General features: G+C 42.9%; 2 protein-coding genes across 7 annotated transcripts; one reads left to right on the top strand and one right to left on the bottom strand.

The window, feature by feature from the left end:
- Nucleotides 1–587: 587 nt before the first annotated feature.
- On the top strand, nt 588–64,468 carry TGFBRAP1 (transforming growth factor beta receptor associated protein 1). The gene is given in 13 exon segments (XM_073351273.1): nt 588–832; nt 835–858; nt 7,224–7,925; nt 14,411–14,605; nt 22,482–22,636; nt 38,240–38,322; nt 47,570–47,911; nt 49,916–49,973; nt 51,595–51,738; nt 53,686–53,832; nt 56,555–56,714; nt 59,296–59,729; nt 60,769–64,468. Coding segments are annotated over 13 exon segments (2,685 nt in total). The 5' UTR covers nt 588–765; the 3' UTR covers nt 60,943–64,468.
- Nucleotides 64,469–76,265: 11,797 nt separating this feature from the next.
- GPR45 (G protein-coupled receptor 45) lies at nt 76,266–111,774 on the bottom strand. 6 transcript variants are annotated; one of them, XM_073351367.1, is made up of 5 exons: nt 111,308–111,774; nt 91,770–93,237; nt 89,492–89,646; nt 83,320–83,402; nt 76,266–81,517 (listed from the first exon to the last, which is right to left on the bottom strand). In XM_073351367.1, the coding sequence occupies exon 5, from the start codon at nt 81,237–81,239 to the stop codon at nt 80,124–80,126; it is 1,116 nt and encodes a 371-aa protein (XP_073207468.1). In that variant the 5' UTR covers nt 81,240–81,517; nt 83,320–83,402; nt 89,492–89,646; nt 91,770–93,237; nt 111,308–111,774; the 3' UTR covers nt 76,266–80,123. The 6 variants fall into 6 exon arrangements, with proteins under 6 accessions (XP_073207468.1, XP_073207486.1, XP_073207477.1 ...); XM_073351385.1 differs by lacking the exon at nt 91,770–93,237; XM_073351376.1 differs by lacking the exon at nt 83,320–83,402.
- Between the last annotated feature and the right edge of the window lie 28,496 nt (nt 111,775–140,270).

Below are 140,270 nucleotides of genomic sequence, written 5' to 3' on the forward strand. Positions count from 1 at the left end.
GGTCACCCTAGCTGGGGCAGCGGGTTGAGATGGAGGTTGAGGGCTCTGGTTGGGGGTGCAGGCTCTGGGGTGGAGCCGGGGATGAGGGGATTGGGGTGCAGGAGGAGGCTCTGGGCTGGGGCCAACAGGTTCAGAGTGTGGGCTCCAGCTGGGAGTGTGGGCTCTGGGGTGAGGCTGGGGATGAGGAGTTTGGGATACAGTGGGGGGGGCCTCAGGCCTGGGGCAGGGAGTTGGAGTGCGTGTGGGGTGCGGGCTCTGGGAGGGAGTTTGGACGCGCGAGAGGACTCGGAACTGGGGCCGGGGGTTGGCGTACGGGAGGGGGTGTGGGATCCCCACGGAACTTACAGTGGCTCCCAGGAATTGGCCGCCAGATCCTTGCAGCCCCTTGGCAGATGGGAGGCCAGGGAGGCTCCACATTGTGCCCTCGCAATCGCAGGTGCCACCCCTGCAACTCCCATTGGTCACAGTTCCTGGCCAATAGGATCTGCGGAGCCAGCCCTCGGGGTGGGAGCAGCGCATGGCACCTCCCTGGTCGCCCATGCGCTTGAGGGCCGCAAGGACCTGGTGGCTACTTCCAGGAGCCACACAGAGCCAGGGTAGGCAGGGAGCCTGCCTTAGCCTCAGGCCCCTGCTGCGCTGCCGACCGGACTTTTAATGGCCCGGTCGGCAATGCCGACTGGAGCCGCCAGGGTCCCGGTTGAAAACCGGATGCCTGGCCACCCTGGGTGAGGTATGGAAGAAATGAATGTCCACATGCGGGCGTAAATGGAGGGAACCGTGTGCGAGGCTTGTTGGTTGGCAAGAAGTGCGTGGGGGAAGCGAGCAGCTGTGCGCGGGGGCGTGGCTTGCACGGGACAGGTGAGTGCCGGGGGGGGGGCGGGAGGGGAGGGCATGGAGAGCTGGGGGGGTGGGGGAGTGAGGCTGCGGGGGGGGGTGTTTGAGAAGGGTGTAGGGGGAGCAGAGGATGTTGGTTGGTTGGTTGGTTGGGGGGGGAGGGCAGGTTGGCTGGGGCGGGGCTGCGGGTCGCGCTCTCTCAGGCCACGCTCCCATGCAAGTCAAGGGGGCGGCGCGTTTTCCTCCCCCCGCCCCGCGGCCTCACGCCCCGACCTCCCCCCACCCCCCGTCCGTCAGCGGGCTCCGCGCCGGCGCCTCCCATGTGACCGGAAGGACCGCGGGAGCCGCCTCCGGAGGAGGCTGGGAGTCGGGGCGGGACGCGGGCGGAGACCCGCCGCCACCAGCGAAGCCGCCCCGGAGCCCGCGGTCCTGGCCCTGACAGCCCGGGTAAGCGTCGGCCCCTCCCGCGCTGGGAGCCTCTTCCCCGGCCGGGGCCGCGTTCAACGCCCCGGGGCGGGGCGGAGCTGAGCCGCCAACCGCCGCCCGGCCCCGGCCCTGTGTGCAGGGCAGCGCCGGCCCGAGGCGGGAAGGGGAGCCGGGCGTGGGCTGCGCTCCCGGCGCTGCAGGGGAACTTGCTGGAGCCATTTTGTGTGGCCGGAGCTGGTTCGTCAGCGGGTGCCCGGGGCTGGGGGTGCAACTCGTGCCTGAGAGCCGCAGGGAGCTGCCCTGCGCGGGGCGGGGCGGGCGCTACGGGGTAAAGACCGGAGAGCCGAGGTGGGGGCGGTGGTAGCGTCCGTTGGACCAACATCTGCCGGGGAGGGGGGGAGAGAGAGAGACACACACAAGCTTTTGAGCCACGCAGGGTGATCTTCTCTGGGGCTGGGACAGGTGCTCCCAGCGGAACGGTTAGCCCCTATTGCCAGGGACCCTTCAAGGCAGAGTGACCCCTTAACATCTGTGCGGTCAGGGGACAGAAAGGGAAGTTAGTGGGTTGTAGATTGTTGTAAGAAGCCCTAAAGCCTGTGTGTCAATTCAATCCATGATTTTTAGCGTCTAGCAGAATTATTAATTTAAGCTCTTAGGCTCATCTTTTGAAAGGGTTGTGCACCTTTCCTTTGAGGATAAGGACCTCTAGGTCAGTTAGAGAGTGATCCCTTTGTGGGAAGTGTTCACCCACGGGGAATAGGGTGTTTTTGTTTGATCACCACATCTGCCTTGTGTGCTTAATATCTTAGGGCAGACAGGGCTACAACTACACTGCATACTACATTGTACTGACTAATCAATGTGGCAAAGCCTGAAGAGGGGGGAGGCTTTCCAATGATATTGCCAGAAAGTTCTTAATTTATATTTAAAGTCAGAATATTGTATTTTTTATGTATGTTGAATGTAATGGAAACAATACTAATTACAATGGATGCTACCTTGTATCTTATTTAGGGAGCACACTACTGATATTCAGTAGGGAACAACTTCCCTTGGTATTTCTGAGAGAGATGGAATCTGGCACTTACAAGGAACAGCACGTTCCGGGGTACATATTCCAGGGCTATGTGCTTAAGACTCAACATGCTGCAAAACATTTAATCAGATACACTTTTAAAAGATGTAGCATACAGATTGTACTTAAGTTGAAAAAACTTTCTCTGCAACCGTACTCCTGTATAGCCCAATCACTTATTTTCTCTAGGAACTAGATCTATATTGCCAGAGAACATCTTCCCCTGGACTTGCATGATTTGATTGTAGCACCTTACCTTACAGAAAGATTGTATTTCTCTTTTAGTTACTTGAGTATCTGTTTTTTATCCCCCTTCATTCTAAAGTTTTAAAAAATAATAGTCTTGGTCAGGACCAGAATTGTATAGCTCTCCTACTGGCAATCAGCATTTTTACCCTGGGCTACAGGAACTTTGAGTGAATATTGACAGCTTCAGGTGAGAAGGCCAGTCTCAAGTCTCTAGGGGCTGGCTTTTCACTCAGGGCTACAGGCTGTTCTTCAGGTTTTTGGTTTGGCAGCCAACCTGGGTGCAATTCTTTTACTGTATACATTGTAAAAAGAAAAGGAGTACTTGTGGCACTTTAAAGACTAACAAATTTATTAGAGCATAGGCTTCCGTGAGCTACAGCTCCCTTCATCGGCTCCTTCTGATAATATTGTGGGACAATGTGATTACATTGCCCTAGAGATTCACATTGTCATTCTGAGGGTCTATTTTCATTGCTTAAAGTAAGAAATCTAATTTAAGCCCTATGTGAAGAGGCAATTCTAAAATAGCACAGATAAACTTTTCAGTTTGGGATTTAATTGGCAATTCCTGGAAAATGCTGTGTGTAAGAGCACGTCACATTCCGTTACCTTTCAGCCTAGAGGAAAATTTGGCCAGGTTGATCTCATGGTGAGATTCTTAACCAGTATAGTTGCTATTTTGGAATAGGCTCTCCTCTTTCATTCAGGTACACATTTATTTTGATCAATTTTAAATGATCTAGAAGGTACTGATTGTGAAGGCAGAGCAGCAAACAACATAGTCAAAAACAGCTTGGTAATGCTTCTACTTAACATCATTCTGTGTGTGACTGTTGTCACTATTAGCTGACAAGCCCACTGAGTTTTGAATCAGTTTGTCTTTTTTAAATGTGACTTACATGTTTCTAGGTCTCAGAGTACATCTGCAAAGCAGTTAAGCATCTATGGCTAGTCTGGGTCAGCCGGCTTGGGTTTGCAGGGTTTGGGCTGTGGAGCTGGAAATTGCTAGTGAGGAGGGTCCCTGACTCCTAGAGCCTGAGCTCCAGCCCGAGCCCTAAGGTCTCCTCGGCAAGTTTTAGCCCTGCAGCAGTGTGTCTTCCCTTCTGTCTCTCTCTCTCCACTCCCCCCCCTCCCCCTGCGCTGCCTGAGTTGGGGGGGGGGGGGAGGTGTATTGCTGCAGTGTAGACAGAGCCCTAGGCCCAGATTTAAAAACCTGAATACCTTTAATTATGCCCCTAAAGCTATTTTTAAGTATCTGAATAGAAGTGACCTGATTTTTCAAAGGTCCTTAGCACTCGCAACTCACTGTCTTAAATTGAAGTTGCAGCTGTTTATCTCCTTTTAATCAGGCCACTTCTATGCAGATGATTAAAAATGGATTTTGGAGTCTAACTTTAATGACCCAGGTTTGAAAACACTGGCCCCAAATAGTTTCTGGTGGTGTCTTTCTGAGAAGGCTTACATTTTTCTGTGATCTAGTTGTTCAAAAGTAGACTGTTTTGGGAACATTTATGGAAACTTTCATATTTAATGCTTTGATATTTATTCACTGAATGATGAATAGTAGTGTTTTGGTGGTACTGGTGGCCTTGTACTTGTGCAGGTAGCTGTTTAGGACACATGCATTTTATTTGACTTTATTTTTTTTTGTTTACCTCTAAGTACTTGTGGACTAATAATCATTACTTGTGACTTCCCCCACAGGCCTCTAACTCTAAAATATATTAAAATGATGTTCAGAGTAGCATCAGTCTGTACGCTGACTAAAGACCAGTCAGAATTCTCAGGTTTTAGGGACAAATTAGAGGGAAATTGCTCAAGACTCATCAAGTCTAGACATGATAAATCAACTACGAATGCGCTCCCATCAACTCCGGTGACTCCACCAGGGCGAGAGGCGCAGGTGGAGTTGACGGGAGAGTGTCAGCCATCGACTTACCGCGGTGTCTTCACTGCGGTAAGTAGATCTAAGTATATCGACTTCAGCTAGTGTAGACCAGGCCTAAGTTTGTCACCCACTCTACTTCCTCACCAACTCTGTTAGGGAGGGATGTGAGAGAGCTGCTTTCTGGTGGTTCACAATTCTTAAGGACAAAGGCCTCTTTGAGTAGGAAAAGTTAGTCACTACTCCGATTTCATCGATGACGCGCATGCTTGTTTGCCTAATATTTGGTATGTTAAATGGGAAATTAACCTTAGTATTCCAAATTTAATTTGGATATAATGAAACTATAATTGACACCTGATCTACATTGGTATCAAACAACCACACTGTGGGTTGGATCCATCCCCTTGTAGTAGTTATCCATATGTAGGAGGATCCTGTGTAAATCATGATTTCCATGAAATCATGTAAATGCCTCCAAATCATGATCTTTCCATTTTTTATAAAAAGGAAAATGTCTACAATGAAGTCTTCACTACAAAAAAATTATTTATCTTATAGAGCTGTGTGAAAATATCATTCAGTCCTTGAAACTGACCACATTTAGTTGTAAAATTAATTCCATGCAAACTTTGTGAATTCAGTACTTGGCCATTTACACTATAGTGAATTTTCTAAAAAATTAAAGTAAAAACTGTGATTTGCACAGGTCCCGATCCATGAGATTCACAATCTGCGAATATATCGGTCATATAGGGAAAAGTGCTCATAGATAATGGTTGCGAAGAGAAGCTTCTGAAGTGAATCAGTGCAGTAGTGTGACCAATAACTCTGAGAACAGGGAACAGTACCTATGAATTTTTGTTTCAGAGTAGCAGCCGTGTTAGTCTGTATTCGCAAAAAGAAAAGGAGTACTTGTGGCACCTTAGAGACTAACCAATTTATTTGAGCATAAGCTTTCGTGAGCTACAGCTCGACTGTAGCTCACGAAAGCTTATGCTCAAATAAATTGGTTAGTCTCTAAGGTGCCACAAGTACTCCTTTTCTTTTTATTAATTTTTGTGGTGTTGACTTTTAAACCTCATGAGAACACTTTGTGGGCCACATTTTCAAATAAATTGGGTGTGCAATTATGTGGGTAAATCTAGTAATTGCAAATGCAGATAGTCAAATAGAGTTCAGAAATAGTAGTGTTCTTAATTTTTCCTCATAGAATGAAACTGACACTTTCCAGTTAAAACGTAGTCACTATGTGAGGGTACCATATGGCTCTTTATTTTTGTGCAAAGCTCCCGTTATCTGGGAGATTTGCGATGGATTGTGTGTAGTGTGTTACTCCAGCTTTAACTTGAGCCCTCAAGCTATAATTAAAAATATAATTTGACCTTCTCAAAATGAGTTTTGAAAGATGTGATGTACACTAAAAGTACTAAACTGTTTCAATATATTGGAATATGTAAATTGCAGTTTTGGGTTATTTTGAACTGCTGTTCTGCAGCACCAACATTTTAAGTTATTTAGTGTTTATTTCTTCTGCTTTAAAATGGATTCTTTGTGGCTGACTAAACTAGACCTAGACTTTTTATCTTGCAAATCACTTTTCTTTAAATTGAGAAAAAGCAATAATTGTCTCTGCAGCATTTAGTGCCCCCAAGTTTCTTGTCTGGATTTTTTCGATTTTTAGCATGCTATGAAAAGTTACTTCTACAGTGCCCAAAATATGCTGGTGTCTTTACATGTAGACACAGAATAAGGTGCTTGCTTGCTGTTGTGTTACACTAGTGACCACTTGGGAGCTCCATTGGTTGAAGGGTAAAACTAGAAAGTAACAATCTAGCAATTGGAAGAGGCCTGTTTGTTTATGCACCAGAGTGACCAGCTGTAGTCTCAAATAAGCTATGCTTTGAATTAACCAAAATGCTTCCATTTTCTCTGCACCCTTTACACATACTACTTCAATTTATTCAGTCCCCTAAAGGTTTTCCTTTCTTCCTTTTTAAGGTGACTTCTTTTGAGTCAGAAGTATGTTTTGAATATACTCACCACAATCTAGATTGCTCGAGGGTATATGTTGTATACTCTCTTTGTGCACTGCCTTTTAACAGTAAAAGATGTTATGTGCATATTGAGGGTGGAATATGCCAATGATTGGAAGCAGAAGATTTCTGAATGGCTAATTTTATAAAGGCATTCTAGATTGTCATTAACTTAAATTTGATCAAAGAGGCATGAAGTGCTATGTGAGAGATGTTAACTTATCAACCTGAAGGCTGTCCTTCATTAGAAGTTTGATGATAGCCAAGCCTTTTACATATTAAAGACAGAGGGTAATGATTTCAGAATTGACTAAGGCCATTGAAAGTCAGTGGGACTTAGATGCTCTTATTATTTGTATTGTAATAGCACCTAGGAGCCCCAGTCATTGTCAGGGCCCTATTGAGTTGGATGCTGTTGGCAATTTTGTCCAATTTCTAACAAATTGCTTTGGAATTTGGTGTTAGTGGCTGCTTTGTTTCAGGAGCAGCCTTACAATGACATACTGCAGTTTGTTTTTTATGTCTTTCATATTCGCTACTGTGCTAACTTAGCCAACTGTATTGTACTCAAACTAATGGTTGCTACTTGATTCAAGTATATATTTCTGAGAGCACTGACAATCTGATGTTCTGTGTTGATAACTTTTTTGCATGATGATGTTTGGCCTTCCTTTTGTGTGGATGTGAATAAAATGCTATTTCTTTCTCCCTTCCAAAGCAGATCATCCAGAAGACACAATGAGTTTGAAGGCCTTCGAGCTCGTTCCTGCTGTTGAGCGGGAGATGCTCATGGGAGACAAAGCTCGAATCAACGTTGAATGCATTGAGTGTTGTGGGAAAAACCTCTATATTGGAACCAATGACTGCTTTGTCTATCACTTTCTACTGGAAGAGAAGATATCAGCTGAAAAAGTAACTTTTGCTGCCACCAAACAATTGCATAAATACTTGGGCTTCAAGAAAGCAGTCAGTGAGCTGAAAGCAGCTTCAGCACTCAACAGGCTACTGGTGCTTTGTGACAACACAATAACATTAGTTAACATGATGAACCTGGAACCTATCCCCACTGGAGCTAGAATCAAGGGAGCTGTGACATTCACAGTAAATGAAAACCCTATGAGTGGGGACCCTTTTTGTGTAGAAGTTTGCATTATCTCAGTGAAACGGCGGACCATCCAGATGTTTATGGTGTATGAGGATAGAGTCCAGATAGTGAAGGAAGTGTCCACTCCGGAGCAACCCTGTGCCGTGGCTGTAGATGGTCATTACTTGTGCCTTGCTCTCACTACACAATATATCATATTGAATTATAATACCGGCATCTCCCAGGATCTGTTCCCTTATTGCAGTGATGAGAAACGGCCAATTGTGAAAAGGATAGGCAGACAGGAGTTTCTGCTGGCTGGACCTGGAGGGTTAGGTGAGACTAAACAATTTTAAACTTCCAGTTTAAAGTTTCTCTCCATTTCACGATCAGCTTTCCAGATTGAGGTAACTTCAGTATTTGATGCCATAATGTAGAATAAATGCTGCATTTCCTTGCAGGCTATATTTGCAATACTTGAAAATTGAAGGATAAGTAAGTCACTAAAACTAGTCCTGGGTGTTCTTATTGCATGGTTTTACAAGTTTGCAAAATTTGCATAACACTTTTTAAAAATGGTAAACTTGAATTGATCTAGATAAATTTGATTCTGGGGTGTCTATAGTGAAATAGAAAAATTCAGGTGGAATAAATTCTACTGTCTCATTGCCCAGGGCAAACAAAAGTATGAACCAAATTAAATTTTAAAAGCTGTTGGTATCAAATTCTAGCTATAGTGACTGAAGCTGGGATTCAGGCAACCCAAATTTTCTTGTGCCAGACTTGCTGCATGACTGAGGACAAGCTAGTTAAAATCAGTATGTCTGCTTCTTCGTCACTGAAAGATAGTTATGCTCACCCATCTTCATAAAGCAGTGTGAGAGCTACTGGTACACCCACTTCACTATAATACTAACATTAAGTGTTGTTTGAGGAGTCTTAGAACTGGCATTCCACCTTGGGTCCTTATAAATGTTGCAGCATAGCAGCAGAAATTACTTTTTTGATTGCCTTGCTCACTTGCCTAAATTTTCCCCATGATGCTGCTCAATTAGTAGTGCTCCATAATGGACTTCAGGAATAATAATAATAATAATAATTACATTAGACAAATTAAAAAAGAACTTCTTTCCTTGGGGGAATTCTGCCATAAACTATGAAAAAAGAACTAGATTGCATGCAAAACATCAAAGTCCCCTCTTCCTGGGAGATCTGATTTCTCTGTCCTACTTCCTCTGTAGCTGTCTTGGGGTGTGCTCTGAAGACTAGTATACTTCTCTGATCACAGGCAAGTCCATTTCAGAGCTGAAGGCCCCTCACAGGGAATACTCTACTACCAGAACTTCTCTCAGATTGATGGGGAGCCAGTTTGAGTGCCTCTCCAATCATAAGTGTAGCATGTAGCAATATGGCATAAGGAGATAGTCAGTCTGTCTCAAGTATCAAGGTCCCAACTCCAGGGCTGTATGCAGCTTTTGCAAAATGCATTAAGGGATCCAGCCGCTATGGGCATTTACAAGACTGCTGTTACCAATTAGGTTTGTTTCAATTATGTTTAATTTACTGGATTTGTTGGTTATGTGTCTGAAGCGTTAAGTACAGTCCATTACAAACCTTGCCAATCTGGCCAAAGACAGGGCACTTTTCTTTGACCTTCCCTTCTACATAAACACATACCAACAAGTATACTTGTTTTGGGAGGGTGTTTTAAGACACTCCAGTGCATCTGCTTCTTCCTCTGAAGAGAGGATGAGAGAACAAACATTTGACGTACATAGTTATGTTGCTTAATGCACTACTGGAAGGCACTCAGATACTATGGTGATGAGCATGGTATAAAAACCTATATAGACTAGAACGGTCAGACCACCAGTTTGCCCTGAAAAGAGTGAAGTGATGCATCAGTATATCAGTTGAGTTATCAGAGGTTGAGAATCAACTGCCATATCCTGCTGTTGTCACTCGCAGGATGAACCTTTATCCCCATCTTGGACAACTGTGCTTAATATCTAGATTATCTTTGCACGAGTAACCTCAAAATAGTATGGCAAAAAGTTATTGTGACTTACCACTCTAGCTCAGGGGTGGGCAAACTTTTTGGCCTGAGGGCCACATCTGGATGGGGAAATTGTATGCAGGGCCCTGAATGTAGGGCTGAGGTGGGGGGTTGGGGTGCAGGGTGTGTAGGAAGGGGCTCAGCATGGGGTGCAGGGGGTTGGGGTGTGGCTGGGGGCTCAGGGCAGGGGTTTGGGGTGCAGGAGGGGGTGCAGAGTGCAGAAGGGGGCTCAAGGTAGGGGGTTGGGGTGTAGGAAGGCTGTGGTAGGGAGCTGAGGGTAGGGGGTTAGGGGACTCAGGGCAGGGGGTTGGGGTGCAGGATGCAGGAGGGGTTTTGGGTACGGGCTCCAGCCCAGCACCGCTTACCTTGAGCAGCTCCAGGGTGGCAGCAGCTCGCAGCCAGGCTAAGACAGGCTCTGCGCCGCTCCTGGAAACGGCCAGCATGTTTGGTAGCTCCTGGAGGTGGGATGGGGCAGATTGCTCCACTGTGTGCCGCCCTTGCCTGTGGGTACCACCCCTGAAGCTCCCATTGGCTGCAGTTCCCCGTTCCTGGCCAATGGGAGCTGCGGGGGGTGGTACCTGCAGGTGAGGGCAGCGCACAGTGGAGCAACCTGCCCCCTTCCCCTTCTGCCAGGGGCCACAGGGACATGGTGCAGGCCGCTTCCGGGAGTGGCACGGGGCCAGGGCAGGCAGGGAGCCTGCCTTAGCCCTGCTCTACCACAGGGCTGGCAATCCCGTGGGCCAGATTGAAAGCCCTGACAGGCCTAATCCGGCACATAGACCGTAGTTTGCCCTCCCCTGCTCTAGCTCTAAATGTAGACTGGCACTTGCAGATTTGATGTGCTGCAGTGAAAATCAACGTGGATACATATATTTTGTTTTATCTAATCAATCTGTTTAACACCTACTTCTGAATAAGTCTCTCTAAAGAATTTCATTTTTACCTTCCCCTTTTTATTTTTCATTTTATTTTATTTACTTTTAGTGTAAAAGAAACTCCACACCAAAGATTTCCTGTCATCCACTTCAACCACTTCTGCACTGGATCATTCTTTTTAATTTTCTTGCTTTTTCTTTCCTGCCTTCCTCAACTAGCTAAATACTGTTCTGTTTTTAGTTTCTATTGCTACATGAAAGTTCTAGAGACAATGACAGATTAGGCCCTCTTCCTGTCTCACCTAGCATAATTTCTAGGACTTAAGTCTAGAGTAGGAAAATATGTTGTGTTTAACAGCAATTCATCAGTGTATCTTTTTGTGTGTTCAAACACACATTAGTGTAAAAGTATAATTAGGCAGGCCAAAAAAGATTTCAAAGAGCAACTAGCAAAAGAGACAAACTAACAGCATTTTTTATTTTAAATACATCAGAAGCAGGAAACCTGCCAAACTGTCAGTGAGGCATCTGGACCATTTGGTGCTAAAGAGCACTCAGACAAGATGGGTGCGGAGAAGCTAAATGAAATCTTTACATTGGTCTTTACTGCAGAGGATGTGAGGAAGATTCTCACACCTAAGCCATTCTTTTTTAGATGCCAAATCTGAGGAACTGTCCCAGATTGAGATGTCATTAGAGGAGGTTTTGGAACAAATTGATAAATTTAACAGTAATAAATCATCGGGGCCAGATGGTATCCACCCAAGAGTTCTGAAGGAACTCCAATATGAAATTTAGGACTACTGACTGTGGTATATAACCCATCGCTCAAATCAACCATTGTATGACTGGCAGATAGCAGCTAATGTGAGGTCAATTTTTAAAAAAAGGCTCCAGAGGTGATCCTGGCAATTACAGGCTAGTAAGCCTGTCTTCAGTACCTGGCAAATTGGTTGAAACTATAGTAAGGAACAGAATGAGCAGACACAGAAATATGTTGGGGAAGCGTCATCAGGGCTTTTGTAAAGGGAATTAGAATTCTTTGAGGATGTCCTCAAATGTTGACAAGGGTGGTCCAGTGGATATAATGTACTTGGACTTTCAGAAAGCCTTTGGTGGCATGGTCCTTCAGTAGAGGCTCTTAAGCAAAGCATGAGATAAGAGGGAAGGTCCTCTCATGGTTCAGTAACTGGTTATGATAGAAAACAAAGGATAGTTTTCAGAAAGGGGAGAGGTAAATAGTGGGCTCCTGAAAGGAACTGTACTGGGACCACTGCTGTTCAACAAAGTCATAAATGACCTAGAAAAAGGGGTAAACAGTGAGATGGCAAAGTTTGCAGGTGATACAAAATTACTCAAGATATTTACCTCACCAGCCTTGTCTCTTTTAATCTCTTTTATTGGACCAGCTTCTGTTTGACAGACAAGCTTTCAAGCCACACAGAGCTCTTCTTCAGGTCTGGGAAAGCCAAGATGGTCAGGGATGCAACCCCATGCACTGGGTGCCCCTAAACCTCTAACTTCCAGAAGCTGGAAAGGGATGTTAAGGGATGAATCACTTAATTGCCCTGTTCTGTTAATTTCCTCTGAAGCACCTGGCATTGGCCACCGTCGGAAGACGGGGTACTGGGCTAGATGGACCATTGGTCTGATCCAGTATGGCCATTCTTCTGTTTTTAACATAAGTTTGGCCTGGGTTTCATTTTTCATGCCTTTTCCCTAGTCTAGACAGTGTCTAACTGCTTGTGTCTCATTACTTAAATTGCCTGTTATTGAATTTGTACATCTTCCCTTTTATTCTGTTTCACTGTAACTTTCTAAATTTTTATTTTTAATATCTCCTCCTTCACTGTAAGCAGTGCCTCCAGCACTTTTCCTGGTACAGTTTTACAGCTGCTTTGTAACATAGGTTCTGTATATCTTGGCATTTAAGTGTTATCACTCTTCTAACAATAATCATTTCAAACATGGTTCCAACTAATACTTGAGCCTTATTGTAGACAGGACTAGAGCAGATGTTGATGAGGGTTGTTTTTTTTCATACTGGCTATCATTTCCACTCATGCTTACTAGACTAGAATAGGAAGGTTATGTGGTGCATTTCCTCACAGTTGTTCAGACTGTGTAGTCATCAGTTACCAATACAGTTGTTTTCTTCCCTATTCTCACCCACTTGGAAAGCTCCTAATACCATCAGCTTTTGTGGTAGGCAAAAGGTCTATCACTTTACCTAATTGGACATATCCCATTTTGACAAACAAAGTCAAAAGCAGAAGAGAAGAAAAGTGAGGCTTAGTTTGCCTGACTTGTTTATGTGCGTGCTCAGTAGCATGCTTCAAAAGAAAAATGCTGGTGTCTGGATGACTGAAGATTGATAAATGGAAAAACCTCTACATTTCCACTTTTGAAGCTACTGTAGTTCAGTAGTGGCTAACACTTGTTACCATCACATAGTTACTCAGTTTCTTATGTGAAATAAGTTGATTTCATTCTAATTCCCAGTAGCCACATGTCCACATCACAAAAACTACCAATGTTGGCAGTAATTGGCAGTGGTGGTGGCAATTTCAGATGAGGATGGAGACAAACATGTAATCGAGCTACTTAGGCCTTTCAGATTCAGGGGTGAGGTAAACAGGCAGAAATTGGCTTGAGAAAGTACTATATTGTTGCTGCCCAGGCTCTACCTATTCCAGAGGACTTAAATGTCTAGAGTACCTGTAAATTATCACTAAAACCAAAACATTCTAAACTTTGTATATTATGAGGCCTAATTTAAGTGATTATTATTATCTCTAGATATTGAGTATTCTGTATAAAAGTGTGGCTTGGATTTGACATAAGGAATTTACTGCACAATTTTTGGAAGTGCTAATTGGATTTTCTCTCCGAACAGAGATGCTGCATAAATCTGAGAGGAAGTGGGGAGGAAGATATAGATTCTTAAAGTCTATAGTTTGATTAGTGGTAAATGATCCAAAAGAGAGAGATGAGTCAAACTTATTGAATGGCTACTTGAAAAAATCCAAAATACGTAGCGTATAGCAGAGAAAATAACCATAAATTAAGTGGAAAGAGCCTTACTAAAAATTTACTAAGACTTTGGAGACTGTATCTTCATTTTTAATGTGTTTTTATAAAATTTTCAGTGTATTTTTTCTGTTTGCCTTGTGTGGTAATTTGCTTTGCAAGAACCTCTGCCTTTCTTTCTGGACTATTTTTCAATTTTTGTAGATGCATGCCTTGTAAGGGGAAAAAACCCTCTCTTCTGAAAGAGTTGGGGCCCTCACTCTGCTATAGCAATTGACTCAGGAAATATGGGTGAATTGAATTAACTTGGGGACTGGAATGTTCTGCTGGCATTTGAGATGTTAAAGGGAGTAGACAGGCCAAATTGCAAGAGGAAGAATGCTCAGGCAACCTGTAGGAATATATATATATATATATATTTTTAACTAAGATAACAATGTTAGAAGGGACAGGCTCATGGAATGCTGGTTTGGGTTAAAGGGCATCCAAAATGCATACACATGGTTTGTTTTTAAAAGAAATAGTTCACTGTAAGTTTTTTGGACTTGAATTATTTACATCTAGGAGGAATAAGCATTGAAATGAAGCTTGTATCACTTTCCTGTATGCAAGAATTTTTTTGTATCCTGCTTTGAACATAACTAATCAACAAATGTCTAATTGCAACAGGATCCTTGAAGATTCAGTGTTTTGTAAAAAGTATAACAGAAATGCCCTTCCATTGTAAAAAAGTCCTTCATTGTTTACACTTGTAAATTATTCATAATCCTGGGTTCACGGCAAGAAAGGTTCCAGTGCTTGACTCTTGGAAAACTCCAGGCTTTGGCTTAAGCTTCAGACTTTCTTCCCTTTCTTTGCAGGTATGTTTGCAACTGTGGATGGCATTTCCCAGCGTGCTCCTGTGCACTGGTCAGAGAATGTGATTGGAGCAGCCCTGTGTTTTCCTTATGTAGTTGCTCTTGATGATGAGTTTATTACAGTGCATAGCATGCTGGATCAACTACTAAAACAGACCCTATCTTTTAAGGAAGGCCACATCCTACAAGACTTTGAAGGTATTAGCTAGTACACCTATCTCTTTGCATGAATTTCTTGGAACATTAAAAATCAAACTTTATGCTGACATAATATAAAGTAAAAAAAAAAAAAGGCTCCTTTGAAGAACAAGCTACTTCTCCTGAAACACACAATAATAGAACATCCTTAAATGTAACACTTTATCCTGCTGTTAATAGCATTTTCGCTAAAGAATATTATGTCCTATATTCCTATAAAACATTGCAAATGAAACTTCTTGTTCTTCTTTGAGTGATGGTCCTTATTGTATTCCACTGTGGTTATGCATGTGCATCCTGTGCCCAGAGCTGGAAAATGTGAAAGTGGTTTTTGTTGGTCTGCGCATGCACCTTGACTCACCTTGTGCCCCCAACTGAGGGGATAAAGTCGGGGCAGACCGACTTCCTCTCCAGTTCCTTCTCACTACCACATGATCCGGGTCAGAACCTCTGTCTGTAGCTTCAGCTTTGTCTCTTATGATAAGATTTTGCTTTGCAAATAGTTTTTAGTATCTTGTACTGTTAATAGTTTGTGTTTTCATAGAAATGAGGAGTCCGGTGGCACCTTAAAGACTAACAGATTTATTTGGGCATAAGCTTTTATGGGTAAAACCACAAAAGCTTATGCCCAAATAAATCTGTTACTCTTTAAGGTGCCACCGGACTCCTCATTTTTGTGGATACAGACTAACACAGCTACCCCTCTAGTGTCTTCATAGTTTTTAATGCTAGATTCATCTTTGGGGGAACACTTCTTCCCCCCCACCCCACCCCCCACCTTGTGTGGGTACTGGACTATGCACAGGACTCCGTGCTTCAAACTCTGTGCTTCCTGCCAGAAATCCTTCTGGATCAGCGACAACCACCAACACTGCCTGTACTGCCTCAGAAAAGCTCACATCACAGTGAGGTGCAATATCTGCCTCAAGTTCCCCAACCACACTGAGAAGAGCAGGAACTCCACCTTCAAAAACACCTCATGGAAAAGGCCATGAGGCCTCAATCAGAGCAGGCCAGGGAACTTTCTTCCCCTCCCCTCCCCGCCCTACAGTGGCCTTACTTAGCAAGGATTAAGCCTCCTGCTGCTAAGGCCAATGCTGGTGCCAGAGAATCTACCCTCATAGATCTCATAGCTCTTCTCGGGAACCTAGGAAGCACTCTCAAACGCATGAGACTGCCTTTCTTGAAATCCACTTTGAAGAAGTCGCATTCAGCTCTGAGCAAGCCTAGCATCTCAACCCAAGAGGACTTAGAATGTACTAAGCCCCAGAGGCTTGACAAGAAAGCTCTTAAACATTGGGCTCTGTTGATAACAGAATGTGATCTGTTGGTACCGTTATGCTTCACACCTCCAAAACCTCTGGATCCATTAGCACTGACAAAGATGTTCACTGCCTGTCCATAGCGGTCTTCGACAGCATCCTCTCTGGCTCCAATGGTCTGGGCAAAGATGACCCTGCTTGCACTGGGGAGGACTGGGTCCCATGCTGCTGAACAGGACATCTTCACACTGGTGGATCCAGAATCCCCTCCATTGGGTCTTTCCAGAGATGTTATAACATCACCTGGGGAGTCAACAACTTGAAGTTCATTTCCTGCTCTTTCCTTGAGGTGCAGCTTCTCTCCAGTGGCACTGATGGTACCACCTCTGGAACCGGAATAAATTTTCTCCTCATCAGGAAACTCCAAAGCAACCGAGGAGCCTTTGTTTCCTTACCCTACGTATCCTCTGCTGCCCAAAAGAATTACACTACCTGAGGATTAATCTCCACATTTAGCTCTGAGCTGCTGTCGCCCCTTGCCAGGATGCCTCCACATACCCCTTTCAACTCTTCCTACTGGCCATATTGGGGCCCCTGAGACCAATACACCCCTGCAGAGTTGGTCAGATCTGCTAGGAAGTTACTCTTTGCCTCCCCTCAGAGAAGGAAGAGCATTATGTGCTGGATCCAGCAAGACTTCCGTCTTCATCTCCAGACAAACTGGTAACCCCTTTTGTCTCCCTCCCCACTCCACTCCTACTTACCCAAGTGAATTCAGGCAGTTCCAGGATCATCTTCGTAGAGTTGCTGGTGAACTACAGATTCCTCTTGAAGAGGTTCAGGAATCCTAGAGCAAACTCCTTGACGTCCTTTACTCAGGTTGGTAAGGGGCTAATCTTTGTTTTTCACCCATCTCCCAACTCTTTGGTGGTCAAAGCAGCTTCCAAAAGGGCTAGACAGCAACCCCCGGTCTGCTGCTGTGGACAAAGAGGTTCAGTGTCTAGACCTGTTGGGAAAAAGATGTTCTTATCATCTAGCCTTCAGTTCAGGATAGCCAGCTACCAGGCACTAATAGCCAAATACAGCTTCCTGAACTACTCCAAGTTTGCAGAGTTCACTGACAGTCTTCCATAACAGGACAGAGCTTGTTTCCAGGTGGTGATAGATGAAGCAAATTAATAGCAAAGACGACCTCAAATTTGCAGTTGAAGCTGCTGACACATCCTGTAGAGCCATGGCTACTGGCATTGTTAGGTATAGAGAGACATGGTTGTGTGTGTCAGGGTTACCTGGAAAGATTCAGAATAGTGTGGAGGATCACATCATCATCATCCCCCCCCCCCCCCCCACTGTTCCTCAGACGTTCTTGTCAACTGCTGGAAATGGCTTACCTAGATTATCACAACAAAAAGTTCTCTCCCCTCCCCCCCACCCTTGCTGATAATAGCTCACCTTACCTGATCACTCTCGTTACAGTATGTATGGTAACACCCATTGTTTCATGTTCTCTGTGTATATAAATCTCCCAAATGTATTTTCCACTGAATGTATCCTATGAAGTTAGCTGTAGCTCACGAAAGCTTATGCTCCAATAAATTTGTTAGTCTCTAAGGTGCCACAAGTACTCCTTTTCTTTTTTCAATGAATCAGTTATTCAGTCAGAAGACTGACATCCTTCTATGCCTACCTGGAAGGACTATAGGGCTACCTCTGCCCCATGAATAAGGTTAAGATTTTGTCACTGTTTTTTTTAGTAAAAGTCATGGATGGGTCGCAGGCAATAAACAAAAATTCACTAAAGTCCGTGATCTGTCCTTAATTTTACTAAAAATAACAGTGATAAAATGGGGCTGAGTCCCAGCCCTGCTGTGGGAGAAGGGGAGTCCAGCACCCACTGTGGCTGGGATCTCCAGAGTCCCCTCCCGGTGTTAGTAATAGCTGGTAGTTCCAGGGTCCCCCAGCTGTGGGGCCAGTGGCTGGGAGTTGCCGGGGCCCCAGGGCTGAAATGGAAAATGTCATGGAGGTCACAGAAGTCACAGATTCCGTAACCTCCATGACATAATCTTAGCCTTACTTATGAACTGCCACTCAACGGCAGCTGGTTTAAAGGACCTGCACCTTCTGCAATAGGTATGGCATCCCAATCTCAACCCCCCAAAGAAGCACTATTTTTGATGGGACCTCAATAGCTTCGAGCCACTAAGCCCAACATTACCCAACCTTCATACACGATTTGGAGGTCGTCTAGTAAACTTTGTCAACGTGTGGAGTGCAGTAACAATAGATCAGTGCGTGCTGAATGTCATCCATTCTGGCTATGTGAATGAGTTTGCATCCCTACCTCCTCCAGAGTCATCTTCCCATTTAACTTTTGGGGACTACTCTCAAGACTATTCTCAAGCAAGAGGCAGACTCCCTATTACTGTGAGGAGCAATAGAACATGTGTCCCCTGAATACCAAGGGGGCAGCTTTTATTTGACTTATGCCCTTCTTTTGGTGTATAAGGAAATATGGCGAATAATTCTCCACCACCACTACCACCCTAACTGCTTCATTTGTAAACTCAAGTTTCATATGGTTATGCTGGCCCCTGCTATGTCATTAATAAAAAAGGACATGGTTTACAGCTCTTGATATGAATGAAGTGAGCTGCAGCTCATGAAAGCTTATGCTCAAATAAATTTGTTAGTCTCTAAGGTGCCACAAGTCCTCCTTTTCTTTTTACTTTCATTTAGATATTCATCCCACTCTGCTTCCTAAAGTATTTGTAGTAGTGACTGTTCACACCAGATGCCTCGGTCTCATTGTCTTCCCCTGCCTTGATGACTTGTTCCTTGTTGCCAAGTCATGCCAGAAGGCCCATGCTACACCTTCTCTCTTCCCTGAAGGTCAGTGTAAATGCCAAAAAATTTATTCTCACCCCGCCCAGTCTCTGGACTTCATTGGGGCCACCCTCGATTCGATTATTGCAAGGGCATACTTGCCAATGGACAGGTTTCAGACCAAGAATAATACTGTAGCCCCAATAGCAATCAACCCTCCAGTACTGGTCAAAACGTGCCTGTCTCTTCTAGGTCATATGGCATCATGCACTTATGTCACTGTGTTCGCAAGACTCCACCTTCGTTGCCTTCAAATATGGCTCCAGTTAGTATACTCTCCAAACTTCCATCCTATGAACTTCATGGTAGCAATTCCTACAAATGTAGTTTTCTTCCCTACTGTGGTGGACAGATCCTTCACAGGTATGAGCAGATGTCTCCTTTCTCCCCTCTTCTCCAAACCAGGACCATTACTACAGATGGATCCCTTTTTGGTTGAGGAGCTCACTTGGACAGCCATGCAGCACAAGGCACCTTGACGCCACAAGAGTCCATATTCTGAAGGTATGAGCAGTCCAGAAGGCATGCCGAGGCCTTTCTTCTGTTCATTCACACTCACTATGTCCTTATGCTGTCAAACAGTGTTATTACTGTCTTCTGCATCAACAAACAAGGAGGCTCAAGATCCATCTCCCTGTGTGCAGAAGAGGTCAGCTTGTGGAACTGGTGCATCGGCAACCAAATCGCCCTATCCTCAGCCTACCTTCCCAGAAAACAAAATACGCTCCGACTCCCTCAGCTGACATTTTTCAATTGACCACAAGTGGGAACTCCATGACTTGGTATTGCACAATATCTTTGATCTATGGGGAACCCCAATCAGAGATCTATTCACCTTCATAACTAACAGAAAATGCAAGACACTGCTGCAGAGGAGCCCTATGTCACCACTTCCCAGGCGAGAGATTTCTTCCTTTGTCAGATCACCTGATCTATGCATGCCTTCTGCTACAACCCCTGTCACGAGTTTTGTGCAAAAGCTGGTAGGACAGGGCATGAATTATCCTGATTGCCCTGTATTATGTTAGACAGTTTTGGTTCCTAAATCTCCTGTGCATGTAATCTTGAGTAGCGATCCTCCTCCCAACATTCCCTGAGCTTCTGACCTTGTGGAATGGCAAGATCAAGCACGCCAATCTATATTTGCTTCACCTCAGGGCTTGCTTTTTGGATAGGCATCATCCTTAGAACGTTCATGTTCCACAGTCATACGAGACATACTTTCTAACACTAGGAAGGATTCTACTAGGCAATGCTATCTGGCTAAGTAGAGATGATGTTTCTCCTCAGACACATCAAAGGAACATTATTCCAGAAGATTCGGGTATCCCTCTCATTTTAGATTGTATCCCTTCTCTAAAGGCATCAGGGCTATCCATCAGCTCCTTACAAGTCCACTTGGTAGCGATTACTGCCTGCCATCCTCCTTCTGAGGATTATTCAGTCTTCACTCACCCACTGACCACTAGATTTTGGAAAGGCCTAATCAGAACCTTTCCACCTATTCACAAGTCTGCATCTCTGTGGGACTTCAACCTTGTTCTCTCAGCACTCTCAATGCCACCCTTTAAACTCCTAACTTCCTGCTCCATTTCCCTTCTCTCCACAAAAGTTGCATTCCTTGTAGCCATTCCCCTCAGTCAGAAGGGTTGGTAAGCTTGGATCGATGATGGCGGATCCTCCTTATGCTGTATTCCTTGAAGATAAAGTTCCGCTACGTTTATCCAAATTCACCTCCCAAGGTGGTTTTGAAATTTCACTTGAGCCACTTGAACCAATCAATCCATTTAGTTGTGTTCTTTCCTAAACTGCACTCTTCCTCAGAGGAACAGAGTCCACACCTTCGATGACCAGCAGTCCTTGGTGGTGGTCTTTGTAGGTAAAAGGCCAATTGGGAAGTCCTAGAGACTATTCATCATTATAACAGACTTGGGGGACAAGTGATCTCTACTCAGAGGATCTCCAAATGGATCTCTAACTGCATTCTACACTATCAACTCTCAAACCTTCCCCCCACCATGGGATAAGAGCTCATGCCATGAGAGCACAAGCAACAACTATGGAATCGCTTCAGGAGGTATCCCTTCTTGATATCTGTAAGCAGCCACATGGGGCTCCGTTCACACCTTTACGAGACACTATGCCCTAGTCCAGGACTCCTCTGCTGATGCCTCCTTTAGAAGGGCTGTCCTTTGCTCAGCCCTACCATTTACATCTTTGCACCCTCCTCCTACTTCAGTACTGCTCGGTAATCCCCTTCAGTGGAATACAATAGGGACCATCACTGGAAGAAGAGGAGGAGTTTACTTACATGTAATTGGAGGCTCTTTGAGATATGTAGTCCCTATCTGTATTCCACCACCCATCCTCTTCTCCTCTGATTCACGGTGGAGAAGGAACTGGAGAGGCAGTCGGTCTGCCCCGCTTTTTATCCCCTTGGTCGGAGGCATGAGGTGAGCCAGGGCACGTCTGCGCGGACCAATGGACGCTACTTTCAAATTCTCCAGCTACCGGCTCATGGTACGCATGTGTAACCCCCAGTGGAATGCAGATAGGGACCACGCATCTTAAAGAACCTACAGTTAAATGGTTCTTTGAGATTTGGTTTTGAACTGAATAAAGTAACACTTGCAAACTTTATGCACGAGTCGTCTGACTGACACCATTGTGCATAAAGTGGAGCAGGTGTCTGTCAGTGAAGCCCTCACTTGTAATTTGACAAAAATTTTTCCTTCAAAGGAACACTGTCAACTTAAAATTTTGTAAGTGAGTTGAGTAGTTTGTGGTAATACATTTGCAGATGACTCCTCCTCCTTCTCCTGCCACCTTTTGTAGGTGTGGAATCACACTTTATAACACTCTCTCTTTGGTTGCCATATAAGATAATCAGAAACAGGTTAAACAGGATATATGTAAAAAGCTGTCAAATGCAGATAGTGGAAAAATTGAAAATACCGATGTTTTTTGTTTGGTAAACATAGGTCATATCCATAAAAATAATGCCAAAAAACTTTAGAAGTGATTTCATGTTGGCTTTCCTTTAGCTATGGATTTAGTTTCATATCTACATGAAATATAATATAGCGTTGTATATTATGGTAGAACTGTGCCAGGTTGCACTGGAATTTGTTTTCAAGTCTACAGTTCACTAAAGGATGAATCATCTAAGCAGTACCAACAAAGGCAATGTTACTGTCCATGTGAGCCAATGGAAGGCAAAACACTCTGACCACTCTCAGAACTCAGTAATATACCAGCAATAAGCTGTATGTTGCTCTAGGTCTGATTTAAGAGCTTGGTCACAGAACAAGGTGGCACTTGTGTTGAGAGTATGATGATTCTGGTTTTGGTTCTTCCCTAACAAATATGCAAATACAGGTTTGCAGGCTGTGCACCTTTTTCCCCCACTGTTTCATGATATACTAAGATGTACAGAAAACTTTCTGTACTAGAACACACATTAATGCCTGTGAAAACGAAGAAAATTGCTAGTTTGAGTGGACTTAATTTTTTTTGTAGTTTTTTTAGGGACAAACTTAAAGGTATAGTATAAAATCTGTTAAATATATTAATTGCAAAGATGAGCTTCAGAACTCGAAAACAAAAACGACAACTAAATTTTTATATCATTCTGTATTCTATAGCAATGTTAACGTTTAATGAAGTCTCTAGAAATCAGTTTTTTACTGTTCAAAATGCCAATTGCCCATTTTTTTGTCTTCTCTACTTAGGAAAGGTATTTGTAGCTACCAATAAAGGTGTGTACATCTTGGTGCCATTACCTTTAGAAAGACAGATTCAGGATCTTCTAAGCAGCCACAGAGTGGAAGAAGCCCTAATCTTAGCAAAGGCAGCCCGAAGAAACATTCCAAAAGAGAAATTTCAGGTTTGTCCTACCTTGAACATATATGAAAATATGTGGAAGCTGGTCCAGTGGCAAAGAAGTAACTGAAGAGTGAGAGCTCTCTAGGGAGAAATCTAATATCTCCTATTCCTTGGGTCTGAGGAGATAGGTATGCTGCTGCGTTGACTCCGAGTTGGAAGTGATTATGAGTTGGCAGTGCTGAGTACTGCTGCCTGGATGTCTTCTCTCTCTACAGTTGTTTCTCAAAGGTGTTAATGGCTTAATTAAAAGATGGTGCATGTTCTATCATGCTGGTAAAGAGATCTTGTGCTATAGAATTGAGATGGTAAGAGAATAGATAGAAAAGCGAAAGATGGGTTGTGCTTTTTATCTAGGCTCTCCTTGTGCAGGGGAGGTTGCCTCATCATGGTAAAATCATCTCACTTTTTCAGTGTTGTGATTTCTTTGAAATCATGGTCTATAGAGAATATAATTAAAAACACAAACCCCAAACCTGAGAATAAGTGAAGAACCACATGGGCAAACTTTTGTAAAGTACTTTTCCAACTATTTTACACATTTTTAAGATTACCGAACAAGACATTTTGGTTTTAAGGAGAAAAAACAATTGTGTGGATGTGGATCAGTTTCTTTTGCAATCTTTGTTTTTAGTTTATGAAATCTTATCACTTGGGTAACATTTTCTAGATTTTAAGGCATTCAGAAGGGACCATTGTGATAATCTAGCCTGACTGCTACCTAATACAGGCTATAGGACTTGCCTGGATTATGTTCTGCTTCAAGTCTAATAATTTGATTGGATTAGAACATATCTCTTTAGAAGAACATCCTTTCTAGATTAAAAAAATTCCAGTGATGGAGAATTCACCACAACCCTTGATAAGTTGTTCCATTGTTAATTACCCTCACTATTAAAAATAAACAAAAAATGCTCCTTTTTTCTAGTCTGAATTTGTCTAGCACCAACTTTCCATCTAAGGGTCTCAATGCTTTATGAATACGAATGCCTCACAAACATGCAAACAGGGCTGGTGCAAGGATGTTTCATGCCCTAGGCGAAACTTCCAACATGCGCCTGCCCACCCCCCACCCCAGCCTTGCGGCAGCTCGGCACCCCCCTTGCGGCAGCTCCCCGCCGACCCCTCCCTCCCTCCCTAACCTCAGCCTGGGGAGCCGTGCGGCAGCTCCCTACCGCTCCCTCCCTTGCCCCGGGGAGCTGCGTGCAGCAACTCCCCGCCCTAGCTCACGTCTGCCCTGCCTCCTCCCCGAGCACACCGCCACTTCTCCCGCCTCCCAGGCTTGTGGCGCCAATCAGCTGTTCAGCACACAAGCCTGGGAGGGAGAGAAGCAGAGCAGGGTGGCGTGCTCAGGGGAGGAGGCGGAGCAGAGGTGAGCTGGGGCGGGGAGTGGCAGTACTGTGCGTGGCGCCCCCCCCCCCGTTACTTGCTGCAGGCGGCCCTCCCCGCGCCCCCCTGCCCCAGCTCACCTCCGCTCCCCCGCCTCCCCAGAGCGTGCTTTTGGCCGCCCCCAACCACTTGGCGCCCTAGGCAAGTGCCTAGTTCACCTAGTGGTTGCACTGGCCCTGCATACAAAGTAGGCTTTATGCCCATTTCATAGATGGAGGGTGGATGGAAAACTAAAGCAAAGGTGACCTAACCACGTGAGGTGATGGCAGTCAGGAATAGAAAGAACCCATGAGACTTGACTCAGGCACCTGTTGTAACCCCTGACAAATACAATATTAGTTACACATGTATATGTGTGGTTTAGTGATTTATGGCTGCGTTTTTAAAAAGTGAAATTCAGTGCTGACTTAAGAGAATACTAGATAATATTTAGTCCTGCCATGAGTTCAGGGGATTGGACTATATGATCTCTCGAGGTCCCTTCCAGTTCTATGATTATTGGCTGTCAGCAGAAGCATTCATGAGGCAGAATCTCAGTTGGAAACTACTTTTGTTGAGCCATTGAGATGAGTGTATCTGTTCCCTTCCTCCTACATGTGCATGGGCTTCTAAGAGCAGGTCCACACTTAAAATGCTGAGCTGCAGGCTTTGATGAAGACACTACTACACCAATGGGAGAGCTGCTTCTGTTGGTGTAGTTAATCCACTTCCATGAAAGGCAGTAGCTGTGTTAACGGGTGAAGCCCTCCTATTGATATAGCACTATCTATACCAGGGGTTAGCTTGGTATAACTGTGTTGCTCAGGGGTGTGGATTTTTCACACCCCTAAGCAATGTAGTTTGTAGTGTAGATCTGTCTTCGATGACAGAGTGGAGTAAATATACTAATAAACACTTTTGTAGTGGAAACCCAAATATACAGAGAAGTAGCATTAAGTCACCACAAATGTGATAAAAGAACATATTTCTTTAAAAAAAAAAATGGGGGGGGGGGGGCAAAAAAAACCTTCAAGTGCTCAAGAAATTAAAATGTAATAAAACATTGACCCAATAAATGAATCTGTTCGAAATAAGATTTATTTTTATCCAAGTAAATGACATTTTCAAACTTGTAGAAATGCATCATTATTCCAAAAAGAACAGGAATACTTGTGGCACCTTAGAGACTAACCAATTTGAGCATAAGCTTTTGTGAGCTACAGCTCACTTCATTGGATGCATTCAGATTTTCCACTGCATGCATCTGATGAAGGGAGTTGTAGCTCACGGAAGCTTATGCTCAAATAAATTGGTTAGTCTCTAAGGTGCCACAAGTACTCCTTTTCTTTTTGCAAATACAGACTAACACGGCTGCTACTCTGAAACCTATCATTATTCAAAAGCACCATTAATTCTTTCTCTGACTTCCTTCTCTTTGAGCCTTCCTTTGGTCACTATAATGACATTCAACAGTGGGTTTTTCTCAATAGTGTGGAAGCATCTGTAATTCAGTGGGCAAGTTAATGATAGAACGGCAAGGGAGGTGTCTTTTTTTTGTTTTTAAAAAAATGCACAATTATAATTTCAATGGTGTCGCCTTCTGTAGCAAGGCAGTGGGGGAATCGCTGCCCTTCCAAGTCCTCCGGTTGGTGGAAACTGATAATACAGTGTCATTGGAAATGGGTTGAGTTTGGTAGCATTTGAAAGCCCTTTCTCCCAGGAACGTAATGGTCCCAAACATGGCAAATCTCAAACAATTATGTAAATATATTCAAGAAAATGTTCAAAATCAACTTTTTTTAGTGTATTTTAACACAGACATGTCAAATATTTAGTCCTCGCAAAGTTAAATTGTGGCTTTCGACTGACAGTACTGTATTATCAGTTAATGCTCAGAATGTGATACTTGATGTTATAGATGGTTGTAAATGGAAGGAGAGCTTCAAGTTCATTTGTCATCACTGGCAAAAAAAGTGATTCAGTGGTGTGTGTATGTAAGAATTTCAAAAAGGAAATTGGGTTGTTAAAAGGTCACCAGTTCCCTTGTGTGCACTTGGTTTAGATGAAGCCCTAGAACACGAAAACAGAGTGGTGAAAGCCTTTGGGAGATTGGTGGGGTATGACACCGCATCAGTGGTGCTCTTCTCTCTCTCCCCCCCCAATCCCCAGAACTCAGATGAATTTTGAACAAAACTTTAAGCATAGCAGAAGTAACCATGCACCATTTAAACCAGTGGTGGGCAGGCCACAGGTTGCCCACTGCTGATATAAACTCATTAGGTGCTGTTAAATGCCAGGAAGGGGCAATTTTAAAGCTACAAGATGAACTTACTCTTACTAGCAACCCATTCGCATATAATTGACTGGTGCTCATTAATGTCAAGATGGAAGGCGTCTTCAGTGATAGATAGCTACAGGTTATTAGTTGAATGGCTACTTTGGATCATGACTTTGATGGAGTCTTGGATAATTCTTTGGGTTTTGAGGACTTCATACATCTGTGGACTCCAGGTAAGAACAGACTAAAGCTGTGCTCAGGTACAAAGAAGAAAGTCAGTGTGAAGGTGGTCGGGACTGTTACAGAGCTAACTGCAGACAGATCATTGTTTGCTCATGTCCTGGTTGCATCCTAATCTGTGTGGTCTGATCTGTATGAGACTTTGGGGAAGTACAAGTTCTTCATGGTACCACAATATACGTTTGAATGTGATGGAACAAGGTGTGACACTGTATAAAAGAGAGGTGACCATGTTTTCACTAATGTATCATCATTGATATATCACCACTGTTGCACAGTTGTGATAAATCAGGTAAGGTATCATCGGAAAAGTTAGTCTACTCAGTATGATTAGCCTGTTTATATGCATGTCATTATTGAATATGAAGTTATGAAACTTTGCTATGTATTTGTATCTCAAACCTGTTGTGTTTGAGGGTAACGCCCTCAAAACAGATTTACATCAAGCCTAGCCAGCCTGCTTGATGGTCTATTAAGGACAATCACCTCTTCCAGGGACGACTCCTGATGTCTCTTCAGGCAGCACATAAGCAATGCTTGCCTCATGTCTCAGCAAGGCACATGTGACCCAGGACTCCATGTTTTGCCATTAACTTTTCATGTACCTAAACTGAGAGTATAAATTGCAGACTGAGACATTCATTTGTCTTTTTTCCTGCTCCACATCTTTGGATTATGATTTCTAACAAAGAAGAGCTTTGAACAATGGACTGAGGACCCCAATGTTTGGGATGAACTAGAGAGACTTATTACAAACTGGCAGATTTAACATCACAGGTATTATGATCTACAAACTCTGAACTTAACTGTAATTATACAATTCATTTTAACCTCTTAACTCTTCTTTTCTATTAATAAACCTTTAGTTTTTAGTTACTAAAGGTTTGGCTGCCAGTATGGTTTTTAGCTAAGATCTGAAGTATATTTTGACCAGGGGTATATGTGTGGTTTTTGGAACTGGAAGAACCTAATACATGTGATTTTGGGGTTTTAATAATCATTTATTGCAGAAGTCTGGTTTGTCTGGATGGTGCATGAGGGGTTAGAGTGTCTGAAACGGATTGTCTATGGCTTCATAATAACTAGTATAGTATTTTGACTTGGTGAAATCTTATGATAGAATATACCACCAGTTTCTGGTAGTCTGACCTAAGCTTGGCACTCTTAACTGTGTCACCTACCAGGCAGTATGATACCGGGCATATGTGCAAGACCAAAAGCAATCCGGTGCATTCTGTGCATGGTATTCCCAAGCCAGCATCTACTGACAATGTGACCCAGTGCCTTATGCCAGCAGAGGCCTTTCAGCATAGAAATCGTAGTCGGTATAGCTGAGGGACAAGCTCTCAACAAACCAGAAACTTGTAACACCTGCCAGAATTTGGTTGAACACTTAATTATGAGACTACAGAGAAAATACTGGACCTATGTTGAAGTCCACTTCGTGTTTGACATGTATGCAGAAGAATCAATTAAAAGTCTTACCAAAAAGAAGACTCCATAGCATTACACCTGTCCAATACAAAATCATTGATTCCATAAACATCCCTAATGTTGCAGTGCAAGAAGCTACTGTCTCATACTCGCACAAAGGATGAATCAACCATACATCTTGCAGGAAAAATGCTCCAGCATGTAAAGAATTGCGCAGATATTTTTGTTGTTGCATAGCATAATGAAGCTGCTGCCTCATGCTGCTCAGTGGAGTTTCTTTGTAGGTCCCATGAGGAGGCTGCCATTAGAATTCTCTTGCATGCCATCAGTGTCACAAAGAGAAGTGCTACTAAACTCAATTTTTGCGCAAGACACAGATGTTCTAGTGCTCTCTGTGGGATGCTACCGAACACTTCCAGAAGATTCTGTTTTTGTGCCTACTACTGGTGAACAGAATCACTGTATATCCCTCAGATGCTTCTATCACTTGAACCATTAAAAGTCACTGCGCTGCCATGTTTCCACACTTTTTCAGGCTATGACGTTACTGTTACATTAGCTGAAAAGATCAAGTTATCTTACTGGAAGGCATTTAATTCAGCCTCCAAAGAGCCCCTCCTAGCTCTGATGGTCATAAATGGTCACTGGAGACATTCATATGTGGAGTTTACCATTTGAAGACAAACATTACGACACTGGCAGATCTACGTTGGTGGATACTTTCCAAGAAGCAGACAAATAGAGAGAAATTGCCACCATGAGGGGTGTATTTACCTGCTATTAATAGGGCAAATTTTCAAGTTGTGCAGTGGCTCCAGGATAATTGAGTACATCCCAAACTACCCTCCCCTCAGGCCTGGATAGGTCTTGGATGTTGGACTGATCACAGCAGTGTGTGAATTACCAGGCACTCACCAATCAATCCTTCTGATAATCCAATACTCATGTGTGAAGACCAGATGCTCGCCACCTTTCAAATGTTTGGCCAGCAGCCTGCTTTATATGGAGATATGCGAGGATTAGTGTGACCGCATGTCTAGCAGTGTTGCCCTAGATGATGACTTTGATGAATAAATGTTTTCAGTCCTACCATGTCAAGGCTAACTTCCCTAGGATTACCAAAGATCATTCTTTTTTTTATGTAAGCAATAAATCACTGTGTTAAAGGATAAACTCTCAAACAAAATATATATAATCTAAAAAACAAATTCTAGATTTATGTTTGGAACTGTTATGTTTGTGGGAGAAAGGGCTTTCTAATGATACCCACTTGACGCATTTCTGACAACATTGTTTTGTCAGAATTTCCGCCAAGAGGAGGACCGGGAGCTGGTGAGGGGCAGGAGAAGGCAGTGATTCTCTCCTCCTCCCCCTGCTATGCTGCAGAGGGTAAAACCATTGAAATTATGATTCTATTGATTTTTATGAATCAAGTGACACCTTCCTTACCTTTCTATCACTAACTTGCCCAGAGAATAAGATTGTAATACATTAAGTTCCCAAGCTACAATTTAAGTGCTATGTAAATGTTGAGTTTTGAAGGTGACCTGTGAAATTTAAAAAAAAAGAGAAGATCACAATCCCATGCATGAAGAAATCCTGAATGGCTTTTGTCTAACTTCCCCTACTGTTTTTATTTTTACTTTAAAACATTTAGGCATTGTCTTGGTCCGGAAAATTCTATGGCATTTCTGGAGAACTAATGATGTAGTAACTTCACAAGCAAATAAAGTTAGACAAACTGAAAGGAAATTTTAATCATGGATTTATACCTGGATTTGATTCTCTTTTGATATTAAGTCCAGTGCCCAATGAATAGATTGGAGAAAGATGTCTTGGATTCAACAGCCTCACTACTTTATGGTGTGATAGTCTGCAAATATTTGAGATGTCTGAGAAGCATTGCAAGGAAGACCAGACTTCTAATTCCCAATATATCGGAGGAACAAAATAGGCAGGAAAAAAAATCAAGCTCTTCAAATCATAAAGAAGCAAACCAAGATCAGTAACCCAAGGACAGTGTGTCACGTTATATTTAACACCTTTCCATGCCATGAGGCCAGATAATTTCCCCTGTACTACTTTCATTTAAGCTGTATGGATGAAGTACAGGAAAGACCATACCACACTCTGTTCATATCACATATTTAATTGCAATCCATTATTTAAAAAAAAAGCTGATTCAGGACTTTTGGGGCGGAAAGTTTTTCCAAGTTATACATATTTACAATTTTTAGAATAAATCATTCTTCTCTGTTCCCACATACTTTACGTAAGTGAACAACCATTTTCTCCAAGATTTACCAAATTATTCCACGTAGGCATCTCAAACACTTCAGTCCATGCAAGCAAATGTGACTTTCACAATTGTCCAGACATCTGAAGAAAGTGTTGGGATTTATTTACTGCTTTGCCATGAAAGTACATGAATATGGATAAAATCAAACACACACAATAAACCATTTCCATTTCCCTTAAAGCAGTTAGCATGGAGACAACCAGTTACCTTGAAGTTGTTGCTTAAATCTCTATGTACACCATATAGAATAACGTTACTATAAGGTATCAACACAGTGTGCATGTATGAAAACAACTGATATCCTTGCCCAGACTTGACCTGTAGTATCCCTTTAGTTTTTCCAGGGTGAGAAGAACTTTTATAGTTAATTCTTTCTTCATATTCTGGACCATGGGTTTTGGGCTTTTTTTTCATTGCCACATTGCTCACGTGTTGGACCCTTCCATTTTAACAGAATTGTCTTCCAAAAATTCCTCCAGACTCAGGCTAGCTCTTAGCCATGGCTTCTGGCCATGGGTTATTTACAGGTCAGATTCCAGATTTTTAAAGGGATCACAAACTTGTTTTCCCAAAAGCATATTGAAAGCTTTTTAATATCACAAAGAAAATAAAGGCGTGTGTTTATCCTAATGTTAACCAATGGGATTCCAATTCTACCGCTGAACTAGAATCCCAAAATAAATGGGTTAGTCTTGTCATGTATAGTTGACATGTGGTCTTTAGTGTATAAAGAAGGCTGCATCCGTCCCCTCATTAAGAAATGCTTTCTTAATCTGTTTTCTTTCAGTAAGGGCATCAGGGCTAGAAATAGATTTTGCTTCCCGCACAGAGTATTTTTTGTAACAGCTCTTAAAGACCTTTTTTCCTATTTATATAATTTAAACGTTCATTAAAATGTTAGACAAATGTTTCCATGACAGAACAATATTATAATATAAAAGCTTAAGTATATTTATATAAAATTTTGTCCCAGGTCATTGTAGACCAGTTTTTATGAAAAGGGAAAAGGAAACAAGCAAATGTACGAAAAATTGCAATTGCATTTTTTCTAAATTGTTTAAAAATCTTAACATATAGTAATTAGTGTAATATGAAAATAGGGAATATTACCCATTGGAATAACTTTACTGAAGCCAAAAAGGAGAAATTCAGCCTACCAGACTTAGTAAGATAAGAGGTAAATCATCAGAAGACTTTTCCTTTTGAGTTTGAGACTTAATTTTTCCACACAACCCCTTCCTTCAAAACAACCAACCAACCATCTTCTGGCTTAATCCTACTCAGATAATACAGCTGTCAAATCACCCAGTGCTGTGGTAAATGTGTGATAGCTACTGTTTAAGAGCTAAAAATAGAGAACACAGCAGCTTGTGCTAACTTTGGAAACTTCTCCTTGAATAAGGAGCCAAGATGGTGATATTGATGTGTATGCTATGCTGGGAGGTTTCTCCTTAGATTTTATAAGGAATGTGTTTCTTTTGGAAAAAAAAGTTGACAGTTGATGTGCACCCAGTTTCTGCATAGCAATCACAAGAACCAATGTCCACTTCCATTCTGTAACAGCGTATAGAATTTTGCCTCAAGAATGACGTCAAGAAAATTTTTTGCCTACTCACTCACTAATCTGATTTTACTAATCAACCACTCCTTTAATCCACAAATTCAGATTCTAGCTTTAGTGTTACTCCTAAATTCTAATTTCAAATGTTTTCCTTTATTTGAATGTTTTTCCAAACTTTCATTTCATTTTTTAGGCTCATTATCTTTATAGTTCTTAGTCTTCTGAAAAGACTAAAAGGGCTTCTGTGTTTACAAGTCTGAAGACAAGCTTGATACGTTGTCTTAATGCTTTTAATATGAATAAAGGCAACTATCCAGAAGGAAAAACTTCTCTTCAGAACTGATTCCTCAGGAAGACATACATGGTGAGATGGGGCTGGGATAACAGAAGTGTGGTTTCTCACCTATTTGCGAGGTTATTTAAGCATCATTTTTTAAAAAAATTATAAACAAGCAAGGTGCGATGAAATTTTAGAAGGGGATTCTCAGATGGCTTCTTTCTAAATAGATAGATACAAGCACTCACTTTTCCAGGAAGAACACATCCCAACAGTCTAAAGATGAAATGAAAAATTAGTTGAAAACACTGATAGGTAAACAGGGAGTCAGTCTGTAAAGTTTCCATCCTCATTCAGTAACATCAAAATCAAGTTAAAATGGAAGATAAGTCATCTCGGAGCAGCTGGCTTCTACAGTCTAATCTTCTGAAAATGTTATCGAAGAGCTGATGTTTGGAAGCAGCATCAACCTTCCTGTCTTTGACTGTGGCAATGACAGATAATCAAAGTACCTGTTTAATTTTCTTTCCCAGCAGGGCCTCTTGTGCAAATCTTTAGTAAAATTCAGTTTAAAAGGAGTATTTTCCTCATCCCTTTATAAAACTTTTTACTAGAAATATTGCCAAATTTTGCACCAGGTGTATTTTCTCCTCTTTCTTAGAATACCCAGCACTTGCTTTCTTGGTGTGTTTGATTTTTTTTTTTTCTTTCCCCCCCAGCATTTTGATCTTCCTTTCCATTCTTTGAACTTTAAGCATGCAAACTGCAAATCCTTTTTTCTTTCCAAAGTGGTTTGTCCAACATTTTGTCTTAGCCTTGCTGTCCATTTCCACCTTTCTCAAGAAAGAGGCTAATTTAATGTTGGTCATTTTATGATGGCAGAGATCAAGGGAATCTGTCAGTTACACCTCCTGCCTGCCGTTGTGCTTGGACAGAGAAGAGGCAGACAAAGCCAGTTGTTTCAAGGCCTACATGCTAGGAGCTGGCACCCTCTGTTTAAAATGCTTTTCCTCTTTGTGGGCATCTTTTCTGTGTTGATTATTTATCAATGATGATAGCCGTATTGCTCAAAGACCGCATCTAAGCAAGTCTTGGGACAAGTGACTGTTTCTACCATTGCTGAGATCAGGCTCTGTCCCTTGATATAAATGTGTGTCACCCAGTTTAAAAAAAAAAAATCTAGCAAATTGCACTTTATACATGACTATGAACATGTTTTGCTGGAACACTCAAATGCGAGCTTTGTTTTGGGAATGTTTCTGGTGCACATTTCTTTGCCTGAATAATTCTTCATTGTTTGTACAATATAATTTTATCAAATATTAAAATCACCTGTAGATTTATAAATATGAAATGGAGCTTAAATGGTCATTTTACTGGAAGTTAGTAACTTATTTGAAAATATACGGACTTAGCAGAGGTTGGGAAACACATTCTACTCTGTAGTGGTTATTTTGATTCTGTAGGACCAGTGAATTGTTATTCAAACAGTTGCAAGTACAGCAACCTGTTCTTACTATTCTGCACTGCCCTCTGGCTACTTTGTTTGACCTGTTTAAAGTATAGCAGTCTATTTTAAATATCCAGTTTTCACCTCATTTTTATTTAATCTTAGTAAACTTGTCCATGTCAGTTGTAGTTGCAAAGAGCAGCTATTTTTCCTTATATGAACCTAAAGGAACAATGTGGAATATTCTTATAAGGTCCTTACAAAGTATATCCACAAAACAAAGAAGGTAGGGGAAAAGAAGCATGTGGGGTAACTTATTTTGTAACAGGTTGTATTTTGACGCTTCTGCAAAAAATAACAAACTATAATATGCAGTTTTTTAGCAGCCGGAAAACAGCCAGACTATAGAGAGTGCTGCTGCTTGCTTTTTATATTTTTCCAGACATAAATGCAGAGCCAATAGTGTTAAACTAGCTGGTCAAAAAAAACCCAAAATTGTTAATTTAACATTTATATTTCAATGGCTTCTTCAGATGACACGAATACTTTTTTTTTTTTTTGGGTTGGTGTTGATCTTCAGTGGTACCACTAGTCAATTGATAACCTTCATTGTGCCTTGGTATTCCAAGATTTATATTATGGTTCATACATGCCCTCAGTTCTAGGGACACCTGAAATACAGCACTACAGAGAGGCTCAATGGCATGGTGGAAAAATGACTTCTGAAACGGACTCTTCTTGCCTTTCTTAGTCACTGTTAATTTACAATCCTTTGTGTGTGTTATAAATGATCTTACAGAATGAATAAACCCTCCCCTTTACTGGGTTCACTGAGCCTTGGCAAGTCAGTCAACTATTCCATTATGACCAAGGTGGATAAAAAATTGATCTTAAAAGTTTTAATATAAATTAAATACATTTTTCTTAAAATTGAAAATTGAACTTGAACTTGAAATTGTTAGCCTGTATTAAAGCCTAAATTTACTATAATCTATTAAAATCATTTAAATAAAAATATGCTGCATAAATGAGCACTCCTCAAATTTTAATGAATTAAAGGCTGCTGCTTTTTTAGCTTTTTAGCAGAATCTGGGGGAAAATATCTTTAACTTCTTAGGTCAACTCAAGCTTTATATATGTCACAATGACTTTTGTATTTCATTGAGTATATATAGTCTGTCTTGGCTTTTTTGCACATATAGGAACTTTCTGTTGTGCAGAAAAGCTGTGGCCTTAAATTACTTTTGGTTTAAATTTTTCTAGCAGGTGTGTAGAGAAAATTTCTTTTGGACTTGTTAGCTCGAAGTTGAGACACAGGTTGGAAGAGGAAAACAAGCTTTCTTGCTTTTTCAAGTCCCAATCTAAGAAAAAAACAGGTTGGGGAGAAAGTGAGATCTGCTAGTTCTCAAAAAAGACATGGGGCCAGATTTTCAAAGGGTTTAAGCATCTACAGATTCAGGCAGGTGTCCCGTGGGATTTTCAAACCTCCTTAGGAGGTTAGATGCTTAACTCCCATTGATTTTGATGGCAGTTGGGCACCTTGCCCTGCTAGGGCCCTTTTGAGAATCCCATTAGGCACCTGTCTGCATCTTTAGGCACTTGAATACCTTTGAAAATCTGGCCCACAGTGACCAGAAACAAGTCATCAATTCACTATCTACAGCCTTTGCTTAATAAAGCTGGGTTAAATTGAAATTTGATACTTTATGTATCTAGCATACTTCATTTTAAAATGCTTTTTATACATTTTAACTGAATTCTAGTTTGAGTTCAAATGTAGCTTGACACAAATTGAGAGTAAAAGAATTACCTAGTAAATAAGAAATGCATCATCCACCATTGTCTATCTCAAAAATGTAAAAATTAAGAATTTGAATACTTGTTATACATATAACTGTTTAAATGTATAGGGATAGTATACCCTCTCAGATAGCAAAGAATACCAAATTTGGTTGCAAATCAACTGTTAATGGTTATATGAACCAATGAGAGTGAAGCTCTGTTTAGGAAAATAACTGAAAAGTTGCACATGCAAAATACAATTAATATCAATGTAAATCAAAGTTTCCTGTTTGCTGATTTAAATCATGATTAAAGTTGGTTACTTAAAATCACTTATAAATCAATCCACCCTGCCTTAGGCCTCTGATTCTTGTGCAGTATCTTTCTGCATGCAATAGATTGTTGAGGAATACTTTACAATTTTCCTAGGTACTTTAGTTGAAAATTGGAGCTGTTAGCACTGTGTGTGTTGACAGCTTTCATAACGCTGTTTAGAGCAGTGTGTAAAAATCAATTTATGTCAGTGAAGCTGGCAGATTATCATAACTGTAGATGCTCCTGGAAACGAGGAACCAGCATCATGTGACCACCAGCAGGTGTGCTGCAGACTGCAATTTGAGAAGTGTACTTGTCTCCGTATTTTCAGTAATACAGATACTTCTGTTAATACAGGGAATACCTAAAACATTGCATATAACTTTATCTAGTCAACATTGAGCTTAAAATATACTGGTCAGTTTCACCTCCGCTTTTATAGGTGGGGGTGGGTTAATTAAAATAAATGCTATTTTCATGTTGATGAAAATGTGTATGCCAAGTATGTAAAAATTTTGGAAGTATAACTTTCCTTCTGAAGTTTTAATAGAAACACTAGAAGAACCTTAGTTTTGTAGCTCTTTCTAGTTGTTATAGGGTCTGGCTCTTCTTACCTGTCTGCTTGCACTTTCCCTTTTTTTTTTTGCCTTCCCCCTTTTAAGTAGGGCTGTCGATTTAATCACAGTTAACTCATGCGATTAACTCAAAAAAATAATCATGATTAATTGCACTGTTAAACAATAGAATACCAATTGAATTTATTAAATATTTTTGGATGTTTTTCTGCACTTTCAAATATATTGATTTCTGTTACAACACAGAATACAAAGTGTACAGTGTTCACTTTATATTTTTATTATAAATATTTGCACTGTAAAAATGATAAACAAAAGAAATTTTTTCAATTCACATCATACAAATACTGTAGTGTAATCTCTATCGTGAAAGTGTAATTTATACATGTAGATTTTGGTTTTTTTGGTTTCATAGCTACACTCAAAAACAAAACAATGTAAAATTTTAGAATCTGTAAGTCCACTCATTCCTACTTCTAGTTCAGCCAATCGCTAAGACAAACTAGTTTGTTTACATTTCTGGGAGGTACTGCCGTCTGCTTCTTATTTACAATGTCACCTGAAAGTGAGAACAGGCGTTCACATGGCACTTTTGTAGCCAGCGTTGCAAACTATTAATGTACCAGATATGCTAAACATTCGTATGCCTCTTCATGCTTCGACCACCATTCCACAGGACATGGTTCCATGATGATGACACTCATTAAAAATTAATGCAATTTATTACTATGGCTGAACTCCTTGGGGGAGAATTGTACGTCTCCTGTTCTGTTTTACCTGCGTTCTGCCATATATTTCATGCTATAGCAGTTTCAGGTGACCCAGCACATGTTCGTTTTAAGAACACTTTCACAGCAGATTTGACAAAACGCAAAGAAGGTACCAATGTGAGGTTTCTAAAAGTAGCTACAGCACTCAACCCAAGGTTTGAGAATCTGAAGTGCCATCCAAAATCTGAGAGGGACGAGGTGTGGAGCATGCTTTCAGAAGTCTTAAAAGAGCAACACTCTCTGATGCAGAAACTGCAGAACTGAGAACACCGAAAGAAAATCAACCTTCTGCTGGTGGCATCTGACTCAGATGATGAAAGTGAGCATGCGTCGATCTGCACTGCTTCAGATCATTATTAAGCAGAACCCCTCATTAGGATGGATGCATATCCTCTAGAATGATGGTTGAAGCATGAAGGGACATGTGAATCTGGCATGTCAATATCTTGTGATGCTGGCTACAACAGTGTCATGTGAACACCTGTTCTCACTTTCAGGTGGCACTGTAAACAAGATGCGGGCAGCATTATCTCCTGCAAATGTAAACAAACTTGTTTAGCTGAGTGACTGAACAAGTAGGACTGAGTGGACTTGTAGGCTCTAAAGTTTTACATTGATTTGATTTTGAATGGAGTTATTTTGTGTTCATAATTCTACATTTGTAAATTCAACTTTCATGATAAAGAGATTGCACTACAGTACTTGTATTAGGTGAATTGAAAAATACTATGTTTTTTACAGTGCAAATATTTGGAATAAAAAATAAATAAAAAGTGGGCACTTGTACATTTTGTATTGTTGTAATTGAAATAAATATATTTGAAAATGTAGAAAACATACAAAAATATTTAAATCGTATATTGTTTAACAGCATGATTAATCACAATTCATTTTTTTTAATCGCTTGACAGCCCTACTTTTAAGATATATACTCTGACTTCTCCTGAAAACTTAGTCGGATGTCAAATGGTGCAGTGAGCAGTTAAATTTGTCAATCTGGATTTGTGTTCAGGAGTCTTGACTAAAATTGTTTTAAATATTCAGAAGTTTCATGTAGGGAATATTTTTAAAATTCTTTGTTATTGAGTAAACCTGATTTAAAATGCATAAGCTGAGGGTTTGATATCATGTGCAATAATTCAGAAGCATAGTTCTATATCATACATTGAATGCTTTGTGAAGTAGTTAGCTATTGCAGTAATGATAGTGTAAACGACTCCATTCAAAAAACTAACAAACCTTTTCTCCCATCTTTCAGGTAATGTACAAACGAATCTTGCAGCAAGCAGGTTTTATACACTTTGCACAGCTTCAGTTCCTAGAAGCAAAGGAACTCTTCAGGTAATTCTGTGTGTTGACAAAATGAAAAACATTCATGTTAATCATCTTTGAACAAGGTTACATGCTTGAATTTAAAGGTATTTCAAAGGAATATTTTATGATGCGAGTGTAATACTGCTGTGGTAGAAATGGCTATAGTTGAAGAGGATCAAAATTATTTTGGTCCTCAGCTTTATGATTGGATGAAGGATAACCCATAATGTTAAGTTAATATTTTTTACCATAAATATAATTGACATAAAGTACTAGGGCCCTGATCCTGTAATCTAATCTCCATTGTGCCCATGTGGAGACCCACTGATTACATGCCCATGCAGATCAGCTTCCAAGATCAGGGTCTGATGTAGGTTTTGTTCTGCTTTCTTAAATCTATTAAAACTGCAAAAAAAGGCACAGTGTCCACTTAAAGTACTTAAATTGGGCAGGAGGGAGTGGAAGGGGAGATGTATTAGTGCTCTTCAGTTACCCTTGGGAAGCAGTAACATTTCTGCATTAAGGTAGAATCAGTTGCAAATTATATACTGGTGATACACAATTGCACTGTCAGATTTTTCTATGAAGCTCTTCTTTATATTCAGATTTGCCTTCTTAAACAGTGTTGGGTCTCTTCCACAAGATCTGCTTGCCATTTTTAAAAATCTCTACAAATCTTCCTGACTTCACTGTTGGAAATAAAATGGCTGCTGACAATCTTGTTGCTCTGTTCTCATTCCATAAGTGTGGTTAAAAATGATGCTGCTCACCCTATTGGTTGTTTTGTTTTTACTGTCAGCGTCTCCTACATTTCTGTGACGCATGGGCTGTTCCCCTCTTTGTAATTCTGGAGACTGTTCACTGTTGCAATGAAGTCCTGGCTATTTCCACTCCTTCTTTGGCTTCACACCAGAAATCATTTAGAATGATTAGAATAGTATAGATCAGTATAGAAACTCCTGAAATATGATTTGTAAAACCTTAATGCCAACCAGTGACTTATGTATAGAATGCTAACTGCCCTACAACTGTAGACACAAAAATAAATTAAATGTTGTCCCTTTGCTAATGAACCCATGCTAAGGAGGATAGAATTGTGAGAAATGCTACAAAAAAGAAATGAATGGGAAAGAAATTTCCCAATGTGTGGCTCAGTGTTCCTAGAGTTTTAGGATGAATGGGGGGTAGTGCACATTTAGCAGGGAAGGATAAAGAAACACAGGGAAATAGAGAAATCTCCTGAGGAAAATAAATGCCTGAACAGATGGCTTACTTTGCTCCTGAATCAGAGCAGTGCTCTGTATGTGAAGTGGCATTTAGAGGCTCTACAGAGTGCAAATTATATCCTGTGCTGTGCTGGGCTCAGGGTTCAGTCTTAGACCAGCATGTCGGGACACCCTCTTCCCAAAGGTGCTACGCAGAAAAGCTCAACTAGGAGTTGCTGAGCACTTCAGGGAGACAGTCTTAAGGACAAGGAGGACTCCATCAGGCCAGCTCATACGGTAAGTCCCTGTCCAGAAGAGATCCAGAGTACTCCTAATATGAAGAGTGTCATCAGCTCCTTGCGAGGAAAGAAAGCAGGGCTGCTAACTAGTTCTTTTCTCTGAAGATTATGGGAGTCTCCTCACAAGAATCCTTCAATTAAACAATGAGTCTAGGATCCAGAAGGGGAGGACACTGGAAAAAGGCAAATATAGTGCCCATATTTAAAAAAGGGAAGAAAGAGAACCCAGGGGACTACAGACCAGTCAGCCTCACATCAGTCCCCGGCAAATCATGGAACAGGTCCTCAAGGAATCCATTTTGAAGCACTTGGAGGAGAGGAAGGTCAGGAACAGTCAGCATGGATTCACCAAGGGCAAGTCATGCCTGACCAACATAATTACCTTCTATGAGTAGATAACTGGCTCTGTGGATATGGGGAAAGCGGCAGATGTGATGTATCTTGACTTTAGCAAACCTTTAGATACGGTCTCCCACCATATTCTTGCCAGCAAGTTAAAGGAGTATGCATTGGATAAATGGACTATAAGGTGGATAGAAATCTGGCTAGATTGTCAGGCTCAACGGGTAGTGATCAACAGCTCGATGTCTAGTTGGCAGCCAGTATCAAGTGGAGTGCCCCAAGGGTCAGTCCTTGGGCTGGTTTTGTTCAACATCTCTATTAATGATCTGGATGTTGGGATAAATTTCATCTTCAGCAGGTTCACAGATGACACCAAGCTGGGGGGAGAGGTAGATACGCTGGAAGGTGGGGATAGGGTCCAGAGTGACCTAGACAAATTGGAGGACTGGGCCAAAAGAAATCTGACGAGGTTCAACAAGGACAAGTGCAGTTAGGAAGGAAGAATCCCATGCACCGCTACAGGCTGGGGACCGACTGGCTAAGCAACAGTTCTGCAGAAAAGGACTTGGGGATTACAGTGGAAGAAAAGCTGGATATGAGTCAGCAGTGTGCCCTTGTTGCCAAGAAGGCCAATGACATATTAGGCTGTATTAGTAGGAGCATTGCCAGCAAATCGAGGAAGTGATTATTCCCCTCTATTCAGCACTGGTGAGGCCACACCTGGAGTATTGTGTCCAGTTTTGGTCCCCCCCACTACAGAAGGGACGTGGACAAATTGGAGAGAGTCCAGGGGAGGCAATGAAAATTATTAGGGGGCTGGGGCACATGACTTATGAGGAGAGGCTGAGGGAACTGGGGTTATTTAGTCTGCAGAAGAGAAGAGTGAAGGGGGATTTGATAGCAGCCTTCAACTACCTGAAGTGGGGTTCCAAAGAGGATGGAGGTAGGCTGTTCTCAGTGGTGGCAGATGACGACAAGAAGTAGTGGTCTCAAGTTGCAGTGAGGGAGGTCTAGGTTGGATATTAGGAAACAGTATTTCACTAGGAGGGTGGTGAAGCACTGGAATGGGTTACCTAGGGAGGTGGTGACATCTCCATCCTTAGAGGTTTTTAAGGACCGGCTTGACAAAGCCCTGGCTGGGATGATTTAGTTGGTGTTGGTCCTGCTTTGAGCAGGGGATTGGACTAGATGACCTCCTGAGTAGTCTTTCAACCCTAATATTCTATGATTCTATGTATCTAAAGGGCTCAACCTCTTATTAGGTGTCTTGATAAAAAGGGACTGCAGAGATACCCCACCGTGGCCACAGGCATGGAGTTACTCCTGCAAAACGGGGGAGAAGAGCCTCCCCTGCCCGCAGGAGGCACAAAAGAGAATGAGTATAAAATATCTAAAAGTTTCCTATTCTTACTCAGACCCAACCTCTACTACTCAGGAGGAGGGAGAGCTTTCTAATTTAGGATCTCAGCAGGGTGAGGGGAGGAAAATGTTGTTCCCTGATAAGTTTGATACTGCAGGAAAATGGCATCTTCCATACAGATCTAACCAAATGTGGCAGTAGATGGGAAGACTAAGTTCAAATACCATCCAGATCCCACCCTGATACAGGAATTCGCTTTCCCCTTCCTTTGTAGACTTACTCAAGGATTAATGGGAGTGCCCTGAGAAGGAAAAGCATATGAGCAGGCATGCACTTAGGTGCCGTAAGATGCAAGAGCCAAAAAATGCCATTAAGAAATACCGAAAGTAGATGCTGTGATGGCATCGTAGCAAAGGATATGATGGTCATATTGAAGGGGGTTTCTCCCAGAGACACAACGGGAAGAAAGATGGAGGTCACCTTTAGTAAGGACTTTGAGCCTTAGTTGCTCCGAGCAACCCTGGCTGCTATCTGTTTTATGAGAGCTACGGTCTCTTGGCTAGATGACCTACAAGTTTTGGATGACAAAGCCCATCCTGACTTCAGTTCTGCCCTTACGAAAATGTCCCTAGCAACACCTTTCATTTCAGACACCTCATTGGACAGTATGATTCTCAGCTAGGTGCCACATCTGGTCCTGGACTGCAGTTGCTCACACCAGACAAACCCTGTGCTCATCCCAATTCATAGGCTTTACCCTCTGTGGAGAAAAAATTGGATAAGATAGTGGCAAAAGGAGCATCCAAACCAAAGCAGACCCTCACATCTCCATACCTCAAAGGCACTACAAGCCCAATAACAGGGAGAAAAGCTCCTTTTGTTCATCCACATCACAGAAGTACCAAAAGGAAGATGGCAGGTAAGTCCGGGGAAAACCATGTATTAGGCATCAAAAGCAGAGGTGATTGCAATATATGGACTTTGCTATGGCACCAAAAGACACTGCATCTGTCCTGATTTGAATCTAGGAGATGGAATATCCCATTCCTCAGAAGGATGGTCTCTCTCAACAATACCCCTGAGAACTGGTTCCCTCAGAAGAAGGATTGTATTGTTTTTATATCCAGAAGGCATGATTTCAGTCAGCCCCATCTAGTGTTTAATAGGATTGCCTGATTGGATGGAATAGGGCCTTATGGTTTCTTATGGAATGGTCATAATTCCACATCAGGTTTCCAGAAATTTCTGCTGAAGGTTTGGAACTGCACACCATTATTCATGAAAGAGTGGTTGTTGGTTCCAGTCCAACTACTGGAGTCTCAGATGTTGGACAGTCCTAGGGAGGGTCCACTGTCAATGGTCTTTCTGTCTGCCCTGCCGTCCCTCAGGTACTCATGAAAGATGCCAGCCTATTTGGGTGAAGAACACATCTGGGTTCCAGAACAGTGCAGGGCACTTGGAGCTCCATTGGTAGGAATGAGAGCATCAGCCTTGTGGAATTGAGTGGTGAAGCTTGTCCTGTGAGGGTTCCACAGCCACCTCATGGATAATGTTCTGTTCTGGTCCAGTTGGATAGCAGCAGCAGCAGCATGCTAGCAAACCTCAACAACCAAGGGAGAACTCAGAGGTGGATCTTATGTTTGGAAGTAATGGAATGGGCTGAGGAGACACTAGTTCTATAACAGAAATAGACCGAACTAAACAAGAAGGCAGACTGACTCAGCACAGCTCACCATGTGTGAATCTGAACATCTTCAAACTGATCTCATAGAAGTATGGTTTCCCAGCAGTTGATCTGTTTGCCAGTCACAAAAATGGAAAGCTGTAAAAGTACTTTATTACAGAAGCAGATTCCAGGTGACTGGGGATGGACACTGTTGGTTGAAGTGCTTGCTTTATGCATTCCCACTGTGATGATTGTAGAGCTGCTATGTATTAATCAATGAATAATATGTAATATTGTAAGTGGCTTAGTGAGGTCAAAACACTGAATAATTATAGAGTTCTTAGAATTTCCAGTATGAATGTATTAATCTAACTTAATGGGGGTTGTGGGAAGAGCAAACAAGACAGTCACCCAATAGATCTGACACCCCAGCATGCACCTGAAAGACAGTAAATGGCTCAAGAATGCAATGTTCAGTCTCTCATAGGTTGCAAACCTTATTTTGCCAAAGCTGGAAAGCTAGAAAACAAAAGAACACTCAAGAGTTAGACTCTCAGAGTGAGAACGGGGTTGATTGTCAGAAACTGTGGACGGAGCTAGGCTGAGAGAGAGAGACTCTGAAGAGGGAGTCTTAAGCAGTAAGGTCTTCGCAGATCTAGTGAATAGTAGGCCTTCGGGAAAAGCTAGATATGCATGTTATCTATTTTTATTAGGGCAATCAAGAGATTAAAAAAATCAATCGTGATTAATTGAATGATCAAAATTGTGATTAGTCATGCTGTTAAACAATAATAGAATACCATTCATTTAAATGACAGGTTTCAGAGTAACAGCCGTGTTAGTCTGTATTCGCAAAAAGAAAAGGAGTACTTGTGGCACCTTAGAGACTAACCAATTTATTTGAGCATGAGCTTTTGTGAGCTACAGCTCACTTCATCGGATGCAGTGAGCTGTAGCTCACGAAAGCTCATGCTCAAATAAATTGGTTAGTCTCTAAGGTGCCACAAGTACTCCTATTCATTTAAATATTTTTGGATGTTGATTTCAATTACAACACAGAGTATAAAGTGTACTATGCTCACTTTCTGTTTTTATTACAAATATTTGCACTATAAAAAAACCAAAATAAATTGTATTTTTTAATTCACCTAATACAAGTACTGTATATACTCGTTCATAAGCCGAATATTTTTGGTAAAAAAGACACAAAGAGCGGGGGTCAGCTTATAAACAGGTGTACACCAAAATTGGATGATTTTAAACTCTATGAAATCATTCAATTGAATATCTAATACATTGTCGTTTTGTTTACCTGGAGCGTTCGCAGGCATGGAGCCCCTCAGTTCCCAGTGGCCGCAGTTTGCTGTTCCCAGTCAATGGGAGCTGCGAGAAGTGACTCCACTTCTCGCAGGTTCCATTGGCTGGGAACGGCAAACTGCGGCCACTGGGAACTGATGGGCTCCATGCCTGCGAACGCTCCAGGTAAACAAAACGTCCCGATCCGCCAGCGGCTTACTCTGACGGGCCGGGAGCCGAAGTTTGCCAACCCCTGAAATATAGGGTCAGCTTATGAAAGGGTCATACAGTTTTTACCATTTTTACTTAACCATCTTGGGGGGTGGGGGGGGTCAGCTTATAAACAAACCGGCTTATGATCGAGTATATACAGTACAGTAATTCAATTCACCATCATTCCAGAGGATATGCGTCCATGCTGATGACTAGTTCTGCTTGATAATGATCCAAAGCAGAGAGGACTGATGCATGTTCACTTTCATCATCTGAGTCAGATGCCACCAGCAGAAAGCTGATTTTTCTTTTTTGGTGGTTTGGGTTCTGCAGTTTCTGCATCAGAGAGTGTTGCTCTTTTAAGACTTCTGAAAGCATGCTCCACACCTCATCCCTCTGATTTTGGACAACACTTCAGATTCTTAAACCTTGGATCTAGTGATGTAGCTATTTTTAGAAACCTCACATTGGTACCTTCTTTGCGTTTTGTCAAATCTGCTGTGAAAGTGTTCTTAAAATGAACATGTGCTGGGTCATCTGAAACTGCTATAGCATGAAATATATGGCAGAACGCAGGTGAAACAGAACAGGAGACGTACAATTCTCCCCCAAGGTGTTCAGCCACAGTAATAAATGCATTAATTTTTAATGAGTATCGTCATCATGGAAACATGTCCTCTGGAATGGTGGCCGAAACATGATGGGGCATACGAATGTTTAGCATATCTGGCATGTAAATATCTTGCAGTGCCAGCTACAACAGTGCCACACAAATACCTGTTCTCATTTTCAGGTGACATTGTAAATAAGAAGCCGGCAGCATTATCTCCTGTAAATGTAAACAAACTTGTTTGTCTTAGCGATTGGCTGAACAAGAAGTAGGACTGAGGGGACTTGCAGGCTCTAAAATTGTACATTGTTTTGTTTTTGAGTGCAGTTATGTAAACAAAAAAAAATTCTACATTTGTAAGTTACACTTTCACAATGAAGAGATTGCACTACAGTACTTGTATGAGGTGAATTTAAAAATACCATTTTTATAATTTTTATAGTGCAAATATTTGTAATAAAAATAATATAGTAGCACTGTACACTTTGTATTGTGTTGTAATTGAAATCAGTATATTTGAAAATATAGACATCCAAAAATATTTATTACATTTCAATGGTATTCTGTTTAACAGGGTGATTAAAACTGCAATTTTTTTAATCAGTTACATTTCGAGTTAATCATGTGAGTTAACTGTGATTAATCGACAGCCATAGTTTAAATGAATTATTACTCAAAGTTCTGTATTAATATGCCTAGTAAGGAATCTATTTGTCAAAAAAAAAAAATTCCTGAATCTCTCTTTTGTTGTCTGCATTGTTAGAGACATGGTTGCTGACAGGTATTTTGAAATAAATTATCAAAATAATTGAAACTGGTTTTTTTATATTGTGGTGTTTTTGACAAAATATGCAGAATTTTGCAGAATTTTTAATTTGTTGATGCATAATTCCCCTGGAGTAAAAGAGGTCAAGGTTGGGATGGCGTTTTGGCTGAGGTTTTCAGAAATTGTATCTGATCACTGTACTTCAAACATAAATACACTTCTTCCATTGCTCCACACAATAAAAGATGGGAAAAGTAATTCAGGATGAGACTTAGCAGCCCCTGTTCTTTCTGAGCATTCTGCTTCCATCTCTGAAGGTTTACAGTCGTTCTGTTCTGTCCAGTAGAGTGTCTGCAAGCATGGAAACCAAAACAAAGGCCCAGTCATCCCATTAGTGCAGTTGCAACTCTAATTTACTCCAGTTTGGTCCTCCAAACTTAGTGCAGTCTTCTGAGAGACTTTTCTACACTTTCTGGATCTGCTCTGTGAGAATATTGGCTCTGTTTAAACTTGTGTCCAAATCTGATTAGTGTCCCAGGCATTGAAACCTTTACAATATAAGTCAGACAGATGTTTTAGACATCCTTAGGTGCTCTAGGAATCTGAACATATGCAGTAACTTCTCCTCCTAGCAAGACTTTTTAATCTCAAAATATCCTCCAGGAACATTTTCAGCCTTGGCTGAAGGAGCATCTCGAAGGAAAACAAGGCTTCTGTTAGCACAGGCAACACTCTTTTTAAACACTGGTAATTCCTTCATTGTAACTCAGGTGGGTTTTAACACTCTAGAGGTCTGTACTTTAGTTAGCCCTACACAACATATCGTATATCTATAAAGAGCTGTTCATTTAATCAACAGTTTGTTTTCTTGGCTCTTTGCCATATGTTGGCCACCACCCTCTCCAGCCCACATACAAAATTTATTTTAAAGCATAGAGGTCTCCCTGAGGTTCTGTCTTTTTAAAGAAGAGCAAATGTAGTAGCTGGTGAAAGGTGCCAGGTGGACCATCCTTGGGACCAGTCACCTTTATCTACAGAACACATACTGTACTGGTGGTTTCATTGTGCCTCAGCCCAGTTGATAGTTGATAGTTGATTGCACCAGAGACCAGCACAAATAATATAAATTAGTAGTCCCCTAAGAGCTGGACTGGGGCCACCAACTAATTCACATGGGCCACAGCTGTCGGATGTTAATTTGTCAGTACTTACAAAGGTGGATTCATACCAGTTACCAAGAAGAAAAGGCTGATCGTCCCCTGACTAGTCCCCCTGAATCATGAAGTTCTTATGCCCTGGGGCACATACATGGAATGACACAAGTTCTCCCATAGAACTAGAAAAATCCCCAGACTTGTTTTGGGGGGAAATGTCTCTGGTAGGATAATTTTAAAGGTGTCTTTGTACTCAAAAGCATGTGTGCACACAACATCAGTATGGTTTTTGTGTGTGTGTGTGCGCCTATGTGTACTTTTTCTTTCTTCTTTGCTTCATTTAGTTTGACACTGTAATTGCAGAAGCGGCCAGCTGGATGTCCGGGAGCTGATCTCTCTCTACCCCTTCCTGTTGCCTACTTCCTCTTCATTCACACGGTCTCATCCGCCTCTTCACGAGTATGCTGATTTAAACCAGCTGACCCAAGGGGACCAGGAGAAGATGACTAAGTGCAAACGATTCCTCATGAGTTATTTGAATGAAGTCCGCAGCACTGAAGTTGCAAATGGCTACAAGGAAGACATTGATACAGCTTTGCTCAAGCTATATGCAGAAGCTAATCATGAAAGCCTTCTGGATCTACTGGTCTCAGAGAATTTCTGTCTTCTAACAGACAGTGCTACCTGGCTGGAGAAACACAAAAAGTCAGACATTTCATTAGATAGATCACCTCTGGGCTGGGAGTGGGAGAAATGTTTTGTTTTGGTTCTGTACGTTTATCAGTCACTTAAAGATTTGAACCCATTTCTCTAGGTGTCCCAGTCAGGCTAGGCTCACTTCAGTTTGTGGTGTTGGTGTGTGCACCGAATGGCAAAACAGCATACTTCTCTGTTTGTTTTAAGAGAGACTGGAATGTCTGGGTGGGGTTGAAATTCAAACTTGAGGTGCATTGGCAAAGCTGTGTGTAGGGAGCTTGCAATTTTATGCTGGTTCAGGCAAGTACAAATTGAACTTCCTTTTCATAATTAACGAGCTTGAAAATGAAAACTCTGGGGGGGAGGATTTCCCTTGAAGTTAGGAAACTGTCTGATTGCCTGATCCCTAGGTGTTTCTAGGCTTAAAGGACCTCAGCTGTCATTTGATACTTTGTTGTAGTAGTAGGGTTGCCAACTTTCTAATCCCACAAAAGCAAACACCCCTGTCCTGCCCCTTCTCCAAGACTCCGCCCCCGCTCGCTCCATACCTCCCTCCTTCTGTCGCTCACTTTTCCCCACCCTCACAAGGCGTGGTGTGCAGGGGAGGAGGGGTATGAGGGCTCTGGCTGGGGGTGTGGGCTCTGGGGTGGAGCTGGGGATGTGGGGTTTAGGGTGCAATAGGGGGCTCCAGGCTAGGCCAAGGGGTTAGGGGGTGTGTGTGTGTGGGGGGGGGTGCAGGGTTCCGGCAGCTCTTACTGAGGCTCTGAGGAACCAGCCGCCAGGGGGCCGCGCAGAACTAGGGCAGGCAGGGAGCCTGCCTTAGCCCCGGGTCCCCACTGTGCCACCAACTGGACTTTTAATGGCCTGGTCGGCACTGGCCCTTTTTGAATGGGCGTTCCGGTCGAAAACCAGACACCTGGCAATCCTAAGTAGTAAAAACTAAATTACTTGTACAGTACTGAACAAATGATAGGGTGACTGGTATTGTCCCCCTTGTGATCTGAGAGTGTGACAATTAAAAGTGGAACAATAAGAATAAAATTTTTCTTGTTGAGATGTCTTGCGCTGGGAGAAAAGAAGCCTTAGTACATGAACAGAACTACTTTTAAGTCGAATTCTAATTAAATCTATAGTTAATTATGTAGTAGTTAACTTTCAAACTACTAGTTTATTCACTGGCCAGAAACTTCACGTTTGAATTCTGAAATCTGATATTGTTTCCCTGCTGGTGCTTCCACTGAACTGAGAAAGGAACAGTTATGAGAGCCCCAAAGGGATTAATTTTGGAATACCTTAGAAGGGGAAGACCTAGAAGAGAATAAAAAAGTAGAGAATCAGGTGCTTGACATTCAGCACTGTATACAGTATATGTACCCAGAAAAAGTGTGAAAACTGTCTGCACCTTTCTCTATTTTTTCCCTCTCAGACATCCAAAAATATATTACACAATAGTATAACATAGGATGAGTGACAGGCTGGATTGGAAGTCTGTTGTGATTTTCATTGGATTTAAGAGTGTTTTACTGTTTCAAATGTTCAACAAATCCATTTGATGACAAAGACTTTACATGACTAGCTAATTGGAATAAATATGAAAGGTAGAATTTTAAACCCATGGAAATAGAGAGGCATTATAATGGAAACAATGGAAAGCCATACTATAGTAGAACAAATTTTATAACATGGGAGACTCTTGTTCAGAACTGCGTGTTGCTGTGTCTTGACACTAGTCTGTATTGCAGTAAAGAAAATCAGATTTTTTTTTAGAGAGGAGGTAGAGTTTTATAAATACTATAGTGTAAAAATGAGATTTTGGTTGAATAACAGCTGTTAATGAATTAGAATTGCTCCACTGATATTTAATATAGAACTTTGTGGGTAGGTGAATTCTAAAATGAGGGAAAGCATGAAATGTATGAGGACAGTAAACCACTGCTTTCCTATTTGTACCATATTTAAACTGATGAAGAGGATCTAAGAACTTAAATGTTCATACATTTTTTTAAAATACAGGTATTTTGCACTTGGACTCCTGCATCACTACAATGGTCAAGATGCTGCAGCACTTCAGGTTAGAATGACAAATCAGTATTTAATCAAGATGGTATAATAAAGCTTTTGTTAGTTCCTTCATAAACCACCTTGAAAATATGTCTAGGTAACTTCTAATTTCAAAATTGGCATATATCCACAGCAGGATGAACTTTCTCTTAAAACCTAATTCCTCAGACTGGTTAAAATGTTGGAGAAATACAAAGCCACATAAGTGATGATTTAAAAAAAAAGCTATCTTTTCAAGATAAACTTTTACACCATAATAATTCTTAGCCAGAATTATGATGGGTTAATGGACATAGAAATCCCAAGTGTGTGTGTACCCTAATTACTGTTGTGATCGTATCTGTGCATCTTCAGCTAGAAGCATTAAAATGTTCAGTCTCTGACAGGAACCTCTCATACTGAATAACTATCTTGGTAATTTATTTAGAAGATAGTCCCTTCAGTAGATTGTAAAGATGTCTTTAGTAGCTTGTGGTTTTTCTGTTTTCTTGGGATATGGTTGTCTCCTAGATTTAAATAAACTTTGACTTACATATATTTGACTAAGTAAATGAGGCAGGTAGTCACCTGAGTGATCCTGGGCAGAAAAGCAGCCTCTGGATATGCTGTGGGGTGTGTGTGTGTGTGTGTGTGCATCAACAAAAACTGTTCCAATATTTCACAGGCATACTTATTCATTTAAGAAGTTTTTTCCTATGTTCTTGTATTTCCTATAAGGGTTTAATCCCTTCTTCAGGGTCTCAATCAATGGCCGTTCAAGTTAATGGTAAGATTGGTCAGGTCCTTGGTGCAGAAATGAGGTGGTGGAGGGTGAGAAAAATCATTCCGCATATAACTTCTTAAACCAGTAATGCACTTGATAGGTGCTGGAACTGGGGGTGCTGCCACACCCCCTGGCTTGAAGTGGTTGCCATTATATACATGGTTTACAGTTTGGTTCAATGGCTCTTAGCATCCCCCTCTATAAAAATTATTCCAGCACCCCTGATGCCCTTGAAATAGTGTCTGCCAGCTACTTAGCCTAGTTCTGACAAACTTGTATGAACACCTGTAAATGTGCTAAGTTGATTGCAGCTGCTAGGCAAGCTAATACAGTTCTGCATTTAGGAACAAAACCGGCATAAAAGAAAATTAGGTTGCTTTTTGCTAAATTGCTGTCTGATTCAGTTATTTTGAACTTGTGCTAGAACATTAAGAGCAGGATTCAAGTAGAAACCAGAAGCTGAATGTAACTTAAGAGCAAAGAGAGCAAATTCCGAACTGATACTGTAAAAAAATATTTCCTTGCATATAATTAGACTGTGCAAGTCCATTGAGGCCAAGAACTTTAGCAACATTCAAAAAGGGATATTCAGAGTTAGTGCTAACAAATTTTAAAGGAATAGTAAACCTCCATGCTTCAGGATTTAAGCCAATCTCTAACCATTAGGGACTAGTATAAGGGGTGAGAGAGAGTGTGCACATGTGCATGCACTGAACTCAATAGGAACCAACAAGCAGGGAAGGATGTACAATTGTAATAATGTTGCTGTAATTTTTTAATTGAGCAGTGGACTTAATATAAGATTTTAAGTATATATTAAAGGCAAACTCCTAAGAAGTTTAATTCTTGTACACTTTTTCTGTTTCAGTTATGGGTGAATATAGTTAATGGCGACATTCAAGATTCTACGCGTTCAGACCTCTATGAGTATATAGTAGACTTCCTTACCTTCTGCTCAGACCAAGAACTAGTGTGGAAGTATGCTGAATGGGTTTTACAGAAAAGTGAGGAGGTTTGTGATTGTATCCCTTCTTAAAACAAAAAGTTCTAGAAAATAATTTCTTGGTAAAATTTAATAACGTCATCACTTTCCCCTTTCATGTTTCTTACCCCTCTAAATCTTTCAGTCTTAACTATCTCCTATCTAATTTATTTGATGCAAGTGCTTCATTTCAGAATTTGAAGAGGTCTACTGTAAACAATAGGTTTAAAAACAATATTAAGCTGTTGTCTTAAACAATGGAAGAAATGACATGTATGCTAAAGGGGATTTATATTAGAGTTTTGCTTCATATTAGTAAGGATTTTTTGTGTGTATGTATGAAGATTAAAACACAAGCTGATGTCACATGTTAGTAGTTCAGTACTGGTAGTATTCCATTGCTCTAAAGCAGAGGTGGGCAAACTACGGCCCGTGGGACCCTCCTGCCCAGCCCCTGAGCTCCTGGCCCGGGAGGCTCACCTCTGGCCTCTCGCCTGCAGTGCCCCCTCCCCCCCAGCCTCAGCTCACTGCGCTGCTGGTGCAATGCTGTGGGCGGTGAGCTCCTGGGGCAGCGCAGCTGCAGAGCACAGCCTGACCCGGTGCTCTGTGCGGCGCGGTGGCGCGGCTGGCTCCAGCCGGGCAGCACGGCTGTAACGCCGCCAGCCACCGGTGCTCCAGGAGGCGCGGTAAGGGGGCAGGGAGCGGGGGGGGGGTTGAATAGAGGGCAGGGAAGTTCAGGGTGGTGGTCGGGGGCAGGGGTGTGGATAGGGGGTGGGGAATAGGGGGGTTGAATGGGGGCAGGGGTCCCTGGGGGGCAGTCAGGAAGGAGAGGTTGGATGGGGTGGCGGGGGGCAGTCAGGGGCAGGGGTTCCGGGGGTGGTCAGGGGACAGTGAGGGGGGGGAGTGGATGGGGCAGGGGTCCTGGGGGGTCTGATAGGGAACAGCGGGGTAGGATGGGGCAGGAGTCCCTGGGGCAGGGGGGAGCATCAGGGGGCAAGAAGCAGCGGGGGGGGGGGGGGGGGATAAAGGGCGGGGGCTGGGCTGCACCTGGCTGTTCGGGGAAGCACAGCCTCCCGAACCGGCCCTCCATACAATTTCCGAAACCCGATGCGGCCCTCAGGCCAAAAAGTTTGCCCGCCCCTGCTCTAAAGGGCTGCAGAAGTGGTGATGTGTGTGGGAAAGTGGGGTAAACAACCTTTTCTCTTGGCAACACTTATTCTGCTTCAGGAGTTAGATGTCAGGAGTGGCTTATGCTCTTTACCGGCCAAAATCCAAGTCCATCATTTCTGTAATATGAATGAGTATTTAGTACTCCAGCTTAAGTGCCAACTGAGTGCTTATGCTATAAAATGCACAAGTAGCAGCCTTTGTCCCATGGAATTTACCATCTAAATAGGTTCTAGTTATTTCTGAATTAAGGCATGGTTATTCCATCTACTATTTAGCATGTAGACTTAACTGATACTGAACCCGGCCTCATGGATTCGTACTGTCACTGTATCAGAAGCAGGGTAATTAAATCCACAATTAGTAAATCTTGTTGATTTTAGCCATTATAAAAGTTGATCAATTAGATTTACTTAAAGGAATCCAGAGAAGGTTGAAAATCTGAGCTGACATTCTGACCTTTGACTCTTCCTTTTTTGCCTTGTCCTTTGGGGTATTTAATATTTTGTTATGCTTCTCTCACATTAATGTCCTAGAATGAGAAGTATTTGTTTGAAAAGGTCCCTACCACAAAAGGCTTACAAATAGGGCAATGTATAGATTATGAATTGGGACAGTAGGTATGTGATGCATCCAGAAGCAGTGACTGAGCAGCCCAGTTCAGTATGTTTTGTTAATCCATTATTTTTGCTTAGTGTGTGTTCTGAATATTTTGTATTTGATTTCTTAATTAATCGTTAACAAAGTGTGTGCTTAAAACAAAAAATAAAGATGTAGTCTGACTTCCTCAATGCAACTAACTTGTTATAGGTGGGGGTACAGATTTTTACGAAAAGGCCTTTGGAGGAACAAGGGAAAAACAGCTTTAATCCAGATAATGTCATGAACTGCCTTAACAAGTACCCCAAGTCACTTGTTAAATATCTGGAGTACCTAGTCTTGGATAAAAAAATAAAGGTAAGCTCTTCAGAAATACCAGGAAAAAAGTTTGATTCAGTGTGCTAACTGGGATACCTCAATTACACTTTCTATGAAGCCCTTCTTGGCAAATTTGTACGATGTGTTTCAAGTTTACCCAGAAGGCAGAGAAAGAGGAGGATCTTATGGCTAGAGTGTAACCATGGGAATAAGGAGATCTGGCTTCCATTCCCAGTTCTGCAACATTGGGCTTCTGTAATATTGTGCAGGTTACTTAACCTCTCTGACACTTTCTCCATCTCTGGACAATGTATGCTTTCCTGCCTCATCTGTGAGGCTTAAATCATTTATGGGAAGTACTTCGAAATCTTCAGATGGAAGGAGCTATGGAAGTGCCATCTATTACTAAGGCTAAGACTTTGTCATGGATATTTTTAGTAGAAGTCAAGGACAGGTCACTGGCAATAAAGAAAAATTAACGGAAGCCTGTGACCTGTCCCTGACTTCTACTAAAAATATCCATGACAAAATGGGGATCCCGTGGGAACTCCGGTGCCTCCCAGCACCTGTGGGGCCTCGGAGCTCCAGGGTTCCCCTCCCCCCATGGCTCAGAGTTGTAGGGGCCTGGCCAGGAGCTGTGGGGTCCCTTGTCTGCAGCAGCAAGGAGCTCAGAGGTTCCCCCACCGCCCATGATGGCGGGGAGTTCCAGGGGTCCGTCTGCCGCGGGCAACAGCCAGACCCTGCAGCTTCTAGCTGCATGTGGGCTGAGGTCACAGGGGTCTTTTAATTCACAGATTCCATGACTTCTGCGACCTCTGTGACAAAATCATAGCCTTATTTATTACTTATATGACGCTATTCATGTGCACAGTGCAGTAGACATGAAGAATGGTGAATAAACAGATATGTTTCCTGCTGCAAAGAGTTCATTACTTTAATAAGCAACATACAGACCAAACTGGAGGGAAAGTTGTCTCCTAAGGTATTTTTTTTTAAACTCTTAATTCCAGTTAGAACACGTCCACCAGTGGAAGCTGTATTGTGGACAGGTTTAAGTGCTTTTACCACAAGAGTTAAAAATCATGATGCTAAACACACCTGAGCTGGCCTGAGCTTGTGGGTGCTTCTGTCAGTAGACTTGCAACCAGAGGGAATTAAAGATCTAAGAAATTCTACTGTAGGCAAGGTCATAAAAAAACATCAGTTGAGCAATAATTGCTAATCTCGTTACACTTTGGTATTTCTTTTAACTTCACAATTTCAATATTTCAGAGGCAAGCTTGTTCTTCAATCCCTATGTAAAGAGCTAGAGGAACATAACTTCATAGAATTAAGTCATTTAGCACCCTTGTAAGATCACAAAGCACTTTAGAAATTGCATATACAGGAATTGTTTACGCAGCACTGACATCCAGCAGCCCTCAGATTGGAACACAATAGCCTTTTATCAGTACACAGCAGCGCTATACAACAGATCTTAAAAGTGAAGCAAAACCTCCTGAGGCAGGTAAATGGTGTTACACTGAGACACAGAGAGAAAGCGATTTGATTTGACCCAGATAAAGCAAAGCAATGATAGTGGGGGCGGGGGACCAGGACTTTTGGTGCCCAGTTGCCCAACATGAACTGTTAACAAAACTTTGCATTCTTGGGATAAGTTGGTAGTTTCCTCTTCCCATCATTCACTAAAATCCTGCAGTCGAGGCAGCCCTGACTATGCTAATGAGCATACTTGTTTCCATGAAGCAATGGCATTCAACTGATGTCCTGAATATTTCTAGGTAAACCACTTTCACCAGATTACGGACTCTATTATATGACACAGTTAGAGATAATGCACGGGTATGCTATTAGAAGAAACCATTTGAACTACTTATATACTCTGGGTTCTAAATTACTTACTGCCACTCAGTCCTAAGTGTTATTGTGGACCACTTCAGTGAAAACCTTTCCTCAGTAATGGTGGTTCAAAAATATCAGACTTAAGTTTTGCTAAGTAGGATAAGTGAGTAATGCTGAAAACACTATGCCATTATATAAACTTTGGCATACCCTCAGATTAAGTATTTTATCCGATTCTAGTGGCCTTATCTCAAAAAGTATATAATAGAAATAGAAAAGGTCCAGAGAACAGACTTAAATTAAACTAATTAGATTAAAACTATTTAGTTACAGAGGAGGGAGATATAAAAGGATGTGACAGAAGGATATGTTAAAACTATTATCAAAAAGGTCAGGTGCTCTTTTTCATACTTTCATAGTACTAGACGAAGAGTTTCCCAATGAAATTGGAAGGCAGCAAAAATAAAATGGATAAAGGGAATTTTTTTTATACAACACCACTCACCTGTGGAGCTCATTGTTGCAAGATACCATTGAGGCCAAGACCTCAGTAGGAGTAAAATCAGGATTTGACATTTTATATAACGAATATCTGCTGTAATATTAGGATACATATAAGGGATATAGACTCTGGTCCATTAGAGCAGAAACTAACAACCATCAGATAGTATATAGGACTAGAAGAATCATTGACTGAAGGGACAAAAGGCTTCAGAACTTACTAAAATCTTCTGGAGAGCACAGTCTAGAAGATTAAAAAAATGGTTCAATTTATTGGACAATATTTACTGTACATGTCATTGTATTTACACTAAATATCCTGTAAAGACAAATCACTGTTTAATTTGGGGTGGGTGTGTTGTCAGTCTTGTAATGCATTTTGTATGTATTGAATTAATCTTGTCCTTTATGCCTGCAGAAGGAAAAATATCATACCCACTTAGCTGTGTTGTATTTGGAGACAGTGCTGAAACTAAAGTCTGTGACCACAGACAATTGTGTGGAATTGACTGAAACACAGACTAAGCTACGCAGTCTTCTTCAGAAATCTGACTTTTATAGAATTCATTTTATTTTAGGTAAGATAAGTACTTTTACCCTGTTATAAATGAAAGACAATATTCTCCTTTGACAGCTTATACTGAGACCAGGGTAGGTATGGAGATGGAAAAGGTTTGAGGCATACTGTAGGGAGGGAAACTTTTAATTACCTTTATCTGTGCTATACCTGTTACATGGAGAAAGCATTGTAGTTTCCAGTGCCATCAAACTGACTCTGCTCATGAACCTGAAACAAAAATAGAATATTTGAGCTCAGTCTTCTTACCAATACATTGAACTGGCTGTTACTGTTTTAATAGCAACTGAAATTACATACCCTAGTCACTCCTTATCAACCTGAGCAAGCTCTTTTTATGTTGCACCATATGACTACCTGGCATTTAGCAGACAAATATGACCGTGCCAGTCGTTGAAGATGTTAATGTGTAGGTTAAAGCCTAACCAAGGGTAAAAGTAGTAATGTATAAACTATTCCCTTTAAAATCTTACATTTCAGAGCAAAGAGCTGCTAACTTTTGCAATACCTAAAATTGGAAGCACTGAATTGCTATTTCAGAATTTTACACGAACATGGAATAAATTGGTAGTGAACTAAAGGTAGGCTTACTCATGGGTGGTGGTTCGAAATGCACACTAGTGTTTTCCCAACTGAAAATAAAGCAGCATATTTTGGAAGGAAATTACTTGTGTTCCCATTAAATTTCTGAAGTTGTACTGCACCTACTTACTGTAAATACATTTGCTGAAAATTAAGATTTCCTTCCTTAACAGGAGATTTATAGATGGATTAAATTATCACCCTTCTCTGCCAGGTGTTAACACTTAATGTTTTGGCAGCTGCAACATAGTTCTGGGATTAGAATTTGTATGGTCTCTTTCATAAAAGGTTTCAGAGTAGCAGCTGTGTTAGTCTGTATCCGCAAAAAGAAAAGGAGGACTTGTGGCACCTTACTAACCAATTTATGTGAGCATAATCTTTCGTGAGCTACAGCTCACTTCATCGGATGCATTCAGTGGAAAATACAGTGGGGAGATTTATATACACACAGAACATGAAACAATGGGTGTTACCATACACACTGTAAGGAGAGTGATCAGGAATGAGCTATTACCAGCAGGAGAGCCTGGGGGTGGGGGAGAGGACGATGGACCTTTCGTAGTGATAATCAAGGTGGGTCATTTCTAGCAGTTAACAAGAACGTCTGAGGAACAGCGGCGGCAGGTGGGGGGAAAAATAAACATGGGGAAATAGTTTTACTTTGTGTAATGACCCATCCCCTTCCAGTCTTTATTCAAGCCTAAGTTAATTGTATCCAGTTTGCAAATTAATTCCAATTCAGCAGTCTCTCCTTGGAGTCTGTTTCTGAAGTTTTTTTGTTGAAGAATTGCCACTTTTAGGTCTGTAATAGAGTGACCAAATTGATTGAAGTGTTCTCCGACTGGTTTTTGAATGTTATAATTCTTGATACTCACCAGCAATCACATACCACACAACAGAACCACTAACCCAGGAACTTATCCTTGCAACAAAGCCCGTTGCCAACTGTGTCCACATATCTATTCAGGGGACACCATCATAGGGCCTAATCACATCAGCCACACTATCAGAGGCTCGTTCACCTGCACATCTACCAATGTGATATATGCCATCATGTGCCAGCAATGCCCCTCTGCCATGTACATTGGTCAAACTGGACAGTCTCTACATAAAAGAATAAATGGACACAAATCAGACATCAAGAATTATAACATTCAAAAACCAGTCGGAGAACATTTCAATCAATTTGGTCACTCGATTACAGACCTAAAAGTGGCAATTCTTCAATAAAAAAACTTCAGAAACAGACTCCAAGGAGAGGCTGCTGAATTGGAATTAATTTGCAAACTGTATACAATTAACTTAGGCTTGAATAAAGACTGGGAGTGGATGGGTCATTACACATAGTTTTACCATTTCCTCCTGTTTATTTCTCTTCCTCCCCCCCCCCCCCCCCCCGACATTCTTGTCAACTGCTGGAAATGGCCCACCTTGATTATCACTACAAAAGGTCCCTCCCCCCTGCCCCCACCCGTGCTGGGAATAGCTCACCTTACCTGATCACTCTCGTTACAGTGTGTATGGTAACACCCATTGTTTCATGTTCTGTGTGTATATAAATCTCCCCACTGTATTTTCCATTGAATGCATCTGATGAAGTGAGCTGTAGCTCACAAAAACTTATGCTCAGATAAATTTGTTAGTCTCTAAGGTGCCACAAGTCCTCCTTTTCTTTTTTCATAAAAGGGACATTTGCTCAACATACTGTTTTCTTTTTGGACTGGAAAGATTCCAGAATTTGAAGGGAGGCTGAGAAATGTACTAACTTCTTGTGTTTTTCACAGTTCACAATATGGGCTGAGGTGCACTGAGCCCACAAGGTAGATTTATAGAAAATATACTTTTTTTTTCAGATAAAGTACATGGAATGATACTGCCTTTTGTCACTTAGATAGCAGTATTTTGCAGTTTTTTTCCCTTAAGTTTTGATTCCTTCTGGGGTGGCAAATAATGCCCTTTATTGAACAGAGCACGGTCTTACATTGATTCTCGTTTGGCAGATAAAATCAAGGGGACGGATCTTCATATGGAAAGGGCAATACTATATGGGAAATTGGAAGAACATGACAAAGCTTTGCATATCCTAGTCCACGAATCAAAGGACTTTGCTGCTGCTGAAGATTACTGCATATGGAGCTCTGAGAGTAAAGACCTACCATACAGGCAAAGGCTTTTCCATATGTTGCTCTCAGTGTATCTAAATCCAGGCTCTTCGGACTGTGAACTGGTCATGGCTGCTGTAGATCTCTTGAATAATCATGCTGCTGAATTTGATGCAGCCCGTGTCTTACAGCTTGTGCCTGACAGCTGGTCAGTACAGCTCCTCTCCCCATTCCTGACTGGAGCAATGAGGGAAAGCATTCATGCAAAAAGAATGACTCAAATTACACTTGGGTTAGCAAAAGCTGAAAACTTAATCTATAAACATGACAAGGTGGGTGTATTGCTTTCTTTGTTATAATTCAAATACGTGCATTTTTTTTATATTTTTCTATAAACTAAGGTAGTTGATTCCTGAGGGAAGAAATCCTTCCCTTAGTTCTCTTCAGTTATCCAAAATTATATTTTCCTCTGGCTGTACCAGTTCTCAGGACCGTTCTGATAACTGCCAAACTCTACCCAGTGTTAAATTTCAAAACATTGTGACAAAAACAATTTCATTTTCCCTTTAAAAGGGGATGATGTTGGACCAGGGTAGAGTAGTGGCTAGCTTAGTGTACTTTGTTTAGGTTGCAAGTGAAAGAATTGGGTGTTCCCAGACTAATGCATGTATTGTGCACATCTTACCACATTTTGTGTTTAGTTTCATGATTAGCATGCTCTCCTTGAGAAACTCAGAACTGCAGAACTGTAATCAGGATTGAGATGTATTGGACAGAGTTGCGTGGTAACATTTGCACAGCACTCATCCCAACTCAAACCTACTGGATCACTTCTGTAAGCACAATGTTCACTTGAGAAACCAACTTCTGTCCCTGCTTAGTTATATTACTTAATGCTTCCAGCGTGCTCTTATGTCTATTTAATTGAGAAAGTTAACAAATTGACCTACAGAATTTGACTGAGAGAAGAATCCATGGGCTAATACATCTCCAGGGAAACTGAGTAACATACACTTGCAAATCTTGCTATACATTCCACATAGTTACTTGGGAAGCTTCGGGATTTGAATCAAGTGCCATTTAAAAAAAAAAAGTATTAATTAGGAGGAAACATGGAATAGTTACAACAAACTGCTGTTAATATGCAAAATTAGTCAAACTTAATTTAAGTAATCCATGTAATTGGGCTTTATAAAACCCAATCAAGTGACCCAGATCTATTCACTCAGTGCAGTTCAGCTAATGTAGCTGTAATGTAAAAAGTTTTAATGGACACGGCTGTCTTATAAACAACCTGATTTGTTATGTATGTTCTACTTCCCTTCTTTATTTGCAGTGATACTGGATTCATGTTTTTTCTCCTATTTATAGGTTAAACTAAAAGGAAGCCCAGTTATTCTTTCGGACAAAAAGCTCTGCCAGGTGTGCCAAAGTCCTTTCTGTGAGCCTGCGTTTGTGAGATACCCAAATGGTGGTATGGTTCACACCCATTGCGCTGCAAACAGACTCATGAATCCTAACATGACCCATCACAGTCAGACTTGAAACAAGTTCCAGGTTCCACTAGTTTCCATGACTTACTCCTTGGAAAACGTGCTGGATAAAGAGCAAAGTGCAGCTACATTAACAATAAATCAAGATGAAGAGATTATCCTGGGGCTAATGGGAAGATTTCAATAAATGTGAAATATGGCCACTTATCTGCTGATCTTTATGAATGTAGACAGCAAAGAAAATATTAACTATCAGAAATAGAGACATGCAAGAATAGGCTCTTCTGTGTATAGTTATAAAAAAAAATCTACCTTCTGAAAGAAAATAAGCCTTTTCTTCACAGAAAGGATGGCTACGGGGGCAGACTAATGTTTTTTAAGGAAACTTAAATTTGCACTGAATGTGTTGCTTATAAACATGGTGTGGCGGGGAGAGACCCTTTTATTCAGGAGTCAGATTTTGTCTGTCTCTAGAACGCTTTATGAAGAGATTATACAGTGTTGTAGCCATGTAGAGAAGAGACTGGCATGATGCAGCTTATTTTCAAGAAAAAAATGCATATCGATTGTTAGCTGCAGCATGTCCTCATTTCTGCTGAAATCTGTTCCACAGGATCACATTATGAACTTGTTCTGTGCTCTACAAATTGTTGGCTTTTGATGCACTTTGTCCCTCTTCCCCCCACCCCTCCCCCCATGTTCTGCTGTATTGTTGTCATAAAACAAATTTAAGTACTGGCCTGTTGCTAGTTTCTACTGTTTTGCTGTGTATAAAGTAATAAACTCAGTGGAAACTGATGGCCTCATACAGTCACACATCTGTATTTGAAAAACCCAGTTGTAATGAAGCTGTCTGATACAGTTTAGTGAGACCCTAGTCACTTTTTTGTTGGGGAAAGAGACTTCCATAATTTTTAATATGGACTTATTTATTAATATGCAAATATACTGTAAATACAGTTGAATAAATTGGTCTTATTCTTGAATGTCCATGGAGGATAAACATGTAACCAGTGATGTCAGAGAATGGGTTACATTATAAATGTCTGCTGTAATATAACTTTATGACAGCAAGCAGAGACTTCAGTGGGACACCTTGCAATAGTAAGGGTCAGTGCTTTCGGATCCCTGTGTGAGATCTAGGACCTAGAAGGAAAGAGGAGGAGAGGTCGTGAAGAAGTCAGTAATGACACCCTCAGGTACGAGTGAATTTGGTATGATTTAGTAAATGCTCTATAAATTCTGAAGTGTTCTGTTAAAGAAACAAGGTGGGTGAGGCAACATCTTTCATTGGACCAATGGGAGAGACAAGTGTTCGAGCTTCTACAGAGCTCTTCTTCAGGTAATGCTTTTTCTGTCATAATTTCAAAAATAACATTTACTGATCCTGTGAACTCTTCAAGATACTGTTTAACCAAATTTTGAGAGGAGCCTGAGAGTTGAAGGAGGCAACTTAACTCTACATAAGAGGATTATGTATAAATGTTTTTAAAACTTTAATTCTTTAAGCCAAAGAAGAAATCTAGCTGTAATAAGTATAATAGATTCTTGAATGATACATGGTTGAAATAGTTGGTATGACTCCTCTAAATTTTCAGATTGAGTCAGTCAAGACTTTTCAGCACAAAGTGTATCTGCACAATGTCTAGGGCCCTACCAAATTCACGGCCATGAAAAATGTCACCAACCGTGAAATCTGGTCTCCCCCAATGAAATTTGGTCTTTTTTGTGCTTTCACTCTGTACTATACAGATTTCATGGAGGAGACCAGTGTTTCTCAAACTGGGGGTCCTGACCCAAAAGGCAGTTGCGGGGGGGTCGCAAGGTTACTTTAGGGGGGATTGTGGTATTGCCACTCTTATTTCTGCGCTGCCTTCAGAGCTGGGTGACTGGAGAGCGTTGGCCGGGCGCCCAGGTCTGAAGGCAGTGTTCCGCCAGCAGCAGGGCAGAAGTACGAGTGGCAATGCCAGACCAGGCTATCCTTACTCTGCGCTGCTGCTGGCGGCGGCTCTGCCTTCAGAGCTGGGCTCCCAGCCAGCAGCCGCTGCTCTCCAGCCGCCCAGCTGGAAAGGCAGTGCCGCTGCCAGCACCAGTGCAGATGTAAGGGTAGCAGCATTGCAACCTAGACATAACTACTTTTTTGAATGGGGTATCCTAAATCAATATGGTCTAAAACACAGATAAATTAATAAAAAGTTCAGAGGTTGGTAATGTAGACAAAACATTGTTGAAAAAAATAAACCAAACCCATGTTACTTGAGGAGTACTGACGTGAGGAAATAACAAACAGTGTTAGCTTCTATAAAGATTTGAATATAGTCATTTTTTGATGTGGGCAATAGCATGGAGTTTGTAAGAAATGCTTTATATATCCTATTGGAAAACAGGTATTATACAAAAATATCAGCTGCAGTACACTAATTTTGTTTTCATAAAGATGTCTCACTAATAAAAGGAAATATAATATTTCTTTTTTTTTAAGTAAGGTTACTGTCCAGGCAGAATGTCAAATCCAGATGTTTCACACTCCGTTTCAAGAAGTGGCGCCCTGGGGATTTATAATACCTGGCTATGGGCAAATTCATGGTAGAACACCTTAACTAAGTTTACATGTGAATAAGACCAAATATTAGTTTTTGTTAACATATTTAATGTTATCTAAACACAACCTGTAATTCATCTAAAACAAATTAAAATCCAGCTATTGCACACATGCAAGGCAAATGTTAAAGGGTATACAAAAATGGATAGTGTAGAATAACATCATCTAACCTGAACTGGAAGGATAATGGGCAAAAAAGATGCTTAAGGTTTTAATTTAAGTGTAATCTTGGGGGGCGGGGTAGGGGACAATATATTGCTGCTTGAATTTCAACTTCTATATCACTTACTGCTTTCAGTGTATTAACTACAGCTGTGCACATTTTGAGTACAATTCTAAAATTTAGAGAAACACCTTTCTTTGACAGGAAGCCTGTTGGAAAAATTAAGCAGTATAAATTAATTTGTCTCAAAACAACTCAGCAAAAACTAAATTAGCAGGTTTCTGGGACTACTGCCTCTGGCACAAAGACCATAATTAAACTTCTAATTCTAGAAAAATTTGCAAGGCATTTGTTTCAAAACCTCTTCAGTTGTAGCATCATATTCTACAACTTTTCTATTTCTGCTATTGTTGTCCACTTTGAGAATTTACCTCCAATTAAATTCAAATTTTGTAGAAATCAGTACATTAATGCAGCATCACTAAACTGTGTATAACCTACGTTTGGAAACTTGCCAGAATTTCCAAATGAAAGTGATCCAAAGATAAATCCAGGTTCCACAGAGGACAGTGAAAACATGGCTGACTACACTCTTTAATGACTCTGCTTAAAGAGTGACTTTCCCAGAAGTAGTTTTGGAGTAATCTGGTGAGGTTGAAAACGCTTTATGATTTGACTGTCAGCCTCGCTGGCCACCCTTTTAAGATCTTTGAAGCAAAATGTCAGAGAGAAGCTGCAGAAAGATGCTGACCCACATTGTGTGCTTGTCCATGACTAACCTTTCTCTCATTTCAGAGTAGCAGCCGTGTTAGTCTGTATTCGCAAAAAGAAAAGGAGGACTTGTGGCACCTTAGAGACTAACATTTATTTGAGCATAAGCTTTCGTGAGCTATAGCTCACTTCATCATGAAAGCTTATGCTCAAATAAATTTGTTAGTCTCTAAGGTGCCACAAGTACTCCTGTTCTTTCCCTCATTGTTTGTGCCTTTTACCTGTTTTTAACCCTGTCTAATACCAATAGCAGCAGCACTGATTTCAGCGTGGAGTGTCTCCTGCTGACCGTCTATATTCAGGGACGGTTGGAACGTCTCTGTTTTTAGCTAGTAAGACTTCTATCATAAAGAACATGTTGGGTCTTTGTTTACTGCCTCCGGGAGGGATTCATTAGAGATGGTTGGTGTCAGCAGCCCTGCTGACAACTGAGATAAGAAATGACACCAGCTCTGATTTGGAAGTCCCATTTTTCTGGTTTATTCTTGCCTTTGAGACACTATTCGCTCTGTGTGTGTGCTTTCACATCAGCTGTCTTGCAGTATCTCTGCCACTTTTCTTGTTCTAGCAGTTTATTCAATCATTGCTGGTTCTGGAGTCAGTTCAAAGCACTTCTGTCTTCAAGAGCAAGCCTCTCTAATATATCACATCTTTGGTAAGCTTCCCAATCAAAATTTCAGCATAGAATATACAACGCAGCATTGTAACAATGATACTATTCAACACTACTACAGGAGTTGAATCTTCTTTCCATCCTGTGTTGTCTGTACAGTTTCAGATTCATATGATAGCTGTTATCAACATGAAACAAACTTCTCCGGTTGAGTTTCGTTTTACTTCAGCACCCAGCTCATAGCTTTCTGTACTGCCTGCTACTAGCACATAATGAAACCTCACTGAGGGCTTGTTTCTACTACTGGTGAGATCGATGCTGTGGCGATCGATCCACTGGGGGTTGATTTAGTGGGTCTAGTGAAGACCCGCTAAATCGACCACCAATTGTTCTCCCGTTGACTCCGGTACTGGACTGGAAGGAGAAGAGTAAGGGGAGTCAATGGGAGAGTTTCTTAGGTAAGTAGATCTAAGCTATGTCGACTAGAGTTACGCTACTAATGTAACTCAAATTGCGTAGCTTAGATCAACTTTTCCCTGTAGTGTAGACCTGCCCTGAATGTTGGCCTAGAATTTCTGGTAACTCAGTTAGGGAGGCTCTCCTTTAGTCACCTACTTTGGCTAGTGTGTTCACATTTTTTCTGGTGAGACAGGATAACAACTTTTCTCTGCTCCCCCCAAAAAACCTGACTGAGTTGTCTTGTCCTGATTTACTGTCTGCTTTTCCTCCCTGTCTGAAGCAAAAAGGAGGGGGAAAATAACTGATAAAACAAAAACTGCACTTCAGAATCCAGTGTTCTGTTCAAATTAGAGGCTAGAAACAGCAGTGAACAGTCCAAATTATGCATGTAAAGGATTTCAATCAGTTGTCCTCCTTAATCTGTCAAATTGTCATGCAACTTGATTGTACTACAAGAATATTCTTGATAAATTCCATATCCATGTGTTTGAGACAGTTACTTTTTATGTACTGTATGTAACAAAGTTTGATTTGAGATTTTTATGCTCTTTGAAGTCTCTCTCTCTCTCTCTCTCTCCAAAACTTTATTTTGTGGGGGGTTTATGCCACATTTCACTAAGGGCTTGTTTATACAGCAAGTTACTGCTCTGCAACTCAGCCCTGGTCTACACTACAAACTTATATTGGTATAACTGTGTTGCTCATGGGGTGTGGAAATCCACAACCTTGAGCGACACAGTTGTACCATCCGAACTCCTGGTGTAGACAGCGCTATGTCAACAGGAGGGCTTCTCCTATCCATATAGCTATCATTTCTTGGGGAGGTGGAGTACCTACATTGCTGGGAGAAGCTTTCCCATCGGCATAGGTAGCATCTTCGCTGAACAACTGTAGACAAGGCCTCAAAATGTGACACTAGAGCCCAACAGCTTGCCATGTGTTCACATCCCATGTGGTCACTGCTACAGCACATTGAAAGTTCTGGATTGTAGCCATAAGAGCTTTAGATGCATCCTCAGCCATGCTTCTCTTGGGTTCATTAAAATATCAGTTTTCATTATGCATCAGTATTATGAGACTGGTATCTTTGATCATACCGGGATGGCAATATATGCATATAAGCAGTTTAATATCTTCATTATACATTCTTATATGAAAGCTTAACTCTGAACCAAGGCTCAGACTTTACAACAAAATGTTTTATCAGTCTTTCTGTATGTCTTACCATGAGTAATTATTTAAAAAGCTGTCACTCTGATTGTATTACTGTAGAGAACGATGAAAACTATCACTCATTCATTCCCAGTTAGCTTTAGTCTGATTGTTCTATACAGTTACATCGTCATTTTTTACATTAAAATTACACTAGCAATGAGTTAATTCATGTCACCTGTTCTATTACCTATGAATTACTAATGCAGACTGTTTCCTTGGTGTAGAACATTGTCTGAAGTGTAAGCTATTAGCTTTATGTCCTCTGAACACAGATTATGAAATGTGCTGCTATTTGCAAAGGAAGAAAGGCTAGCTATTTGCTGCAAAGTTAATGGCTAATTACACAACTAAAAGTACCCCTGGATTAAGCTTGCTACTGTGGCAACCTTCACACTTACTGTCTGCTATTTTGACTTCTTGCTTGGTATGTCAGTGAACATATCCAGCAGTATGTGGAATGTACAAATGTAAACATGTTGATTTTAATAAATTATTTTAATTACTTTCTGTAACTTACTTTCTAGAGGGATATGTGCCTTGGTATGGGACTGCTAAATGAAGGGAATATACGCATGAGTGAAGTGTTGGCTTATTGGTAGCCAGAGGTGAAAGTAAGCCAGTACCCCCCAGTAAGGCATACCGGTAAGAGCCGGTGCGCTGTACCAAGACCGGCTTTTCTAGAGGGCAATTTAAAGCCCTGGGGTAGCAGCAGCAGGGCTCCGGAGTGGATTTAAAGGGCCGGGGCAGTAGCGACTGCTGGACCCTGGGGCCCTTTAAATCCCTGACAGAGCCTGGCTGTGGCTACCCCAGGGCTCAGGAAGCAGGGCTCAGGTGGGGATTTAAAGGGCTTGGGGCTCCGGCAGCCGCTACCACAGCGGAGCCCCAGGCCCTTTTTAAAGCTCTGCCAGAGACCCAGGGTAGCAGTAGCAGTCAGGAGCCCCCTGGGCTCCTCAGGGATTTAAAGGGCCCGGGGCTCTGCTATGGTAGCGGCAGCTGGAGATTTAAAGGGCCCAGGCATTTAAGGCCCTGCCTCTTCTGGTTAAGGCCAAACCTCTTCTGGTTGAGGCCACGCCCCCTGCTCAGGACTCCGGCGTACCGGTAAGTCCTCTAACTTACTTTCACCCCCGTTGGTAACTCAATTGTGCCTCTTGAGAGAGGTGGTCAAATGAAATAATAAAAATTTTGAACAAGTCCTGGATAAATTGGTTTCCTTGTTCCTGAACACTAGGCAATTTGGGGGTTTTTTGCCAGGGGAAGGGGAGTTTTTGTCACTTACCATGCTTCCTCCCTTCCTATCCCCTGACTGAGTTTATGGGGATTCAATAGAAGTAGTTGTTGAGCATTCCAGATTTGGCAATTCTAATGGCCTTCCTCTGGTGCTATATGACTGGCCATATTATCCCTGATTTGACTAGTTAAGTAGATCTACAGTGGAGATGAACTTGGTGGAGCAACTTTGAAATACATTAGACTAACAGTGGTGGCAAAAGGTGTAGGTGGTATTTTAAGAGGATCACTGCAGGTGACTAGGGACCATATTGTAAACTCTACCACTATTTTCCACAGCTGAGGGTCACTGAAGCCAATATCTCACTCCTGAGAGTAAACAAGGATGCCAGGGTGCATGTCCTACATGTGTGCGGCTTCAGAGCGGGTCCCTATGCTGCTCACCTATGTGCCATGTTGGTCCCTGCATATACAGGAATGCTCCCTACAACGGGGAAGGAACAAAGCAGCTCTGCCAAGGAACCTGTGGCATAGGATGGGTGAGTACCTCCAGTAAAGTTTCCTACAGATCTCTCTGGAGGATTCCTGTGAAATCTCACTGTGCATTAACACACACACCCTGTTCCTCCGCACTGCTTAGCTGCACAGGGGAATGTGAAGCACATGCAACCACAGCTAGTCTTGTATATTTCTATCCCTTCACCCACTTCTAGAATATACAAAGCAAAGAAGGGTTCTACCTCATATAACCGAGCAGCATCAACTGGTGGGACTGGCTAGACGCCTTTGAAGTGGAGAAGAGGTCCTGACTCGCTGTGCCACTGGACAACCCTGCTGTGTGCTCTACATAGTCCTCCAACTTGACCTCTTCATCCATGATTTTGTCCTCAGGATTAATTCTGATGTCCGCTGTCTCCAGCCCCACCAAAGTATTTACAGGGCTCTTGGCAGTGGAGGTGGGGTCGCTGCCGAGGATGGTGTCCAGCTCCTTATAGAAGCAGCAGGTCTTTGGTGCAGCACCAGAGCGACTATTTGATTCCCTTGCCTTCTGGTATGCCTGCCTCAACTTCTTTATCTTCGTATGGCACTGATGTGTGTCCCGTTCATAGCCCTTATCCAGCCTGCCACAAGAAATCTGACTGTAGGTATCAAAATTCCTACAGCTGGAGGGGAGCTGGGACTGCCCAGCCTCTTCTCCCCACAGTGCCAGCAGATCCAACAACTGTGTGGTGTGCTCCAAGTGGGACAGCGTTTGCTCCCTGGAGCTGCCATGGTCAGCTGGGAAGGTGAGATGTGAGCTGGCCATGCCAAGCAAACAGGAAGTGGTTTTTCAAAAATTCCCGAGCCTTTAAAGTGGGAGGGATGGATGCCTCTGTATCTGGGTGCAGGACATCGACGTTTGAACTGCTGACCCGAGCAGTCAGGATGGGCATTGTGGCACACTTCATGGAGCTATTTACAGTGACATAACCAAGTACAGTGTCTACACTGACACGTAGTCAATATAACTTTGCTGCAAAAAGTTCTATGCCTCTCGGCTAGGTGGTTTTATTTTGTCAGCAGCAGGAGGATTGTAGTGTGTACACCTCCACTGTCTTGTCAATGAAAGCTGACTTCTGTTGACAAAACTCTGTAGTGTAGACAAGGCCTATCTTTTTAAAAGCAGATTTAAACTAAATCAGGGCAACTTCCTTCTGTAGACAAGGCCTTAAATACTCAACACAGTTGTCATAAGTTGCAAATCCATGTTGAAGGTTTCTCTGGGGCAAGGCACGAAAAAGAAATACAGGAAAATTGACAGCTGCAACTAAGTTAAATCATGATCATTGGTGAAATATATTTTAAGGCTATTTTAGACTCTCATGAGAGACTGACCTCGTCCATTGAAAAATGAGGAAAAAAAAAACTTTGAAGGGTGAGAGCTAAATCAGGGGCTTCTTTACCCTTTCTCACAACAAAAGAACAAGGCACCAAGGCTAAAACTGATTTAGAAAAAGGATTTCCTTTTTGTGTACTGAACATTTGAAACTCACTGCCTCAAGGTATCTTAGAGAATCTTATTAGAATTCAGAAAAGATTGGGCCTCTAAATGGATGGAAACATTCATGGTTACATTAGATAGGTTGGTTTAAGTTCTGAAGGACAAGCTCACATCCCTTCCAATTTTTATCCTATGTTGGTTTAGAGCATGTTAGAGAGATGAGATGTTTAGACTCTGTACAAGCTATTCAGAGTTGTGCCCCACTTTATGGTTTCTTTATCTCTTCCTCGGCAGCTCTGCTACTGGCTGCTGTCAGAGGCAAGATACCAGACTAAATGGACCACTTGTCTGATCTGGTGTGGTAATGTTCATGATCATTGGCCTCTGCTTTTGTTAGCTTAAGAATGTTATCTTGAGAATGTTGGACAATGGAGCCCAATAAGACTGACTATACATTTACCTATTGAAGGCATAGGATTTAGTCTTTTAATTGTACCGGATGCTAGAATTCATTGCTTTGCTATATGTATGCCATCTGACACCTTAAATATAATTTTAATCTTCTCAATGAATAAAATGATCCTTGGTTGTATTTACAAAGGGAAAACAATATAGAACATTACACTCTATTAAGTAATAGCCAGCGTGCTGTCCAGTTTTGTTTCCTTTAATGCAAAAAGCTGAAATTGAAAGAGATAGGAGTGGTAGGAATTGCATAGTAGATTTCAAAGCTGGTACAATTTATTTAACAAACAAACCTAGAAGCTATCAATTAAAGGGTATTGTGAAAACTCATCACTCATTATTCTGCTCTTGACTAGGAGAACATTAAAGAGCACTACATTGAGGAATAATTAAGTGTCTTTACATAATGTTGCCACTAAAAAAATAAACTGAAAATGTAAAAGGACTGGACAGTCTTGACCATAATAGTAGCATCTTATACTTCAAGACCTATGGACTGCATAAGGAAGAGAGTTCTCCCCAGTGTTCATTGTACAGGTTGCTATGTGCATTTTAACATTTCTCTGAAGCATCAGATACACCCCATTTTGAGTGGCAGTGGTAAGTATAGCAAATCCTATCTTTATAAGAGAAAAAGGCAGAGTGTGTAGTGTAGGAAGAAGAAAAATATAGGAAAGGTAAGAGTTACTTTTAACAGAATCAGTCCTTTATGCAAATTACTTGCTTTATTAACTTCAACTCAAAATCAAAAGTGAAGAGAGGAAAAGGAGGTAAGAAGGGGACAGGCTCAGAGAAAGTGGGGCAAATTGCTGTATCTGTTCCATTTTTTTCCCTCAGCAGTCAGTCCTTCAGAAATCTGCAGCTATTTCCTTAAAAAGGGGTCCTTCACATAGCCCCAGTCATCCCCATAAAGAGTCCTAGGTGCACTAAAGCTGTGATCCAACGAAAGCTCAGGGCTCTCAGCCAAGCCTCAGCAAATGATCTTGTTAAAACTCAGTGCTTAGTTTGCAGTGCTGAGAACCCAGGCCCTCCAAAATGCAGAACAAGATAATCTTCTATTCCCCTTCTGGGGGCACTAGCAGTAGGCTTGCCTTCCCTAGACTTTCCTGCCCAATGTTTGGAGGTGAAAGGGACTATTGCAGCCTAAAGTGAATTGTTTTTCCCTGGTGCTGTCCGATTAGGGGTGTCAGTCCATACATGAACACAAGGGTGTTTACAGATGGGAAAAGTAGTAAAAATAAAACTAGCATTTGTCACCCAACCATATTGGTGTTACTTTTTTTTCCCCCCTTCCTGCAGCAGATGGCCACTGCAGCATCTGGAGGTGGGTCGATAGAGGAGTCATTGTTGTTCCATGGATGTTTAAACACTTCCAGGAAGCAATGGCAGTATTAGCTCCAAACTTTTCTGGTCAGCAGGGTTGATCTTAATTTTCACTGCATCATTTGCTTTGTATACCACTGTCCTCCTTGGGAAGTTTCCCCACGCCTCAAACACAAGTTCCAAACTCACACCACCAGAGGAGCAGGATCACGACACCCAAGCCAGCAAAAACAACACACAGGAGTGCATCGTCTCCAAGGACTTCCAGCATTTACATGGTCACTAATCTAAAACACAAAGCAAAACAAACCTTGCCCCTCACTGTATAGTGGGAGGTATTGTTCAACATTTCAGCTAAATTTATATTCTACTTAGACCCATGTGGGTTTGAGTTTGTCTCTCCCCCCCACCTTTTTCCCCAGGAGGGGCCTCTTGAACTTTTAACTGCTTTGAGCACCCAGTTGAGGCTCGGCAAATTCATCAGCCCTGATTTGCTTAGGGCTTAGCATATGACAGTTGATTTTGCCAGTGAGTACATATTTAACTGGGGCATGGGCAGTTTTCAATTACATGGGACAATTGCACCAGCTATTCTCAATGCTGCAAAGCCCAAACTCATGCCAAAACCACCTTTTCACAGGAGTGAATTCCATCTCTACCTCAGAATCTTGGAGGCATAAGCCATGGGCTGGAGGCCCACGCCATGGTTCTGACTCAGCACAGCCCACCTACTCCCGTCTGTAGTTGCCAACTGCAGCACAAATGACTCTCTCACCCTTAGATATGCAAGGGCAGGGGCTTAGGCTTGCTTTAACTGGACCCTGGCTTCCTGTTGCTGAGAGCCCCAGTCCAACTCTGTTCCCTCCTTTAACAGTTCATGCAGCAGGGCTGACTTTTCTGGAAACCCCTCAATAAAATCTTGGGAAAAATTAACCATTCCCCAAAAGGATCTAAGAGCAGTAACATCCATGGGACTTCGTAGTTTAAATATCAGCTCAGCCTTCTGTTGACCACGGGGGTGCCTCCTCTTGTCCCAGGGTTGCTCCAAAATAATTTACCTGCTAGGAACATAACAGGGCTTTCTTTGGGCTAACCTTTAACCCAGTTTCCTGAATCTTTTGTAACACTTTGTTCGATACCTCCAGAGTCTCTTCCCTGGTTTAAGTACAGATCAGGATCTCATCCACATAAGAAACTACACTCTCAGGCATCCCATCCCACATCTTGACTACAGGGGCATGACATTTACTAATTAGGGGCATTGTTCCAGCCCATGGGAACTCTGGCAAAACACAATTGCTTCCCCAAAAGGTGAATGCAAACTTATAGTAGCTGTTCTAATGTAAAGGGATAGCAACAACAACAAAAAATGGCTAAATCAAACACAAAAAACCACTGGGCCCCTCTTACAATGGAGGCCTTTACCTCCTTATACTTGGCCACTATGGGAGCCATTGGCAAGGTCACCTGGTTAAGGGGATGGAAATCTACCACAAGCCTCCAAGTCTTGCCATCTCTCTTTAGGACGAGCCATAAAGCAGCATTAAGACTTGACTGTTCCACTAAAACTTCTTGGTTCAACAGTCCATCAATTGTTTATTTCAGGCTGGCTTCTACCTCCTTGGGACACGTATACTGCTTCTGGGGTTGGGAGATTGGGGCCTGAGACTTCTGCATCAATTTTAACACACTGTATTTTATTTTTGGCCTGCACCTCTCGGGAGGTTTCTGTACCATTTGGGCTACTCCAGTTTGTCAGATGCTTTAAGGGCTGCTATCCAGCAACTTGCTGACATTTCCACTGGTTCCCAGTATGTACCAGGAGGCAGTTCCCACAGAACCCTATTAGCGAAATCAATCAGCACTCTTAGTTCCCTCAAGGCATCAATTACCAGGATCCCTTCCCTTCCCAAATCCATTAAGCCAAATCGCCCTTTTATTTTTCTTATTTCCCCATGCTATATGGAATTTTCCTACAACAGGGGACAATGCTTTCTGCATCATTAAATCCCTGTCAGGTCTTAACTCCAGCTGGAGGTTCAATCAGTTTCTTATTCTGGGTACTCATCAAGGAATAAGTGGCACCTGTATCTAACAAAAAATTCTGTACACACACCACCCCTTCAAATTTCACATACACCATGAACCTCCCGATTTTGGACTGATAATAAACAATAATCTGGGACCTGATCCTTCTTTTGTTAATTTACTATTTCTCTTAACCTTTAAAACAAAACACACACACAAAGAAGCAGCAGCGAGAGTGTGTGGAAAAGAAGCAACGGAGGGTGGGGAGAGGGGGATATAGAAAGAAGCATGGGGGCCGGGGGGAGAGAAGGGTGTGTGTAAAGAATGACTTAGGAAGGAAAACCTAAGCCACAAACAAAATACAGCCACCAACAACAAATCTAACAAACTAAAGAAAAGTGGGGCTCTGTGGGTCCAAGCATCTGGGAATCCGTACCCCTGTCCCTATCCTAGCATCAAGAGGAGAGTGGGGGTTGTCACCTGCTCTTGCAAATTAATATGCCTTTGGGCACCTTCTAGGGTTGCCAATCCTCCAGGCATATAAGAGCAGGTGAAAACTCCACTCTCCTCTCGCTGCCGGGATAGTATAAGGGAGCCCTACAAAATCCTCTGGGGTCATGTATTCCCTGATCAAAGCCACCCCAGCCACCAGAGTGAGACAGGGATGCCAGCTACCCTAGCCAGCCATCCCAAAGCTGTACTCCGGTTTAACGGGCCAACTGATTTCCCTGCTTCCCTAGCCTGGTCAAGGGAGAAGGGCCTGACCTCTATCATCTTCCCTTCCTTGGTTACTCCCTTGGGGACCAATTTTCCTTATTATGGTGTTTATTATGGAGGCTATGGGTGGGGGCATCTGCAACTCTGCCAGTGTTTCACGCAAGGGACTATACAGGGACGACCCAGCAGGGCCCAAGGGAAAAGGAAGCTCATGGGACCATCCCTCTCATCATCATAAGAAGGATACAAGTCAGGGTCTTCCTCTAACCCGTTGACCCTTCCCGGACTACGACTTCCTCTAATCGCAGCTGCTATTCCCTTCTGCTCTCCCCACATGGCTCTGAGAGCACAACAGTGACTCTTATCTTCTCCCTGATCTGCCTGGATCTTATCCTGGGATTGTTCAGTAAAACTTTCACCTTGCTGCTATCAGTCTGCTTCTGCAACTCAAATACTTCCTGCTGCAACCCCTCACTCTCTCTCTCACTGTCGCAGGCTTGCTGCTGTACTGTCTGAGGCAACGTGGTTGCTCTGAGGGGATCTGATTCGGCTTTCACTTTTTCAAACTCTTGCACCGTCTCCTTCAACCCCAATCTCTCTTTGTCGAATACTGTCGCTGCCATCCACATTCCCACCCGGACCCAGCTTCCCCATTGCTTACAGAGCTCCAGGGAGGGTAAAGACTGAGCTTCCAAAAACCATTACCATGTTCCTGTACAAAATCAGTCAAGCTGTTACCCAACACCACACCGAGTGTCTCCATCTTTCCAAAAGTTCCCTTTTCTTTGGGCATAAGTTCTCTCTCAACCAGGTCACCGACCTGAGCCCTGTCAATTGACACGCAAGCTACAACACAGGAAGTGTAGAGAGTGACCCTGTCCTGCAGTCCTCTAATCTCTACTGTAACAAAACAAACTGTTTATGCCCAGCATCTCCTTCCTCTCAGCCGTCCTTGCTGTGGCCTCAAAATCTGTTACGTGGGGCTCTCTAAATGCAAAGCACTCAGTAACTTTACTCTCTGCAAGGCAGTAGCAGGAAATAAACCAAGGGAGATGCAGCACCTCCCTCTGCTATATGGCTGGCATAAATCACACAAAATCAAGAGCTTTTACTTAAAGCCCTCACTTTATTAGTCTCCAGCACTCTCACCAGAATGCCTTTACTCAAAGTCTCTGCTTTATTTAGTCTCAAGCACATACAAACACAATAGGTTATACATAAGGCTACGTTTTAGTGACAGGGATTTTTAGTAGAAGTCATGGATAGGTCATGGGCAGGAAACAAAAATTCATGGCCCGTGACCTGTCCATGATTGTACTATATACCCCTGACTAAATCTTGGGGTGGGGAGGGCAGCCTGGTGATGCCGCAGGTCCTGGGGAGGGTGGCCCATGGGTCTTTGGGGCAGCAGGGGGGGAGGGCGGGACTCCCCAGGACCCCTAGTGGTGCTGGGCGGGGAGGGGAGTTGCCAGGGTTGGCAGGTTCCCTACCTGGCTCTGTGCCTCCCAGGAAGTGGCGACATCTCTCAGTTCCTAGGTGGAGGCATGACCAGGCAGCTGCGTGTGTTGTCTCTGCCCCGAGCACCAACTCCACAGCTTCCACTGGCTGGGAACCATGGCCAATGGGAGTTGCGGGGGTGGTGCATGCAGGTGGAGGCAGCAGAGATCAGCCTGGCCACACCTCCGCCTAGGAGCTGAGGGATGTCACTGCTTCTAGGGAGCCCTCCCCTCCCCCCGAGGAAAGCATCGCCCAGAGCCCTTACCCCCCACCATGCCCCAGCCCCAGCTCTGAGGCCTCTCCCACACCCAAACTCCTGCTGTTGCTGTGGGGAGAGGGCATAGTGGCTCAAGACTGCTCAGTGGGGCCAGCTGCACCAGCCACTGCAGAAGTCACAGAGGACCTGGAAAGTCACAAAATCCATGACTTCCGTGACAAACTCACAGCCTTAGTTATACAGCACCCGCAAACACTAGTTACCTACGGCCTAGAGGGGTCACAAGTGGTCAAATGACAAGGTCCAAGTGGCCAGCTATCCGCCTGTCACTGGGATTCCAAGAGATGTCCAGAAGGTGAAATCCAAATTCCTCAGACCTGTCTACCCCATTTATGTTAGTAACAGCTACAATTACACCAACAACATGTCAATCAAAGAAAAAACATTAAGCAAGCATTTTTTAAGCCATTAGTTTTAGAGATGTGTTTTTGAAGAGTCTGCAGTCTCATGTCCATCTGACCCCCCCCCCACCAGAAGTCAAATATAGATAGCCTTCCTGTTTTTCACAGATGCTTACCCAAGCATATCAGAGAGGACATAGTATCAGGGGGTAGCCGTTTTAGTCTGTATCCACAAAAAACAACAAGGAGTCTGGTGGCACCTTAAAGACTAACAGAATTATTTGGGCATAAGCTTTCATGGGCAAAAAAAGCACTTCTTCAGATGCATCAGAGAGGACATAGACTCAGGCACATTCCATGTGATTGCTGCCTCCTCCCTCCCAGCTTTGCCTTAGTTAAGCTAAGTGCCTGCAAAGGCCTGCTAAATGCAATAAGCAGAATAATTGATAGTCCATCCCAATTATTGGCAGTGGCTTGGACACCTAGCTGGTTGCTAAAAACGCCTCTCATCACAATAAGAAAAGGAGTACTTGTGGCACCTTAGAGACTAACAAATTTATTTGAGCATGAGCTTTCATGAGCTACAGCTCACTTCATCGGATGCATTCAGTGGAAAATACAGTGGGGAAATTTATATACACAGAGAACATGAAACAATGGGTGTTACCATATACACTGTAACGAGAGTGATTAGGTAAGGTGAGCTATTACCAGCAGGAGAGCGGGGTTGGGGGAGAGGGAACCTTTTGTAGCGATAATCAAGGTGGGCCATTTCCAGCAGTTGACAAGAACGTCTGAGGAACAGCGGATAGAGACTAACACGGCTGCTACTCTGAAACCTCATCACAATGCATCCCTTTAAAAAGGTTTAGTCTTTAGGATGACATTAGCTGTAACATGTCCCTATCTTGATGCTCATGAGAGAGCAGGCATCTGCTAGTCACTGCTTTAGCTCAAATGGTGGCAGTCTTTGCTTTGATGTTGTAAGTCCTCTGTCCATCCCCACAGACCTAGGGAGGAGGGACTGTTACAGACACATGAAAGTAGCTCTGTCTTCCTAACCATAGGACGTGTAACTTTTCAGGAAGAAACTGCAACTGCAGTTGCATTATGTACGTGCATGCCTTGGTGTTTTCAAATCAGTCAGCCAAATGTCCTCAAAGTTGTGGATGTCACCTTTAATACCTTGTCCTGTGAGCCAAATTCATACATGCTATCAATCTACAGTTTGCTCAATCACATCATTATGCAGCAGCATTGCAGTGCAGTGTGCTGATAGGGTCAACGTGATTGTTATTTCATATCATTGCTTGCTACTTATATGATGTGCATTTGGAAAAGGCCACTGGCTCCAAAAGACCTTAGCATTGGTCCTTAACTTGTTTTTGACAGCTGGAGCTGGTCTGGCCATGCAAATTTTGGGCATTGCATTTGCATCCAACTGTAGAGTAGCTCTGGCTATGCTATCTTGCAAAAAGTGTGAGGTTAATCATATTTTTTGACACTTGCTTTCCAGGCCATCAGCTATTACACTTTAACATTAACCCCTATGTTAGAATGATGTTCAGATAATTTGGAGTACTCTACTTTTCTCCAAACCTATAGTTTTAATTAGGTATAGATTTTAAACATATCCTCCATTCTAACGGGACAGTAATTGAAATTTTTTTTTTTAAACTGTACAGCCTCCCTGAAATCAGACATTGCAGCCATTTTATTGTAACTATCTAATTGTTTCTCAGTACTGATGCAACCTTCCCTGCGAGAGGGGATAAAGAAAGGGGCACCTCTGTACTAGAGCTGAGACACCCTGTGGTTGGCTGCTTCACCGATTTTAGTTAGTAGTAACTTTATAGTCTTTCTATAACTAAGGTTGTACCACAAGGTTTTCCATTCTTTGGTTTTCCACTGAAGTTTGATCACTGATCAATAGATCCCTCAATGTCAGATGTTTTCTTGAATTATTGTACCAAGTCTTAAATTGTTCTTTTGGGGGGAAAAGATGATGGCAGAACAACTCCCTATGGGGAAAATGGGATTTAAAAAAAAAATATATCTGCCAATCCTAGTTATGTACCTAACATGAGGGAAGCTGGCTTTAGGTTGTAAGAAACAGGAATACTAGGCAGTTTTCCATACAGCCTGTTTGCTCTCTCAGCAGCTTTTGTTCATGAGACGATGCTGGTCTGACTGCATGGACTGGTAGCACTGAATGGGACTGCTTTAGAGCAGTTTAGTTTGTGCGTTTGAATCTTTAACAAAACAGGTTATTGCAAATTAGCTTGAGTGCACCAAGTCTAAGCAATTTAAAGGCCACTGCTGGCATGACAATCATGCATCTGCCCCAGCTGTTCCTGTCACACATAACAGCTGAATGCATAAACAGGGTCATGTGGACTGAAGGTTTCCCTTGCTGTTCCTCCTCCTACTGTGAGGGAGTCCAGACTTTTTCCTTTTTCTCACTGCTCTCTCGATCCCTCAGAGCAGCATATTGCAGCAGGCAGCATGAAGGAAAAGCTAACCAGCACTGGATGCTTCATATGGGTTCTCTTGCGCATCTACCTCTTGTTGCCGTTTAGGGCCAAGAGGCACATGTACCACCACCACATTCCCTACGCAAGGGACAGGATCACGGAGAGATAACACGCATGGCATGCATGGAAGGACCAATCTTGGGGTGAGATACAGGATACAGCTTGACAAACTGGGGAAGTAGGACAGGACCAGAGGGCAGTGACAAGGAAAATGCTGGGAAGGTAGAACTGGAAAACAAAGGCCTCTGCAGGGGGAGAAAGAACTAGGTCAAACAAGAGCGATGAACACAAAAGGAAATGAACGTATGTAACCAAGAGAGGAGAGAATGCTGAAGATAGAAATAAAAGAAGGATAGGCTACAGGTCAATGCATGAGATTGGAAGCCAGGACTTCAGCATTCTGTTTCTGGTCTGCAATAGAGTGGCAGTGTCCCCCGAGACCGCCTTTATGTGCCTCAGTTTCTCATCTGTAAAATGGAGGTAAGAGCCATCTCACAGGTATGGGTTATATTAAGATTCTCTGATGGAAAGTGTATACAAGTGTCAATGAACAAATTAGGTAATAGAAGACAAGCACAGTGAGAAAAAGCTCCTCCATGAAAAATCTCACTTGGGGAGCTGCACAGGACATGACAGCTATGGCTATTTTAAAAAATGAAAAGCTACACAACTGTCAGTCATTGTCACAATATAAAAATGCGTTAGTGGCCATATGCACCCCACCTAGTACCAGCTTCTAGAGCTATTGGTGTGTGACTATATATTTGGTCACAAGTGACATTTTTACACGGCACCAAGTATTGCAACATTATTGCCCCAAGTGGTTTTAATTGAAGCAGTACTAATGAGTTATTTGTAAGCTTGGGGAAGTTAGAAATACAATCTTAACACACAGAACAATGGAGCACAGCATCCTTTTAAAGATTTGTGGCAACTGCAGAAAGTAAATAGTAGAAATGAACTATTGCCACTTTAACCAGTCCTTTCATAACTTTTCCCTCACTGGCCCACAGCTTCTTCCTAAACAGCTGACTGGGTCTCACTACAGATGTATATTGTACTTGGCTGGATTCTCCTCTTTGTTCGTCCAGGCACTTTAGGAAGGATCTTGAATGTTTTAGGCATGAACTCCATGCAGGCCTCACGGAATTTCTTGATTCTCCAGCAGTAGACGACAGGGTTAAACACTGACTTGAGGTAACTCAGCCACAAGATGTAGGTGCTGGTGATGTAGAAAGAAGGGCTGTAGTAGAACTGTCTGCTAAACACAGAGAGCAAGCTGAACACGGTGTGTGGAAGCCAGCAGAGTGAAAAGCCAATGAACAGAATGAGAATTGTAGTGAAGGCTCTGGTTTTGAAGCTCATGTCCACATTCATCTGCTGAGGCTTCTGTAGTCCCATGAGGCTTAGTTTGCTCACCTGGCCCAAGCAAAGGCTCTCAGCATGGTTGTGGATCCTTAGGGCATTGCGCCGCACGGTATTTAGAATGCAAAGGTAAGAATACAGCATGACACTGAAAGGCATGAAGAAAACTGCCACAACTAACATCACGGCATAAGCTCGGTCAGCAGGAAATTCAGTGTACCCCAGAACACACTGGGGAGCCCGGGCTGGTACTTCCACAAAGGTCCGTCCAATCACTGAAGGAAAGGAAATGCAGAAGGACAGTGCCCAAGACATGGCAATGAGGACTTTGGCACGGTGAGGGTTCAGCTTGTCTTGCCGCTGAACAATAATTAAGAAACGGTCCACACTAATGATCAAGAGTATAGAGACTCCTTCCAAGACAAATAACCAATAGAGCATAGCTGATATCCTACAGAAGTGAGCTCCGAAGTTCCAGTTCACTGTAATAATTGTAACTGCAGTAAAAGGCATGCAGAGCAAAGACAGCATGATGTCAGAAAAGGCCAAAGTTGCTAGCAGCAGGTTGATGGCTGAACGCATGGCTGCCTTCTGGTAGACAATGAGGCAGACAATGGCATTACCAAAAAATCCAACGGCAATCATGAATACCATTATTATTACCAACAATATCCTGAATGGGGCAGGCTGAGCTATGTAACTGGAGCCTATGGATGGGGTACTCTGATTGAGAGCAACATCACTGTCTATGGGAGTGTTGTTGCATGCCATCCCTGACAAACATGAAGTGGGAGAAAGAAGAGCTAAAAAGTCTTCCTGTTAATGCTTTGATTGTTGCCATTTTTTCATGTTGCCTGCCAGAAAAAGGCCATGGAGAAACGTCTGCAGATAGCTGTGGTAAAATAGAGATCTGTCTTTGAGGAAATATTTTTCAGATATCAGGAGGGCTGAACAAAAGCTAATATTTAGCAAACAGCAAGTAACTTCAGGGTTTATTGGAGTTGGAGTTGAATCCATCTTCAAGGACATTTGCTTGGTGAATCTCTGACCTAGAGAAAATAGGAAGGTGAATCACAAAAGTCACTCTCTGCATCTGTTCAAGGACCATGGGATACATGCAATGATGATGAATAAATTCCTTTAATCCTTATATGTAAAGATAGTCAGATGTCCTAACAGCACATGCTTCCAGTGTTCGATAAAAGAATTACATTTTCTAGTAAGACCACCAATAGATGAAATATCAGTTTTATTTATTAGATACGCTTAGACCCACACATTACCTGGTCAGAGAAAACAAATGACTGAAGTTTCTGGATGTTTGAATGATTTTTCAGGTTTTCACTTATCAGGTCTTATTTCAAAGTTTCTGTGGTCTGCTCCACTATCTCTATTTATCAAATGGAAGGTCTAATGTACTTCTTCAAATCCTTCCTGAAAACATTGTATGGGTTAATATTCAGCCACTAAACTCCCCTGCCTACTCCATTGTCTGACTGTTGGTAGGATTAGGAATGCTAGAGAGGCCACATACTCCTTCTGTGGTAATATGCACCATAGAAATGCCTATGGAGAAAATAAATGACAAATGGAAACAAGAAAAATAAGCCCCCTGGAATGTCCAGAAGACACGTGATTACAAAGGAGAGAGGAAGTTACCTCCCTAGATTTATTTCTTATTCCCTGTCTCATCTCACAATTCTGCCTTCCCTGCCCTTCATACCTGGGTGCCTTTTACCTGTTTATGCACTCATGTGTAAAACAGCACGTAATCCTACTCTGCTAATAGCAATACTACACTGAGCTAGATTCACAAAAGGACTTAAGCCCCTAACTGGCTACTGTTCACCAACACATTTTATGTACACACACACACACACACACACACCACATTACTAAAGTGTTATGCACCACTAATACTGTCCACATGATATTAAATATGAATTCTTTGTGTAGTTAGGCTACCTGACATATATCATGTTCTTCCTGTAATTCTGTTCACCTATGCCAAGTATCCCACAACACTTCGCAAAGCTAAAGTCAGCTTTGGCACTGGAAAACAGGAAACCTGTTAAAGGCAATATACAGTTGTGGTTTGTCCTGGTACAAGTATGGAGATATCTGCATGGGCAATTAGTTTGGAATACAGTACCCAAAACAGCAAAGAAAAGGTACACCATGGTGCCAAAAGAACACGACAAAAAGCTGGTTGGTTAAATTTAGTCTCAGGTGACACAGCGTACTCTCTAACTTGTAAAGAGGTTACTGTATTTATGTAGTCTCACATGCATGATATGGGAGCACAACTGTGAACAGTGAACTGCATGTCTTTAGACAATAAGTGAGTGGAGCTTGGTTATTTGATCTCTTGAACTTTTTTAATATTGAACCACAAGCTTAGTCAAGATCATTTGGCTATATTTTGAGAAATACAAGTTACGAGCCTAAATCCCCAAATCAGGCCTGACTACGATTCAAACCTCCCCGCTCAGCAGCCTCCAGACTTTGTAGGTGCCTAACCTCTCTTGGCAACTATATTATTGCACTAGACATTCCCTAGGCATCTATGGTCCCACATCTGCACATGCTCACTGCAACTCCATGCTCAGTGTCCGGTTGCCTAAGCCCCAGAGTGATACATGAACTGGGGGATGATAGGGCATTCCTCTACTAAACTTGCTTGTGGGGCCGTAGCTGGTAAGTGTGCTCAAACTCACCTAGTGCATCAGGTTCTATAGGCACGCTTACACAAAATGGTGAGGGAAAGGAGGGGAGGGCACACCCCCTAACTTTTAGTCCAGTGGTTAGGGTACTCACATTGGAAGAGACCCCGGCGTCAAGTCCTGCCTACCTGTGAGGAGAGAGGATTTAAATGGGGATTTGCCATCTCTTAGCTGTGAGGCTCCTTTAGTCTCTCCTGCTGAAGTTGTTCCACTGTGGATAAATAAGAGTCACTGGCTGAGTGCGCACACAAAAATGACTTTTGCCTAATGGTTACTGCACCCACCCGGGATGTGGAAGAGCCATGACTGAGCCCCCCTGTTGTGATAACACTTTATCCCCAATAGGACAGCTTCAACAGGAGAAATTGAGGCCACCCACAACAGACTAGCCCACAGCTCACGGGTGAGGGCACTCAACTGTGCTGTGGCAGATCCCAGTTCAAATCCCAAGAGAAGGGGCTTGAACCAGGTGTATCTTGACAGTAGAACTGCAGTCAGCAGTCCCGTCGGGACTATTTTTTGACTGGACAATAGAAATTCAAGGAGTTAGGCTGGAAGAAATTAGGCTAGAACTGTCCGGAGGGTTTAATAAAGTTCCACTTGTTCAAATGAACCTACATTCAGCATTTCTCTGTGAAGGAAACAGCAGCTGAGTACCCGGAGTATGGGACTAAAAGTTGTAAGGGAGGTCTTCCCTCTCCCACTGCTGTGTGGAAAAAATCCACTTTAGGTACCGATCTCAGTTGTAAAGCTTCGGAGTTAGGCACCTATCTCCCTGACAGGGGTGGGGCTTAGTGCATACCCCTCACAGTGGTGTGCTGGCTTTTGTGAATTGCCCCTTCACCATCTAGGGAGCTTAGACGCCTAACTCAAGATTTGTGATCGCAATGTGTTCCTGTGATTTTTCTAGGCACCGAAGTACCTTTGTGACTCTAGGTTTAAATGATTCCTTGGGATTTGGAAAGATTTCCAGTGGTAGCTTTACTTCTAACTGCAGCACCCTTCCAATTATTCTGTTAATATTTATTCAGGGTCCTTCCCTCTGCTTTGGTGGCTGTGCTAGCTCATAAACAAGTGTTAAATATTAGATAAGCCTGTGTGTACCTTCCAAATGACGGACAAACTTTTGTTTGAGTATCATAACTGGAAAAAAAAAATGAATTTCCAAACCCGTAACTACAGTCTGGGAAGAGCATTTGCTGTCCATAAGTAAATGACTCAAATGTCTTCCCCATTGAGGTCCATTATATTAAATGGATCCGTTAACAGTGTTTCAAAATATGTGAACACTCTGCACAGGCACACACATCACCATAGGCTCATCAATTCATCTTTTGTAAAAGTCTAATATGACTAATTTCAATGCCACAGCAAGAATTTCCAGTATTTCACCTCATCTATATTGTTTCCAAGAACTTGACATTTCAGTCTGAGTTACTAGTGCTTTATAAAGACAGAGCAAAAATGTCAGTCTGCTATCACGGCCATTTATGCACGAATCACTGGAGTTATTTTTAAAAAAAAGCCATGAATAATTTGCTTGGTCTTCATATTTTAAATTATCCTTTTTAAATGTTCAATACTATTAAGATCCCCTTTGTGAGGCCCCCAGGTCTGCATGAGGATGGATGTCTGTACCAGGCCCTCATGTACCCATGGGCGGGGGCTGACAGAGCAAGATGGAAGGTGGGAGCACCAAGTCAGTATAGGAAATAAAGTACAAAAGTTGAGTAAGGTGGAAGGAAGGAAAATGGCAGTAATGAAGCGTGAAGGGGGAAAGTCTCACCCCACAGGAGAAGAAAAAAGGAGAAGAGAGATGCACAAGGAAGGAAAAAAGGGGAATAAAGAAAAGCATGAAGAGGTATGTGTGCACATGCACACACATACCTCCTACCAAGCACATGCAGACACACCGTAACGACATGAAACTATTTCTCCATACCAGACTGTGTTCTAGGAATGTCTTTCATGGGTTGAGAGAGTCTCTGAGCAATAAAATAAAGTTGTCCACTATGGCCAAATTAAGTTATTTTTTATGAAAAATCATGGCTATTTTGACAAAAATGGAAGTTTTTGCAAGAAAACAATTAGTTTTCATTGCTATTTGGGTGGATTTAATCAGAAAACAACTTTTGATTTTCTACAACTGAAAATGGCTTGTTTTTGTGATGAAAATCTAGGGTGAGATCTTCACCCCTGCTTTGGTCCTTTTGTGTCATATAGATGGGATGGAGCCACAAAAAGACTTTAAAAGCCATTTTCCAGGGAGCATTGCAAGGATTCCCCTCATAGGCATGGTGGAAGACAGGCAGCCTTCTGTGTACTTCTTCCCAAGGCTGGGTACAGGGAGTATGGTGGGGTTGTGATGGGGGCGGGTGCAAGGTGGACAGGGGATGCAGAATACAGCACTTCAGAGCTTTCAGCCAGCACTGTAGCCCATAGGGCAGCCCAGGAAAGGCTAACTTTAGGATATGACTTCACCACCATGTGAAGGTATGACTGTAGCAGTGGTAGGTAGGCATACCCAAGCTAGCTTAAAACTAGCTAGTATGGGTAACAAAAGTAGAGAAGATGTGATAGCACAGGTTTCAGCACCGACTGGTAATTCAAGCACATACCCAGGGTCCTCAGTGGGCTTGTACTCTGGCTGATAGGCCAAACATAAGCTTATGTCACCATAGCTTCACTATTGTTGTTACCTGTGCTAGCTCCATTACAATCACACCTTCAAGGGCCGTGAAGTCATGTCCTTACACAGCCCATGCCTGTGGCTGCTCTAGCCTCCAGGAGTGCAGGATGAAAAAAAAAAAAAAAAAGGTTTAAAGCACCTAATTGAAGCTCAGCACAGAATCTCAACTCTAAACTCTTATGCAGAATTTTAACGAAAATGATGTTCTTTGATTTTGTTTTGCTTTAATTTCCTAAAGCCCATGAACTATATTTTTCAACCAGTAATCTTGTCCATATTGCTTTTGCTGTGGTAATGGTCATACCAGAACACTTGTGTCAGGCTTTGATTACAGTACAGTTTTTTGAACGGTAAACCAGCCCTCAATCTGAAAGTGCTTGTACCCTCATCAATAAGAAAACCCCTCAGAGTTGACAGCAGTTGATTCTATTATTGCTGCAGATTCTATCTGCTTTCTTTCCTCTAAAATGTGTCTTTTCTAAAGGGGGCGGGGGGAACCCACCCATGCAAGAAAAAATTGTTACATTGTGGAACAGACTTTACCACCTTGTCTTTTGGACAGTATGAGTCAATGGGGGTCTGGCTGCTCTCTGCGCCACCTCTTTAAGAAAGTTGGTGAATTGTCTGGATAAAAGTAAACTTGCCTGGGACTCTGCAAGAAACTTCTCCACCTCTCCTAGGGGCCTTTCCCTAGTGCTAAGGGTAGCAAAGGTGAACTAGCTTGATCATATGATTTGTTGGCAGTTGGCCTTCCTGGCTAGGGGAGTAAGGATTCTGACTGAAGACTATTCAATAAAATTTTAAAAAGGCTGAAGTGGCAGTATTTCATACACTGCATGAAAGGAGTCTTGATACTCCAGCTAATAGATTGTAAATTTTCATTTCCCAACCCTTTCATTTTGCTCAAGTACTGAATTCAAGATATTCTCTCATGGTCTGATGCTATGAGGCACTCGGTCTCTTGCAGGCCTGAACTCTAATTGCTTAGTGTGGATCACTTTTGTTTTGCATATTAATGTAAGCAGGATCTGAAAGAACTCTCCCCTGACGGCTATCTGTGGAGGGGGAGAGACTTCAGGAGCAAACTATATTTACATGAACACATCTACTCTGCGAAGGTATTCAGCAGACAGAAGCTGTGTTGCTCAAAGTGATCAGCTTTGGCTGGTGTTGGGTTACAAATCATTGTAGTACTGAATGAGGGGTAATGTTATTAATGTTATCTTTATTGTATGAGTAAAGGGGAGCAGAACTGTGCTGAGCCGGTCCTGATTGAGGGGGTCACCCTCAGTTGACAAGAACTCGCTAAGCCAGGGGCTCGAATGCCAGAACCCTGTGAAAATAAGAGGGGTAGAGACAGGTGTCCTAGCCAGGAGGTGTGGCCTCTCCCTAAGGGTCCCCAATCTGGTTTAACCTGTTCCTCCCCACTGTTCAAAGACAGAGCTAAATAGGCTCCATTAAGAGTCTTTTGTTAAGTACTCCCTAGAGCTGAAAACACTCGTGGGACAGCATTTATGCCCAGCTTGCTTCACTAAAGCTATGTCTACACTTATTTAAAGTGCAAAAAGGTCCTTTTTTTGCGCTAAAACCGCGGGAGCATCTACACTTGTTAATGACTTTTTGCAGTGAAGCTCAGAAATTTCACCACAAAAAGAAAGCCACCTTCACGAGAGGCATATAGCTCTTACTGCTGTTCTTTTTGCACTGTTGTGAAAGTGAAGACACAGTCTACCAGAGTAAACACCTTTTGGCCTCCAAAGGATATGAATCAATGGGGGTCAAAGTTCCAAAAGTGACCACTCTGGCCAGCATCTCCACTGCTCTGATGCCAAGTAAATGGATGTCTGCCCCTCCCACCTGTAAGCCCCAGGAAGTTTGAAACTCCCTTTCCCTTTGCTTGTAGATATGGCAGGGAAAGCAGCCAGACAGCAGGGAATTTTTTAAAAAATGCCACGAAAGAAACAAGGAAGTAATGGGGCAGCACAGGGCACTGAGCAGGGACCCAGAATGCCTTCTGCTCACCCCCACCTTCCCACAAGACCTATTGAGAGAGCTGCACTGTGGGATAGCTTCCCTACAGCGCTGCTCTCATCGGCGATGGAAATGCTGGTAGTGTAAACACTCTCTGATGCCTGAGGAACTGAGTACACAAACCAGTGCTTTACTTTCACCGGTTCCCTATCACTGGTGAAACTTACAGCACAGAAACTCTGTAAGTGTAGACATACCCTAAGAGCTGAAAGTCATTAAGAGCTGACAATCACTAAGAACTGGGTGGACTCTCAAGAGACTGACCTGCCCAGGTCACAGAAGGGAGGCAGGTGGCAGAAGGTGACTGGGGAGCAGAGAGGAACAACAGCTGCCTGAGCAAGTAATATGCAGTTAAAGGGACCTTTTCTCCCAACTCTCTTTAGGGTTACATATTCAGCATAGATTTTCTCAGACATTGGAGAGTGGCTACTGGAAGTAGGTGTAAGTTACATCAGTTAATGTCCCCTCTAAACTTACTTAGACTTACCTCTAAATGTGGCTCATTGCCATTAATTGTCATACTTACTTGACTTCAATCAGCCACAATAATATAAAGTTAGAAACAGAAAACACACATCATCTGCCAGTGCAGGAGTCTTACAAACAGTTGATTTTCTTGTTCTTTGTTCAGTCTAATTTTCTACGTCTCAACTGTTGGAACTTTTTCTTCCCTGATAGACCTCACTGCCAAGAAATATTTTTTTTGGTTTTCCAGTCTGAGTTTCCTTTTCTTAATTTCATTCTGCTACTCCTAATTATGCATCACCCTTTCCATCCTCAAGGTCATTGACTGCTCAAATATTTGTAGACGCTTTTGTTCCCCTTTCCTATCCTTAATGGATTAATGTTGCAGTGGTCAGTGAACAGTCCTCTTGCAAACACAGGACCAAAATACATGTCTTTTTTGACAGTAGTTAAGTACAGGAGAGTTGAAAAGAAAACATACTTTGGCATATATTTTATAAAATGAAGTATTCATTGTAACAAGATTTAACTACTAAACCAAATGTTATTTCAGGTAGGATTGAATGAACCGCCTACTGAAATTTGGGGTCTCAGATAAATTTACTTTGTTACGCTTCAGTCCTCATGCACTAAATCAAGTAAATACATTACGTGTTCCGAATGTCAAGGGAGAACATAGATGAATGGTCTCTACTCACGCTGCATAATTAATTTCTATTACTGAGAGTTCCACACATGACCAGGACTGAAATATTACCCCAGAGTCTGGTTTCACTCCACTAAGGAGTAAGTACTCTATAGTAATTTATACTTACGCCCACTGAATCCATTCCACAGCTCTAAATAGAAACAAAAAGAAATAAAAATAAGATTCCCCAGGAGAGTGCACGATGCATGTTTCCTCTGCAATGTGCTGCACCAGAAAATGGCAGCAGTTTTGCAGCTAGCCAGACTCCTAGAAATTTAAAGATGCACTAAAAGCAGTTGCAAGTGATGTGCACCCACATACCATACCACAGAGGGAAGCAGCTGAGAGTTAATGTCGTCTGAGACTGCACTAACTCCTCTGTAGATCCTCAGCTCATTGCCGCAGGGACTGAACAAAGCCTGCCTACCTGGTTCCCCGCCCTGGTCCATGCTCTCCCCACATGGGGATCTAGAGATCTTCAGGTAGCTCTCTTCAGGTCCAAAGATGGAGGGAGATGGTGCTGCAGGGGCAGCTGACACTTCCTTTTGCACAGAAGAGGTCTACATGTGGAAGAGACTTTTCCTGTAAATCACAGGGGAAAGTTTACTCTCTTGCTCTTTTATACACAAACACTCTCAAAATAGGGCTCTCATTTGCTAAATCTAGGAATTAACCGATATCTTCCTTACTGTCATAGACAGAACTGGCTCCCTGAACGCAACTGCTGTTCTCAACCTTCATCTCAGTTGTTGCCAAGGAAACCAGATCAGTACATTCACAAACAACTTCGTATAACCAGTTTTGCCCCGGGAATCTTGGAACTGTTTCTCCCCACCCCCTTTGCTGAGGTTCATTTATCTTAGTTGATTATACCACTTCTGCAAGCTCCCTTTATATGGGAACAGCTACAAGATGCACGTAAATACATCAAAATGTACAGTGAAACAAAGAGAGCGAGCACATGTGTGTACATGTGCACCATCTACCTTTTTTTTCTTTTTTTAAACTCTGGCTTTTTCAACCTCAGTGGAAGAGGGTGGTTTGGGTTGAACTGGTTAATAAGCCATGATACTGGCAATGCAAGAAATTTCTCAGTAGTACTAAAGCAGTAGAACACCAAAGATTCATCAACTTCAATCCAATCCACTTAAAAAAAAAGATTTATTTACAGTACCTAAAATATAAAAAAGGGCAATAACAAGCCTATTTAAATTAACTTGAGACAGGCTTAATGCCATCTAATTGCTGCACCTGTACCAATGGCAGAAGGAAAAACATAATTAAACTTCAGAATTAGAAGTAAACAAACAATCTAATAATAACTAGATCTCCAACAAACAGAAAGGTTATAGAGGATTCACCACAATCTTAGAGTCTAAATAAGTTTTTGTGAAAATGAAAACAAGGTTATAGAGGCAGAAAAAAGTAATCAAGCAATGCATTGCAAAGAATAAATGAATCATCCACATATGCTAAGCCACTGTGAGGATGGTGGGAAGCTAAACAACAAAAAGATGGTTTGATTTCAGGGGAGTGAAGGCAATGAATTTGAAACTACCGTAAGCAACCTCCAGTGACCAGCAAAAACAGTTGCCTAACACGGATGGTTTAACTAAAGGCTGGAGAAGATGGTACTGGAAACCTTCAGGGTACTTTAAAGTAGTTGCTTAAAATACCTACTGAGGTGGTTCCTTAGAGCAAGTTTCACTATATTTACAGCAAGAATAAAAATGGCACCTTATTTACAAGTGGATTACACTAGATGACCGTTAGACAGACCACCTATGAAGACTGAAATGCATGCAAGACATTGAAAAAAATGTTTGGACAATGTGCTTCTTGCCAACCTAACTGCATATGGCAGTTCTACTAAGCAATGAGCCTTCTTCAGTTGCCTTCTTGTAAAAAAGAACCCCCATGGTTTCATGGAGTCAGAGTTTTCCTACCCTCTATGAGAGAATAGAGGTCTTTACTCTTTGGAATAGGCAGTTTAAGAAACAAGCTTATTTAACTGTGGCTTAGGGCTTGCTGAATTTATTTGGATCAGTTTTATCATTTCAGAACATACAGCTAACTAACAATTCAAGTATACATAATTATGCAGGGTCTGATTGGACCTTGAAATGCCATTGCTGTGTATCTGTTCCTAATTGCTTTCCAAGCCCAACCAGAACATCAGCTTGACTAGCTGAGAGAAATGACAATGCATCACATGCAAACTTCTTGGCTTTGGTAATACTTTATGGATATTGCCAAAAAACAATATACTGTATTTGCCTTAGAAGATGTAAGACAAAAGCATATGTGCAGATGATAACATGGCTTCTCAATTTAGAGTGTAAACAGCTTGTAAACTAGATATCTACCACATCTCCAGTTTTGCATTATAATAGAATGCCATAAACAGCATTACATTGAGTGTTCACAGCACTGTGCCTTTCAACATCTTAGAATCTGAACACTTCACAATTAGCTGTGGGGAGGGGGGTCGGAGGGGGAAGGGTGGTGGTGGTGGAGAGGGTCAGATTATGAGATAGCCAAAACGTTAACAACTCTCCAACCAATTTTGCACTTAGCATTTTCCTTGATAAAACTAACTTCAGACACCAAAATTAAACCAATCCAAAACCTGCTTCATGCTTTGCTTTTCAATTGTCTGCATCCACACGGCATATGGAGTAACGATCACAGGACGGTAGACTCACATATCATTGCCTGCACGCCACGACAGCTGCTGCTCATGACATGTGCACTGTTGTGCCTCTGAGGGACAACCTTCTGAGGAAATAGCCGCCAGTGATCCGTCATTACAAATTGCCTGGTCCTGGGCCTCTATCCAAGAAATCTGCACAGCTGTGCACTGAAATGCATCACAGGATACAGCTCTTGTTCATATATCCAAGAACTGTGCCTGGATAGTTGGTTAATTTATTTCTGATGCCTTTGGTTTCAACAGACGAGCAGTCCAAAGACCGCAGATTTTAACTTTTCACACACTGCAGTTACACACGGACTGCTTTATAAGTTCTCCACTTGATGTTAAACCACTGAGCAGAGAAGATGCATCAACAACTGTGCACTCATCCACCACTTCTTCCTGTAGTTGGAGCTTGCAAAATCTCTATTAAATGCAGCTCTTTCCCTCTTGAGGATGCTGTGTTTACTTGCAGGAAATGCACACTCCTAATAAATATCACTTGTAAATTGTTCCCAGTTCATTTAGTTCCTGTTTTTCTGTACATGCTGTTTGATCTCAATTTGTGCTCTCCTTGTATTTTTCCAAGCCTAATCGTTGACTGCATTTCTGGTCTCAAGCACTTTACTTAGTTGCCTGATCCTTAGCGACATCCTGAAGAGGTTTGCTGAAAGATGCACTTTGGAGGTCCACTAAACTCAGACTGACCCAGCACACAAAGCCGGATTCTGCTGATTGAACAGGCAGAAGTGACACATGAAAGGAAACAGAGGACAAGCTCCAACAGAGAGCAAGATTAGTTGGTGTGATGCTGAAGCTAAATCTTATGTAATAAAATCTGAATATTTTATTCAACAAATGCCAGAATATTTCTCAAATGTTTATATATCCTTCCGCTGCACAAGCTCATAATATGGAGGTCCTGATCCCTGTCCAGGAACAGGATCCTGCAAGATGCTGAGCACTCTGCCCCAGCAAAGCACTTAAGCACATGAAGTCAATGGGACTTAAGCACATGCTTCGTGGGCACATGCTTAAGTGCTTGGCTGGATATGGGCAAGTGCACTCAAGATCTAGCTGGACGCAGCCCATATACAAGTGACATTAACTAGGACACGGAGATTGTATTCCAAGGAATGTAAGGATCTGAATTTCTAAAATGAGAGAGAGAAAAAAGGGTCTTTCAAACAGGAGCAGTTGGTGTTTATTCCTGCAGCACAGAGTCCAACTCAACTCATTCCAACAATAAAAGACAAAAAGTGTTCTTCTCCTCACGACACTCTCTGAAGGATGTTCTTCTGAGAAATTCTTTAAAGATTCAGGGCCCAGTTCTGCCTTCATTTTTTGGCGTAACTCCCTTATCTGAAGTGGAGTCATTCCTGATTTACAGTGATGTAAATGAAAAAAAAATAGGCACGTTTCTAAGGAAAGAATGGATTGGATACTCCTCCCCTACTTCAAAATTGTAGTGAGGCACTCTGGAAAAAAGAAATAGGGATTTGTATTATTAAACATTTATATTGCAATAGCACCCACAGGCACAGTGAGGTTGGGCCTACTGTGTAAACATATAATAAGCCACAGTCACTGTCTCAGAGAGCTTCAGGTATGCCAGTGGCTCCAACTCAGAGGGGAAGGAGAAATGAGATCCTCTTACCCTAATATAGATTCAGTTATGCTCGGACCAACTCCCATAGGCCACTCTATCAATGCTTAAGATTCTAAACTGGTGTAAATAAGAAATGGAAAGAAATTAAAGAAGCCCCCACTCTACCTTACCTATTAAACAAAAAGGTTTTTTTACTTAAACAGGAAAAAATACTTGAATTTATTAACATTTTAGGATTAATTATAAGGGACGGAAACCAGTCCACAATTTGCTTACAGACAAATACAACCTTTTAAATAGAAATCCAACATAATCCAAAGAATTCGATTTGAACCCTTTCCCCTCCAACTGCCCATCAACCCTCACACCTCTACCTCTAAATCAAAGCCACATTTCTCTTGGAATTGCATCGCTCTGATAAGTAACATCTGTTTTCCGGAGGTATAAACTTATAAGGGGATCATAATTAGTCACTAGCATAAAGGATTACACATGGAAAATACAACAGAAAAGTATCAGAACCCCATTTAAAAGATGAAAGGACTAAGTAGGCCTGGTACTCCGTTAAACAATCAATACTGATATTGCTAAAACACTGACAGACGGAACAAATCATTTACTATGCACATCACTGGAGGGACAACCCCACTGTAGTTATTGTGGAGACTGTTACTCCTTTAGTATATGAAAACAAAACAGACTAATATTGCAAGACTTGGAAGGCAAGTTCGTGAAATAGCTCCCCATTTGGCAAAGCATCAAAACAGAACAGTACACAGTCAATATGTCTGGTGCATTTTCCCCCCTCCCAATAAGCAGAACAGGAGAATAGGGGAAACTGAATAATAAATTATAATAATTTGTTTATAGCACCCTTATCCAAGGATCTCAAAGTTTAGAATAAACTAAGAAACATTAATTTGCCATTGTTGTGACCAAGGCTGAGAGGCAGTGGGTAAAAATAATGGCAGGTTATGGGAGTCTGCTTACATCATTTAACTGGCATTCAGCAGGTTGATTACTCTCTTTCCCCTCCCAGTGACTTCGGAGCCAAGCTCTCTGTTGGGGTAAATGGATGCAGAGAATTTGACCCTCTTCTATCTCCATTAGCTATAGCTGCTGCTTTTGATGCTATCTGAATATCATGAATGCTTTCCCCCTAATCCCTTAGGGCTTCTAAAAGCAAATGCTTCAGATCTAGCCAATCGATAATTCCCATCGTAGGATGACCTATTACCAGGTTATTATTAGGCTGAATGAGGATCCATGCTGATAAAAGTTTACAGAGAAAATGTTAAAAAAATTTCTACATGCTGAATGCCAGTAAAATGATGTCATGGCAACAGACTCCCGTAACCTACCGTTATTTTTATCCACTGCCTGTGAGATTTGGCCACAAGAGGGGCAAATTTAAAAAAAAAAATTTACATGGCAAAGATACATGGGCAATATTTAAATGAACCACTTAACCTTTTGGTACTGAAAGCTTCCTGTTATAATGAAATATCAGTTCTTCACTAAAATGTACTTGGTTAAAGATTAGCCAAGAGTGCATTCAACTAAGGTACTTATATATATACACAGCGATAAGAGCCATCTGTGTTAAATACAGCCTCCGGGCCATGAAGTATTTTGAGTGGCACAAAATTATAGCAAGCCTCTGATGTGAGCTAATATCCATGAACTAGATTTGGTCTTACCGGAAGACTTAAGTAATGGGGAGTGTATAATTACACTGCCCCGGGAGCAGCCCAGACCCACATCCACACACATGGATTTTTAACACCCATGAGCAATGTAGTTATACTGAAGTAGGTATGTTTTAGAGTCACTCAGTCTCTTGCACCCACCTTCCTCTTGGAGTAGTGGGGGTGTGGCCGAACCCCGCCTCCTGAGAAAAGTGCTGAACCAGGCCAGAAAGGCTGCGCGAACCAGAAGCCAATCAATGAAGGCCTGGGGAGAGCAAATCAGGGCGGGGGAAGGGGCAGCCAATCAGGACCGGGCAAGGTCCTATATAAAGGCTGCCCAGCTAGGGAGCAGGGTAGTCTCTCCCTGACTGGCAAGGGAGGAGGACTGGCTCCTGAGTGGTGCTGGGGAAGGGCAGAAGGAGCTGGGGAGCTCTGGTCAAGGAAAACCCCAGGCTGCAGGCCTTGCTACAAAGGGCTAAGCAGGTGCACAGGGCCAAAGGGGAGAGAAGGAGGGCTGAGAGGCTGCCGCTAGAGGGTCCCTGGGTCGGGACCCAGAGTAGCGGGTAAGCCTCGGTCCCCCCTTTACCCCTTGTACTACACCTGGCTGAGAAGGAACGTGGCCTGATACAGGCTGTGGCTGGCCCCTGCGACAAAGGGGCTAGACTTTGAGGCTGCAGTTGGCCACTAGAGCTGGTGTAGATCGAAGATTGCTGATAACACCAAACCCCCAGAAGGGGGTGAGACCAGAGCAGTGGGCACTGCTGGAGGGCGGTGTCCTGAAGAGGACACCGCCGAGCAGGGAGCAACGTGGGTCCCCAAAGTAGCAGAGCAGATGAATGGCAAGGCACCATGTGCAAAAGGTGCTCCATGACTAGACAGAGCTAATTCCCAGAGCAACCAGCGGGAGGCAACCTCAGTGATGAGTCTTGACCCCGTCACAGGGGGGAAGTAATCTCCACGGTAGAGATTACAGACTGCCAGTATATCAGGGCTGAAGTGAGTGCAAGAATGATTATTTTCTGTTCAGGCTCTTACCTGCTTGCTCTATGCCCTCTAGTGGCCACTCTAAAGATTCATGATTAACACCACATCCTCCTTTCTGAAAAGGGAAGGTTGGTATCCAAACTTTTCATTAAAGCATACAACAAGAATGAAATAACAAGAACCAACAGCCATATGAAGAGCAGGGTAGGCTGCCTGAACCTTCAGCCTTGCATCAGGGATTTATTATGCCCTTTTATGAGATTTGACCACTAGTCCTCTGACTTTCTTGAATCCTCAAGATTTTATGTAATTCTTCAGGAATGCAGGAGGCAGTGTTTCTCTTGCTGGATATCTCCTTGTAGGGAAAAGGAGCTGGAGAAACTGCTCGCAGTTCTATGTGGACAGGCAGGGTGTTATTCATAGGTTCAGTTGTGGGGTAGAGGTCAGGGTGTTGCATCATCAGGTGAACCTCCAGAACAAGATGTCTCCTATTCTGACAGATGATTTCCCCTGGCATCCTAACAAAGCAGACTCAAGGAGCCCTGGAACATTCCTACACTGTCCCCTTTTCCTGAGAATTTCTCACCAAATGCAATCTCCTGGATTCAGTTTTCTCAAGGATTTGACTATGGCACCTGTTTGAGTCCTTCTTCCAACAGGCTCTATATTAACCTTCCTTCTTCTGTAGTCTTGGAAAGTCAGGCCAACAAGGGTCTAGTTAGGAATGGATGGTTGGGATAATGGATCTCAACTTCTTCCCCATCAACGGTTCTGCAAGGCTGAATCCATTTGCATACTGGTCAACGCCCCTAGCAACAGGACAAGGTGAAGATCTGAGGAATTAGAAAGAAGTTGTTCTATTGTTGCTTTGAGAGAACTGTGGGCTGGATACGACATGAGTGAAACCACAGGTATTTGGAAACCTCAAAGTTTTCAGAGGAAAAGCGTGGACCACTGGTCAGAGATTATGTGCTATGGAATCCCAAAATGGGAAAAGATGGGGTTAATTTCCACAACTGCACTGGATGAACAACCAGGCAAACTTCAAGGAATAAAGAGATATTCAATCAAAAGATAAGTTGTATTAACCAGACAGAAAAGATCAGTTCCCAACTTGCTGCCATTGTCTGTCTTGTAGAGCAGATGGTAGCAACAGTTCCTGTGGGTTTGTTCCACAGGATCACATCATCACATTTCTCAACTCTCTTTTGTAGTGGTTTGCTCAGCCCAGACTACCAAACAGACTGTTTAGCTATTTCCCAGCACTTTGTAATGCCTTGGTGTCCCTCATGAAGTCTGTCAAGGATTTCCTATTGCATGGATGTAGGGATAACCCATCTGGACCCCGCTAACAGACTTTGGTTTATGGTAAGATCTCCAGAAACTACCAAATATGGTTTCACAGAGATTTCTGACTGTGTCTTTTTGTCCAGCCTTCTTTGCAGTTAATCATGACGTGGCTATGTAATTCATCTGCCTCTTGCATCTTTTTCAGTTCTTGCAGGCATCTTTCTTTGACTGACAAAGTAGTAAGGACTGTATCGACAGAATCTTCTATGAACAGCTCTTTCTGTTTACACTCTTGCTGTGGTGTTTCTGGGACCAGTGCCTGGAAAGTATCAGCTATGATATTCTTCTAAAGTATAGGAGCAGTCTAGAACTGAAACCTCATGAGCCTCATCTGAAAATGCTGCATCCCACATGGTAACTTATCTAGTTTGTTTGAACCTAGAAGAGTAACTAGTAGTTTGTAGTCAATTTCCACATGAAATTTTATGCCCACTAGAAGGTGTCTAAAATGTTCACCAAGTCCACGTAATGGCCAGGACTTCTTTTGCTATGTCTGCATAGTGCTGCTCTGTACAGGTGAGTGCTTGTGAGGAATATGCTATTGGACGCCACAAGGAAAGTGATTGTTCCTGAAGGAGGACTGCCACTATCCCACAGAATGAAGCACAAGCAAAACCTGTGGTGGTTGTATTTGGTTATATAAAGGCCCGAACTGGTGGAGTGCTCAGATCTTGCTTTATCTCTGAATGTCAGACTCTGTTTCGTTCCCCAATACCAGGAAATGTGTGGCCTCAGGAAATCTCATAATGGCATTGACTTCTCTGCCAGGTGATGATGTAAGAATTTTCCCCAGGTGTGTCACCATGCCCATGAATCTACAGAATATACTGACACTCTGAGGCACCTTCATCTGGGTAATCACTTGCACTCTCTCTGGATCTGGACTGACCCCTGCTCCACCAATGATCTGGTCTAGCAACTTGACTCTGTCTTTTGAGACTTTGCATTTGTCATTAAGTGCTTTCTCTGGTCTTTCCAGGACTACAAAGAGACACTAGTCATGTTGGGTTTGGGTTGATTCATAGATATTCATTTGTCAGAGAATCCCTCCAGGCAGACCCTCGAGGAGTTGTGATATTTTCCTCGGTGTTCAGGAGCAGATGATATGCCAAATGGTAGCCTATTGAAACAAAACCTTTCAAAAGGTGTGACGAAAATTGTTACTAGTATAGATTCTGCAGCAACTGGTATCTGCCAGAAACCAGACTGGGCATCCAATATGGAGAAGACTTTTACTTTACTAAGTTGTCCAAGGGTGTTTTCAATGCATGAGAGTACAAGTCACTCTCGATAGACATTCTCATTAAGCCTGGTAAGGTCTACACAGATCTGAACCTTGTCATTTGGTTATGGGATCATCATGCCTGTACACCATTTGGCAGGGGTGCCTATTCTGGAAATGGCACCCACCTGCTCCATGTGGCTGAGCTATGCCTTCACCCTGGGCAAAAAGGAACAGAGACTCTCCTAGGCAACAACAGAACAAAGGCTTTGCATTTGGTATAAGCTTAATGTGTTATTCCCCCTCTAGTTTACCTACTCCTTGGAATAATTTAGGAAATTTCTTCCTGATTTCTGGCTCTAGGTCCGTGGTGACTGGTTCTATCTTTGTAGCCTTAGGCCTGGTTATGATTGCTGTGCGGGAAGGTAAAACCGTGCATAGGCCATCTACAACATAGACCTCTTCAGATGTAGTTTGAGTGGCCAAATGTTTAATGGAGACTGTCCTGGTCCTTTCAATATCTTTTTTGGCTCTTGAAATGTTGGTGCTTTCATCCTCCTCTAAAGTAATTTATGGAATCAGTCAGCAGCAGCTGTGTCTATTCTGAAGTCCATTTTATGTTTTCCTGTGGTCATCGTAGGATCCACAGTGGTTCTTTTTAGTATCTCCTATGGCTTCAAGGTATACACCCCAGCAGTCTTTGGGTCTTCTTGAAAGATAGCTGGTACCATACATTTAGATCAGCAAACTGTTGCAGGAAATGTCTAAAAAGAAGACATCATGCATGTGGTATCCCTTGCAGGAGAAAGCCATCTTCTGTGAAGTGGTTTGCCACACCCCTGGCATTCTTTCATGTTCTTGTATTTCTTTTCTTTACTCCATGTTAGCATAGCCCTCTCTGGATCCCTTTGTGCTTATTCTGGTCAAGGTGGGTATTGTTTCTGGGCATCCTGAGGTATTTTCCTCCCTGTATCTATGGCTTCTAAAGTGGACTCCTCCTCAAAGTTATTTCTGATCAGAGTCTGTTGCTTCTTTATGTACTGACTTTGAAAGACTATGTTTTTGGCTATCTCTAGTGTGACATTAGGATCAGTTTGGGTTCCTTCTGACATTTGGCTGTCCCTCAGCCTACAACAAGGTTGTCTGTGATGACGGAAGAACTTACCTCCCACTAGCCACAGTGTTGGATTAGGTAGTAGAGGATTGTTATAAAATCATTCACTGACTCACCCTTCTCTTGCTTGTGTAAGTGAAATTGTGCCCACAAAAAAAAAAAAAAGAAAAACCACACTGTGGCATGGCATGAAATGCTTATCTCATTCTTCTTAACAGTCTTGAACTGTTTCATCTAAGCAGCTACAAGGCTTCTGGAAAAGAGCATGTCTCTGCTTCAGCTCCAATTTTACAGAGCAGGGTATTAACTTGTTTCTTCTCCGATTGCTGATCTAACCCCAACACTTGATGGAACTATGGAATCTGCTTACCCAGAGTGGCCATCCCTCCTGGTGCAGGAAATAGGTCGGGTCCGAGGTAGCCATCTCTGCTGTTTTTACCAGACTGTTTATTGTGCCCCCACCCCACCCCATAGGTGCTGGAACTTGGGATGCTGCAGCACCCCTTGGCTTAAAGTGGTTTCCATCATATGCAGGGTTTACAGTTTGGTTCAATAGCTCTCAACCCCCCCCACCCCCCATACATTGTTCCAGTGCCCCTGCACCACCCTTTTTTCTTGGTTGCCCCTACGTGGAGTAAGGTAGCTTAATCATTAAAGGAACCAAACTGGTGTTACTGTGGGCCTAGCATTAGCTTCGGTGTTGCTTAGGGTCTCATCCTCCCTCCCTGGACTCACCACAGCAGGGCCCTCTGGCCACTGGGTTTTTCAGGCCTTTTCTCTGCCAGCTCAACTGCTCTAGACATTCACAACTTATACCACATCCATCTGTTCTCTATCTAATGCAGATCAGCTTCCCCTCCACACTAGGGCTATCACCTTTGAAATGCAAAACAAGAATCCCAGAACCCACTCCCCGCACAAGACAAGCCCACCCCCCAACCCCTAAGCAACGAGTTAAGAAAAACTGTTTCACTAGGAGGGAGGTGAAGCACTGCAATGGGTTACCCAGGGAGGTGGTCAAATCTCCATCCTTAGAGGTTTTTAAGGCCCAGCTTGACAAAGCCCTGGCTGGGATGATTTAGTTGGGGTTGGTCCTGCTTCAAGCAGGGGGTTGGACTAGATCTCTTGAGGTCTCTTCCAATCCTAATCTTCTATCAACTCCACAACCCCTCCTCCCTCCACAGACACTTATCGAATCTAGAGAGATAACACATATAGATAAGATTACTTAAACGGCAGAAGTGGGAACACTACAGCATCTTTAGCTGGACACAAACTTATAACGTTAGCTATCCCAGTGTATTGTGATAATGCAAATCTTCAGACCCATGTAAAAAGAACCCAGCAGATTTAATTTTTCTGGCAACCGGCAAATCCATTTAAAAAAAAAAACAGCCAGGCTGCTGGTCAAATACCAGCCAGGGCTAAAACTACTCCACACCAGCTCAGATGCATGATGGGACAGGGAAGGGAAGGTAAAGTCCTGACTCCACTCAGTGCCCCTGCCTGCCCACTCCCTACCCATCCTAATGGAAAGGAGAGTAGTGCCTCCCTCTCTCCAGGCTGCTGTTCCCCCTCAGACACAGACTGTAAAAGGGCATGCACAGGCATATAAGGCAGCTCACAACTGAGCCCTGCAGGGTTAAAGGGACAGCACGAGGAAAATCAGCTTACAGTCAGAATGGGAAATCAGAAAAAGTTACTATTTAATAGCATCATGCATCAAACTACTTGTATTCTTCTTCTATCAAATTGATCCAATTAGTTGTGCACATCTACAGTACAATGACTATCAAGGCTGACATTGAATGCAAGGGAGAAAGTTTGGGGCAATATGAGTTCAGACTGACTTATAGGTACCTCTGCAGTGACAGAGTATCTAAGTCAGCCTTTCCAGCAGCTGAGAGGTCCTTAAAAGTTTGATATTTTATTCTGAAACAGTTTAAGACAATGGACTGTTAATACAGAGCCACTGTCACTGCAGCAAGTCCTTTCAAGCCAGCCAGAATCAATGCCATAAGGACTTGCCCGAAATGGGAAACAGAAACCGTAGACAGAAACATCTTGCAGAGGGCCCAAAGCAAGGGGCAGCATGTGATTGTGTTATCCCAGGGATAAAGGAGGGACTCCACCTCCCTCTTGCTCCCCGAGGGAAGTAATTTGTGCCAGCGCTTTTCTTGGCAAAGCTTATTTTTTCCTCATGTACTAGCTATACTGCCCTGGCTGGTGCACTGGGGGTCTGGAATCAAGGCTCCTCCCACTCTGTGCCACCCAGGTGCAGAGGAAGGGGAATGGGGCCCACCATATGAGTAGCCTGCACAGAGAAGTGCACAGTATGTCCCCTTTATGCACGAGTATGTAGCTGTGATTAGCTCACAACTTAGCCCTAAGCATGGTCCATCAGCAGCAGTTTGACAGTGTGTCTTCTCCAGTATTATCTTCAGCCAACCCGTGTGGAGGCAGGAACTTTGTTAAACATTGCTGGGGCCTTCAGAAATGGACACGCCCCTTGTGGTAGCTGAGAGAGTCAGGTACCTGTAAGAGGAACTCCCCAAAGATAAAAGCCAATATGGCATTATTCCATAAGGTGCAAATCATATTACTGAAGCTAGTTGAATTGACCATTGTGGGCAGCAGATTTGGATCTTTTTCCTTAACTTTGAAAAATCACAATCAGTTTGTTATGGTCAGTCATTTTTATTAAACTATTTCAGTCTATGGATTTTCATTAGCCATTTGCAATGCAACATCTTTCATGCATCTGATATTTAAAATTCATTGGTCCATCTCTCACTGGCCACCTAAATCGCTGGATGACTTAATCTTTATAAATGGGAGCACAGCCTGGGGAAGTCACTAGAGCATTGACTCTCTCAGGAGCACACTGGAGAAGGAGAAGATGAACACTTAAATTTCTGCATAATTAAAGGTTTCAGAGTAACAGCCGTGTTAGTCGGTATTCGCAAAAAGAAAAGGAGTACTTGTGGCACCTTAGAGACTAACCAATTTATTTGAGCATAAGCTTTCGTGAGTCCTCTTGCTCTCTTGGATTCAGCTCCAATCCCATCCATCTCCGATCCCCTGATGGGGAACCCGATCATGAAGACCCTCGTCTGGTCGGGGACAGGAGTCTTGGGGATGCCTGGCTACTACTCCAGCTGCTCCCAGATCCTGCTATAGCCCCATTTGGGTCAGGAATCTGTTCCTTAGAGCGGTCATCCTCCTCCAGCCGCACGATTAACTGTGCTTTGGTGAATTTTCCAATGTTCAATCCTCTCTTTCTGCACAGAGTTACAGTGTCCTTCTTAAGGAGATGGTGATAGGCCATCACTCCACTGTTTCCAACTTGTTGTGGACTCACAGGCCTCTGTGCTCTTAGCTCCCCATGGTTTCCAGGGAGAACCCTTAGTGTGCCAGCCCTTCTTGAGGTCACCACCTCTTTACCAGGGTCGAGCTGCAGACTCCTCCACTCCTGGGACTGCTCACTGCAATCCCCAGGGGAACCCAGTTACTGCAAAAGTCCTTCTCTCTCCCAGGGCCAAGCTGTAGGCTCCTCTGCCCCTGAGACTGCTCACTGCAGTCCCCAGGGGGACCCCATTACTGCACAGTCCTTCTCGCTGGTCACACACTCCCAGGGGTTAACCGCCCCCCGAAACTGCTCCTCTCTGAGACTTCAGCACGCCTGGTCCTCGTCAATTCCCCTTCGTTTTACTGCTCCCCAGTCACTTACTGCAGAAAGCGCCGCCCACGGGGTGCAGTACATCCCACCGCTCTCACCAGTTGTCACGGAGTCCCCGGGCGATGCTCTGGAACTGCTCCCCATAAAGCCAGTCAGGACTCTGGGCAAGTCTCCTTTCTGTGAGCAGCCTATCTTCAGGACACAAAGCTCACACAGCTTCCACCTTCCTGGGTCTGACCTCGGAGCATTCAGCATCCTCTGCCCCTCCATGTGCTTCCACCAGCGAGTCCGCCAGGCGGGGTCTTGGGGCTTGGGAAGTCAGAAGGTCCTGCACCCCAACTCCGCAGTCAGACGTGACTCTCAGCCAGCCAGTAAAACAGAGGTTTATTTAAACGACAGGAACATGGTCTAAAACAGAGCTTGCAGGTGCAGAGAACAGGACCCCTCAGCTGGGTCCATTTTGGGGGGCAGTGAGCCAGACAACCATGTCTGCACTTCACTCCATGTCCCAGCCAGCCCCAAACTGAAACGCCCTCCAGCCCCTCCTCCTCTGGGATTTCCCCTTTCCCGGGCCAGGAGATCACCTGATTCCTTTGTTCTCCAACCCTTTAGCTCTCACCTCACAGGGGGGAAGGGCCAGGCCATCAGTTGCCGGGAAACAGGATGTTGGCCATTCTCTGTGTCCAAACCCCTGCATACACCTGCCCTCTAGGGCTCTGCAATGATCATACAACCTTACCCCACCACCTAGATACTTAAGAACTCATAGGGGAAACTGAGGCACCCCCACACTATTCAGAGAAAACATTAAGAACAGTCCCACTTCGTCACATAGCTCATGAAAGCTTATGCTCAAATAAATTGGTTAGTCTCTAAGGTGCCACAAGTCCTCCTTTTCTTTTTGCACAATTAAAATCATGCACAAAGAGAGGCTGTGTACATGGAATCCACATATAAAAATAGCGGGGCTCCTTCCTGACTAAGGGAAAAAGATGTAAACTAGATTTGTTAGTCTAGCAACAATTACGTTCAGTTTTCTCTTAGCATAGTCACACTGGGTAATTGCTGTGGGTGCCTTCCTCACTGACTGGTATTACTATTCACTGGCTCCTCAGCTCACCTTGACTATAGCGGTACTGGTGTCCTTTCTCCCATCTTGTACGCTGTCAATGGGAGCAACAGGCCAAAAGAAGGCTCTGTGTGGTTGATTCCCGCCCCCGACCCCTTTGGGATACTGAACTTGCTGGGCCAAATGCCAGCCTGGGGTAAGCAGGCACAACTCCTTTGACTTCAACTGATTGTGCCGGCTAACACCAGCCCATTGTATTTGGCAGGTACCATCCCTCAGTCTTGTCTACAGCTTTCTCTATACTACAAGCTAGGGGTGAGATTCCCCTGCTCGTGCCCACACGTTCACGCTAGCTCTCACTGAGAGTATACATAGCAGCGTAGCCGCAGTAGCATGGCTAGTGGCCACAGAGGTATATGGCTGAGCCCATACTCACTGGTTTCAGACAGGGTTGTACTTGGCATGAGTCAGCCGTGCCCCCGCTGCTGCCACCCACACTACCGTGGCTATTTACCTCCATACTAGCTCCCTGACAGCAAGTGCAACTACATGTACATGAGCAGGGGAATCACACCGGATAGATGCAGCCTGTGTGTTTGCTTCACAGGCAGCAGTTGGTGGAGGTAGGACTCTGAACACTAGTCAGACTTTGACCTGAAAGGCCTGTGGTAGCCAGAACTGGATTTGATAACCCAGGAGGCCACTCAGCCCTCTGTTCCCAAAGTGAATGAATTTCCCATTCTCCTCAAACAAACAGAATTAACAGTTCTTAAGGTCTTCTAACATATGGTCACTGAATTTAATACATCAAGACCATGCTAATTTTAAAACGTGTTTTTAAGGCATGTAGTGCTCCAGTTTTCCCTTTTTCTAACACTTTTATATTCAGTAAGTTGGAAGTTAACCAAGTACCAGACCCATCATTTGTTTATAATTCTTAAAAACAAATACATCACATTTTCTTATTTCACAAGACTTCAGATGGAGCTTCACACAGATCCAGACTAACACACAGTTTAATACAACTGTCTTCCTTGTGTAACCTTAATGCTATTATTCTGGACAGGGTCAACTGTTTTATATTGTTCTTCAGGAGCAGAAAACCTGTAAGTAACAAGGAAGGAAAGAAATCAACCCTTCTGGGAGTCTGGGCTGTAAATATCAGTATAGTGAGATGTCTCATCGGAAGGGGGAGGGGGAACAAAAAAAAGAGTAGAAATCTGACAAAAAAGCAAACTTCTGAATATTTTCACTCTTTGGACATGGAGAAGTGGTTTTACAGTTTCTAATAAGACCCTTTAGGTGCTTTCAAATAGCATATAACAGTTCTGAGCATTGCTCCACTTTATGGATTTATATGATACAAATATAGAGATTACAGTAAACAGAGTATGTTTGTGCCCTGATCACCACATTGGGATAACTAGTGATGAGCTGCCAAAATCTTAACAACTGGTTCCCTCCTCACCCCACAAGAGGGTCGTTGCCCACCCCCACCCCCTGGGACTCCTGCCCCATCCAACCCCCCATGTTCCTTGTTGCCCCCCCTTCCAGGATCCCTGCCCCATCCATCCCCCTCCCCTGACTGCCCCCAGAACCGGGAAGGAGGGTCTCGTGGGCCACCATAGTGGGTGCCCACCCCACCCCTAAGAGCCAGAGGGACCTGCTGGGGGACAAGGTGGGGAGTCCCAGTGGTGCTTACCTGGGGCAGCTCCCAGGAAGCATCCGGCAGGTCCCTCTGGCTCCTAGGGGCGGGGGAGCATAGCTGGGGGGGGCAGCAGGGGGAGTGGCCACTCTCCCCACTGATCACATCAAAAGTGGCGCCTTAGGCACCACTCCCTGGAGCACTCACGGGGAAAATTTGGTGGGTGCAGAGTACCCACTGGCAGCTCCCTGCCCCACCCCCGGCCCTAGCTCACCTCCACTCCGCCTCTGCCCCTGAACATGCCCCCCTCTTCCCATGAATCAGCTGTTCAGCAGGAAGCCTGGGAGGGCTGAGAAGCAGGCGGCGGCTTCACACTCAGGCCGAGGGTGGCGGAAGTGAGCTGGGGTGGGGAGCGGTTCCCCTGCGTCCCCGTCCCCCCCCCCCCCGGGGTTACCTGCTGCGGCGCGGGCAGCCCTCCTCGCACCCCCCCTGACCCCAGCTCACCTCCACCTCCCTGGGCCTGAGTGCGAAGCCGCTGCCTGCTTCTCAGCCCGCCCCAGCTTCCCACGCGAACAGCTGATTCACGGAAAGCTGGGGGTAGAGGGGGCGCGGAGAAGCAAAGTGGGGCGGCACATTCAGGGGAGGAGGCGGAGGTGAGCTGAGCTGAGGCTGGAGAGCTGCTGGTGGGTGCTTTGCACCCGCCAAATTTTCCCCTTGGGTTCTCCAGCCCTGGAGCACCCATGGAGTCGGCGCCTAAGGCGCCACTTTTGGCCAGTTAAATTTAGAAGCCCTTTTAGAACCGGTTGTTCCGCGAGGGACAACCAGTTCTAAAAGGGCTTCTAAATTTAACAACCGGTTCTAGTGAACCGGTGGGAACCAGCTCCAGCCCACCACTGGGGATAACTAAGTATAACACAGTCAGACAATGAAAGAACCCAATTTCCAAAGGTAAACTATATTTTCCATGCTGCCTTTTAACTATCATGTAGTGGGTCACTGGTTTCTGAAAACATTTCAAAGCTAGTGTAGATCAACTCTGTCCTTGATAGGAACTGAATGGCTGGCCTACATATAGAGCCAAGTATGTGTGAACAATCTAGTGGAGGATGCTAGGATTCCATTACTGGAAGCCACCATTAAGAAACATACTCAGACTGAAAAATAAACTGGAAATAGCACAAGAAAATTTGATAGTGTCATTTGTCATTAATTTTCTGAATCTCTGGGTACACAGAATTGTCTTTAAAATCCCCCAATATGCTTGCTTATGCAGTCTAAGTCATCCTTATCAGCTACAATAACAGAGATGATGGAGAGGAAAACTGGTTAACACACAAAAGGCTATCCCTTGTATAGTTTTAACATTCCCCTGTCACTGTGTATTATGGAATGATAATAATGCTTTATCTGCCATGTTCCTACAGAAAAGCTATTCTGAGAAATAGGAGTTTAACAGTAATAATATTAGAAACATTTTTTCACAGAGTTCACCACCAAAAGTCTACCAGGACAGCTGTATAGAACAGTTACCTACATGTCAAGAAAAACTTCATTCCAGTATCTTTCATTAATATTTGATTGAAAATGTGATGGTCAGTAATTTATAAGTCAAGAGCTATGAAGGGAAAAAAGAGCAGTTTTTTGTATATGTATTTTTGACTAATAATAAACAGTTATTATTTATTAACGATCTCCCCTTGTTGGCTACCATCATTATGGATGTATTCACTGGATCATTTAACAGGAGCCAGCCTGAAGAGCTAGAATTGTGGGGACTCTGGGCTTACTTCATCAGCAGTAGAAAAAAAAAAGGGGGGGGGAGGGGGATGGGGGGGTATTACCTGTATCCACTCCAATTCAAGTATTGGACATATAATAGTGCTTTCTGCAGACCTTTAACCTTTGAGGTTAGATTTATGTCAAGGACAGGGCAAAGTTAGTCTTAAAACCTCCCACCATCTCCTTCTCACAAGCTGTTTTTACCAAGATCGCTGCTATTCCATACCACTGCCCTCACAGCCATTCATCTTCTTCTTAGCATATGTGCAACATGCCTCAGGTGGCACGTGACCAGGATTCATCACCGAATTTGGTCCGCTAGTTGGATCATTAGCTTCCCCGGCCTGGGCCAGGTACTGACAGGGAGTGCGACGTGAACATTGATCCATGCCCCCTACCGCCGTTCATTTGATACCCCTATTTGCTGACTGTAGCGCAGTGGCTTTCAAAGAGGGGTATGCGTACCCCTAGGGGTACGCAGAAGTGTTCTGGGGGTACATCAACTCATCTAGATATTTGCCTAGTTTTACAACAGGCTACATAAAAAGCACTCAGGCAGTCAGTACAAACTAAAATTTCATACAGACAATGAAATTGTACTGTATATGCTATACACTGAAATGTAATTACAATATTTATATTCCAACTGACTTATAAGTATATGGTAAAAGTGAGAAAGTAAGCAATTTTTCAGTAATGTGCTGTGACACTTCTGTATTTTTAATGTCTCATTTTGTAAGCTAGGAATTTTTAAGTGAGGTGAAACTTGGGAGAACACAAGACAAATCAGATCCTGAAAGGGATACAGTGGTCTGGAAAGGTTGAGAGCCACTGACATAGAGCACACAGGAGTAGAGAGCCCAGAAGCATGGGAGAACAAAATTCAGTGGCAGCAGATACCTTAGCAAAGAAGCAACTTAAAAAACTGCATTACTGTTTGCAGCTATCCCACCATCTTTGCTCTGAACCAGTAAGATCTCACAAACTGAGCTGAGGCTGCTGTACAGTTCTTGGATGGGAGACCTCTACAACAGCAGTTCTCAGCCCAGGGCCCCAAGCAGGGCTACCATTAGATTTGCTGGTACCCCGTGCAGAAAGCCAAAGCCCCAGTATGTGAGGCTGAAGCCCAGGGCTGCGAGCCCCGCCACCTGGGGCTGAAGCCAAAGCCTCAGCAATTTAGCATGAGGCCCCAAGCAATTTCCCTGCTTGCTATCATCTAACACTGGCCCTGGTTTTATATACAGAAGAATAGCTAGTTTCAGAGTAACAGCCATGTTAGTCTGTATTCGCAAAAAGAAAAGGAGTACTTGTGGCACCTTAGAGACTAATCAATTTATTTGAGCATGAGCTTTCATGAGCTACAGCTCACTTCATCGGATGCATACTGTGGAAACTGCAGCAGACATTATATACACACAGAGATCATGAAACAATACCTCCTCCCACCCCACTGTCCTGCTGGTAATAGCTTATCTAAAGTGATCATCAAGTTGGGCCATTTCCAGCACAAATCCAGGTTTTCTCACCCTCCGCCCCCACCCCACACAAACTCACTCTCCTGCTGGTAATAGCCCATCCAAAGTGACAACTCTCTTCACAATGTGTATGATAAACAAGGTGGGCCATTTCCTGCACAAATCCAGGTTCTCTCACCCCCTCACCCTCCTCCAAAAACCACACACACAAACTCACTCTCCTGCAGGTAATAGCTTATCCAAAGTGACCACTCTCCCTACAATGTGCATGATAATCCAGGTGGGCCATTTCCAGCACAAATCCAGGTTTTCTCACCCCCCCCCATACACACACAAACTCACTCTCCTGCTGGTAATAGCTCATCCAAAGTGACCACTCTCCCTACAATGTGCATGGTAATCCAGGTGGGCCATTTCCAGCACAAATCCAGGCTCTCTCACCCCCCCACCTTTTTTTTTTAGCTGTGGCACAGGGGGGCTGTGAAGTGTTTTTGGAGAACGTTGAGCGGGGCGCAGAAAGAAAAAGGTTGAAAACCTTTGCTCTATGGAACATGTACACCTGGGACTTGTACCAGAAACATCCATATGATCTGACCACACAGCTCTGTCAGAAGTACCAAATATAAATGCCAATACTTTCAGATGAAATGGCTGACAGCTTCTGACCGTTCATGGTCACCAAAGACACTATGGGTGCTGCTTCCCTCACGCAGCAGCATGTTGCCAGCTTGCAACTGGGGCAAGAAGAAAATGGGGACACCTTCCATAAATTCTGGCAGTTTGCTTTTTCATTTGAGGGGAAGGGATTAGGATTTTTGTTAAAGGGTTAGATTTTGGGTATTATCTCTACTTTACAGTTGGAAAAAGTGGACAGGTTAAAACCATTGCAAAGTCAAGGCTAAGATTCTGGAGTTCTTGGGCTCCTCACTCTGCTAAACACTCTAGAACATCTTCGAGTTACAGTGGTGGGCAGCCTGCGACCTATGGGCCACATGCGGCTCATCAGGGTAATCTGATTGCGGGCCGCCAGACATTTTGCTGATGTTGACTGTCCGCAGGCACGGGGCCGTGCAGCTCCCACTGGCCACGGTTCACCGTTCCTGCTATTAGTGGAGTTAGGGCCAGATTTTTAAAGGTTTTTAGACACTTGAAGATGCACCTGGTGGGAATTTCAAAGGCACCACATCTTCAGGTGCCTAAAAACCTCTAAAAATAGTGACCTAGTAGTGCCACTGAGTTCAATGGGAGTAATCAAGTACTATTCAGCAGGAGTGAGAGTGACAGAACTGGGGTAAAAAATTATTAACAAATGTGCATTTTTAGTGATAGGTATTAAATTACTCTGATAAGATATGCTCTTGGCAGCATGACCCATCCATGAGATCATGAGATGGGGTTTTGGATTAGGCCCCTGAAGACATAATTTATACCCTGAAGCTATGGAAAACTTTGGATAATTACTGCAACACGTGGAAGGGTCATCCACAGCAAACAGCTGACCTCATTTTACTAACTCTTCTCATCGGTATTAACATTAGATCCATACAACATTAGTGACTGAAGGAAAACAAATGGACAGGACAGAAAACTTCCAGGGCGCCCGCCCTGGTCTTCACCCGGTGGGAGGAGGTATTGTTTCATATTCTCTGTATATATATAAAGTCTGCTGCAGTTTCCACAGTATGCATCCGATGAAGTGAGCTGTAGCTCATGAAAGCTCATGCTCAAATAAATTGGTTAGTCTCTAAGGTGCCACAAGTCCTCCTTTTCTTTTTGCGGATACAGACTAACACGGCTGTTACTCTGAAACCCATAATTATACAGTTTATTATTGAGTGAAATGGGATTTTTTTTTAAGAGCTGGCACTAGAGCCCGTCCAGCCCCGGTACCCTTTGCACTACCCCACGAAGAAAGAAGAGAGCGGGGTACTGACCGGCGCAGATCCTTGGCTCCTCGTGGACGGACGACGGATCACTCAGGGAGGGTCTGTGTGGGTGCAGCTGCTCACCACGATTTCCGCCCTGGTCCACCCGCCAGGCGGCGGCGGCTGCCCCAGGGAACACAGTCAGAGGGGGCAGACCCACAGCTCGCTGGCCCTCGGCGCTGGAGGGCCGCCTGGTCACCCTCCCGCCCACGGGCAGTGACACAACCAGCCCCGGCCCAAACTCTGTACGGGGGCAGCCGCCCACCCCGCTACAGAGCCCAGCTCGCGGGGCTCAGGCCAAGGCCACTTACAGCGGCTGCGGCGGGCGAGGCAGGAGCGAGCGAGCCCGGCGCTCGGCAGCCCGCCCAAGCCGCGGGGTTATTTCCAGCCTGGGGAACAGCTGGCGTCCCCGGAGCACGGGGCGGGCCCGCGAGCGCCCGGACAGGGGGAGAGCGCCCCCTCCCCGGCCTCCCGCCGGTCCGCCAGGGAGAGGGCGGCAATCCTCGGGGGCGGTGGGAGGAGAGGCAGAGGCAGGTCATGACTCATCACAGCGCCCTGCTCTGGGGGATGTGACTTTTCCCCCGGCTCGCTGACCTGCCACAGGTGGGGCGGCAGCAAGTGCATTGTATGCCAGGGAGCCCCCCCTCCTCCCCGCCCCAGCAGAGCGCCTCTTGGAACCCACCTGTTCCTGCCCCCCCCCCCCAGGCTGTAGGTTTAAACGTGAAGCAAAACAAGAACAGGATTTCTAGGCTGCGATGCAGGCACCGAGGAAAGAGCAGTGAGCTTCAAGTCCCGAGCCTGATGAATAACTTAAAAATCAGCTAGATACTATGCTCCTCATACATCCTGAAATTCATGCTAGTCAACGAACATATTTATACATAATGAATCAGCCCAGCTCCAGCTTTCATATACATGTGACATTTAAATGATATCGATTTTAAGGTCAGAAAGGGCCATTATGATCATTTAGTCCAGTGGCTCTCAGCCTTTCCAGATTACTGTACCCCCTTTGTACCCCAAGTTTCACCTACTTACAAACGACTTGCTTACAAAATCAGACATAAAAATACAAAAGTGTCCCAGAACACCATTACTGAAAAATTGCTTACCTTCTCCTTTTATATAATTATAAAATAAATCAATTGAAATGTAAATATTGTACTTACATTTCAGTGTACTGTATATAGAGCAGTAGAAACAAGTGATTGTATGAAATTTTAGTTTGTACTGACATCGCTAATGCTTTTTATGTAGCCTGCTGTAAAACTAGACAAATATCTAGACGAGTTGATGCACCCCTTGGAAGACCTCTGTGTACCCCCAGGGGTATGCGTACCCCTGGTTGACACCATTGATCTAGTCTGACCTTCTCCATAACACAGGCCAAAGAATTTCATCCAGTCAAGACCATCAACTTGTGTTTGAACTAGAATATATCTTCATAGAGCAGGGGTGGGCAAACATTTTGGCCTGAGGGCCACATCGGGGTTCCAAAACTGTATGGAGGGCCGGGTAGGGAAGGCTGTGCCTCCCCAAACAGCCTGGCCCCGCTCCTTATCTGCCCCCCTCAGAACGCCTGACCCATCCACCTGCCCCTGCTTCTTGCCCCCTGACCGCCCCCTTAAGGGACCCCCACTTCTAACTGCCCCCCAGGACCCCACCCACTATCCAACCCCGTTGCTCCCTGTCCCCTGACTGCCCCAACCCCTATCCACACCCCCGCCCCCTGTCAGGCCCCTGGGACTCCCATGCATATCCAATCACCCCTTTTCCCTGTCCCCAGAACCTCCACCCCATCCAACTGCTCCCTGCTCCCTGTCCCCTGACTGCCCCCGGGATCCCCTGCCCCTTATCCAACCCCCACTCCCCCGCAGTCCCCTTACCATGCCGCTGAGAGCGGCAGGACTGGCAGCCACGCTGCCCGGCTGGAGCCAGCCACGCCACTGTGTTGCCTGGCAGGAGCTCACAGCCCTGCCGCCCAGAGCGCTGGCAGCGCGGCGAGCTGAGGCTGTGGGTGAGGGGGGACAACAGGGGAGGGGCCGGGGGCTAGCCTCCCTAGCCGGGAGCTCAAGGGCCAGGCAGGACGGTTCCATGGGCCAGATGTGGCCCGTGGGCCGTAGTTTGCCCACCTCTGTCATAGAGAGTCATCCAGTCTTAATTTAAACATATAAATAAAACATACTTTTATACATCACTGTAGATATAATGTGATCCTTGTCAGAATGATTTAGTGTGGAAATATTGTGGAAGATGTTGAATAAGTGTGTCTGCTATTATTGGAGCAGCTGGCTTCAGGATTATCGAGGTCAACTGGTGAACCTGACCAGCACTTCTTCCCCCCGAAAACAAACAAACAAAACAAACAAACAGTTCTGATTTCAGATTCGTTCGCTCTGGTACTGGCATACAAAAGGTATATGACAACTTGCAGGCAATGATGATATTCTGCTACTTTCACTGGCTGGCACCCTTAAAATATTTTTTAAAATACCTAATGCACTGAGGTGTGTCAAGTAGCTTTTGCACCATCTGATGTGTGATAAACATGACATTACTCACAATCAGAAATCTAAGCCTACAGAATGTAAAGATTAAAAGAAAAGCATTTTTCTTTAAATGAATGTAGTCAATGTGCTTATTAGTTTGCTGCAGCAGCAGGAGGGAGTGGGTGGGTATTTCAATGCTGGCACATTTCTATTTGGCAACAGTGAATAGCATGAGTGTTTGCAGATAGTGCTCTGTGGAATCCCCAGATTCTGCAGATTTCCCTACCAATTTTGTCTCAAGATAATTAAGATTTTTAAATAATAAAAGAAAAAGTTAAAGAGGAAGTGCAAGCTCCAGCTGGATCAAATGAATTTTAAAAACACTTCAATTTTTTTTTACACAGTACTGCCTTCAAATTAAAAATTATGATTAAAACGCAATTTTGCTCTGAAAAGTAGCTATGTAAAAATGACACCTGCTTCCTCTGCTTCCTGTGTCTATCCAGAGTTGTATCTACTTACTTTAGTGATTTAAAAAATACTGTAGTGTGTATTAGTCTTTACAGCTGTTGACAGTGCAGAGCCAACATGGTTATGGGACAGTGAGCCAGATTGTTTCTGGTTTACACACCAACAAAACTTGTCCACACTGGGGATTTGCCTAATTGCAGCCATCTCCACCTCCACTGTCTTCAAATTCTGCCTTCTCTTTCAAGCAAGGGTAAACGCCACCAGCACAAACAGCAGTTTTGCTTGTTTAGTGAGTCTCACCAGTTCAGCTACACCATTGCTTAGTCACTAATGGCTGTAATCATGGCAAACATCCAGCATAGACAAGGCCTCAGACCCTAGCCTTGCAAATTGGTCTCCAAAAGTGAACTTTGCGTCACATGGAGCTATTCACTTTAAAGAAGTGCAAGTGTAGAGGCTGTCTGCAGGATTGAGGCCTACACTTAGAGGGCCAAGGCTTCAGATGAAGGCAATGCGGTTTTTCAGAGATATAACTGAAGGCAGAATTTGAAGACACTGGAGTAGCACAAATGTAAAGAGGGGCAGAATTTTGGCCTGAAGACTCCTTATCAGTGGTGATGTTGCACAAACAGTATAGAACCCAGATTGACTTTCAGATCCCAGTTTGTTTACATTGTTTACATTACATTACATATGGTTTACATTAAAAACAACATCTTTTAATTTATTAGCTGAGCAAATTGTATCAATAAGCCATTAAGAGAACAAGTCCTGCAAAGGGAAGAAGGAAAGTTCCGAGTCCTTGCAACAACTGAGCTCTACACATGCTTGACTAAACAGAATGTGACCAATACATTCTGAGAAATCTCCTTCTGTCCATCTAGAAAACCATCCCAAGGAAGAGGGGGAAAAAAACCCCAAACCATGCTCATGTGGTTCTTCTGCACTCCAGATAGAATTCTAAGGAATTCAGACGTGTCAACTTGATCATGGTTGTAGTGAGAGATGTGCAGCTACTTCAATAAAACCAGGTGAAGAGGCTTAAAATAGAAGGACAGAAAGGTGCCCATAGGGGAACAGAAGCCTGGCATTTTAACCATGGAGGCCATATACAAAACTATGCTTAACAACGATCAATAGATGTAGGATAGGTGCACAACTAGCCTGATAATAGCACCTAAGGTTAAAACATAAATCATAGCACTCACCTTTTCTACAGGTCCACTGCTACACGCTTTTATGTTGCACTGTCATTAGCATCTCTCACCTCACCTGGATCAATCTTTGGCCTTCACAATGTTCCAGTAGTATCATTATCCCAAAAAATTATCTACATATAATTTAGAACAGTGGTTCTCAAACTTTTGTACTGGTGACCCCTTTCACATAGCAAACCCCTGCGTGCGACCCCCCCTTATAAATTAAAAATAGTTTTTTATATATCTACCACCACTATATATGCTGGAGGCCAGGGCCCGCTCTACAGTTTTTGCCATCCCAAGCTGTGAAAAAAACTGCTGCCACGGATGGCAAAAGGAAGAAGCTGCCGCCAATTTGCCGCCATGGCCGACAAAGGGGAGAAGCTGCCACCGAATTGCCGCTGCGGCCGGATGAACTTCCGCCCCTTTCTAACTGCTACTCCAAGCACCTGCTTGGAAAGCTGGGACCTGGAGCCGGCCCTGCTGGAGGCAAAGCGGGGTTTGTGGTGGAGGCTGACAGCTCACCCCCCCCCATGTAATAACCCTGCGACCCCCTGAGGGGTCCTGACCCCCAGTTTGCAAACCCCTGATTTAGAGCAAGATCTGGGATTTCACCAGTCAGTGGGCATGTCTGATAAAAGCATGCCAGAATTTCTTTACATGGTTATATTTCACTCACTTTATAATCACAGAATTTAGAGATGAGATAGTCCTAGTAAGTCATCTAGTCTAGCTCCTTTCCAGTGCAACATTGCATACTACCATTTCAAAATGTCCCAATCAGTGATGTGTCCATCACTTCCCTTGGAGATTATTCCACAGCCAATGGATCTAACATTCAGGGAATCTGTCATGATATCCAGGCTTAACTTTCCTATTCTTAATTTCATCCAGGTTTGCCCAGTTTGATTACTGTAAATAATTTCTCTCCTTCCTCAGAGCTTAGCCACTCTTGTGTTCACACTCTTCAAATATTTGCAGACTGTACCTCCTCCCACCAAGTTACTCATGTTTAGCACTTTACTTTTTCCTCTGGAATCCATCCTTCCACCCTTTTGGATATTTTTCTTGCTCTGGCATCTTCCTTTTGAAGATAAGGCTGTTCAGAGACTAGCTTTGGGGAGAGGCTTCGCAAAGACTGCCATTATCAGAGGCAAGGGGGACTCCTGTGAACACCCACCACAAAGATGCCATCTTCTAAGGGTGAGAGACAGACATATACATTTTTAGATGTTTATCTTTAAAGTTCACCCATCACTAGTCTCAGTCTACAGAGAACAAATGGAATGACATGCAAATCTAACAATGCTTTACCCTGGGAGATGCTCCCTCTAGTCCAGAGATGAGACACATTAACAGAGTGGTATGAGGTAGCCTGCAGTGCCATCTGTGCTATGCCTGTCCTGTGCATAGATAAAAGACTTTACTCTCCAAAGCTGTGAATTTATTACCTTTCACTCAGTGCACATTTTTTCTTAGAAAAAGCAGGTTTGAAAGGCGGAGGATAATGGATCTTGCTATTTTCATCAAGTTACTCTCCTAATTTTCTACTCCTTTATAGGAATCACGTAAAGGTCCTTGAGGTTCTTTTATTTCTCTAGTGACAAAGAAGGCATCATAGTTCCCTTTTATGCAAAAAAGCCAAAATACAAGACACACACCTGACAGTAGAAGAAAGCCTGTTCTATCTCACTGACATCTTCTTTTACCACATATCTATCTAACTATCAGCCCATTCCTGCAGTATCTGACCACCTTTTAATCCTTCATTTATCCTCAAAACTGTCCTATGAGGTTGGGAAGTACTCAATTGATCTTTAAGTACAGATGGGGAACTGAGGCCAGAAAGGCTAAGGGGCAGATCCTCAAGTGGTGCAAATCCACTGACTTCATTGGAGCGCTATAGATTAACTCCAGCTGAGAGTCCGGCTCAGAATGATTTGCCCAAGATCACACAGGGAGTCTGCAGATGGAACAAGGCATTGGACCTTGGTCTCTTAAGTTGCAGAGTAGAAACCTGTCACTGGACCATCATTCTTTTCTTACATAAATTTGAGGTTCCAAATCAATCCAAGCAATTCAACTCCCTCCTTCAAAACTAAAGCACAGTTTCAGTTTCCAGACAAAAGGCTTTCATTACATGCCATTACTAATGCAAACTAGTTAATACAAATATAATAGTCCAGTGAAAAAAGAAACAGTCATCCTTAATTCTTATGTTTATAATATGCTAGGTGAATGTTGTAGCATTAAGTGAATGGTGCTGTTTTGTTTTCGAAAATCTGCTTCCTCTTCTTTCCACCCCCGAAAGGAAACTGAGGGCTGGTCTACACTAAAGTTGTAAGTCGACCTAAGTTATGCTTCTTCAGTTACATAATTTACGTAACTTAAGTCGATGTAACTTAGGCCAATTTAAGCAGTGTCTACACTGCGCTGTGTCAATGGAAGACACTCTCCTGCTGACTTACTTTATGCTTCTCGGGGGGCTGGAGTACAGAAGTCGATGGAAGAGCACTATGCTATCAACTTAGTGGGTCTTTACCAGACCTGCTAAATCAACACTGCTACATTGATCACACCAGTGCCAATTTAGCCGTAAGTATAGACATGCCCTAATACTGTGAAATACTGCATTATTATGGTCAGGTGCATGAAATTACATCTTAAGGAAAAAACCAAAGAACTGTTCATTTTGGCAAAATACTATATGTTATCTGTGGTGTTTCCAGCTATCATGAATGCCCCTTTGACGAAAAAAGAGTCAGCTAGTACATTTTTCTGACATTATTCTTTCTTTATTTTCATTTTAAACCATACATAGGAGGACTTCACCCATTGCACTTCCAATATTTAGAACACAGGAATCAAATTTACACTGAACTGCTAAATCCACTACCACAGATTATGTGCATTTATACATTATGTGCATTTCTAATACATTTACATACCATAGCTCCATAGTACCTCAATTAACAAATACCCTATTTCCCCTCAAGACATCTCCTCTCCAAATACCTTAAGGAAAAGAAGAAAGTAATTGTGGAAGAAATGTTGCTCTTTTACTGTCTCTTAAAAGCTATTTCCATGCAGTTGTCCCAGATACAGTGACCAGCACCAGTATAAAGTAATATGTGCATTACACAGCTGAGGCACTAGGTAGTTGGAGTGAACATCCATAAAATGGGCCAAGGTTGTACAGACACAACTGAGACCAGAATTGGTTCTCTATCACATCACTTAGGCAGACAAGGTATGTTATACCGTGTGCACATTATGAATGATAGCATAGTGTCACATTTGTGCACAGAAAAAGACATCATCAGGCACTAAGTACATCAAACCACCTAGGTAACCAAGGCACTACTGACATTTATGAGGCCATAAATATGCTCAGTTAGAGGAAGCAGACTCAGGAAACAGGCTTTTTTTTTTTTTAATTTTCAGAGCTGAGATACAAATGAAACAGCCACACAGTATTTCCATCTCCTTTATTCCATGCATACTTTATTTGGGCAGAATATTTAAAATCATATCTTACAAAATGCTAGTCTAACAATTGTAATTTTGGAGTGACAGTTCTTGTATGGTATATTTCTTACTCATGTATTTTATGGCCATCAATTATATATAATAGCCGTGAAAATCATTGTGTAGGTGTAGTACACTAATGTATATACATTCCAGCCAAAAAGCTACAATCCACATATATTAAGCTCCTTGTATAGAAAGTTTCCCCCCCTTTCTTTAGATTTTCTGCTGCTCTACTTGATGACTAGCAATAAAATGGGTAAACAGAGCTCCAAGGGAAATGAAAACTACATCTGCCGAACATTCAGAGCCCCTGCCAAAATACACAAGGTGGATAATTTGCATGCAGTATGTAAAAAGTAGTTACGCCGCTTTCTTCCTACTCTTTACATCTCCATAAAACATAATAATGGATTTCTAATTATACATCTGAATAATAAGGAAGCAGCAAGAACAGTTTGAGGAGGAAAATGGCACAAGGGGAAAAAAATGAACCAAAGGAACAAATGAAATGAGGGCAATGACATGATTCAGAAGATGCTTTAAATGGTTGTGTAATAGACATTTTGAAGCACACATTTTCTTAGGCTTCTTCATAGCGGTTTTAATTTTTGACATCTGTCTTCACAGTGAAGGGATGAGTATTATCTACAGAGACGGATAAAGAGAGCTGCCTTCATGTTTATTAGAATAAATATTAGATTCTTAAACAGGCTTTATGCGGGGGAGGGGAGAATAGATTTATGCAGCATGCAAGCTGCGTCAAAAACTAAGTGTGAACACTGAAAATACTAATTCTTTTCCTTTAAGGAATATGTCAGTGATCTCTAACATGTTGCAAAACACTACATGCTTCCAGGAGAACGAGCCACCTTCACAGAGAGGTTTAACAGAGACTGCTTCCCCTATCCACAAAGGAGCCTATAACCATATCTGCCACCGGGCTGGAACCCACACCACAGACTGTTCTTAATCATGTTCTAAAACTGGATCTCCTCTAATGGGCTCTGCAGATCATTCGTGACCTTTTGCAATAGCTGCTAGATGTAATAGATGTAATCATCTGGTGGAGAAGGCGACTAAGGAGTCATGCGGTCATCTGGAGATGATTAGAGAGCCACTGTTGGGACAGTCAGTATTGGCAGAACTGAGTCCAGCTCTTCCTCCTTGTGCACTGATGGTTCCAGTTGATGAGAGGGGAGGAGTGATATGACCACCTAAAGGGATCCAGCCACCTGTCAGAGGGATCCTAAGGACCCCAATTAGGTCAGAGGAAGGATCCATCAGTTGCGGTGGGCCCCATAGGAATCAGTACCAACAGTCCCTGGGGGCATTGTATCTGGAGGCATAGTAAGCATAGCCTCTTGACTGTCTGTCAGGACTCTTATGACTCCTTGGAGATACTGGTGCAGCTATCTCCTCTGACTCCTCCAGTGCCAAGGACGGTTTTCTAAACCTGGAGCAGTATCCCTGATCGAGTGATGTGGCTTTGTGGCTTTTATTTTGTCAAAAATAAGCAGGAAGGCTGAATCAACTGTCCCTTTTTTGGACTGGTTGGTGGCTAAACAAGCCAATCTAAGCTGCATAAGCTCTCTGACATGGGTCTCACATAAATTAAAGCCCTTATTTATCTTGTTGATTTCCACAGTGTGCCTGTCACAATTTCTAGGACACACACCCACATTTAAAAAAAGCAATATAATAGAAACAAGTCTCACCCTCACCGCTACAAAGGAAATACACTGGGCCCACCTCTTCAGGGAACCTCGAGTAAATAAATGGGACGGGCAGCACGTCATGAAGGTCAACAAACTGGGGGCTTGTCAGCTCAAAGGGGAAAAGCTGATTCCAGAGTCAAGAACTCTCTGCACAGAATACCCTGCCCTTAGGCATGCAAGTCTAAGGACTTATCTCAGTATTACCACTCTCAACCATTCTGAAATCAGCCTACAAAAATAATGAAATTGGCTTAAAAATCATGAGATTTTAAAAAATAATATAAAATTGGGAGTGAATTTATTTGCCTTTGGGTTTTTGAGCATTTAGGGTTAATGTTCTGAAGCTTTTCTCTGCAACCAAGGTAGAAACATACTTTACAAAAAAAAGAAAGTTCAGATTCTCATATTCCAGATTCCAAGTCCTGGGCCTTTAAGAAAAGCAACAAATATTGTGAGAATCGTGATCAAATCATGACAGTTAGCAACACATCACCTTATGGGAACCTCAGCTGATCTCACCTGTAACACACCAAGGAGAGAGGAACCTCAGCTGATCTCACGTGAAGTAACATTCCCAGGAGAGAGGTGATCTCTGAAGGCACTATGATAGAAAAGTGCACCACTTCAGGGGCAAATGAGAAAGTTACTATAACCTGTGTTTGAGATCTAAGATTTTGTGAGGGGTGTAATTAGCTTGACTAGTGACTGGATGTATGATTTTTCTGTTGTTTTACTAGTATTATTCCACTGTCTGCTGTCTCCTGGGTTATGTGAAATGGTTCTCAGCCTATCCCAAACCATCATGCCAATGCTGGGCCATGGTAAGTACATACATTTATCTTCTTAGAACTTTCCCAAAGGGTAATTTTGACCACATTTTTCACTGAAAATCTGAAACATTTCAAGAAAATAATTTCCACAAAAATATTTGTTTAATTGAAAAAGTGATTTTGTCAAAACCAGCTCAAGTTAATGCAAAGGTGTTAGCTTTGCTGGTGCAACCTTCCGGGTCAACCAAAGGTGTTTTGTAAATGTTGCAATGCCTTTTTTTGTAGTGTAGTCAAGCACCAAGATACAGAAGGCTGTAGAAATGCCACACCCTGGTATTGGGCATGTCTCTTTTGACTTGGAATTGTATCTAGCACCTGCTAATACTAACAATTTGAAACACTGTTATTAAGTTATTAAGTAGCATATATTACCGCTTTACCTAGCAAAGACCAAGAGTAATTGAGGGGACCCTGGAAAAATCATGGAGCAGGTCCTCAAAGAATCAATTCTGAAGCACTTGCATGAGAGGAAAGTGATCAGGAACAGCCAGCATGGATTCACCAAGGGAAGGTCATGCCTGACTAATCTAATCGCCTTTTATGATGAGATTACTGGTTCTGTGGATGAAGGGAAAGCAGTGGATGTATTGTTTCTTGACTTTAGCAAAGCTTTTGACACGGTCTCCCACAGTATTCTTGTCAGCAAGTTAAGGAAGTATGGGCTGGATGAATGCACTATAAGGTGGGTAGAAAGCTGGCTAGATTGTCGGGCTCAACAGGTAGTGATCAATGGCTCCATGTCTAGTTGGCAGCCGGTAACAAGTGGAGTGCCCCAAGGGTCGGTCCTGGGGCCGGTTTTGTTCAATATCTTCATAAATGATCTGGAGGATGGTGTGGATTGCACTCTCAGCAAATTTGTGGATGATACTAAACTGGGAGGAGTGGTAGATACGCTGGAGGGTAGGGATAGGATACAGAAGGACCTAGACAAATTGGAGGATTGGGCCAAAAGAAATCTGATGAGGTTCAATAAGGATAAGTGCAGGGTCCTGCACTTAGGACGGAAGAACCCAATGCACAGCTACAGACTAGGGACCGAATGGCTAGGCAGCAGTTCTGCGGAAAAGGACCTAGGGGTGACAGTGGACGAGAAGCTGGATATGAGTCAGCAGTGTGCCCTTGTTGCCAAGAAGGCCAATGGCATTTTGGGATGTATAAGTAGGGGCATAGCGAGCAGATCGAGGGACGTGATCGTTCCCCTCTATTCGACATTGGTGAGGCCTCATCTGGAGTACTGTGTCCAGTTTTGGGCCCCACACTACAAGAAGGATGTGGATAAATTGGAGAGAGTCCAGCAAAGGGCAACAAAAATGATTAGGGGTCTGGAACACATGAGTTATGAGGAGAGGCTGAGGGAGCTGGGATTGTTTAGCCTGCAGAAGAGAAGAATGAGGGGGGATTTGATAGCTGCTTTCAACTACCTGAAAGGGGGTTCCAAAGAGGATGGCTCTAGACTGTTCTCAATGGTAGCAGATGACAGAACGAGGAGTAATGGTCTCAAGTTGCAGTGGGGGAGGTTTAGATTGGATATTAGGAAAAACTTTTTCACTAAGAGGGTGGTGAAACACTGGAATGCGTTACCTAGGGAGGTGGTAGAATCTCCTTCCTTAGAGGTTTTTAAGGTCAAGCTTGACAAAGCCCTGGCTGGGATGATTTAACTGGGAATTGGTCCTGCTTCGAGCAGGGGGTTGGACTAGATGACCTTCTGGGGTCCCTTCCAACCCTGATATTCTATGATTCTATGATCCAAAAATTTCAAGGTATTATTATTATTTATTTATATTACCATAGCAACTAGTCATGGACCGGGACCCCATTGTGCTAGACGCCATATGAACACAGCACAGACAGACAGTCCTTGCCCCAAAGAGCTTACAGTCTAAGTATGTTTTTAAATGACTCAAAAAGGCGTCTCCATTTACCATTTGAATACTGTGATGGTAGTGAAGCAACATAAAAAAGTTCTCCCCAATTAATATAAAAGTTGTATCTTTTAAATTAAATGGTGATGGCGACAGGCTATTAAGAAAAATACAATCCTAGACAATTTGGGATCAATGCCTAACTTCAAATGTATAAATCCGCAGATCTCAAGTAAAATTTTCAGAAGTGCCTAAGTGACTTAGGAGCTTAAGCCACCTTGAAAGTAAATGGGACTTAGACTCAAGTCACTTAGGCACTTTGGAAAGTGCTAGCCCTTGTCCAAAATCTGACTACATTAAAATATACAAAACCTCAGTGGCTTCCCATCCCTCTTCCCCCTAGAACGCCAGGTAACTTGGACAAGCAAGAGGGGAGATTCTGAGGAGACCTAGAAGGTTATGACTGCAGGGTCCAGGTCAACAGACTCCAGCTACCAAGGCTAGTGATAGCACTCTAACAACAGCTGTGTAGACAGATCTTTGAAGTTATGGCTTGGTTGGAGCTCAGGCTCTGAAGCCCACCCCTCTCTCTAGCCCCTTTTTTCTATCTCATTATACAGTTCTCACGGGGGACCCTAATACAACAAATACACTTTGTATTTAACATGACAAATGCCAAAAACACCCTTGACCATTGGCTTGCATGTTGCCATATCCTTCATCTGTTTTGCCTGTGAGGACTGCACCTTTTTTGTGGGCAGAGATAGTCTATGTGCTGGTAAAACACCTGCTAAAATGGGGCCACAAATGGGAGCCTCTAAGTTGTACCAGAATATAAATAACAAATAATAATAAGACAGTTACAATATCAAGCACCCAAAAGTTAGGAAATTCAAAAAGTTAACATTTCCTCAGGAATATTAACTCTGCCATGATACACACCCTATCTATATTCATTACTGTTTACCTGTTAGAGAGACAAAGTAGGTGAGGTAATATCTTTTATTGGACCAGCTTTTGCTGGTGAGAGAGGCAAGCTCTCAAGCTTACACCTGGAGAAGAGCTCTGTGTATGCTCACAAGTTTGTCTTGTTCCAATAAAAGATATTACCTTACCCACCTTATCTCTCTAATATCCTGGGACCAACATGGCTACAAACACACTGCATTTTTATTTGTTGTCAGTAGTATTCACTATTAGAGTTAGGCAAAAAATTTTGGCTGAAACTTTTTTCATTGAAAAATGCAGATTTGGGTCAATTAAAACATTTCACGTACTCACTTTGACAAAATTATTTGGGTAAAAAACCCCAAAACCCTAAATAATCCAAACAAATCTGAACTTTTTGTTTCGAGATTTTCTAAATGAAATGTTTACATTCTGAATTAGTTTTCATTAGAAATTTATTGAATTTTATTTAAAATATTTTTAAAAGCTCAAAAATTAAACAAAATGTTTTACTCAACCCAAAATGATTTTTTTTTTAACTTTTCAGTTTGCCAAAAAATTCAAATTTTTTGTTTTAGGTTAACCCGAAATGTCTTTTTTCTCCTTGATTTTTCAGGACTGCCAGCAAACAAAAAAAAAAAAAAAAAACCCCAACAGTTTACTCTAAAGCTCTACTTGCAGTGTGTTTTAAGTACAGACTACATTGTCTCTCAGCTGTCCCAGTGTGTGGCGGGGAACAGGAGGCTGAACAAAAAAGTGATTGGGTCAAGCTAAATCCAGACAAGGTGGAGATGATGCTACTATGAAGTGAAACTTATTTTGAGGAAGTGGTTGTGGTTACCTTCTGAGGACATCTTCCCTAATTGTCAAGACAGTGTACAATGGCAGGGTTGTGTTGGATTTCTCTCCATTGACGTCTAATAGTTACAGTGGCTAGGAAGAGCTTTCCTCTTCAACCATCCAAAGAGCACACCCCCTTCCTCACAGACATAGATCTGGATACAGGGATCCGTGCTTTTATCATTTCAAGCCTAGATTTTCAAAGGAGCCTCGTGACTTGTCTACTAAATGAAAGTAGTTACAGAACAGGGTAAGGTATGAATTTAATGGGGAATAGCTATTCCTGAATAACTCCATTATGTAGACAAGCTGAAGGGGATTTAAGAGACCAGCTCTCACTGACTTTCAATGAGCCTAATTGCCATAGGCGTTTCTGAAACTCCCAGTCTAGTTTACAGCAATGAGCACTATCTGCGACTGGCGTGAAGGGCATATAGAAATTGCAACTGGTTTTCTGCTAAGGAGAATGAACAAGAGAGGTTGCTTCAGACACTCTGGGTTTTTTGCACTGAATCTCTATAATTAGTTTCAGATTCAGTTCACAGTGCTAGCTCTGGCTTCAAATCCCTTAGACTAACTTCTCCTCGTGACAGTCTTTCCCTCCATACCAAATCACAGCAGCTACAATCAACTGACTGTGCCAGCAACCTCAAAGGTGAGGCTCATAGGCATCAATGGGAAGAGTGGAGGGCCTTGGTTGTGTCATTCCTGAACAGTGGAGATCAGGATGTGGCCAAGGCTTGCCACTTTATGGACACAGTGCAAAATTCACCTCTGTGCACAGGCAGATATCCCAGTGAAAGAGCTGCAGAATGACTGGCAATGTCCTCTTAGCAGCCAACCCCCAAACCTTGAACCCATTCAGGATTGCACACAATCTGTGGAGCTTTTTTTAGTAGAATTAATGCAATTTTCATTTTATAAATAGCACCCAGCTACTTAGATGATAGATAAAAAAGTCAGCATGAATGGAATGAAAAGGTGATATCTGAAACAATACTGTAAGTGAAACACTATACATTGCCTTCAGGGCCGGCTCTACAGCTTTTGCCACCCCAAGCAGTGAAAAAAACTGCTCCCGCGGACGGCAAAAGGGAGAAGCTGCCGCCGATTTTCCACCGGGGCGGGCGGGACAGAGGAGATTCAGTTTGCTGCCCCTTTCTAACTGCTGCCCCAAGCATCTGCTTGGAACGCTGGGGCCTGGAGCCGGCCCTGCTTGTCTTGGTCGGAAGACAGGACACTGGGCTAGATGGACCATTGCTCTGACCCAGTGTGGCCATTTTTATGTTCTTGTGTTCTGATTTGAAAACCATTTTTTGTGTGCTGAGAAAACTGATTGTCCCACTTGTTTCCTTTCCATGCCTCCAAAAGTGCTTATATAAATAAGTACTTTCTGTAATGATTAATTTCTATATGCATGAGCATTTTATGAAAGAAATTAACTGTATAGGTAAAAGTGCAGATTTAATTGCAGAACTTTCCACATCCTAGGGCAACATTAAAAGCCTTACACGAGTGAGATAGAAAGTTGACGCATCTTATTACTTAGCTAAATTGCCAGAAATTAGTACTCAGCTTTGTTTTGCAAGTCTGTCATGATGAAGAACCACAAAATTCTGAATTAAGTTTTTGCCATTTTTTAAAACAAACATTGCAAATCTGTTTATATAAAAATCAAAATATTCCACAAAAATGCAGCAGATTAAATCATTCTTTATCATACTAGACATATGGACTAGAATCACAAACGGACTTGCACACCCTGCTGTCTAGTGGAATTCTCAACAGTGAGTTAGGCACCTAGGGATTCTCGGAAGCCAGAAAACTGAGCATGGAGCTCTAAGCTCGTCAGGAGTGAAATGCTGGGGAAAGGGATGGGAATTAGGCTCAGATCTTCCTAACTCCCATTGATCAGAACCTTAGGCGCCTGACTGAAGGGCCAGATCCTGGACTTAGGTGCTTAAGGCAGATCAGCTTCCTTGTGAAAGAGAGACAACCCTCAGGAATACCCAATAGCCCAATGGTTAGGTCACTCAGGGGGAAGTGGAAGGTGCAGGTCCAAATCCCTGCTCTGAATTAGTTAGAGCAGGGACTTGAAAACAGGTCTCGCGCACCCCAGGTGAGTGCCCTCATCACTGTGCTATTGGCTATAATGGTATGTCTGGCTCTGGCTGTCTCCATACTAGAAGGGGCTGGGTTTTGTCTGCCTGAGCATGGGCTGACCTGGCTTGGGTACCTAAAGCCAGAAGACAGTTCATAGTTTAGAATACTGAGCAGAGATCAGTGTCTGCCTCTGACCTATCAGTCAGATTTCTAGAGGCCCAGATCATTAGATGCCAAAATGCTTTTGAGGATCTGGACCTCCCTCCACCCCCACTCTTTCCTCTGCATTTCAATCCTACCTGGATTAGGTGGCTCCCTGCTCAGTTTGCTGACATCTGAGATTCCCTTTCTTGGGCACCTAACTCTCCCCATGCATTGTATGGGGAGCCTTGATGGCTGACTCAGCTGGCAGGACACCTGGGGTTAGGTACTGCAATGCCTATGTACCTTTGTGGTTTTAGCTTTAGGCACTTAAGACATTTGTGAACCAGGCCCATTCATTTTTGTCAACCAATCAAGCTATCAGTAACACCCACATCCAGAGCAAACTACATTTTTGTATTATTTTTGTGACACAGCCAAAAAATTCATAGAAATTCAGATTTTCTATTCTTAACGTATACTGTTTTACTGTATATGACAGTATGTGTGGTCGGGGAGATCATATTCTGGACTTTGAGCCCCCAGTATTCAGGCACAACAACATGTGTTTAGGACAGTGGGTCAAACTTAATAACCTGGAATTAAATTGGCTTTGCTGGTATGAGTAGCAATCTGAATCAAGAATGGTATGTCAGGTGCTATACACCAGTCTTAAATCATTAGAGTAGACATTAACCTTTTCGTTAATAGAATCAGAATAATAGAATTCGTTAATAGAATAAAGAATCAGGTGCAAGCAAAAACCTTTGTAGATCTTTTGCTACATTCTTGGTTTTTCTAGTGTTCCACATTTCCCCCCAGAAGCCTAGAAGATGTCGTTTTCTACTTAAAAGGAACACTCTAGTCTAGAGGAGATGCAGTAACGACTTTTACCCAGGTTTGGAAGACATATTTTTAAATCTCTGTGGGAAATTATCAAAAGCTTTTAAAAATAAATATATTCAACACTCATCCTCTCCTCACAAAACCCTCTGCTCTTTTGAAAGGGTGCACTGGGGTCATGTCTGTTCACCAGCAAGCTAATATTAGATGTCTTTCAGTTTTAAAAGAGATTACGTCTTTTAACTTTAGGATGATTCTTACACCACTGCTCCAACATCAGGTTTCAAACATCAACTTACATATCTCTCAGAAGAGAAAGTGATTTCATGGGTTCAGGAACCTTTAAAGAAACTATTTATAAATGGAAATAAGTCTGCTGAAAACTAGCCTTATTGCACAATATTATTTCAACAATTAGGGAAAGTTACCTGCCAAAAAGCCTTAGAAAAAAACCTGAATGAATCCATTAATATCTTCAAGAGATGTTTACATTTGCATTAATCTTTCATTGTACTTTCAGTAAGTGGAAAATTCATCATTATTTCCTTTCTGGATACTTTAAACATTCCTTTTGGAAATACCCTTGGTTTCATTAGGTTGTAAACTGCTCCATCTTGTGGCAAAAGAGTGGTACTAATGGAGAGCAGAAAATGTCTCATCCTCATACAGTTCTGCATTAGGAATCAGTACTTCCCTACAAAGAAATGTGAAAGTTACTGGAACTGGACTCTAATGAACTTTCATTTTGTCTTGAAGTAAAGCTAATATTTGCTGTGTCAACATCTGTTTCTCCCCCCCTCCCCTCCCACCACCTTCTGTGGGGTCCGCTCAGGAAGGGTTGGAAAAGGCTATTTGTTACCAATACATTGTTAAGCAGAGGGCATGCCCAGCACATTTATACTTTTAGGCCCAGAGTCAGGAAAACCATCAGGCATATTCTTAAATTTAAGCATCTGCTGAAGCACCTTTCCTGAATAAGGATGCTTTCCTGAATTAAAACTTCTCTTTTTTCCCATTAGTTTAAAATATTTTCACTCTGTGATTTCAGTTCAGCAAGGAAAAGACAAGCAGAGGCAGTAACACTGGCTCCATGGATTTGAAGGGGAGGGACTGGATACAGTGGGAAAGTTTAATGTTGAGTTACATAAACTGAGTAAATAGGCCTTTATCTGAAGTGAAGGAGTTTTCCTCATTACTATGGATATGATTTTGTCACAGTAACATTAGGCAAAATTTACGGAGAAGTCATGGTAAAAATGTACAAAATCAGGGTATGGTCACAGTGGGGCTGAAGCTGGAGCAGGGCAGAAGCCAAAGCCGAAGCAGTTGCGGATATCCGTTAAAGTAATGGAATCCATGACCTCTATGAGCAAATCATATCCTTACTCATTACCTATGTGTATCTGTACTGAAGGAAAAACAATAGTTACTTACCGGTCAGTAACTGTGGCTCTTTGAGAGGTTTGTGTCTGCATGGATCCCACTCTTGGTGTGCATGTGGCTCATACATATGGAACTGGAATCTTTTAAATAGCAGTGTCCACTAGGGCCATGCCTGGGGCCAACTTGTCCTCATAGCCCCTCAAGGGCATAAAGGGCAGAGCAGGCACAAACATTCTTGTTCCTTCACCAATTCAGAATCCCAGGAGACATGGATTCCAAAGAAGCAAAGATGGAGGGTGCGTCTGATGGGTCTCAGGGAGCTGAGGACTGAGACACACCTTGTTACCCTCCTGCCTCCAGCAAAAGGGAGAATTGCTTGTGCTTAACTGGGTGTCAGCTCCCTGACATCACCAGCCTGTTAGCCACCCAAGCACTGGACAATGCCAGCTCTTCCTTTGCGTTGCAGGTTAACAGTAGGTGTACCCCAGTCCCTAAGCCCTTTGAAGCGTTCCCCTGTAGTGTCCAACCCCTTCTCCACTGAACACTCACATATACGTCAGGTCTGGGAAGAGATTAACTGACTTTCATAGCCTTCCCCAATGCTACAAATAAATTTCCTGAATGGGTTTATCCTGTCTAAACACTACTGAAGGGGTCTTGAGCCAAAGTATGGCGCTTAGATTTTCCCAGATTTGAGTGGGGTTTGGGGAAGAAAATGGACGGGTTGATGGTTTGGCTTAAATGAAAATCAGACACCATCTTGGTAAGAAACGTAGCTTTGCACCTCAGCACTACCTTATCTCCAGTGGTTAATTTGTGCCAGGACTTGCCAGGGCTGGCCCTGGCACCTCTAGGTTTGGCAGTTCATAGCCCTGGCACTTATGGGCTTGTTACATCAGTTAGGAATGTAAAAAAAAATTACTTGAGCCCCGGCATCTCTTTCATTACAAGTTAAGCACTGCTTACTGGCAGACAGTATAAAAAGAGTCTGCAATTAGTGCTTGAATTTTACTAACCCTCCTAGCTGAGGAGACAGCTACCAGAAAGGTGGTTTTGAGTATGAGGTGGTGCAGAGAGCACATGGGTAAGCGTTTGTGGGGCAAGGAGGCGAAGAAGGGGATGGAGAGAAGGGAGGTCTGTAAGAAAAACATTAAGGGGAAAAGGGAGGCTCCCAAATTGGAAAACAAGCATGAACCAGTCCTTTTATAATCTTTTTAAGTGTGGGATAAGAGAACCCTGCATAAGTTTGAAGGGGTGTGTGCAACATGCTGAAATGGCAACCAAATGGACCCAGACAGAGCTGGTGTATGGCCTGATATCTTGAACTGGAATATTTAATCCAGAATTTTAGGAATAGAAGCTTGAAATGGGGTGAGATCTTGTTGTGAAGCCCTTCTGGAAAATGTCTTCCACTGTGATGCATAGATTGATCTTGGAGAGGGCTTCCTTCTCTGTATAAGGATTTCTGAGATCCCTGTGGAACAATCCCTGTCCATTGTGCTCAGCCAGCCAACTTCCAAGCAGACAGATGTAAAGATGTGGGATCTGAATGGAAAACCTGTCATCAGTTCTGGTAGACTGGGGAGATAATAGGCAACTGTATGGACAGATCAGGTCTGAGAGTCAATGTCTGACCCAGTAAAGGGCTATCTGACCGCCAGGAGAAAGGGGAAAAAAATGCAAATATCTTCAGACTCTTTGAAGAAACCGTATGCACTGAGTCTTTAGATGGCTTCCGTTGGCTCCCCAACCTGCCGTGAAGGCAACTATAATAAGTATCACCATGGGGCTAGGGGTACAAATGTTACCCCTTGGTAGACCATCTGGGGATTTGTCCACCAGTCTAGGGAGGATAAAATAGGATTTGGTTTCATGAGATGAGTGGCCACATGGTGTTTGGTGGGCTGGTAAACAGACCTCGGTCAGCCTTGGAGAAGGCAGAGTGAAGTCTTGCAAGAGGTGTCACAATACCATGTGATGTAATAGTTTGAGGTATTTTCGTGCTATCGTTGCTGGGTTCTCCTTGACTATGGATTGTCTGAAACCTGTCTAGAGGAAGGTATGCCTTTGCTGATTTGAAATTAGAAGAGCCCCTATAAATCCTCCAGACTGGGTTGAAGTAAGGGGATGACTGACTCTCAGCATTAAGGCATGAAATAATTTGAGGACTGTAGATAGCACACTGGAAACTTCCTGTGTGGATTTCCCTCTCAAAAGCCATTCATCCAAGTGTGATGTGCCGCCACTATTGTCAAGCATTTTGTGAATATATTTGAGGCTTCAGAGGGGCAGAAAGGCAGCACCCTGTATTTGGTAGTGTCCCACTATAAACTGGAAATATTTTCTGTGGCTGAACGAATTGCTAAAAGTGAAAGTAAGCTTCCTGAAGGTCAAGAGCCATGGACTAATCCTTGATCTTCTGTGAGCAGATGATGGAGGCTAGTGTCTAGTATCCCCTGCCTCCATTTGAGTCAGTGTATAAATTTGTTTAGTTCCCTAAGGTCAAGGATAGGATACATTTCCCCTTTTCTTTTGGGAATAAGGGAGTAGTGACAATAGAAACCTTCCCTCTGAACTCCTGAGGTACTTCATCTAAGAACCACAGAAAATGTAAGCTTCCCATTTCTCCCCTCAGCTGTCCCTCATGAGATGTGGTCCTTTGGTGCCAGTGGGGACTTAGTTCCACACAGAGCAGGCGAGCCAAAGAATCAGTCCCACTAGCCTGCCCACAGTGATCAGGCTTCAGGACCTGTGGTTTAAAAGAATTGGAAGACCTGTGGCTCTCTTTAGAACTTTTGTCCTTTCTAGTTCTGGGGAAGGAGACTCGTGCCATGAATCACCCTTAGAGCACAGCTTAGATTTTCCCTGCCTCAGTGTGTGGAGGCAGCACCATTCCTTGGCAGTGAACTCCCAGTCAAGGCCAAATTCAGTTTGGAGGCATAAGGACAGCTGCCTAAAGAAGTTGCTGGCCCCTTCTCAGTACCAGCAACAGAAGAGGCCCTTTCTGCAGGAGCACTGAAGGAATGGTATCACTGGGAAGAGAGTCCCTTTTTGGAGTCAGAAATATCTTTTGGAATCTGACACTTCCCTCATGGACTGCTCCAGTCAGTAGAGCTTTAGCAAAGTATCTCCGGGTCGGCAAGTTGTGGTGGAGAAGGGCTGGTATACAAAGCAACAGTATGTGACATGGCTCTCACCGAGAAAAGATGACTGTTGGTTGAAATAAGTCTATCATATGATGGGCATAGCTTGAAGTTGGAGGGTTTAGGTTTGGCGACTAGGTGGAAAAGCACCTCGGTGCCAAATAGTACACAAAAGAAATGATTTTTTTAAACTAAACTTATTTCTAGTATTTACAAATATTTACAAACCGATTCAATGAAGGGAATGACACGGTAGTAGGTGGACACTGCTGAGTGCAGTCTCACTACTATGGGTGGTAAGAGACCCTGGGGAACTGAGAGGCATCTGACATTGCTCTGCCCTTTATGTCCTCAGGTTAGGGGTTATGAGTACACACAGGCTTTGTCCGAACAGACACTGCTTTCCTGGAAATTTATTCAGAAAACTAACCTCCATGTGTGTCATCTGGCAGTAGATCCTACTTTCACTGAAGACAAGTGCTTAGCTATTGCTAGTGGTGGAAGCAGGATCAATCCCTTGGTTTGCAGTAAGATCTTAGGATTTCCCCTTCATTTTTTGTGTTTTGTTTTTTGAGTAGAGTTGACTAGCATATAGAGGTCAAGTGGCTTGCTCAGGGTCAGTGAGGGCCTCGGATTCAGGCTTACAACAGACCTACACCTACAATTTTCACTCAAGTCAATAGCAATTGAGTGCTTAGCATTTCTGAGGTTCAGGACCATAGAAAATTCTGTCTGAATTGTGGTTGATTTATTTTGATCCAGATATTAGACCAAGAAGCCTCATTTCAATTCCAGGAACTAGACTCAACATAGCGATGTAACATTCTTTCTTAATTGAATGAGTTTGATCACAAAACTCCAAAGTTTTGGCACAAATGGGAGATATAAGCGAGTTGTTTAGAGTGACCTAGTACAAATAAAAACACAAACTATTATTCTCTTTATTGTATATTTATACTAACTAATATTTTTGTTTTTCAAACTTTTTCCACTGCAATAGCAGATATAGTTTAGAGCTCTAACAAGTTTCTATGAAGCAACTGAATTCAACGGATATATCAACTCTTAGGGATATTCCCAGATCTATAAGGATAATATAATTAAATCAGACTGACCAATTCCTGGTTTGTTTGTTTTTTGCTGGTTTTTGAACCCTGAGGCTTTCTTTCCTATTTTTCAGATCACAAAATTTAAGAAAAAAAGAATTTGTGCAATTCAATACAGATATTTTGTCCATTCACTCGTCTCTGATTTTGACTAAATATGTCCCATTTATTATTGAGCCCAACTGGTTAATCTTAGATCTATACACTCAGAAAGGCTAATGTATTGGTAACTGGTTAAAAGATAGGAAACAAATGGTAGAAATAAATGGTTAGTTTTAAGAATAGAGAGTGGGAAATAATGGTGTCCCCCAGGGGTCTGTTTTGGTACCAGTCCTATTCAACATATTCACAAACGATCTGGAAAAAGGGGTAAACAGTGAGGTTGGAAAATTTTGCAGATGATACAAAACTACTCAAGATAGTTAAGTCCCAGGCAGACTGCAAAGAGCTATAAAAGGATCTCTCAAAACTGGGTGACTGGGCAACAAAATGGCAGAAGAAATTCAATGTTGATAAATGTAAAGTAATGCACACTGGAAAACATAATCCCAACTTTACATATAAAATGATGGGGTCTAAATTAGCTGTCACCACTCAAGAAAGAGACCTTGGAGTCATTGTGGATATTTCTCTAAAAACATCCACTCAATGTGCAGCGGCAGTCAAAAAAGCAAACAGAATGTTGGGAATCATTAAGAAAGGGATAGAAAATAAGACAGAAAATATCATATTACCTCTATATAAATCCATGGTACACCCACATCTTGAATACTGTGTGTAGATGTGGTCGACTTATCTCAAAAAAGATATATTGGAATTGGAAAAGGTTCAGAAAAGGGCAACAAAAATGATTAGGGGCATGGAATGGCTGCTGTATGAGGAGAAATTAATAAAATTGGGACTTTTCAGTTTGGAAAAGAGATGACTAAGGGGGGATATGATTGAGGTTTATAAAATCATGTCTGGTATGGAGAAAGTAAATAAGGAAGTGTTATTTACTCCTTTTCATAACACAAGAACTAGGGGCCACCAAATTAAATTAATAGGCAGCAGGTTTAAAACAAACAAAGGAAGTATTTTTTTACACAATGCACAGTCAACCTGTGAAACTCCTTGCCAGAAGATGTTGTGAAGGCCAAGACTATAACAGGGTTCAAAAAAGAACTAGGTAAATTCGTGGAGAATAGGTCCATCAATGGCTATTAGCCAGGATGGGCAGGGATGGTGTCCCTAGCCTCTGTTTGCCAGAAGCTGGGAATGGGTGACAGGGAATTGATCACTTGATGATTACCTGTTCTGTTCATTCCCTCTGGGGCATCTGGCATTGGTCACTGTCGGTACACAGGATACTGGGCTAGATGGACCCTTGGTCTGACCCAGTATGGCCGTTCTTATTAATATGGTTAAATTAATTAATTTTTGCTATATCTATTTGAATTGGATTATCTTTGTTCTCCCCCCCAACACACCCCATCCTATAACATCTTCAGCTGGCACCCTCTTTTAAAGTCAATGAGACTTAAGCATGTATTATTGTTAAACACATACTTAAGTGATTTGTTGAATAGGGATGATTTGCTTGAATGACTACTTGACTCAAAGGCATGGTTAACTAATACCTAGTTACACAGGCAGCTTCACACATACAAGTGATCCTGAACTCACAAATGAAATAAAGGAATCACCAGGTGTTGAGATAAAGGTACTGTACATGCAGTTGTTTAGTCCTTCTATTCTATTCACTGTTATATTCTATTGGTGTTGGACCGAATAAATGATTCAAGTGATCTTTCATAGCACTGAGAACTAATTAAAATAGTTTACAAATCATCACAAAACACGAGGAGACTCTCAGGGCATGTCTACATGTACAAAGCTGCAGCTATGCTGCTGCAAAACGTCTGGTGAAGACACTCTATGCCAATGGGAGAGCAAAATAAAACCACCTCCGCAAGTGGCAGAAGCTATGTCAGCAGGAGAAGCACCCCCACTGACCTAGCATTGTCCACTCCGGCGCTTATGTCTGTGTAACTTATGTTGCGCAGCTGGGTCATTTATTCACACCCCTGAGTGATGTAAATTCTGCCGACATAAGCCATTGTGTAGACATAGTCTACACTTACAAATGAACACACTTGCAAAGGAAAAGTGCTGACAAAGAATTTGCAACTTTATAAATGAGACATGCAAACTAGGTCAAGGACAAACCCACAAGGGGCCCACACAGAGTATCTCACCTTTGCTAGAGTATGGCTTTGGGGGAAAAAAAACACAGGTAGACGTAGAACTTGGTTTAGATGGAAGACAGATTACCTTCTGTTAAAAATTTGAGTGAGGTTTCAAGGATACCTTACCCTGTCTTTATGAAAAACTGTACATGGGGATCCTGCCATGAGAGCTTACAGCTCTTCCATCATCCTAGATGATGTTACTGCTATCATAAAGGCTGTTCTGATGGGAAGATGAAACAGAAGATGTAGCTAGTGGCCCCTAATCCCCATCAGTGCAATATTTAGATCCCAAGGAAGAGGAAGATCTTGGACTGGGTGATACAGCTGTATTAGGCTTTTCAAAAACCTAGCTATCACAGGACATGAAAATAGGGACTATTCTTGACTTGAAGAGTGGAAATCTGAGCTGACTGCCAGGTGGACTTGCAGTGAAAGTCCAGAGTTCTTTAATGACAGAATGTACTCCAGTATGCCTGGTATCTGAGTTAGAAACAAAAGATAACCGGTTTTGTTGTGCCCAGTAAATCTCTTCCACTTGGCACAGTAAATAAACCTGGTAGAGTCCTTTCTATTGCAAATAATGTTTTTTTGCTTCTGCTGAACATTTCCTCTCTGCTGCTAAGTGCAACAAAGCACTTAAGTATGACCAGGATCCACACCATGGAAGTGCCAGGAGATAGGACATCCTGACCAGAAACACATTTGAATTGGATGTTGAACGGAGACCTTCTTCAGCTCTGAGCGCCCAAACTGCCTTGGCCATGCTGGAGCTTCCTGAGTATTCTTGAGATCAATGGAACTGCGGGTAAGCATCCATTAGGGCAGGGAATCAGATAGGGATCCCAGACTCTGTCCTCTGGAGTAAAACTTTTGACCTTTCTTGTTTTCTCTGGTGGCAAAGAGATCTATGTTTGGACAATCCCACTAACGAACATATGTTATGGATAATAGTGTCATTTCCTAACCACTTGTGGTCACTTGTAAATTGTCTGCTGAGGTGATCTGTCAGCATATTTTGTAACCCTGATAGGTGTACTCCTCTTGGAGTAATTCAATGGCAGGTACAAAAGTTCTATAGGTGCACAGCTTCCTGACATAGAGAAGTGGATCTTCCTTCCCCTTGTTTACATAAAACATAGCTGTAGTGTTGCCTATCATGAGTTGATCTGTCAGCCCTTTCAGAACGGGGAGGAAAACTGCACATCAGGTGAATGGTAGTCAGCTCCAAGTCATTTACATGAAGGTAGGCCTCCTAAGGAGTTCCTGAGCATGAAGGTTGTCCAACCCAGCATGGGGACACCTGTCATCAATGCTTTTCATGGCAATGATAGAGAGCAGCATAGTCCCTTGCCAACTTTAGGGGGGCCTTTCCACCAGCTTACTTATGATGACAGGACTTGCACAGGGGAAATGTGCATCATCAGAGCCAGGTGATTCCTGCTTGGCTGACATTGTTGCTGACCAGGCCGTGGTGAAGGTGAGAGTTTGGTCTACTGGTGCATCCTGCGTGGGCAGAGTCCAGGAAACAAGCTGAGGGTCAGTTCCGGAGAGACAGAAGCTAAATGCCAGAGCCAGGGGAGGGAGCATAAATCAGAGTTGTAAGCCAGAGGTGGAGCCAAGGATCAATACCAGAGAAACAGAAGCTAAATGCCAGAATCAGAGGGTCAACTAGAGTTATAAGCCGGAGGCAGACTTGGGGGTCAAAGCCAGAAGTCACAGGGGAACAGGGACTGGAATAAGGGCAAGTGCAGCTGCAGGCATGGTATATGCCAAACAGCTGCTGAACTTATCAGCCAGGCTTATCAGCAGGATTGCTAAACCAGCAGACAGTCAGGGGCTGTGGCCACTCAGAGTTCTAAGGCAGTGCAGCTGGGCTCATTGGTTGCCTAGCAGCATAGTTAGTCAGGGAGCAGGCCAGCAGCTGTTCCTAACTGGTCTGGTCCCGAATAGATATACAGACCACTCTTGTGTGCAACAAAGGTGAAGTCTTGCATGCTGAGTTATATATGTACAAGAGGCCATTTGTCCTAAAGTTTGAGACAAGTCCTTGCCCATGATGATGAACTTGTAGGTGGGCGGACAAGTCTAGTATGTTTTGGAATCCCTCTTGTGACAGCTGGGCCACTGGTGCTCCAAATCCACCCCTATGTACTCAACCCTTTGAGTTGCAATTAATATTGTCTTCTTTGTTTACTCTTATACCTAGAAATGTGAAAGGTTGCAGAAATCTAGTGTATGGAGTTAGTTACCTATTGATGTGACTTGCAAATGTGACAGTTTAAGTACAGATAAGCCTGGACTAATTTCCTAAGTCACCTCTACTGCTAGGTATTTTGTGAATACTATTGGTGCTGTCAATAGGCCGCATGTTAGCCAAAACTGCCCACCTGAAATCTCAGATACCTTCTTTGGGAAAAGTGAATTACTACATGGAAACAAGATCATGAACTATGTACCAGTCATGTGGATCTAGGGTTGAAGTTATCAAGGCTGAAGTCACCATCATGCAAATGAGCTTGTGAATGAAGGTGTTCAACTGTCTAAGGTCCTGAATAGGGCAGTGCCAGCCCCCTTACTTTTTGGGAATTAAGTAATGAGAGTAAAATTCCTTTCCCCTATGCTCTTGAGGTACTGAGCTGAGATTTAGAAGTGGCTGCTCTTCCTGATGTCGCATGTTCTTGTGAGAGGGATCTCTGAAAAGAGACAGGAAAGGTGGGTGATGGTTGGGGAAGGTTTGGAATTGGAGGTAATATTCCATCCCTATGATTTCCAGGGCCCAGAAGTTTGTAGTGGTGGTGCTCCAAACACCATAGAAATGGGGGGAAAATAAAAAACACAAAAAAGTTACTTACTTGTACAGTAACAATTGTTCTTCAATAGGTGTTGTGCACTGCAGATGTGTGGGCACCTGATACACTCGAGGTGGACTTTTGCCAGCAATACCAATAAGTAGCATGTGTCCCTACTCTTTTTGTGTGCTGAGTTGAGGACATAAAAGCTGCCTCCCTTTGTTTAATTGTATCACTGTATATCTTGTGTTAAGTGTTTGAGATGGTGCCCACATTGAAGAACCTCTTCCACTTTGCTACATATGCAGCTCTAGTGTATTGTTTTCTGCTGCTCACTAAGATGGCTTAGACATTTTGGAAGTATGACCTTTCATGAGTATTCAACAGAGATCATCCGTTCAGCGAGGTGGAAAGATTGGAGGTTGGGATACAGACTTATCCTGGTTCTGAGCAGAACCTTGACTAGAGGCAAAGATATTAGTGACCATATGGACAGCTGCCGTAGGGTCTGTGAACCAGTACTGTTTTGGCCAACCTGGTGCCATTGGAATTGTCTGCCTTATCCCTTTTCAGGACTCTTGGGATGAGCTGAGCTGGTGGGAATGCATATTGGAGGTAGAGTGGACTGGGGAGAAAGAAGGTATCTGTAATGGAAACCAGGCTGCAGACCAAACTGGAACAACATTTCTGTTGTTCAGGTTGGTTGCAAATAAATCTATTCCTGTGTACCCCCACTGGTGGAAGATCTGGAAGAGTATATCCTTCCTGATTGACCACACATGTTGGTATGTAAAATCCCTGGTATGTAAAACCCCTGCTGAAGAAATCTGCAGTTGTTTCTCACTGGTGGAAGGTGGAAAGTTTCAGAGATACCTAGTTTCTTATATTTAATTTCTTGGGCTCCTTGTCTGTGTTGATTTTTGTTGACTTTGCTAAGACCTCCCAATTGGTGACAACTAGTGAGGTGCATATAAAGTTGCCCGAAGCCCCAGGAAGGCACTTAATAGTGTTGATCTGCCCCTTTTGATGTTGGTGTCAAAGCAGCAGGCATCTGCCAGAGCAATTTAGCTGGCTCTAAATGTCCCTTGGTGATGGGCATTGCAAGAGATCCAGGAACAAAGATGTGCAGGATGTCTAGAAGCTTTTGTATTTTTCCTGGACCACCTCCACTGGAATCTCTGGTGTCACAGCCCAATCAGTAGATGATATGGGAGCCAGGATGAGGTGGTCCTCTATCTGTGACTCCTCATAAGAGCCATTACCAGTCTATTCAGCTGACAGAAAGAGCAGATTGGGCTGGCTGTAAAGCTCCCCTGTGAGGTGGTGGTGAAGGGGATCTAGTGCTAGA

This window comes from Lepidochelys kempii, chromosome 1, assembly GCF_965140265.1.
Source record: "Lepidochelys kempii isolate rLepKem1 chromosome 1, rLepKem1.hap2, whole genome shotgun sequence".
NCBI lineage: Eukaryota > Metazoa > Chordata > Testudines > Cheloniidae > Lepidochelys > Lepidochelys kempii.

Bases quoted from the DNA above. Each gene is read 5' to 3' on its own strand.
- GPR45 (XM_073351395.1), bottom strand. From the start codon at position 81,239: ATGGCATGCAACAACACTCCCATAGACAGTGATGTTGCTCTCAATCAG.